We start from the raw sequence: 144,179 nt of genomic DNA, 5'->3' as shown, positions 1-144,179 counted from the left end.
CAAACCCTCATGAAATAAGGACCATGCCCCCCAAAGAGCCTTTTACTGTCTTCCACGATGTTATATTCAGTTATGAACCACAACCATTCAGTCCTGATCTCAAACAGGTCTCTGCTTGCTCCTAAGACTTCTCCGAAGATCTGCCAAATTTGACCACTCAGAATTTGTGTCTTCACCAGAGGGTCACAGTCTTGGAACCTCAGGGGAAAAACTATAGGACATGCTCTGAACTACTGTTACCTCAAAGAGACTCTTCAGAGCAGGTTTGCAAGATGGCAGCACTGACTCAATGCTCAGACTCTGCCAGTGAGCAAAGACAGGACTACTGCGACTCTCAGTCTGGAAGCATATGTACCTCATGAAATCAGACGACTGACTCAAGATCCAGCAGAGTGAGAAGTAATGACATAGGACTGAGTGAACGGATTCAAGATGTGCCATTGTGGTTATTTTTTTGGAATATTGATGGCATTCTGTTTGATGTTCTACTTGTATTGCTATTTGTGGAAACCTTATTTCTTTCTCCTTAAACGAATTAGTAGACTGTGTATTTGTAAACCCACAACAACCATTTTTAAACATTACCTCATCTTCACCTACCCTCAAAATTGAGAAACAAATGCTTCTACTGAGTTTCATTCACTTTCATGATGATAGAACCATTTGCATAGGTTTAATAAAAATCTGTCCTCCTGTTTCCAAAGATACCATTGAAAAAAATTGATTCTGCAGGAAGGCCATATGTACAGTGTGATATCTGAGAGTGACTGTTGTTTAATCAAAGACCATCAGACCACTGCTAAGGAGCAATTGTTTGTGTTACATGTGGAGGTAATGTCTCCAAAACCTTAGTAAGAAAACTAATATGATGTCTGGCTTCCAGGATCCCAATCACTGGGAGTAAGGAAGCCCAGGTAGTCCAGAAACCCAGGCAAATTTTGGAGACCTCAGGAAGAGGGAAAATCCCTGAGATTTATGGGTACAGCATGCAAAGTTTACTGGAGAAAGTGTTTGGGCCTTGGTTTCCTACTCCTAGGATAGAAGAATGGCAGGGGCTTTGAAAAGTCTGATTCAAAATTCATTTTGAAAATTTCCAAAGGAAGTTTATCCTTTGGAATTGATAGTTGCTTAATATGATTAGGCTCTAGATTTCCCGAGCAAACTCAAGGAGGCTTTTCTGGTTAATTAAGATTCTTGCTGCATCTGTATAAATAATCAGGCCATGCATAGTAAAAAGAATCTTCTAGGATCAGCAATACTTGTTGGAGACTGTTTATGATCACAAAGTAGAGAACGCTATGAAAATGATCCAAAACTTAGAAATAGGCAAGAGAGATTACAGGAGTGTTCCATTGTTCTGTGTGGTGCTGTGCTTGATGATCAGCTGTGATATTTTACAACACTTAAGGACAGAGAGAATTTTTGCACATCTCTGCCTTGGAGATACTCAGCGAATTTTCTGTCTGGTGGAATATAGAACTCAAAAATTACATTTTAGTACTCTCTTGAATATATCAACCCTTGATTTCAAATGAACATTGTGTTTCTGTTTGTTTGTGTTTTTTGTTTTATTCTTTGCTTATTTGTTTGTTTTTAACTAGGTTTCACACCCAGCTTGGAGCCCAAACTTAAGACCAGAGCTGAGATCAAGAGTCAGATGCTTAAATGATTCAGCCACTCAAAGGAACTTTGAACCAATTATAGAATCATACTGGTGCTCTAGTTAAGCCAGGAGTTGAGCAAAATCTTTGATGGGTTTACACTTGCCCAGGAGTCATGAGTTTGCTTTTTTTGAAAACTGCACTCAGATAAGAAAGAGAGGGTGAAATAGCATGATGCAAGCCTTGGAGGTGGAAATGACACAGGACACAGGCAGAGAACAGCTAACAATTTGGAGTGCAGGAATCATTACCAGTCTTTACTGAGGGCCTATTTTGTGCCAGGCACTGACCTCTATATCATTATCACCTTCATTCCTTACAAAAGTGTAAAACGGATATTAAGGGAAACAATGATATCTAGAAGAATCTCATTCTTGGAAGAGGAGTTGAGACTGATTATAATGACTGTCGAATACCAGGCCAAGGAATGTGGATTCTAAGCCCTAGGCAGTAGAAGATTTCCAAGAAGCAGAGACCTAAGAAAACTATCCCAATGGGCTTAACCTGGTAACTGCAACTAGGACTGGAGAGGAAGAGATCAGGGGTACTGTACCCTCACTGCACACACTGTCCCTCTCTTACCATCCATCCTAGGTTGAATTGTGTCCTTCTAAAGAAGGGCTAACCCCTGGTACCTGAGAATGTGACCTTCTTTGGAGCACGCTCTCTGTGATGTCATGTCATGAAGTTAAGGTTGAGTCCTACTCCAATGCCTGGAATCATTTCATTCACAGTGAGGGAAGTTTACACACAGATACACACAGAGAACACCATGTGACAAAAGAGGCAGAGATTGGAGTGAAGCACCTAGAAGGCAAAGAACAAAGCAGGCCTGCCAGCACCAGAAGCTAAGACGCAGCAAAGAAGCATCCTTTCCCAGAGACTACATGGAGAGTATGACCCTGGGAACGTCTCGGTTTGGCACTTGTAGCCTGTGCCAGTGAGACAGTAGCCATAACAATGAGACAGTAAGTTTCTGCTCTTTAAGCAAAAGTTTGTGGTCATTTGTTACAGCAGCCCCTGGGGGAATTAATATAGATTTTAAGGCCAAGAAGTAGGGTCCTGCTCTGGTAATTACCTAAAATGTAGGAGTCGTTTCGAAATTGAGTAATGCATGGGGGCTCGAAGAATTCTAAGGTACATGATAAAAAAAGGCCTAGATTGCCCTTAGAGGATGTCGGTGGTAGGATGAACACCAAGGTCACTTTCTGGTGAGGTTCCAGAGAGAGGTGGGGACTACGCTGCTGGACATTGGAGGGACGATGGCACTTGCTATAAAATGGCAGGCGGCAGGGAGGTGGGCTAAACTGAGGTGCGCTGCTGGGTGGAGAGTAGACCATGTAAGTGATGAACTTGAATATTTAGCTGAGGAGAATTCCGAGAACAGTGTGGAAGGTGCGGCCTGGTTTCTCCTTGCTGCTTCTAATGAAATGCGTGAGGAAGGAGAGTGGTGGCCTATCTGCCAGCCAAGGAGCACCAAGATGGCCAGCTGCCAGCAGACCCCAGGAAGAAGCAAGTAAGGTCCTCCCCTGAAGGCTTCAGAGAGCGCACGCCTCTGCTGGCATCTTGACTTTGGACTCCAGGAGCTACCACACAATCCATGTCTCAGCTGTTTCAACTGCAGTTTGGATGACCTGTCGTGCAGTGCTAGCCATCCAGCATGTCCCCTCCACCTTGCCCCTGCCTGCTTTCTTGTCCCATCCTCTGAGAAACCCAAAGGTCTCCCCTTCTGTGGCGGTGTGAGCGGACAAATCTTCTAGACTACGTTCTTCCTCATTCCCGCCACATTTTTGGCCCAAATAGACCCCGGGTCTCCCTGATGAGAGAGAGCTTGGGGCTTTCTCAGAATTTAGATTTCAGCCCTCTGAAGACTTTTCTTTTTGGAAACAAATATACAACACCAAAACAAAAACTAACAATTGTTTCTATAAAAGAGACACACACAAATTTAAGGCCTGGGAGTGTGGTTAAGGCCTCCTGAACACTTAAGGCAAACAGGCAGACTGTCAGGGTGCCATGAGCTGGGGGGTCAGAGGTAAAAGCAGGCCCCAGTCCCAGCAGCAACAATCAATCCTTCGCTTTTACAGAATACCAACACCGCACAAAAGGACTATTTTCTCTTAGTCAGCAAAAATGTCTCCTTAATATATGAAAATCAGTCAGTGGAAAAGTGTGTGGGCCTGATTCTGCCACGATCAAGATCTATGGCTTGGAGAAAACACAAACACAAACAGACCCCAAAAACCCACAATCCCCATGTGCCCCAGTATCTTTATGGATAAGAAGTCCTAGATTGTCTCAATTCAATGCGTCCTACAGTACCAGCATCATGTGAGACTATCTGGGCCTCTCCCAATGAGGACGAATCCCAAGTCTCTCCCCTGCGGCATGATTCATGAGCCTGGGCCCATGTACCCACACAACTTCTCAGGTGTTGGTTGGCTGTAGGTATAAATCTCCTGGGGGAACAGGGGCCTGTGGCCCCCAAAGGGTGACCCTGAGGAGGGCTGAGTCCCAAGACTCCTGGCTGGAGGACCCAGGTGTGAATACGAGTATGGAACTTCTTTCCCCAGGGCTTTGGCGTCCCTGGGCCATCAGAGTAATGGACACTTACAGATGGTTATGGAAATCACCTTTATTTACCAGCCAGCAGCAACAGAGTTGAACACAAGAAGCAAAGGCACAGGCATGTTTCACCCCGAGTTCTCTGCTACTCTCCACACACACAGCATCCTTCCTCACTCATCCGCCTAGACTTTCCAGTCCCACACCTCCAAACCCCACAGCCTTTGCTTGGATGGCCCCTGGATTCTTAGACATTCCTCGGTACCAGTGGTGGAAGAGTCGGTTCAGGAGAATGGGGGTCAGGGAAAGAACTCACAGGCTGCCAGGACCAGCCAACAGCCTTCAGTGATCTGCCCTCTCTGGGATTTAGAACAAAGTTGGCACGGTTTCTGCTGTTACCTTCATTTCTTTCTTTTGGTTTCAACTTGACATCTTTTATTGCTTCACTCACATCTTTGTGGAGTGTCTCGATGCTTTATTACAAATGATAAACACGGTAAGTAAATCTTTAACGAGGGATAAAGGAAAGACTGTTTGTACACTGTGTGTACCACACACTGCTCCACAAGAAGCAATTGACTTAAAGTCTAAGGGACTCATTTGCATAAGCCTGCTCAAAGCATTTTTCCTACAAAAGCAACTATTAACTCAAAAGGAATTAAAAATAGAATTAAAATCTCCCTATCTCATTGTCCGTTCTCACAAATCTGTATCAGAGAATTGGTGCTTAAGAAAATGTGCACACCAATGAGAAAGAATGAAATCTGGCCCTTTGTAGCAATGTGGATGGAACTGGAGAGTGTGATGCTAAGTGAAATAAGCCATACAGAGAAAGGCAGATACCATATGTTTGCACTCTTATGTGGATCCTGAGAAACTTAACAGAAACCCATGGGGGAGTGGAAGGAAAAAAAAACAAAAAGAGGTTAGAGTGGGAGAGAGCCAAAGCATAAGAGACTGTTAAAAACTGAGAACAAACTGAGGGTTGATGGGGGGTGGGAGGGAGGGGAGGGTGGGTGATGCGTATTGAGGAGGGCACCTTTTGGGAAGAGCACTGGGTGTTGTATGGAAACCAATTTGACAATAAACTTCATACATTGAAAAAAAAAGCATTCCTCCTGAGGTGCCTGGCTGGCTCAGTTGGAAAAGCATGCGACCCTTGATCTCAGGGTCATGAGGTGGAGCCCCATGTTGGGTGTAGAGATTACTTAAATAAAACCTAAAAAAAAAAGTCCTTTCCTCTTGACCCCTTCAAATATCTATCAAATTAGTTGAAGGAATAAATCCCACAAACTGGTTCTCACTTCTTCCTTTGGGCATCCTATGTGGATCTTCTGGCATAGAGCTTTTGACTGTGGGGTATTGGCAATTAGAAAGATTCAGCTGAAATTGGTGATATTTATGTTAATATCCTGCCGCATTTACCCCAAGCCTTTCACATAACCTTCGGACCCAGATTTCAAGTTAATGCAGGTCATTTATATTGGACCCTACCTTTGACATCTGATATTCAACTTGTCACAAACCTAACTGAACGCTGTGGCTCCTGACTCTACCCTTCCCCTGAAAACCTTACCTGTCACCCAGAACTTTCCTGTTTCTGAACAGAAGCATGATCATCATACCCATCACCCACATGGACACATCCTACACATCCTTCACAGTAGACTTCACACCTAAATCCTTCCTCAGGTCTTCTTCTATGAATCCTTGTTTAAATTCCCCATCGTGGGTCATGACTATCACATATTTCAACAACAGGGATCATGCACACATTAAACGCTGGAAATACCACAGTCTTCAGCACTGAAATAGAACCATCTTCAAGGAAAACTGGGACATAAAATATGTTAAGAGAAGTGAGTGAGCAATATTTCAATTGTCAAGTGAAGAGATAATGATTTATTTGATTTACTCGTTTTTCTCTGGGTATGTGTTACATCCAAAATAGAACCTAGGATTGGGAAAAAAGAAATCAGCTCACGTAAGCTGCACATTCAAACAGCCCTCACACAGGTTAACTGTATTAAGAATGCTTCTGCATATCTCTGAGAGAAAATATCTTTTAAACGGTTCTGAAATGAAAAACGTCAGGAGAGAGCATGAATACTTACCTCTCTAGAAATACCATCACACAGATGAGTCACTTACAAGGAAGTACTTTTGAACATAAGAACTGCATGATGGCGAAAAGTACTTTGGTCTCACTTTGTCTTTGACACATGTTTTCTCATGAGGGGATTTTTCTTCCATGTTGCTTTTACTGCGTTCTGAATACTTATGATGAATCTTACAATGAGCGGGTATTTAGAATCTTAAGTTTTCCAGACTTAATCTCTAATCCATCTCCCGAAGAGTCACTGATATGGTAAACACTCTCAGTCATGTTCACAGACAAAACAAAGGACGAATAAAAATTCTAATAATTTGGATTTGGGATGTCTGCAATCCTTGTGAGTGACTGAGAGTCACCCATCTAACTTTGAAATTTCTCTATTATTTTAGCAAGACAGAACCTTTCATCTACTTACTGCAAATGTCACATCATGGAAGGGTAAGGAGAGATTTTTCTGGTGTCAGAAAACAAGCACTAGAGGGAATGAAAAACCATCAACAACAATAAAGATGCTCTGAAAGAGAACTGGGTACCGTAAGATTTATCAATCAGGTTCTAACAAGAAAAAGATAGTCTGCTCTCATTAGGTACTTGGAGAAAGTTTAGACAAGGGGCCTCTTACACACTGTGCACACAGGGAATTTAGAAAACACAGGGACGTTGATAGTATCGATAAGAAAATTAAATCCCACCTGCAAGGGTGAACAAAGACTGGAATGCAGAAGAAGAGTTGGGTAGAAAGGCCACTAAGGGAGGAGCTATGACCTTTGGTGTAGGACTGAGGTAGTCAGAGATGGCCCTGCAGAGATAGAGGTGGGAGAATGGATACCCCAGCCTTGCTTTTCTACTTCCACAGGGCCTCTGACTTGGACTTCCCATTGGCCAGCCAGGCAGAAGTCAGAGAGCAAGAGATCCCACCGATGTAGTGCAAATAGATCAGCCTCATGGGGCAAAGAGCTAGGGTGAAGTGTGATTCTGCACAGGCAAATGAAAACTATGTGGCCCAGATGGGATTTTTCAGATACAATTGGAGACATTTTAAATAGGATGGTCCCTAAAAAAGAAAAGAGAAACACAATAAGAGAATCCTGTAACTTTCAGATCTTCATGAACTACAGAACAATCTTTCCAGAGAAACCCGATACCTCCCTAAAAAGTACTTGTAACCATGCAGTGCAACAACGCATGTGACCAGTGGTTCAGACACTTAACATGTGCAGGATTTCTGATTTGAATTTTCCTGAGTCTTTGAACTCTATATGCCATTGCCTGATTATGCCAACTTTGTGTGAAGAGGGACAGGTGGGAAGGGGAGGCGGTGGGGACTGAGAGCTGGGAAGAGGCTTCATTCTGGTTAGTTCTCGCTGCATAACAAACCATTCAGAAGGTCAGTGGTTGAAAACAAAAACCATCATTTATTTGTTCTCATAAAGCTGCAATTTGGGCAGGGCTCAGTGGGAATGGATCATCTTTGCTTTCTGCAACTTCGCCTTAGATGGCGGGGCAGCTGGAGGGCCCGCTTCTGTGTTGCCTCATTTGCATGGCGGGCAAGTTGGTGTGAGTCACAAATGAAAGGTGAGCTGGGAAGTGGGCCAGGGACTTCAGGCCCTCTGCTTGGGGGCCTCTCAAGAGGCAGCCTGGGCTTTCTCACAACATGACAGTCAAGTTCCAAGGGCAAGAACTCCAACAGGGCAAGGAAGCATTGCCCATGTGTAACCTTAGAGTCACAAGGTGTTGCTTCAACCATCTGCTATTAATTGAAATGGTCCCAGATCTGCCCAGTTCCAAGGTAGAGGACACAGCCCCGCAAGTCAGTGGCAGGAGTAACAGGGTCAGGTTATAGGAAGAATAAGTAGAAGCTACTGTCACAGCTGTCTATGGAAACTACAATCTACCACTATCGCAAATCATCCTAAATTCAAAAGAAAAAATGAAATGATCTTTACTACCAGAACATATGCCATATTTTTGAAAGCACCCTCCTAATCCCATCTAAAACCTGTTCAAATATGCTTTTCTCAGCTTCTTCCCTGATATTTTTTAATTGTTCATCATAAATCCTATTTAGCCATTTTATTTTTTCCTCCCGTTCTTCCTGTGATTTATCAGCATATTCCTTTTCTACTAGTTTAATTTCATTATTTAATTGATCGGTATAGATCTTCTTCAGGTCTTCTTCCCGTTGCTTCAGCCTCTTCTCTGTGTTCTTGTAAATGGCATCGGTAAAGTAATCCCCTCCGTTGCTGTGTACCATCTCCTCTATCAGCTCCACCAGCTCCTGCACTTGAGCTTCTTTCTCAGCCTCTGAGGCTCTATTGTTGAAGGCACAGCAGCGGTTCCCACACTCTCTGATGATGTTTTTTAGTTTCACATCTGCATCTGCTAAGAAGTCACTCAGGCTCTGCCCCTCCAAGTTATCTTTGCCAGTGAACAACATGATCATGTGCCTCAAGGCTGGCTTCCCAAACACATACTTGATCAATGCCATGGTCTTCTGCTCTTCATCTGTGTAGCGGCCCAGCTGGAGAACCAAGACGATGGCGTGGGGCCCAGGGCAGGAGTAGAGGACACACTGGCTGATTTCCCTGCACGTGGTATCCAGGGTCTCCTTGGTGTCAAAGAGCCCTGGGGTGTCAACAACAACAAGTTTCCTCTCCTTCCATTCCTTGGATGCTTTTTGACACTTGGTGGTGACAGCATGGGGAGCAACTCTAGAGTCAAAGACTCCACTCCCCAGGATGGTGTTTGCCGTTGCGCTCTTCCCACTTCCAGTTTTCCCCACCAAAACAATCCTCAGAGTGTTGTCCTGAGGGTCTGCCATGTCATAAAAAAGGGAAGGAGAAGAAAAAGAGTCAACGAAGGTAAGTGGAAACCATCACATTCCTCTTATCTCCTTTGTGTTTCTCCATGAAAACCTGCAGTAGTGTACTATCCATGTTGGTCCCATAAAGACGAAAAGATGAAACAATTCAATCACCATGGAAGAAACAATAAAGTAGTTAAAGAGTTCCCCTACAAAAGACTACCAGGTCCAGATGGTTTCATGGGGATCTCACTTAAACCTTTCTTAAACTATTCCTGATGACTTAAAACAGAAGGAAATCTTTCCTGTTCATTCTATACCACAAGTGTGAAATTGATCCCAAAGGCTAACAAAGATTTCACCAATAAATAAACCTACAGTCATGTCTCATTTGCGAATACTATTGCAAAAATCGAAAATAAATTGTCAGACACTAAAAAGTAATACCCCATAATTAAATGTGATTTATTTCAGATATACTACGGTGGTTCAATATGAGAAAATGGATTGTTACAATACATCCTCTTTAGTAGAGTTAAGAAGAAAAATACTTTGATGCAGAACAGACATTACCCCAAATTCAACGCTGTTTTAATATATACTTCTTTAACGTGATTTTATAGAAATATAAATTTTAACAAATTTGTCACCATTTTTTCTCTGCAGCTAAAATAGTTGACTATAAACTTCATTTGGATGAATGAAGAAAGAAAATTAGCCTGTAGAGTCAACAAAGAGAAGAACAATGAGGGAGGGCCATCTCTACCAGATAGTAAAATATTTTAGCCCCTATAATTAAGTCAGTATGACGTGTGTGTGAACAGAGACAGAACGGAAAACAAAAACAGACAATTCAGAGATAGACCAAATAGGTCTACTATATTCATGAGTATCCAGTGCAATTGTATTATGTTACATTTATCATCCATAAGGCAGCCTCTCACAGCAATGGGGAGAAAGATGGACTAATAACCAGCATTGGGATAACTACAAAACCACACAGAAAAAGACAAAACTGCACCCATGTCTTCATGCCATTCACATGCTAAATACATTAGAAACATAACACTAAAAATCAATCCACATAAATACTAGAAGAAACTCAGACCAATCCTTTGTAACCTAGGGAAGGGGCAACTATTTCTAAGAGTTGAAAGATTGTAAAGAAAAGGATTCATACATCTGACTGCATAAAGACCTAAAAGACAATGGGAGACAACCAGCATCACAATTAAAATATGAATGTCAGACTATATCAAAGAGGGTTAATTCTCCTCTTATACAAAGAATACCTAAAAGTAGAGAGACAAATTTCCAACAGCTCGATAGAAAATGGAGCAAGACATAGGAATAAACAGTTCAAAGAAAAAAAAAGAAATGCCAATGCTCCTGAACTTGTAAAAATACATGAACACTCACTTAAAGTAGAGAAAAATAAATCCAACATAGGAAAAGAAAATAACTAAATATAGTAAATTAAAATTACACTGAGATACTATTTCTCCACTTACAGATTTGGCAAAAATTGAAAAATTTGCTGCTATAATCAGTCAGTAAAGGTTTAGAGGAAACAGGTTCTCTTCTCCATGGCTAATTGAATAGAAAAACAGTCTAAAACCTACAGAGGACAAATTGGCAATATCGTACAAATTACATATACATTTATTGGATTCTGAGTCCCAATTTTAGGACTTATGCCTGTAGTGGTCAGGGCAGCTCACTCTTAAACTTGCAATGTTGGCATACTATTTCTTTTTTAATTTTTTTACATTTATTTATTTTGGAGAAACAGAGTGAGAGAAAGCGTGAGCGGGGGAGGGGCAGAGAGAGAAGGAGACACAGAATCTGAAGCAGGCTCCAAGCTCCCAACAAGCTGTTAGCACAGAGCCTGAAGGGCTCGACCCAGGAACTGTGAGATCATGACCTGAGCGAAGACGGACTCTCAACCGACTGAGACACCCAGGCGCCCCAGCATACTGACTATTTTAAGTGAAAGTAACTTAAGATACAACCTATGTGGGAAGATTACTAAGACCCTCTTCTGTCCTCCTGCAAGCAGGAAACAAATTCTCCCGTGTAAAATGTGTCCTTCCTGTCCCAGGAGGTAAAGAGACACCCTCATGTCCAGGGATGGGAGATTTAGAGCCAAGAAGACTGTATAAACAGCCCACTACTTTCTACTAATTTACTACCCCAGCCCAAAGTCTCTTCAGAATTCCTCCCTAACAGATGCTCCCAAAGTTAAGTTTCTCTTGTTTTGTCAATCCCTCACAGATCCATCGTCTCTTTGCCTAAAAAGTATAAAAACTTCCTGCCTTGGTCATTTCCCTTCATCTTAGTTTCATTACTGAGCATCTGTGCACACTGCCTTTTTTTCTCTTGTTAATCTGCCTCAAGTGAATGTAATTCTTTGGGCAGCTGGAAGACGTTGAAGGGTAGAGGAAGAAGTTCCCCTTCCTTATATCCCAGAGCTACACTGACAAAAACACAGGAAAAGTTTAGGCATATATTTATTCTCTGTGTCACTATTTGTAATAATTAAAGACAAAAAATCCACCAAATACCCACTAGTAGGAGTCTGGTTAAATAAACTAAGGTACATACACACAGCGATGTACTATCCAACTGTAGAAAGGAATAAGAAATACCTCTCTATGCCGGCATGGAGAGATCTCCAGGATATTTCATTAAGCAAAAAAAAAAAAAAAAAAAAAAAAAAAAGAAAAAAGGCAAAGTGAAGAAAATAATATTTAGTTTACTGTCATTTCTCTAATGGGGAGAAACATGAACTGTAGGTACAAAATACAACATATATTTCAGGCACATGATAAAGCAAAGGCAGATCATCTGAACTGCCACCAAAGAAATTGCTGACAGAGTGATGGGAAGAATAAAGTGGGGGACAGGGTAGAAGCTGGAAACTACTTTGAATATACTTCGATTTCATAGATTTATCTTGAAAGCATGTACTTCCTTCTTTTTGAGAGTTCGAATTACAGCTCTTTTCCTTTATGAAAGACCTACATGTGTACCTGCTGTTGCTGGCTGAAATACATTCTAAGAGGATTTTTCATTTGCACAAAAAATAAAGCTGAACACGAATACAGCGTTCCGCATTTGTTTCACAGCCAGTTGAGCTAATAGAGAGGCCAAGTGGGCAGTTGTCCACGCCAGCTGCCAATCACCTTCCCCGGGAACCTCACACAGGGGTTCACCATCCAGCCACCAGAGCTGTGAGCCAGATGAGCACGTGGGCTTTCTCTCAATTGAATGTGTGCATCTGTTAACAAGTTGTGTCTAAAAGTATCAGAAACACATAAGGGAGGTTATTTGGGGGAGATCTGGGAATGCGCACCCTTTTTCCATGTACATTCATGGTAATTGCTTCTCTCCTTTATGTCATTTTGTTTCATAAAAGATTTCATAGGAACGTTCTGCTTGCAGATAGTGAGGAACATCTGGAAATAGCTTACATAATTATACAACAAAAACTATATTTTCAGATAACTAGTAAAAATCAAAAGCAAATACAATACATAGTATTTCGTGTAATAGACAAACCACAAAGAATTGGTCCAAGAAACTTGAAAATGCAGTTGCTTCGTTGGCTATTGTCCTAATGGGATATAGTGTAAGGCCAAATAGGGGAAAAAACGTCAAGAAAATCTTAAATTGCTTTCAGGAATCTTGTCCTATTCTTAGCTTTTTGTGCACATGTGTAGTTTTGAATCCCAAGGACAAGCCTAGTGGCAATGAACACCCTTAGCGCCCATACTGTGCCCTTCAAATGCCATTCATTTCCCACCAAAAACATTAAGAATCTTAGCAGAACGTACCGATTCCAGATCTGGACCAAGAAACTTGCAAGTGGATCCTACACTATCTAGTCATACTATAAAGCGAGGATTCTATCAAAAACTACTCAGACCGTGGGATGCCTGCTAGCTCTGTCAATGCAGCATGCATCTCTTGATCCCACGTTCATGACTTCTAGCTCCACATTGGGTGCAGAGATAGATCACTTTCAAAAAAAATGTTTGGATCTTACCAAAAGGAGTACAGGGCCAACTTGAAGAGGCTGCCTGGACAGAGATGGGGTAATTTGAGTACCAATGAGAATAATAATTTCAATGGATTGAAATTCATCAAATATGTTGAAGTTCATGAATTCATAACAATACCAACATCGCAAAAGAAGTGAAGTGTTCTCTTTAGGGTATGCTAGGAAATGATGTCATCAGTCTGAACATGGACAAAAAAGATTCAAGCATTCCTTTTGTCTTATTAACTACACCTTATGGAAATGAAAGTATGATTCAGGGGAACTTTCTTTTTAAAGGATGATGCCATCCAATAAATGAAGAAAGAATGATAGAATTATAATATTATTATTTATGACTGTTAATGAAAGAAAGTTACTCTAGACTATCATTACAGTTTGCTACATTACAGAAAGAGACAGAAGAATATATAAGGTGCCTTCTGATGGACGTTTACAACTACACCTATGGAATATTGCCACCCAACTAACCAGGCAAGCCTTAATCTGATCAAGCCTCTCCTTAAATTTAAATTTATACAAAACACGGAAACTAGAAGAACATGTCATATGACGTCTTGAGGATTTAATGAGCAAAATGTACACTGTCCAATTCTCTTGGAAAAAGGACCAACCATTTCTTAACCAAAACATTTTACAAAAAGAAACAGGAAGGTGAAAACTTACTTATCAAATTTAACTTAAGACATATGAAAGAATCGAAATTTATGAACCTTATTTGGAGCTGATTTCAATTTTAAATTCTAGGAGACGATGTGGGAATTGGAATACACCTGGTAATTTTTTACAAATTCTAATTGCTTTTTGAACTCTGATTATGGTATATTTTAATGACCTTTATCTTCCAGACATACATATGTAAATAATTACTGATAAAGTGATAAAATGTTTACTATTATAGTAATGTAATACTTTTTAGTATTCTAATGTTTAAAGTGTATGTATGTATGTATGTATGTATTTAATCTCTACACCCAGCATGAGGCTCAAACTCACAAGCCTGAGATCAAGAGTCCCATGCTCTTCCAACTGAGCCAGATAGGCGCCCCCACTCTAATTTTTGAAATGAGGAGATTGATGTGGCTCAGAAATGCTGAGAAAGTTGCCCAAGATCACTGCGCTAATGGGCTTTGGGCAGAGAAGGGATCCAATGCAAAGTATGTCTGACCTTACACTCATGCATAACCCTTGCATGCTCTGGTCTCTTCTTGGTTCCTTCTCAGGTCCTTGATTCTACATTTCTGTTTACATTGGATCAGAAATAGATCATGGGAGGCCAGGGGAGGTAGTTTACTCTCTGTCCAGAAACATGAACTGGTAGCAACCCTGGAATTAGGGAAGGCAACCAAAGGGATTCACACACATGTGTTTTCTATAGAATAGCTCATTCTCTCCCCATGGCACCCCTTCCTTACCTCCTCTGTTACACTGTCGATCATACCATTTCTCTCTTACATGTTGGAAAGGACACCGCCAGCTGAATTCTAGGCTTCCTGTGCCATTTGTGACCTGGGTATCCCTGGGAATTTGATAAAACCACACACATACCATCTGGGATTCAGACGGTTTTTCTTTAAGGAAAAAGATGGATTTGGATAGACTGGTCTCTAAATTGCCTTCCAGCTCTAAAGACCTGCCTTGAGGACACTAGTTTCCCACTAAGGGAAATGGATGGGGTGTCAGGCAGCACTCACTCTGTCATGACAACAACTGATGGAAGATATGCTGTTCAGCAAGTTTGTCTGGCTAAATAGGAGACGTGTGGACATGGGGCAATCAATCTCCTTACTCCCACTCTTCCTCCCCCGGGGCACCTGTGGCAGCATCCTTTTTGCTGGGCTGCTGGCATGACACTAGGTCCCCTCTCAGACCAGAACCCACACCCATGCACACCCCTGTGTCCTGCTGCCCTCACGGCTCCATTGCTCTGAGGCCCGGCTCACCTTCTTTTGAAGGAGCTGAGTCCCCATTGTTCTCCAAAGAACCTGTTTGAGCTGCTGCTTTTGCTTTCACTGTGAGGAAAATGTGTTTCCACCTTTAAACCTCTGAGGCAGGAAGCTCCGATTGGTTGGAGCTAATGAAGAAACTATTCAGCTTTAAAGAGACAGAAATATTGCCCTATAATTGGAGGAGTGCTTTAGTTTTACCAAGGTGTAAGCTGTTTCTCCATGTGCCTGCTGTCACACCAAATTTTCCAAACCTATATTTGTTGTTTGGGGTTATACTGGTGGATCCCAAAGGCCCTTATTACATGACACAAATCATGCACACAGACCCAGGCATGGTGTTGGATCATCTTCCCTGCATGGAGTGGGTGACTCTGGGGTGATTCTAGGAAGAAGAAACTCAAATGCGTGGCTAGATGTGTCCAAATTTAGAGCCTGGGATACTTCCCAGTGATTGTATCATATGGGTTTTCATGAGAGTCTTTCATGAAGGTCTCAAGTTACTCAGTAAGAATTTACCAACCTTCAGTTACAAAGCCAAGAGTCTAAACGATTGGGAGTCAAGAGAAAAAAAGGAAGATGTGGCCTGGAAAAAGTCTTCCAATGACCATGCACCTTCTCTAGTTTTCTTCATATGGTTCTTTCAAGCCCCAAAATATGCATGACCTAACAACAAAAGATGCACCCAGGGAGGAGATCAAACTTTCCCCTACAACCTTCCTACTTTCCTCTACCCCAGACCCAGGCACAGGTAGATTTTCCCAGATTTAGCCAGTGCATCCACTCCAACCTGCTCTGGAAACTGTGAGATGATAGGCAGGTGGTCAAACTTCTCATGGTTGACCAGCTGTTCCAATTGTCTGTTGCATCATCATAAAATTATAATGTTTTTGATTATATATTTTTGTTCGCTACATTGAGACATGGGATTGCTTGATGCTCACACTTGAAGGTGGGTACTATGAGAACTAAATGTGGCAGGAAGTAGTGGACAATGGGGTGGCAACCCATGGAGGGAACAAGCTAGATTCGGAAATTACTGTATTAATACTATATTATTGGTCCATATCGTTAGACCAGTTATTGGTGCTAATGACTTGGAGGGCCCCAGGTAACTGTTTTCCAACTTGCAATAAAGACACAGACCGGGACCAGCTATGTAATTTGCAAAGTCTGGCACAAAAAGAATATGCCAGGCCCTTTGTCAAAAACAAACAAAAAAAATTAAGAATTTCAAGATGACATCAATAGAACAGTAAACCCTTCTAAGTACAGGGCCCTGTGCAACCGCACGGGTCACATACCCATGAACTTGGTCTTGATGAGGCTGCATACATAAAAGTCTAGAGGAGAGCTAGAATCATATTTCCTGCTCAAAATATCTATACCATTTCCTAGTTTCATTTCAAGCTACATATTCCTTGAGTGAAACTTGCCCTTGAATGTTTTCATGGTCAGCTAATTGCTTCTCCAGGTATTATGCTCAGGTACACTGTTAAGTTCCCTAGGGAACAGGAGACTAGTTGACACAGAATCCATGGATGCCACAAGAAATCAGATGCGGGTCTGAAATGGTAACAGCCTTGTGATCATTGGTCAAAAAGGAGCATGTGGCCCCCGTCAGTCCCATCCTGAGCCCTAAGTTAGGAGTGATCTCCTTCTACAAGATTCTGGATAGAAGTAGTGTAGCCCCATATCTGAATTGTTCATTTAGCCACGCTCCTGATCATTGAGGGCTTCCTTCCACTTACACCTATGCTGTGAGCCACAGGCCTCTCCACCGCTTGTCTCCTCCTGCAACCCTGGAAACACAACTTTCACCCAGGATCTTGCTCCTTCCACATAGTCAGAAGCAGAGAGATAAATGTGGACAAAGCCACAGCTTCCTTTTTTATGTTCTCCTTTGATTCTTTCCATTTCACACACACACAGAAATGTGGATATAATGAATTTTCAAAAGGTGTGGGGTCATTAAGAGACATTCTTTGAATTCTAACGGAGTCTTCTTGTGGGGCTCAGGGTGTTTTCTGCTGCTCAGATCTAGATAATCTCAAAGCTCAACTTATTAAAATAGTGCAGAAATAATAACAGTAGTTTAAAAGAATCATTCCCCCATTGTCCTGTTTCTTCTACATATCGTCTTTGGAACCTTGGGGGATCCGATTCCTATTGCCTCCATAACAAATTCCCAAAACATTAGTAGCTGAAAACAATATAAACTTCATCTTCTACAGTTATGGAGAACAAGAGCATGGAATTAGTCTTATGGAGATAAAATCAAGGTCTTGCAGAGCTGGTTCTTTCTGGAGGCTCTAGGAGAGAATCCATCCCTTGCCTCTTACACCTTCTAGAAGCTGCCAGATGTCCTGGGCTTGGGGCCACATCACACCAATCTCTGCTGCCTTTATCACATTGCCTACATGCCTCTCCTTAGAAGGACCTTTCTGATTACATCTGGGGCCCACCCAGATAATCCGGAATAATCTCCCCATCTCAAAGTCATTAACTTAATCACACCTGCAAAGATGCTTATGGAATAAGGTAACATTCACAGATTCTGGGGATTAGAGTGTGGCCATCTTTTGGGGGCCACCATTCAGCCTGCCACATTTGGGTGAGTTAACCTCTCTGCAACTCACTCCCCTAATTTTTAAAATGGAATACTTACTTCAGACAGTCATTGTGAAACCAGATAAATTTGTAGACATGAAGTGGTACTCAAACCATACTAATCAATAGGTATTAGTTAGTAGTAATAATTCAACCCTCAATGTTAGTCTCATAGATTACCATCCTGAGGCTCATCTACACATCATAGATGCTGTCTTAGTCAGCGTGGACTGCCATAATACCACAGCCTGGGAGCAGGAACAACAGGAGTTAATCTCTCACAGTTCTGGAGACTGGGCAACTCAAGCCCAATGTGCCAGCCAACTTGTTTCCCTGGGAAAGGCTCACTTCCTGATTTGCGAATGGCACTGTCTCACCGTGTCCATACATGATGGAGCGAGGAAGCAACTCTCTGCTATCTCTTCTTACAAGGGCACTAATCCCCTCAAGAGGACCCCTATTCATGAACTCATGGAAACCCACTTACGTTATCCCCAAATACGATCATGTTGGGGGTTAGGGATTCTGGAGCCTTCTCTCTTGGTGCCACATAAAACTAGTCACTTCCACTTTGTAAAAATCTCTTTTACGTGGATATCACTCAAGGTTTCCTGGTTTCTCCCCACTCATTCCACCCCCAAAGGGCACTGCATGAAAAGGAAGACTCAGCACCTCCACAGCCTGTCTACCAGGATAAGGGATCTGGATTATCTATACCCCTGCACTCACATGGCTTTAATGAAATTGTCTTCTGGCTCCACGGATGTGCAAGAAGAGCTGCCTCTTGCAGGCTAATGGCAGCCATGTCACAAAAGAGATATAGGTGTTAGGTGTGACAGTGCACTTGGGGCTGAATCCCTCAAAGGAAACATTGACCAAACCCTCATGAAATAAGGACCATGCCCCCAAAGAGCCTTTTACTGTCTTTCATGATGTTATATTCGGTTATGAACCACAACCATTCAGTGCTGTTCTCAAACAGGTCTCTGCTTCCTCCTAAGGCTTCTCCAAAGATCTACCAAAAGTGACCACTCAGAATTTGTGTCTTCACCAGAGGGTTACACTCTTGGAGCTTCAGGGGAAAAACTGTAGGACGTGCTCTGAACCACTGTTGCCTCAAAGAGACTCTTCAGAGCAGGTTTGCAAGATGGCAGCACTGACTCAATGCTCAGACTCTGCCAGTGAGCAAAGACAGGACTACTGCGACTCTCAGTCTGGAAGCATATGTACCTCATGAAATCAGACGACTGACTCAAGATCCAGCAGAGTGAGAAGTAATGACATAGGACTGAGTGAACCGATTCAAGATGTGCCATTGTGGTTATTTGTTTGGAATATTGATGTGTTCTGTTTGATGTTCTACTTGTATGGCTATGTGTGGAAACCTTATTTCTTTCTCCTTAAACGAATTAGTAGACTGTGTATTTGCAAACCCACAACAACCGTCTTTAAACATTACCTCATCTTCACCTACCCTCAAAATTCAGAAACAAATGCTTCTACTAAGTTTCATTCACTTTCATGATGATAGAACCATTTGCATAGGTTTAATAAAAATCTGTCCTCTTGTTTACAAAGATACCATTGGAAAAATCGATTCTGCAGCAAGACCATATGTACAGTGTGATATGTGAGAGTGATTATTGTTTAAACAAAGACCATCAGGCCACTGCTGAGGAGCAATTGTTTGTGTTACATGTGGAGGTAATGTCTCCAAAACCTTCGTAAGAAAACTAATATGATGTCTGGCTTCCAGAATCCCAATCACTGGGAGTAAGGAAGTCCACTCCCAGGTAGTCCAGAAACCCAGGCAAATTTTGGAGACCTCAGGAAGAGGGAAAATCCCTGAGATTTATGGGTACAGCATGCAAAGTTTACTGGAGAAAGTGTTTGGGCCTTGGTTTCCTACTCCTAGGATAGAAGAATGGCAGGGGCTTTGAAAAGTCTGATTCAAAACTCATTTTGAAAATTTCCAAAAGAAGTTTATCCTTTGGAATTGATAGTTGCTTAATATGATTAGGCTCTAGATTTCCCAAGCAAACTCAAGGAGGCTTTTCCGGTTAATTAAGATTCTTGCTGCATCTGTATAAATGATCAGGCCATGCATAGTAAAAACAATCTTCTAGGATCAACAATACTTGTTGGAGACTGTTTATGATGACAAAGTAGAGAACGCTACGAAAATGATCCAAAATTTAGAAATAGGCAAGACAGATTACTGGAGTGTTCTATTGTTCTGTGTGGTGCTGTGCTTGATGATCAGCTGTGATATTTAACAACACTTTAAGGAGAGAGAGGATTTTTGCACATCTCTGCCTTGGAGATACTCAGCAAATTTGCTGTCTGGTGGAATATAGAACTCAAAACTTACATGTTACTACTCTCTTGAACACATGAACATTCGATTTCAAATGAGCTTTGTGTTTCTGTTTGTTTGAGTTTTTTGTTTTATTCTTTGCTTATTTGTTTGTTTTTAACTAGGTTTCACACGCAGCATGGAGCCCAAACTCAAGACCCTAAGGTCAAGACCTGAGCTGAGATCAAGAGTCAGATGCTTAATTGATTGAACCACCCAAAGGAAATTGAACCAATTATAGAATCATACTGGTTGTCTAGTTAAGCCATGAGTTGAGCAAAATCTTTGATGTGTTTATACTTGCCCAGGAGTCATGAGTTTGCTTTTTTTTAAAAACTGCGGATAAGAAAGAGAGGGAGAAACAGCATGATCCAAGCCTTGGAGGTGGAAATAACACTCGACACAGGCAGAGAACAGCTAACAATTTGGAGTGCAGGAATCATTACCAGCCTTTACTGAGGGCCTACTGTGTGCCAGGCACTGACCTCTATATCATTATCACATTCATTCCTTACAAAAGTGTAAAACGGATATTAACGGGAATAATGATATCTAAAAGAATCTCATTCTTGGAAGAGGAGTTGAGATGGATTATAATGACTGTTAAATACCAGGCCAAGGAATGTGGATTTTAAGCCCTAGGCAGTAGAAGATTTCCAAGAAGCAAAGACCTAAGAAAACTATCCCAATGGGCTTAACCTGGTAACTGCAACTAGGACTGGAGAGGAAGAGATCAGGGGTACTGTACCCTCACACTGCACACACTGTCCCTCTCTTATCATCCATCTTAAGTTGAATTGTGTCCTCCTAAAGAAGTCCTAACTCCTGATACCTGAGAATGTGACCTACTTTGGAGCACGGTCTCTGTGATGTCATGTCATGAAGTTAAGGTTGAGACCTACTCCAATGCCTGGAATCGTTTCATTCACAGTGAGGGAAGTTTACACACAGAGAACACCATGTGACAAAAGAGGCAGAGATTGGAGTGAGGCATCTAGAAGGCAAAGAACAAAGCACGACAGCCAGCACCAGAAGCTAAGACGCATACTAAGAAGGATACTTTCCCAGAGCCTTCATGGAGAGTATGACCCTGGGAACGTCTCGGTTTGGCACTTGTAGCCTGTGCCAGAGAGACAGTAGCCATAACAATGAGACAGTAAGTTTCTGCTCTTTAAGCAACAGTTTGTGGTCATTTGTTACAGCAGCTCCTGGGGGAACTAATATAGATTTTAAGGCCAAGAAGTAGGGTCCTGCTCTGGTAATTACCAGTCGTTTTGAAATTGAGTAATGCATGGAGGCTCGAAGAATTCTGAGCTAAGTGATAAAAAGAAAGGCCTAAGAGGATGTCGGTGGTAGGATGAACATCCAGGTTACTTTCTGATGAGGTCCCAGAGAAGGTGGGGACCACGCTGCTGGACATTGGAGGGATGATGTCACTTGCTATAAAATGGCAGGGGGCAGGGGGAGGGAGGTGGGCTAAACTGAGGTGGGCTGCTGGGTGGAGAGTAGACCATGTAAGTGATGAACTTGAATATTTAGCTGAGGAGAATTATGAGAACAATGTGGAAGGTGCGGCCTTGTTTCTCCTTGCTCCTTGTAATGAAATGAGTGAGGAAAGAGAGTGGTGGCCTATTTCCAGCCAAAGAGCACCAAGATGGCCAGCTGCCAGCAGAGCCCAGGAAGAAGCAAGTAAATTCTCCCCCTTGAGGCTTCAGAGAGCGCACGCCTCTGCTGGCATCTTGAATTTGGACTCCAGGAGCTACCACACAATCCATGTCTCAGCAGTTTCAACTGCAGTTTGGACGACCTGTCATGCAGTGCTAGGTATCCAGTATGTCCCCTCCACCTTGCCCCTGCCTGCTTTCATGTCCCATCCTCTGAGAAACCCAGAGGTCTCCCCTTCTGTGGCACGGTGTGAACAGGGCAAATCTTCTCGACTACATTCTTCCTCATTCTCACCACATTACTGGCCCAGATAGACCCTGGGTCTCCCTGATGAGAGAGAGCTTGTGGCTTTCTCAGAATTTAGATTTCAGTCCTCTAAAGAATTCTCTTTTAGGAAACAATTATACAACACCAAAACAAAACCTAACATTGTTTCTTTTAAAGAGACACACAGGAATTTAAGGCCTGGGAGTGGGGTTAAGGCCTCCTGAACTCTGAAGGCAAACAGGCAGACTGTCAGGGCGCAATGAGCTGGGGGGTCAGAGGTAAAAGCAGGCCCTGTCCCAGCAGCAACAATCAATCCCTCACTCTTACAGAATACCAACACCGCACAAAAGGACTATTTTCTCTTAATCAGCAAAAATGTTTCCTTAGTATATGAAAATCAGTCAGTGGAAAAGTGTGTGGGCCTGATTCTGCCTCGATCAAGATCTATGTCTTGGAGAAAACCCAAACACAAACAGACCCCAAAAAAACCACAATCCCCATGTGCCTCAGTATCTTTACGGATAAGAAGTCCCAGATTGTCTCAATTCAATGCCTCCTACAGAACAGCATCATGCGAGACTATCTGGGCCTCTCCCAATGAGGACAAATCCCAAGACTTTCCCCCCCACATGATTCATGACCCTGGGCCCATGTACCTACACAACCTCTCAGGTGTAAATGGCATCTTGTAAATGGCATCGGTAAAGTAAGCCCCTCCGTTGCTCTGCACCATCTCCTCTATCAGCTCCACCAGCTCCTGCACTTGAGCTTCCTTCTCCGCCTCTGAGGCTCTGTTGTTGAAGGCACAGCAGCGGTTCCCACACTCACTGATGATGTTTCTTAGCTTCAAATCTGAATCTGCCAAGAAGTCACTCAGGCTCTTCTCCTCCAAGTCATCTTTGCGAGTGAACAACACAATCATGTGCTTCAAAGCTGGCTTCCCAAAGACAGCCTTGATCAACGCCACAGTTGTCTGCTCTTCTTCCCTGTAGAGGCCCACCTGGAGGACCAAGATGATGGCGTGGGGCCCAGGGCAGGAGTAGAGGACACACTGGCTGATTTCCCTGCACGTGGTATCCAGGGTCTCCTTGGTGTCAAAGAGCCCTGGGGTGTCAACAACAACAAGTTTCCTCCCCTTCCATTCCTTGGATGCTTTTTGACACTTGGCAGTGACAGTATAGGGAGCAATTCTAGACTCAAAGACTCTACTCCCCAGGATGGTGTTTGCCGTTGCGCTCTTCCCACTTCCAGTTTTCCCCACCAAAACAATCCTCAGAGTGTTGTCCTGAGGGTGTGCCATGTCACTACCAGTGGCTGTGGGATGTAAAAAAGAGAAGGAGAAGAAAAAGAGTCAACGAAGGTAAGTGGAAACCATCACATTCCTCTTATCTCCTTTGTGTTTCTCCATGAAAACCTGCAGTAGTGTACTATCCATGTTGGTCCCATAAAGACGAAAAGATGAAACAATTCAATCACCATGGAAGAAACAATAAAGTAGTTAAAGAGTTCCCCTACAAAAGACTACCAGGTCCAGATGGCTTCATGGGGATCTCACTTAACTTTTCTTCAACTATTCCTGATGACTTAAAACAGAAAGAAATCTTTCCAGTTCTTTCTATGACATATGTATGATATTGATCCCAAAGGCTAACAAAGATTTCACCAATAAATAAAGCTACAGACATGTCTCATTTGCGAATACTAATACAAAAATCCCAAATAAATTGTCAGACACTAAAAAGTAAAACCCCACAATTAAATGTGATTTATTTCAGAAATAGTAGGGTGGTTCAATATGAGAAAATGGATTGTTACAACACATCCCCTTTAGTAGATTTAAGAAGAAAAATACCTTGATGCAAAACAGACATTACCCCAAATTCAACACTGTTTTAATAGATACTTCTTGAATGTGATTTTATAGAAATATAAATTTTAAAAAATTTGTCTCCATTTTTTTTCTCTGCAGCTAAAATAGTTGACTGTAAACTTAATTTGGAAGAATGAAGAAAGGAAATTAGCCTGTAGAGTCAACAAAGAGAAGAACGATGAAGGAGGGCCAGCTCTACCAGATAGCAAAATATTTTAGCCCCTATAATTAAGGCAGTATGAAGAGTGTGTGAACATAGAGAAGCCGAAAACAAAAATGGACAATTCAGAAATAGACCAAATTGGTCGACTATATTCATGAGCATCCAGTTCAATTGTATTGTGTTACATTTCTCTTCCCTAAGGCAGCATCTCACAGCAATGAGGAGAAAGATGGACTAATAACCAGCATTGGGATAACTACAAAACCACACAGAAAAAGACAAAACTGCACCCACGTCTTCATGCCATTCACATGCTAAATACGTTAGAAATATAAACACTAAAAATCAATCCACATAAATACTAGAAGAAACTCAGACCAATCCTTTGTAACCTAGGGGCGGGGCAACTCTTTCTAAGATTTGAAAGATTGTAAGGAAAAGGATTCATACATCTGACTACATAAAGATCTAAAATACAATGGGAGACAACGAACACCATGGACAATTAAAATACGAATGTCAGACTATATCAAAGAGGGTTAATTCTCTTCTTATACAAAGAATACCTAAAGGTACAGAGACAAATGTCCAATAGCTCAATAGAAAATGGAGCAAGACATAGGAATAAACAGTTCAAAGAAAAAAAAAAGAAATGCCAATGCTCCTCAACTATGAAAAATACATGAACACTCACTTAAAGTAGAGAAATATAAACCCAACAAAGGAAAAGAAAAAACTAAATATAACAAATTAAGATTACACTGAGATACTATTTCTCCACTTACAGATTTGGCAAAAGTGCAAAAATGTGCTGCTATAATCAGTCGGTAAAGGTTTAGAGGAAACAGGTTCTCTTCTCCATGGCTAATTGAATAGAAAAACAGTCTAAAACCTACAGAGGAGAAATTAGCAATATCATACAAATCACATATACATTTATTCTTGGATTGTGAGTCCCAACTTTAGGATTTATGCCTGTAGTGGTAAAGGGCAGGTCACCCCTAAACGTGCAACTTTGACATACTGACTATTTCATATAAAAGTACCTTAAGACACATCCTGTGTGGGAAGATTACTAAGACCCTCTTCTGTCCCCCTGCAAGCAGGAAACAAATCTCCCATGTAAAAGGTCCCCTTGCTGTCCAGGAGGTAAAGAGACACTCTCATCACCAGGGATGGGAGATTTAGAGCCAAGAAGACTGTATAAACAGCCCACTACTTTCTACTAATTTACTACCCCAGCCCAAAGTCTCTTCAGAATTCCTCCCTAACAGATGCTCCCAAAGTTAAGTTTTCCTTGTTTTGTCAATCCCTCACAGATGCATCGTCTCTTTGCCTAAAAAGTATAAAAACTGCCTGCCTTGGTCATCTCTCTTGGTCTTAGTTTCATTGCTGAGCATCTGTGCACACTGCTTTTTTTTTTTCTCTTATTAATCTGCCTCAAGTGAATGTAATTCTTAGTGCAGCTGGAAGACGTTGAAGGGTAGAGGAAGAAGTTCCCCTTCCTTATATCCCAGAGCTACACTGACAAAAACACAGGAAAAGATTAGGCATATTTTATTCTCTGCGTCACTATTTGTAATAATTAAAGACCAAAAACCTACCAAATGCCCACTAGTAGGGGTCTGATTGAATAAACCAAGATACATACACACAGCGATGTATTATCCAACTGTAGAAAGGAATAAGAAATACCTCTCTATGCCGGGATGGAGAGATCTCCAGGATATTTCATAAAGCAAAAAAAAAAAAAAAAAAAAAAAAAAAAAAAGGCAAAGTGAAGGAAATAATATTTAGTTTACTGTCATTTCTCTAGTGGGGAGGAACATGAACTGTAGGTACAAAGTACAACATATATTTCATGCACATGAAAAAGCAATGGCAGATCATCTGAACTGTCACCAAAGAAGTTACTGACAGAGGGATGGGAAGAATAAGGCGGGGGACAGGGTAGAAGCTGGAAACTACTTTGAATATACTTCGATTTCATAGATTTGTCTTGAAAGTATGTACTTCCTTCTTTTTGAGAGTTCGAATTACAGCTCTTTTCCTTTATGAAAGGCCTACATGTGTATGTGCTGTTGCTGGCTGACATAAATTCAAAGAGGATTTTTCATTTGTACAAAAAAAAAGCTGAACATGAATACAGCGTTCCGCATTTGTTTCACAGCCAGTTGAGCTAATAGAGAGGCCGAGTGGGCCCTTGTCCACACCAGCTGCCAATCACCTTCCCCGGGAACCTCACACAGGGGTTCACCATCCAGCCACCAGAGCTGTGAGCCAGATGAGCACGTGGGCTTTCTCTCAATTGAATGTGTGCATCTGTTAACAAGTTGTGTCTAAAAGTATCAGAAACACATAAGGGAGGTTATTTGGGGGAGATCTGGGAATGCGCACCCTTTTTCCATGTACATTCATGGTAATTGCTTCTCTCCTTTATGTCATTTTGTTTCATAAAGGATTTTATAGGAACGTTCTGCTTGCAGATAGTGAGGAACATCTGTAAACAGCTTACATAATTATACAACAAAAACTATATTTTCAGATAACTAGTAAAAATCAAAAGCAAATGCAATACATAGTATTTGGTGTAATAGACAAACCACACAAAGAATTGGTCCAAGAAACTTGAAAATGCAGTTGCTTCATTGGCTATTGTCCTAATGGGATATAGTGTAAGGCCAAATAGGGGAAAAACCGTCAAGAAAATCTTAAATTGCTTTCAGGAATCCTGTCCTATTCTTAGCTTTTTGTGCACATGTGTAGTTTTGAAGCCCAAGGACAAGCCCAGTGGCAATGAACACACTTAGCGCCCATACTGTGCCCTTCAAATGCCATTCATTTCCCACCAAAAACATTAAGAATCTTAGCAGAACGTACCGATTCCAGATCTGGGCCAAGAAATGTGCAAGTGGATCCTACACTATCTAGTCATACTAGAAATCGAGGATTCTATCAAAAACTACTCAGACCGTGGGATGCCTGGCTAGCTCTGTCAATGCAGCATGCATCTCTTGATCCCAGGTTCATGAGTTCTAGCCCACATTGGGTGCAGAGATCACTTTCAAAGAAAAAATGTTTGGATCTTACCGAAAGGACTACAGGGCCAACTTGAAGAGGCTGACTGGACAGAGATGGGGTATTTTGACTACCAATGAGAATAATAATGTCAATGGATTAAAATTCATCAAATATGTTGAAGTTCATGAATTCATAACAATACCATCATCGCAAAAGAAGTGAAGTGTTCTCTCTGGGGTATGCTAGGAAATGATGTCATCAGTCTGAACATGGACAAAAAAGAATCAAGCATTCCTTTTGTCTTATTAACTACACCTTATGAAATGAAAGTACGATTCAGGGGAAGTTTCTTTTTATAGGATTATGCCATCCAATCAGTGAAGAAAGATTGATAGAATTATAATAGTATAATTTGCGACCGTTAATGAAACAAAGTTACTCTAGGCTATCATTACTGTCTGCTACATTACAGAAAGAGACAGAAGAATATATAAGGTGCCTTCTGATGGACGTTTACAACTGCACCTATGAAATATTGCCACCCAAATAACCAGGCAAATCTTAGTCTGATCAAGCCTCTCCTTAAATTTAAATTTATACAAAACACGGAAACTAGAAGAACATGTCATACGACGTCTTGAGGATTTAATGAGCAAAATGTACACTGTCCAATTCTCTTGGAAAAAGGACCAACCATTTCTTAACCAAAAATAATTTACAAAAAAAAAAAAAAAAACGGAAGGTGAAAACTTATTTATCAAATTAAACTTAAGAGATATGAAAGAATCGAAATTTATGAACCTTATTTGGAGCTGATTTCAATTTTAAATTCTAGGAGACGATCTGGGAATTGGAATACACCTGGTAATTTTTTAAAAATTCTAATTGCTTTTTGAACACTGATTATGGTATATTTTAATGACCTTTGTCTTCCAGACATACATATGTAAATAATGACTGATGAAGTGATAAAATTTTTAGTATTCTAGTAATGTAATACTTTTTAGTATTCTAATGTTTAAAGTGTATGTATATATATTTAATCTCTACACCCAGCATGAGGCTCACACTCACAAGCCTGAGATCAAGAGTCCCATGCTCTTCCAACTGAGCCAGATAGGCGCCCTCACTCTAATTTTTGAAATGAGGAGATTGATGTGGCTCAGAAATGCTGAGAACATTGCCCAAGGTCACTGCGCTAAAGGGCTTTGGGCACAGAAGGGATCCAATGCAAAGTATGTCTGACCCTACACTCATGCATAACCCTTGCACACTCTGGTCTCTTCTTGGTTCCTTCTCAAGTCCTTGATTCTACATTTCTGTTTACATTGGATCAGAAATAGATCATGGGAGGCCAGGGGAGGTAGATCACTCTCTGTCCAGAAACATGAACTGGTAGCAACCCTGGAATTAGGGAAGGCAACCAAAGGGATTCATACACATTTGTTTTCTATAGAATAGCTCAATATCTCCCCCATGGCACCCCTTCCTTACCTCCTCTGTCACACTGTCGATCATACCATTTCTCTCTTACATGTTGGAAAGGACACAACCAGCTGAATTCTAGGCTTCCTGTGCCATTTGTGACCTGGGTATCCCGGGGAATTTGATAAAACCACACGCACACCGTCTGGGATTCAGATTTTCTTTCAGGAAAAAAGAGGGATTGGGACAGACTGGTCTCTAAATTGCCTTCCAGCTCTAAAGACCTGCCTTGAGGACACTAGTTTCCAACTAAGGGAAATGGATGGGGTGTCAGGCAGCACTCACTCTGTCATGACAGCAACTGATGGAAGATACACTGTTCAGCAAGTTTGTCCTGATAAATAGGAGATGTGTGGACGTCAGCTAATCAATCTCCTTACTCCCACTCTTCCTCCCCCAGGACCCCTGTGGCAGTATCCTGTTTGTTTGGCTGCTGGCACTGTATTTGGTCCCCTATCAGACCAGGACCCACACCCATGCACAGCCCTGTGTCCTGCTGCCCCTCCAGGCTCTATTGCCCTAGGCCAGGCTCACCTTCTTTTGAATGAGCTGATGAGTTCCCGAGTGTTCTCCAAAGAAGCTGTTTGAGCTGCTGCTTTTGCTTAACTGAGAGGAAAAAGTGTTTGCACCCTTTAAACCTCTGAGACAGGAAGCTCAGATTGGGTGGAGCTAGTGAAGGAACTATTTGGCTTTAAAGAGACAGAAATATTGCCCTATAATTGGAGGAGTGCTTTAGTTTTACCAAGGTGTAAGCTTTTTCTCCCTGTGCCTGCCGTCACACCAAATTTTCCAAACCTATATTTGTTGTTTGGGGTTATACTGGTGGATCCCAAAGGCCCTTATTACTTGACACAAATCATGCACACAGAGCCAGGCATGGTGTTGGATCATCTTCCCTGCATGACGTGGGAGACTCTGGTGTGATTCTAGGAAGCGGAAACTCAAATGTGTGGCTAGATGTGTCCAAATTTAGAGCCTGGGATACTTCCCAGTGATTGTATCATATGGGTTTCATGATAGTCTTTCATGAAGGTCTCAAGTTACTCATTAAAAATTCACCAGCCTTCAGGTACAAAGCCAAGAGTCTAAACCATTGGGAGCCAAGAGAAAAAAAGGAAGATGTGGCCTGGAAAAAGTCTTCCAATGACCATACACCTTCTCTAGTTTTCTTCATATTGTTCTTTCAAGTCCCAAAATATGCATGACCTGACAAGAAAAGATGCACCCAGGGAGAAGATCAAACTTTCGCCTACAACCTTCCTACTTTCCTCTACCCCAGACCCAGGCACAGGTAGAATTCCCAGATTTAGCCAGTGCATCCACTCCAACCTGCTCTGGAAACTTTGAGATGATAGGCAGATGATCAAACCTCTCATGGTTGACCCGCTGTTCCAATTGTCTCTTGCATCATCATAAAATTATGTTTTTGATTATATATTTCTGTTCACTACATTGACACATGGGATTACTTGATGCTCACACTTGAAGGTGGGTACTAAGAGAACTAAATGTGGCAGGAAGTAGTGGACAATGGGGAGGCAACCCATGGAGGGAAGCAGCTAGATTCGGAATTATTGTATTAATACTATATTATTGGTCCATAGCATTAGACTAATTATTGGTACTAATGACCTGGAGGGCCCCAGGTAACTGTTTTCCAACTTGCAATAAAGACACAGACCGGGACCAGCTATGTAATTTGCAAAGTCTGGCACAAAAAGAATATGCCAGGCCCTTTGTCAAAAACAAACAAAAAAAATTAAGAATTTCAAGATGACATCAATAGAACAGTAAACCCTTCTAAGTACAGGGCCCTGTGCAACCGCACGGGTCACATACCCATGAACTTGGTCTTGATGAGGCTGCATACATAAAAGTCTAGAGGAGAGCTAGAATCATATTTCCTGCTCAAAATGTCTATACCATTTCCTAGTTTCATTTCAAGCTACATATTCCTTGAGGGAAACTTGTCCTTGGATGTTTTCATGGTCAGCTAATTGCTTCTCCAGGTATTATGCTCAGGTACGCTGTTAAGTTCCCTAGAGGGAACAGGAGATGAGTTGACACAGAATCCATGGATGCCACAAGAAATCAGATGCGGGTCTGAAATGGTAACAGCCTTGTGATCATTGGTCAAAAAGGAGCATGTGGCCCCCGTCAGTCCCATCCTGAGCCCTAAGTTAGGAGTGATCTCCTTCTACAAGATTCTGGATAGAAGCAGTGTAGCCCCATATCTGAATTGTTCATTTAGCCACGCTTCTGATCATTGAGGGCTTCCTTCCACTTACACCTATGCTGTGAGCCACAGGCCTCTCCACCGCTTGTCTCCTCCTGCAACCCTGGAAACACAACTTTCACCCAGGATCTTGCTCCTTCCACATAGTCAGAAGCAGAGAGATAAATGTGGACAAAGCCAAAGCTTCCTTTTTTATGTTCTCCTTTGATTCTTTCCATTTCACACACACACAGAAATGTGGATATAATGAATTTTCAAAAGGTGTGGGGTCATTAAGAGACATTCTTTGAATTCTAACGGAGTCTTCTTGTGGGGCTCAGGGTGTTTTCTGCTGCTCAGATCTAGATAATCTCAAAGCTCAACTCATTAAAATAGTGCAGAAATAATAACAGTAGTTTAAAAGAATCATTCCCCCATTGTCCTGTTTCTTCTACATATCGTCTTTGGAACCTTGGGGGATCCGATTCCTATTGCCTCCATAACAAATTCCCAAAACATTAGTAGCTGAAAACAATATACACTTCATCTTCTACAGTTATGGAGGACAAGAGCATGGAATTAGTCTTATGGAGATAAAATCAAGGTCTTGCAGAGCTGGTTCTTTCTGGAGGCTCTAGGAGAGAATCCATCCCTTGCCTCTTACACCTTCTAGAAGCTGCCAGATGTCCTGGGCTTGGGGCCACATCACATCAATCTCTGATGCCTTCATCACATTGCCTTCTTGCCTCTCCTTAGAAGGACCTTTCTGATTACATCTGGGGCCCACCCAGATAATCCGGAATAATCTCCCCATCTCAAAGTCATTAACTTAATCACACCTGCAAAGATGCTTATGGAATAAGGTAACATTCACAGACTCTTGGGATTAGAGTGTGGCGATCTTTTGGGGGCCACCATTCAGCCTGCCACATTTGGGTGAGTTAACCTCTCTGCAACTCACTCCCCTAATTTTTAAAATGGAATACTTACTTCAGACAGTCATTGTGAAACCAGATAAATTTGTAGACATGAAGTGGTACTCAAACCATACTAATCAATAGGTATTAGTTAGTAGTAATAATTCAACCCTCAATGTTAGTCTCATAGATTACCATCCTGAGGCTCATCTACACATCATAGATGCTGTCTTAGTCAGCGTGGACTGCCATAATACCACAGCCTGGGAGCAGGAACAACAGGAGTTAATCTCTCACAGTTCTGGAGACTGGGCAACTCAAGCCCAATGTGCCAGCCAACTTGTTTCCCTGGGAAAGGCTCACTTCCTGATTTGCGAATGGCACTGTCTCACCGTGTCCATACATGATGGAGCGAGGAAGCAACTCTCTGCTATCTCTTCTTACAAGGGCACTAATCCCCTCAAGAGGACCCCTATTCATGAACTCATGGAAACCCACTTACGTTATCCCCAAATACGATCATGTTGGGGGTTAGGGATTCTGGAGCCTTCTCTCTTGGTGCCACATAAAACTAGTCACTTCCACTTTGTAAAAATCTCTTTTACGTGGATATCACTCAAGGTTTCCTGGTTTCTCCCCACTCATTCCACCCCCAAAGGGCACTGCATGAAAAGGAAGACTCAGCACCTCCACAGCCTGTCTACCAGGATAAGGGATCTGGATTATCTATACCCCTGCACTCACATGGCTTTAATGAAATTGTCTTCTGGCTCCACGGATGTGCAAGAAGAGCTGCCTCTTGCAGGCTAATGGCAGCCATGTCACAAAAGAGATATAGGTGTTAGGTGTGACAGTGCACTTGGGGCTGAATCCCTCAAAGGAAACATTGACCAAACCCTCATGAAATAAGGACCATGCCCCCAAAGAGCCTTTTACTGTCTTTCATGATGTTATATTCGGTTATGAACCACAACCATTCAGTGCTGTTCTCAAACAGGTCTCTGCTTCCTCCTAAGGCTTCTCCAAAGATCTACCAAAAGTGACCACTCAGAATTTGTGTCTTCACCAGAGGGTTACACTCTTGGAGCTTCAGGGGAAAAACTGTAGGACGTGCTCTGAACCACTGTTGCCTCAAAGAGACTCTTCAGAGCAGGTTTGCAAGATGGCAGCACTGACTCAATGCTCAGACTCTGCCAGTGAGCAAAGACAGGACTACTGCGACTCTCAGTCTGGAAGCATATGTACCTCATGAAATCAGACGACTGACTCAAGATCCAGCAGAGTGAGAAGTAATGACATAGGACTGAGTGAACCGATTCAAGATGTGCCATTGTGGTTATTTGTTTGGAATATTGATGTGTTCTGTTTGATGTTCTACTTGTATGGCTATGTGTGGAAACCTTATTTCTTTCTCCTTAAACGAATTAGTAGACTGTGTATTTGCAAACCCACAACAACCGTCTTTAAACATTACCTCATCTTCACCTACCCTCAAAATTCAGAAACAAATGCTTCTACTAAGTTTCATTCACTTTCATGATGATAGAACCATTTGCATAGGTTTAATAAAAATCTGTCCTCTTGTTTACAAAGATACCATTGGAAAAATCGATTCTGCAGCAAGACCATATGTACAGTGTGATATGTGAGAGTGATTATTGTTTAAACAAAGACCATCAGGCCACTGCTGAGGAGCAATTGTTTGTGTTACATGTGGAGGTAATGTCTCCAAAACCTTCGTAAGAAAACTAATATGATGTCTGGCTTCCAGAATCCCAATCACTGGGAGTAAGGAAGTCCACTCCCAGGTAGTCCAGAAACCCAGGCAAATTTTGGAGACCTCAGGAAGAGGGAAAATCCCTGAGATTTATGGGTACAGCATGCAAAGTTTACTGGAGAAAGTGTTTGGGCCTTGGTTTCCTACTCCTAGGATAGAAGAATGGCAGGGGCTTTGAAAAGTCTGATTCAAAACTCATTTTGAAAATTTCCAAAAGAAGTTTATCCTTTGGAATTGATAGTTGCTTAATATGATTAGGCTCTAGATTTCCCAAGCAAACTCAAGGAGGCTTTTCCGGTTAATTAAGATTCTTGCTGCATCTGTATAAATGATCAGGCCATGCATAGTAAAAACAATCTTCTAGGATCAACAATACTTGTTGGAGACTGTTTATGATGACAAAGTAGAGAACGCTACGAAAATGATCCAAAATTTAGAAATAGGCAAGACAGATTACTGGAGTGTTCTATTGTTCTGTGTGGTGCTGTGCTTGATGATCAGCTGTGATATTTAACAACACTTTAAGGAGAGAGAGGATTTTTGCACATCTCTGCCTTGGAGATACTCAGCGAATTTGCTGTCTGGTGGAATATAGAACTCAAAACTTACATGTTACTACTCTCTTGAACACATGAACATTCGATTTCAAATGAGCTTTGTGTTTCTGTTTGTTTGAGTTTTTTGTTTTATTCTTTGCTTATTTGTTTGTTTTTAACTAGGTTTCACACCCAGCATGGAGCCCAAACTCAAGACCCTAAGGTCAAGACCTGAGCTGAGATCAAGAGTCAGATGCTTAATTGATTGAACCACCCAAAGGAAATTGAACCAATTATAGAATCATACTGGTTGTCTAGTTAAGCCATGAGTTGAGCAAAATCTTTGATGTGTTTATACTTGCCCAGGAGTCATGAGTTTGCTTTTTTTAAAAACTGCGGATAAGAAAGAGAGGGAGAAACAGCATGATCCAAGCCTTGGAGGTGGAAATAACACTCGACACAGGCAGAGAACAGCTAACAATTTGGAGTGCAGGAATCATTACCAGCCTTTACTGAGGGCCTACTGTGTGCCAGGCACTGACCTCTATATCATTATCACATTCATTCCTTACAAAAGTGTAAAACGGATATTAACGGGAATAATGATATCTAAAAGAATCTCATTCTTGGAAGAGGAGTTGAGATGGATTATAATGACTGTTAAATACCAGGCCAAGGAATGTGGATTTTAAGCCCTAGGCAGTAGAAGATTTCCAAGAAGCAAAGACCTAAGAAAACTATCCCAATGGGCTTAACCTGGTAACTGCAACTAGGACTGGAGAGGAAGAGATCAGGGGTACTGTACCCTCACACTGCACACACTGTCCCTCTCTTATCATCCATCTTAAGTTGAATTGTGTCCTCCTAAAGAAGTCCTAACTCCTGATACCTGAGAATGTGACCTACTTTGGAGCACGGTCTCTGTGATGTCATGTCATGAAGTTAAGGTTGAGCCCTACTCCAATGCCTGGAATCGTTTCATTCACAGTGAGGGAAGTTTACACACAGAGAACACCATGTGACAAAAGAGGCAGAGATTGGAGTGAGGCATCTAGAAGGCAAAGAACAAAGCACGACAGCCAGCACCAGAAGCTAAGACGCATACTAAGAAGGATACTTTCCCAGAGCCTTCATGGAGAGTATGACCCTGGGAACGTCTCGGTTTGGCACTTGTAGCCTGTGCCAGAGAGACAGTAGCCATAACAATGAGACAGTAAGTTTCTGCTCTTTAAGCAACAGTTTGTGGTCATTTGTTACAGCAGCTCCTGGGGGAACTAATATAGATTTTAAGGCCAAGAAGTAGGGTCCTGCTCTGGTAATTACCAGTCGTTTTGAAATTGAGTAATGCATGGAGGCTCGAAGAATTCTGAGCTAAGTGATAAAAAGAAAGGCCTAAGAGGATGTCGGTGGTAGGATGAACATCCAGGTTACTTTCTGATGAGGTCCCAGAGAAGGTGGGGACCACGCTGCTGGACATTGGAGGGATGATGTCACTTGCTATAAAATGGCAGGGGGCAGGGGGAGGGAGGTGGGCTAAACTGAGGTGGGCTGCTGGGTGGAGAGTAGACCATGTAAGTGATGAACTTGAATATTTAGCTGAGGAGAATTATGAGAACAATGTGGAAGGTGCGGCCTTGTTTCTCCTTGCTCCTTGTAATGAAATGAGTGAGGAAAGAGAGTGGTGGCCTATTTCCAGCCAAAGAGCACCAAGATGGCCAGCTGCCAGCAGAGCCCAGGAAGAAGCAAGTAAATTCTCCCCCTTGAGGCTTCAGAGAGCGCACGCCTCTGCTGGCATCTTGAATTTGGACTCCAGGAGCTACCACACAATCCATGTCTCAGCAGTTTCAACTGCAGTTTGGACGACCTGTCATGCAGTGCTAGGTATCCAGTATGTCCCCTCCACCTTGCCCCTGCCTGCTTTCATGTCCCATCCTCTGAGAAACCCAGAGGTCTCCCCTTCTGTGGCACGGTGTGAACAGGGCAAATCTTCTCGACTACATTCTTCCTCATTCTCACCACATTACTGGCCCAGATAGACCCTGGGTCTCCCTGATGAGAGAGAGCTTGTGGCTTTCTCAGAATTTAGATTTCAGTCCTCTAAAGAATTCTCTTTTAGGAAACAATTATACAACACCAAAACAAAACCTAACATTGTTTCTTTTAAAGAGACACACAGGAATTTAAGGCCTGGGAGTGGGGTTAAGGCCTCCTGAACTCTGAAGGCAAACAGGCAGACTGTCAGGGCGCAATGAGCTGGGGGGTCAGAGGTAAAAGCAGGCCCTGTCCCAGCAGCAACAATCAATCCCTCACTCTTACAGAATACCAACACCGCACAAAAGGACTATTTTCTCTTAATCAGCAAAAATGTTTCCTTAGTATATGAAAATCAGTCAGTGGAAAAGTGTGTGGGCCTGATTCTGCCTCGATCAAGATCTATGTCTTGGAGAAAACCCAAACACAAACAGACCCCAAAAAAACCACAATCCCCATGTGCCTCAGTATCTTTACGGATAAGAAGTCCCAGATTGTCTCAATTCAATGCCTCCTACAGAACAGCATCATGCGAGACTATCTGGGCCTCTCCCAATGAGGACAAATCCCAAGACTTTCCCCCCCACATGATTCATGACCCTGGGCCCATGTACCTACACAACCTCTCAGGTGTAAATGGCATCTTGTAAATGGCATCGGTAAAGTAAGCCCCTCCGTTGCTCTGCACCATCTCCTCTATCAGCTCCACCAGCTCCTGCACTTGAGCTTCCTTCTCCGCCTCTGAGGCTCTGTTGTTGAAGGCACAGCAGCGGTTCCCACACTCACTGATGATGTTTCTTAGCTTCAAATCTGAATCTGCCAAGAAGTCACTCAGGCTCTTCTCCTCCAAGTCATCTTTGCGAGTGAACAACACAATCATGTGCTTCAAAGCTGGCTTCCCAAAGACAGCCTTGATCAACGCCACAGTTGTCTGCTCTTCTTCCCTGTAGAGGCCCACCTGGAGGACCAAGATGATGGCGTGGGGCCCAGGGCAGGAGTAGAGGACACACTGGCTGATTTCCCTGCACGTGGTATCCAGGGTCTCCTTGGTGTCAAAGAGCCCTGGGGTGTCAACAACAACAAGTTTCCTCCCCTTCCATTCCTTGGATGCTTTTTGACACTTGGCAGTGACAGTATAGGGAGCAATTCTAGACTCAAAGACTCTACTCCCCAGGATGGTGTTTGCCGTTGCGCTCTTCCCACTTCCAGTTTTCCCCACCAAAACAATCCTCAGAGTGTTGTCCTGAGGGTGTGCCATGTCACTACCAGTGGCTGTGGGATGTAAAAAAGAGAAGGAGAAGAAAAAGAGTCAACGAAGGTAAGTGGAAACCATCACATTCCTCTTATCTCCTTTGTGTTTCTCCATGAAAACCTGCAGTAGTGTACTATCCATGTTGGTCCCATAAAGACGAAAAGATGAAACAATTCAATCACCATGGAAGAAACAATAAAGTAGTTAAAGAGTTCCCCTACAAAAGACTACCAGGTCCAGATGGCTTCATGGGGATCTCACTTAACTTTTCTTCAACTATTCCTGATGACTTAAAACAGAAAGAAATCTTTCCAGTTCTTTCTATGACATATGTATGATATTGATCCCAAAGGCTAACAAAGATTTCACCAATAAATAAAGCTACAGACATGTCTCATTTGCGAATACTAATACAAAAATCCCAAATAAATTGTCAGACACTAAAAAGTAAAACCCCACAATTAAATGTGATTTATTTCAGAAATAGTAGGGTGGTTCAATATGAGAAAATGGATTGTTACAACACATCCCCTTTAGTAGATTTAAGAAGAAAAATACCTTGATGCAAAACAGACATTACCCCAAATTCAACACTGTTTTAATAGATACTTCTTGAATGTGATTTTATAGAAATATAAATTTTAAAAAATTTGTCTCCATTTTTTTTCTCTGCAGCTAAAATAGTTGACTGTAAACTTAATTTGGAAGAATGAAGAAAGGAAATTAGCCTGTAGAGTCAACAAAGAGAAGAACGATGAAGGAGGGCCAGCTCTACCAGATAGCAAAATATTTTAGCCCCTATAATTAAGGCAGTATGAAGAGTGTGTGAACATAGAGAAGCCGAAAACAAAAATGGACAATTCAGAAATAGACCAAATTGGTCGACTATATTCATGAGCATCCAGTTCAATTGTATTGTGTTACATTTCTCTTCCCTAAGGCAGCATCTCACAGCAATGAGGAGAAAGATGGACTAATAACCAGCATTGGGATAACTACAAAACCACACAGAAAAAGACAAAACTGCACCCACGTCTTCATGCCATTCACATGCTAAATACGTTAGAAATATAAACACTAAAAATCAATCCACATAAATACTAGAAGAAACTCAGACCAATCCTTTGTAACCTAGGGGCGGGGCAACTCTTTCTAAGATTTGAAAGATTGTAAGGAAAAGGATTCATACATCTGACTACATAAAGATCTAAAATACAATGGGAGACAACGAACACCATGGACAATTAAAATACGAATGTCAGACTATATCAAAGAGGGTTAATTCTCTTCTTATACAAAGAATACCTAAAGGTACAGAGACAAATGTCCAATAGCTCAATAGAAAATGGAGCAAGACATAGGAATAAACAGTTCAAAGAAAAAAAAAAGAAATGCCAATGCTCCTCAACTATGAAAAATACATGAACACTCACTTAAAGTAGAGAAATATAAACCCAACAAAGGAAAAGAAAAAACTAAATATAACAAATTAAGATTACACTGAGATACTATTTCTCCACTTACAGATTTGGCAAAAGTGCAAAAATGTGCTGCTATAATCAGTCGGTAAAGGTTTAGAGGAAACAGGTTCTCTTCTCCATGGCTAATTGAATAGAAAAACAGTCTAAAACCTACAGAGGAGAAATTAGCAATATCATACAAATCACATATACATTTATTCTTGGATTGTGAGTCCCAACTTTAGGATTTATGCCTGTAGTGGTAAAGGGCAGGTCACCCCTAAACGTGCAACTTTGACATACTGACTATTTCATATAAAAGTACCTTAAGACACATCCTGTGTGGGAAGATTACTAAGACCCTCTTCTGTCCCCCTGCAAGCAGGAAACAAATCTCCCATGTAAAAGGTCCCCTTGCTGTCCAGGAGGTAAAGAGACACTCTCATCACCAGGGATGGGAGATTTAGAGCCAAGAAGACTGTATAAACAGCCCACTACTTTCTACTAATTTACTACCCCAGCCCAAAGTCTCTTCAGAATTCCTCCCTAACAGATGCTCCCAAAGTTAAGTTTTCCTTGTTTTGTCAATCCCTCACAGATGCATCGTCTCTTTGCCTAAAAAGTATAAAAACTGCCTGCCTTGGTCATCTCTCTTGGTCTTAGTTTCATTGCTGAGCATCTGTGCACACTGCTTTTTTTTTTTCTCTTATTAATCTGCCTCAAGTGAATGTAATTCTTAGTGCAGCTGGAAGACGTTGAAGGGTAGAGGAAGAAGTTCCCCTTCCTTATATCCCAGAGCTACACTGACAAAAACACAGGAAAAGATTAGGCATATTTTATTCTCTGCGTCACTATTTGTAATAATTAAAGACCAAAAACCTACCAAATGCCCACTAGTAGGGGTCTGATTGAATAAACCAAGATACATACACACAGCGATGTATTATCCAACTGTAGAAAGGAATAAGAAATACCTCTCTATGCCGGGATGGAGAGATCTCCAGGATATTTCATAAAGCAAAAAAAAAAAAAAAAAAAAAAAAAAAAAAAAAAAAAAAAGGCAAAGTGAAGGAAATAATATTTAGTTTACTGTCATTTCTCTAGTGGGGAGGAACATGAACTGTAGGTACAAAGTACAACATATATTTCATGCACATGAAAAAGCAATGGCAGATCATCTGAACTGTCACCAAAGAAGTTACTGACAGAGGGATGGGAAGAATAAGGCGGGGGACAGGGTAGAAGCTGGAAACTACTTTGAATATACTTCGATTTCATAGATTTGTCTTGAAAGTATGTACTTCCTTCTTTTTGAGAGTTCGAATTACAGCTCTTTTCCTTTATGAAAGGCCTACATGTGTATGTGCTGTTGCTGGCTGACATAAATTCAAAGAGGATTTTTCATTTGTACAAAAAAAAAGCTGAACATGAATACAGCGTTCCGCATTTGTTTCACAGCCAGTTGAGCTAATAGAGAGGCCGAGTGGGCCCTTGTCCACACCAGCTGCCAATCACCTTCCCCGGGAACCTCACACAGGGGTTCACCATCCAGCCACCAGAGCTGTGAGCCAGATGAGCACGTGGGCTTTCTCTCAATTGAATGTGTGCATCTGTTAACAAGTTGTGTCTAAAAGTATCAGAAACACATAAGGGAGGTTATTTGGGGGAGATCTGGGAATGCGCACCCTTTTTCCATGTACATTCATGGTAATTGCTTCTCTCCTTTATGTCATTTTGTTTCATAAAGGATTTTATAGGAACGTTCTGCTTGCAGATAGTGAGGAACATCTGTAAACAGCTTACATAATTATACAACAAAAACTATATTTTCAGATAACTAGTAAAAATCAAAAGCAAATGCAATACATAGTATTTGGTGTAATAGACAAACCACACAAAGAATTGGTCCAAGAAACTTGAAAATGCAGTTGCTTCATTGGCTATTGTCCTAATGGGATATAGTGTAAGGCCAAATAGGGGAAAAACCGTCAAGAAAATCTTAAATTGCTTTCAGGAATCCTGTCCTATTCTTAGCTTTTTGTGCACATGTGTAGTTTTGAAGCCCAAGGACAAGCCCAGTGGCAATGAACACACTTAGCGCCCATACTGTGCCCTTCAAATGCCATTCATTTCCCACCAAAAACATTAAGAATCTTAGCAGAACGTACCGATTCCAGATCTGGGCCAAGAAATGTGCAAGTGGATCCTACACTATCTAGTCATACTAGAAATCGAGGATTCTATCAAAAACTACTCAGACCGTGGGATGCCTGGCTAGCTCTGTCAATGCAGCATGCATCTCTTGATCCCAGGTTCATGAGTTCTAGCCCACATTGGGTGCAGAGATCACTTTCAAAGAAAAAATGTTTGGATCTTACCGAAAGGACTACAGGGCCAACTTGAAGAGGCTGACTGGACAGAGATGGGGTATTTTGACTACCAATGAGAATAATAATGTCAATGGATTAAAATTCATCAAATATGTTGAAGTTCATGAATTCATAACAATACCATCATCGCAAAAGAAGTGAAGTGTTCTCTCTGGGGTATGCTAGGAAATGATGTCATCAGTCTGAACATGGACAAAAAAGAATCAAGCATTCCTTTTGTCTTATTAACTACACCTTATGAAATGAAAGTACGATTCAGGGGAAGTTTCTTTTTATAGGATTATGCCATCCAATCAGTGAAGAAAGATTGATAGAATTATAATAGTATAATTTGCGACCGTTAATGAAACAAAGTTACTCTAGGCTATCATTACTGTCTGCTACATTACAGAAAGAGACAGAAGAATATATAAGGTGCCTTCTGATGGACGTTTACAACTGCACCTATGAAATATTGCCACCCAAATAACCAGGCAAATCTTAGTCTGATCAAGCCTCTCCTTAAATTTAAATTTATACAAAACACGGAAACTAGAAGAACATGTCATACGACGTCTTGAGGATTTAATGAGCAAAATGTACACTGTCCAATTCTCTTGGAAAAAGGACCAACCATTTCTTAACCAAAAATAATTTACAAAAAAAAAAAAAAAACGGAAGGTGAAAACTTATTTATCAAATTAAACTTAAGAGATATGAAAGAATCGAAATTTATGAACCTTATTTGGAGCTGATTTCAATTTTAAATTCTAGGAGACGATCTGGGAATTGGAATACACCTGGTAATTTTTTAAAAATTCTAATTGCTTTTTGAACACTGATTATGGTATATTTTAATGACCTTTGTCTTCCAGACATACATATGTAAATAATGACTGATGAAGTGATAAAATTTTTAGTATTCTAGTAATGTAATACTTTTTAGTATTCTAATGTTTAAAGTGTATGTATATATATTTAATCTCTACACCCAGCATGAGGCTCACACTCACAAGCCTGAGATCAAGAGTCCCATGCTCTTCCAACTGAGCCAGATAGGCGCCCTCACTCTAATTTTTGAAATGAGGAGATTGATGTGGCTCAGAAATGCTGAGAACATTGCCCAAGGTCACTGCGCTAAAGGGCTTTGGGCACAGAAGGGATCCAATGCAAAGTATGTCTGACCCTACACTCATGCATAACCCTTGCACACTCTGGTCTCTTCTTGGTTCCTTCTCAAGTCCTTGATTCTACATTTCTGTTTACATTGGATCAGAAATAGATCATGGGAGGCCAGGGGAGGTAGATCACTCTCTGTCCAGAAACATGAACTGGTAGCAACCCTGGAATTAGGGAAGGCAACCAAAGGGATTCATACACATTTGTTTTCTATAGAATAGCTCAATATCTCCCCCATGGCACCCCTTCCTTACCTCCTCTGTCACACTGTCGATCATACCATTTCTCTCTTACATGTTGGAAAGGACACAACCAGCTGAATTCTAGGCTTCCTGTGCCATTTGTGACCTGGGTATCCCGGGGAATTTGATAAAACCACACGCACACCGTCTGGGATTCAGATTTTCTTTCAGGAAAAAAGAGGGATTGGGACAGACTGGTCTCTAAATTGCCTTCCAGCTCTAAAGACCTGCCTTGAGGACACTAGTTTCCAACTAAGGGAAATGGATGGGGTGTCAGGCAGCACTCACTCTGTCATAACAGCAACTGATGGAAGATACACTGTTCAGCAAGTTTGTCCTGATAAATAGGAGATGTGTGGACGTCAGCTAATCAATCTCCTTACTCCCACTCTTCCTCCCCCAGGACCCCTGTGGCAGTATCCTGTTTGTTTGGCTGCTGGCACTGTATTTGGTCCCCTATCAGACCAGGACCCACACCCATGCACAGCCCTGTGTCCTGCTGCCCCTCCAGGCTCTATTGCCCTAGGCCAGGCTCACCTTCTTTTGAATGAGCTGATGAGTTCCCGAGTGTTCTCCAAAGAAGCTGTTTGAGCTGCTGCTTTTGCTTAACTGAGAGGAAAAAGTGTTTGCACCCTTTAAACCTCTGAGACAGGAAGCTCAGATTGGGTGGAGCTAGTGAAGGAACTATTTGGCTTTAAAGAGACAGAAATATTGCCCTATAATTGGAGGAGTGCTTTAGTTTTACCAAGGTGTAAGCTTTTTCTCCCTGTGCCTGCCGTCACACCAAATTTTCCAAACCTATATTTGTTGTTTGGGGTTATACTGGTGGATCCCAAAGGCCCTTATTACTTGACACAAATCATGCACACAGAGCCAGGCATGGTGTTGGATCATCTTCCCTGCATGACGTGGGAGACTCTGGTGTGATTCTAGGAAGCGGAAACTCAAATGTGTGGCTAGATGTGTCCAAATTTAGAGCCTGGGATACTTCCCAGTGATTGTATCATATGGGTTTCATGATAGTCTTTCATGAAGGTCTCAAGTTACTCATTAAAAATTCACCAGCCTTCAGGTACAAAGCCAAGAGTCTAAACCATTGGGAGCCAAGAGAAAAAAAGGAAGATGTGGCCTGGAAAAAGTCTTCCAATGACCATACACCTTCTCTAGTTTTCTTCATATTGTTCTTTCAAGTCCCAAAATATGCATGACCTGACAAGAAAAGATGCACCCAGGGAGAAGATCAAACTTTCGCCTACAACCTTCCTACTTTCCTCTACCCCAGACCCAGGCACAGGTAGAATTCCCAGATTTAGCCAGTGCATCCACTCCAACCTGCTCTGGAAACTTTGAGATGATAGGCAGATGATCAAACCTCTCATGGTTGACCCGCTGTTCCAATTGTCTCTTGCATCATCATAAAATTATGTTTTTGATTATATATTTCTGTTCACTACATTGACACATGGGATTACTTGATGCTCACACTTGAAGGTGGGTACTAAGAGAACTAAATGTGGCAGGAAGTAGTGGACAATGGGGAGGCAACCCATGGAGGGAAGCAGCTAGATTCGGAATTATTGTATTAATACTATATTATTGGTCCATAGCATTAGACTAATTATTGGTACTAATGACCTGGAGGGCCCCAGGTAACTGTTTTCCAACTTGCAATAAAGACACAGACCGGGACCAGCTATGTAATTTGCAAAGTCTGGCACAAAAAGAATATGCCAGGCCCTTTGTCAAAAACAAACAAAAAAAATTAAGAATTTCAAGATGACATCAATAGAACAGTAAACCCTTCTAAGTACAGGGCCCTGTGCAACCGCACGGGTCACATACCCATGAACTTGGTCTTGATGAGGCTGCATACATAAAAGTCTAGAGGAGAGCTAGAATCATATTTCCTGCTCAAAATGTCTATACCATTTCCTAGTTTCATTTCAAGCTACATATTCCTTGAGGGAAACTTGTCCTTGGATGTTTTCATGGTCAGCTAATTGCTTCTCCAGGTATTATGCTCAGGTACGCTGTTAAGTTCCCTAGAGGGAACAGGAGACTAGTTGACACAGAATCCATGGATGCCACAAGAAATCAGATGCGGGTCTGAAATGGTAACAGCCTTGTGATCATTGGTCAAAAAGGAGCATGTGGCCCCCGTCAGTCCCATCCTGAGCCCTAAGTTAGGAGTGATCTCCTTCTACAAGATTCTGGATAGAAGCAGTGTAGCCCCATATCTGAATTGTTCATTTAGCCACGCTTCTGATCATTGAGGGCTTCCTTCCACTTACACCTATGCTGTGAGCCACAGGCCTCTCCACCGCTTGTCTCCTCCTGCAACCCTGGAAACACAACTTTCACCCAGGATCTTGCTCCTTCCACATAGTCAGAAGCAGAGAGATAAATGTGGACAAAGCCAAAGCTTCCTTTTTTATGTTCTCCTTTGATTCTTTCCATTTCACACACACACAGAAATGTGGATATAATGAATTTTCAAAAGGTGTGGGGTCATTAAGAGACATTCTTTGAATTCTAACGGAGTCTTCTTGTGGGGCTCAGGGTGTTTTCTGCTGCTCAGATCTAGATAATCTCAAAGCTCAACTTATTAAAATAGTGCAGAAATAATAACAGTAGTTTAAAAGAATCATTCCCCCATTGTCCTGTTTCTTCTACATATCGTCTTTGGAACCTTGGGGGATCCGATTCCTATTGCCTCCATAACAAATTCCCAAAACATTAGTAGCTGAAAACAATATAAACTTCATCTTCTACAGTTATGGAGGACAAGAGCATGGAATTAGTCTTATGGAGATAAAATCAAGGTCTTGCAGAGCTGGTTCTTTCTGGAGGCTCTAGGAGAGAATCCATCCCTTGCCTCTTACACCTTCTAGAAGCTGCCAGATGTCCTGGGCTTGGGGCCACATCACATCAATCTCTGATGCCTTCATCACATTGCCTTCTTGCCTCTCCTTAGAAGGACCTTTCTGATTACATCTGGGGCCCACCCAGATAATCCGGAATAATCTCCCCATCTCAAAGTCATTAACTTAATCACACCTGCAAAGATGCTTATGGAATAAGGTAACATTCACAGACTCTTGGGATTAGAGTGTGGCGATCTTTTGGGGGCCACCATTCAGCCTGCCACATTTGGGTGAGTTAACCTCTCTAAAGATTACAGTTAACCTAATCTTTAAAATGGAATACTTTCTTCAGACAGTCATTGTGAAACCAGATAAATTTGTAGACATGAAGTGGTACTCAAACCATAGTGATCAATAGGTATTAGTTAGAAGTAGTAATAGAACTCTCTATGCTAGTCTCATAGATTACCCCTCTAAGGCTCACCTACACATCAGAGATGCTGTCTTAATCAGTTTGCATAACCATAATACCACAGCCTGGGAGCAGGAACAACAGGAATTCATTTCTCACAGTTCTGGAGACTGGACAGCCCAAGCCCAATGTGCCAGCCAACTTGTTTCCCTGGGGAAGGCTAACCTCCTGATTTGTGGATGGCGCCGTGTCACTGTGTCCATACATGATGGAGCCAGGAAGCAACTCTCTGCTATCTCTTCTTACAAGGGTACTAATCCCGTCAAGAGGACCCCAGATTCATGAACTCATGGAAACCCACTTACCTTATCCCCAAATACCATCATGGTGGGGGTTAGGGATTCTGGAGCCTTCTCTCTTGGTGCCAAATAAATCTAGTCACTTCTACTATGTAACAACTTCTTTTAAGTGGATATCACTCAAGGTTTCCTGGTTTCTCCCCACTCATTCCACCCCCAAAGGGCACTGCATGAAAAGGAAGACTCAGCACCTCCACAGCCTGTCTACCAGGATAAGGGATCTGGATTATCTATACCCCTGCACTCACATGGCTTTAATGAAATTGTCTTCTGGCTCCACGGATGTGCAAGAAGAGCTGCCTCTTGCAGGCTAATGGCAGCCATGTCACAAAAGAGATATAGGTGTTAGGTGTGACAGTGCACTTGGGGCTGAATCCCTCAAAGGAAACATTGACCAAACCCTCATGAAATAAGGACCATGCCCCCAAAGAGCCTTTTACTGTCTTCCACGATGTTATATTCGGTTATGAACCACAACCATTCAGTGCTGTTCTCAAACAGGTCTCTGCTTCCTCCTAAGGCTTCTCCAAAGATCTACCAAAAGTGACCACTCAGAATTTGTGTCTTCACCAGAGGGTTACACGCTTGGAGCTTCAGGGGAAAAACTGTAGGACATGCTCTGAACTACTGTTGCCTCAAAGAGACTCTTCAGAGCAGGTTTGCAAGATGGCAGCACTGACTCAATGCTCAGACTCTGCCAGTGAGCAAAGACAGGACTACTGGGACTGTCAGTCTGGAAGTATATGTACCTCATGAAATCAGACGACTGACTCAAGATCCAGCAGAGTGAGAAGTAATGACATAGGACTGAGTGAACGGATTCAAGATGTGCCATTGTGGTTATTTGTTTGGAAGATTGATGCATTCTGTTTGATGTTCTACTTGTATGGCTATTTGTGGAAACCTTATTTCTTTCTCCTTAAACGAATTAGTAGACTATGTATTTGCAAACCCACAACAACCGTCTTTAAACATTACCTCATCTTCACCTACCCTCAAAATTCAGAAACAAATGCTTCTGTTGAGTTTCATTCACTTTCATGATGATAGAACCATTTGCATAGGTTTAATAAAAATCTGTCCTCTTGTTTACAAAGATACCATTGGAAAAATCGATTCTGCAGCAAAGCCATATGTGCAGGGTGATATATGAGAGTGATTGTTGTTTCATCAAAGACCATCAGGCCACTGCTAAGGAGCTATTGTTTGTGTTACATGCGGAGATAATGTCTCCAAAACCTTCATAAGAAAACTAATATGATTTCTGGCTTCCAGGATCCCAATCTCTGGGAGTAAGGAAGTCCACTCCCAGGTAGTCCAGAAACCCAGGCAAATTTTGGAGACCTCAGGAAGAGGGAAATTCTTTGAGATTTATGGATACAGCCTGCAAAGTTTACTGGAGAAAGTGTTTGGGCCTTGGTTTCCTACTCCTAGGATAGAAGAATGGCAGGGGCTTTGAAAAGTCTGATTCAAAACTCATTTTGAAAATTTCCAAAAGAAGTTTATCCTTTGGAATTGATAGTTGCTTAATATGATTAGGCTCTAGATTTCAGCATCAAATTCAAGTAGGCTTTTCCAGTTAATTAAGATTCTTGCTGCATCTGTATAAATGATCAGACCATGCATGGTAAAAACAATCTTCTAGGATCAACAATACTTGTTGGAGACTGTTTATGATCACAAAGTAGAGGACGCTATGAAAATGATCCAAAATTTAGAAATAGGCAAGACAGATTACTGGAGTGTTCTATAGTTCTGTGTGGTGCTGTGCTTGATGATCAGCTGTGATATTTAACAACACTTTAAGGAGAGAGAGGATTTTTGCACATCTCTGCCTTGGAGATACTCAGCGAATTTGCTGTCTGGTGGAATATAGAACTCAAAACTTACATGTTACTACTCTCTTGAACACATGAACATTCGATTTCAAATGAGCTTTGTGTTTCTGTTTGTTTGAGTTTTTTGTTTTATTCTTTGCTTATTTGTTTGTTTTTAACTAGGTTTCACACCCAGCATGGAGCCCAAACTTAAGACCCTAAGGTCAAGACCTGAGCTGAGATCAAGAGTCAGATGCTTAATTGATTGAGCCACCCAAAGGAAATTGAACCAATTATAGAATCATACTGGTTGTCTAGTTAAGCCATGAGTTGAGCAAAATCTTTGATGTGTTTATACTTGCCCAGGAGTCATGAGTTTGCTTTTTTTTAAAAACTGCGGATAAGAAAGAGAGGGAGAAACAGCATGATCCAAGCCTTGGAGGTGGAAATAACACTCGACACAGGCAGAGAACAGCTAACAATTTGGAGTGCAGGAATCATTACCAGCCTTTACTGAGGGCCTACTGTGTGCCAGGCACTGACCTCTATATCATTATCACATTCATTCCTTACAAAAGTGTAAAACGGATATTAACGGGAACAATGATATCTAGAAGAATCTCATTCTTGGAAGAGGAGTTGAGACGGATTATAATGACTGTTAAATACCAGGCCAAGGAATGTGGATTTTAAGCCCTAGGCAGTAGAAGATTTCCAAGAAGCAGAGACCTAAGAAAACTATCCCAATGGGCTTAACCTGGTAACTGCAACTAGGACTGGAGAGGAAGAGATCAGGGGTACTGTACCCTCACTGCACACACTGTCCCTCTCTTACCATCCATCCTAGGTTGAATTGTGTCCCTCTAAAGAAGTCCTAACTCCTGGTACCTAGGAATGTGACCTTCTCTGGAGCACGGTCTCTGTGATGTCATGTCATGAAGTTAAGGTTGAGACCTACTCCAATGCCTGGAATCGTTTCATTCACAGTGAGGGAAGTTTACACACAGATACACACAGAGAGCACCATGTGACAAAAGAGGCCGAGATTGGAGCGAAGCACGTAGAAGGCAAAGAACAAAGCAGGCCAGCCAGCACCAGAAGCTAAGACGCAGCAAAGAAGGATACTTTCCCAGAGACTACATGCAGAGTATGGCCCTGGGAATGTCTCGGTTTGGCACTTGTAGCCTGTGCCAGAGAGACAGTAGCCATAATAATGAGACAGTAAGTTTCTGCTCTTTAAGCAACAGTTTGTGGTCATTTGTTAAAGCAGCTCCTGGGGGAACTAATATGGATTTTAAGGCCAAGAAGTAGGGTCCTGCTCTGGTAATTACCAGTCGTTTTGAAATTGAGTAATGCATGGAGGCTCGAAGAATTCTGAGGTACGTGATAAAAAGAAAGGCCTAAGAGGATGTCGGTGGTAGCATGAGCATCCAGGTCACTTTCTGGTGAGGTCCCAGAGAGAGGTGGGGACCATGCTGCTGGACATTGGAGGGACGATGGCACTTGCTATAAAATGGCAGGGGGCAGGGGCTGGGAGGCAGGCTAAACTCAGGTGGGCTGTTGGGTGGAGAGTAGACCATGTAAGTGATGAACTTGAATATTTAGCTGAGGAGAATTCCGAGAACAGTGTGGAAGGTGCGGCCTGGTTTCTCCTTGCTGCTTCTAATGAAATGAGTGAGGAAAGAGAGTGGTGGCCTATCTCCAGCCAAAGAGCACCAAGATGGCCAGCTGCCAGCAGAGCCCAGGAAGAAGCAAGTAAATTCTCCCATTTGAGGTTTCAGAGAGCGCACGCCTCTGCTGGCATCTTGACTTTGGACTCCAGGAACTACAACACAATCCATGGCTCAGCTGTTTCAACTGAAGTGTGGATGACCTGTCATGCAGTGCTAGGCATCCAGTATGTCCCCTCCACCTTGCCCCTGCCTGCTTTCTTGTCCCATCCTCTGAGAAACCCAAAGGTCTCCCCTTCTGTGGCACGGTGTGAACAAGGCAAATCTTCTAGACTATGTTCTTCCTCATTCCTGCCACATTTCTGGCCCAGGTGGACTCCGGGTCTCCATGATGAGAGAGTCCTTGGGGCTTTCTCAGAATTTAGATTTCAGTCCTGTAAAGAATTCTCTTTTTGAAAACAAATATACAACACCAAAACAAAAACTAACAATTTTTTTTTAAAGAGACACACAGGAATTTAAGGCCTGGGAGTGGGGTTAAGGCCTCCTGAACTCTGAAGGCAAACAGGCAGACTGTCAGGGCGCAATGAGCTGGGGGGTCAGAGGTAAAAGCAGGCCCCAGTCCCAGCAGCAACAATCAATCCCTCACTCTTACAGAATAGCAACACGGCACAAAAGGACTATTTTCCCTTAATCAGCAAAAATGACTCCTTAATATATGAAAATCAGTCAGTGGAAAAGTGTGTGGGCCTGATTCTGCCACAATCAAGATCCATGGCTTGGAGAAAACCCAAACACAAACAGACCCCAAAAAACCACAATCCCCATGTGCCCCAGTATCTTTGTGGATAAGAAGTCCTAGATTGTCTCAATTCAATGCCTCCTACAGAATAGCACCATGCGAGACTATCTGGGCCTCTCCCAATGAGGACGAATCCCAAGTCTCTACCCCCCGGCATGATTCATGAGCCTAGGCCCATGTACCCACACAACTTCTCAGGTGTTGGTTGGCTGTAGGTATAAATCTCCAGGTGGAACAGGGGCCTGTGGCCCCCAAAGTGAGACCCTGAGGAGTGCCCAGTCCCAGGACTCCTGGCTGGAGGACCCAGGTGTGAATACGAGTATGGGCCTTTTCCCCCAGGGCTTTGGCATTCCTGGGCCATCAGAGTAATGGACACTTACAGATGGTTATGGACATCACCTTTATTTACCAGCCAGCACCAACAGCCATGAACACAAGAAGCAAAGGCACAGGCATGTTTTTCCCCGAGTTCTCTGCTACTCTCCACACACACAGCATCCTACCTCACTCATCTGCCTAGACTTTCCAGTCTCACACCTCCAAACCCCACAGCCTTTGCTTGGATGGCCCCTGGATTCTTAGCCATTCCTCAGTACCAACGGTGGAAGAGGCAGCTTGGGAGAATGGGGGTCAGGGAAAGAACTCACAGGCTGCCAGGACCAGCCGACAGCATTCAGTGATCTGCCCTCTCTGGGATTTACAACAAAGTTGGCACGGTTTCTGCTGTTACCTTCGTTTCTTTCTTTTGGTTTCAACTTGACATCTTTTATTGCTTCACTCATATCTTTGTGGAGTGTCTCGAGTGCTTTATTACAAATGATAAACACGGTAAGTAAATCTTTAACGAGGGATGAAGGAAAGACTGTTATATTTATGGCACCATATCACAGCACAGTTTTTTTCTGTTATTGTTTCCCACAGTCCCTTGCATTTTCAAGAAATGGGTAACAGGGTGATTTCTCGTAAATTCACTCATGCACAGAAAAACATACATCTTACTTCAGCCCCAGCAATTTCCTGCCTCACCTCTCCCGAGTCTGTCTTCCTCATCAGGCCACAAAGGCAAGGTCACAGGTTCATGTCTTCTCATTTGTGGCTGCTCTTGTGCTCAAAAGGCACTGGGGCAGGAAGGCGGCGCCAAGGAAGAACCCCACCATGGAGGTCTCACTGGCCTCTGCACAGGATACTTTTCCCATCTCTCCCCAGGCTGGTGCTGGCCTGAAGATGAGGTGGACGTCTTCCTGGGAATCTCCAACCAGGACCCGTTCAAAGCAAGCACAGCAGCTAGATCTTTTGACCCTGACGTGGGCTGAACAAGTCAGTTCTGCTCTTTATTAGAACAGGTGCACACGGATGCAGCTATCTTCCAAAATTTTGACCAATTTTTCTACTGGTTGTTTGTTCATTGAATGATTGATTGATTGATGAAAGTTTATTCATTAATTTTGACAGAGAGAGAGAATGAGGAGGGGAGGGACAGATAAAGAGGGAGAGAGAGGATCCCAAGCACACTCCCTGCCAGCACAGAGCCCGACACAGGGCTTGATTCAAGAACCGTGAGATCATCGTTCTGAGGTGAAACCATGAGTTGGATGTTCAACCAAATGAGCCCCCCAGGTCCCCCCAACTTTTAAAAAATTTTCACTCAAAACATAAATAGCTAACAAACAGCCAAGCAGCCTTATTATTTTGACTATTATTTATTTATCCGGAAGAAATAGAACTTGAAAGTTGCACTGAAATGACTCATGTGGAGAAAAGGGAAGCCTTGTGCTCTGTGCATGGGATGCAAATTGGTGCAGCCACTGTGGAAAACAGTATGGACGGTCCTCCAAAAATTATAGGTAGAATTACATTGGATCCAGCAATCCCACTTCTGGGTATTTATCCAAAAGGAATGCAAGCAAGATCTCAAAGAAAGATCTGTACTCACAAGCTCCCTGCAGCATTGCTCACAATACCCAAGATGTGGAAGCAACCTAAGGGTCCATCTATGGGTATATATATATACATATAGTTCCGTGAAAAGAAAGAGGAACATCTTGTCATTTGCAACAACAGGGTCGAACTTGAGGGCATTATCATAAGCGAAACATGTCGAACAGAGAAAAACACACACTGTATGATATCATTTTATTGGAATTTTAAAAAGCCAAACTGATAGAAATGGAGAGTAGAACAGCGGTGACAAGGGGCTGGGGGATGGGGGGATGGGGAGACATTGGTCAAAGAGTACAAAGTTCCAGTTATAAGATGAATAAGTTCTGGGGATCTAATGTGCAGCACAGTGATTATGTCTCATCCCAGTGTATCATACCTTAAGTGTTACTAAGAGAGTAGATGATCTTAAATGTTCTCATTCAAAAGAAGAGTAATGGTAAATATGTGATGTGATGCAGGTGTTAGCTAATAATACTGTGGTGGCAATTATTTTGCAATATAGAGTGTATCAAATCAACACATTGCACCCTTTAAAATTACAGTGTTACATTTCAATTATATCTCAATAAAGCTGGATAGGGTGTGGGGGATAAGGTGGAGGGCCATGGGTTAGGTATCTTCACTAGAGAGAATGAACTGGGAAGACTGGCTAAAAATCAGGCCCCAGAGCATTAGCTTCAGGTTAACTGAAAGCCCTCACTACACACGGGGAGAGGTGACTCCAGAAACTGTAAGTGAGTTACACAAGCTCGCAGAAATGATTCCAGAACAAACCAGGTCCAGGGCACATAGCACCATTCGCTGTTGTAGCCTTCTCTCCACACAAAGTCTGGCTATTTTACTCACGGCTATTTTCCTCTCTCACGACCTCCTGACAGGAGAAACAGACACTTGGGCCAGAGATACCAACTTGAGGCTAGACTAAGTCTCCTATGAAAATTCCATCCTCTTCCTGCTGTCTGATCTTTAATAGCTGAAAAGACCTCTTTTTCTTTAGGAATGAGGAGACTGGCAGATAGGACCACATTGGTGGCCCTGTCCACACTGATGTCCAGTCAAGGATTCCTCCCTGATTCCTGGGGAAGGAGATTCTCAAGAGGCCATTTTATAGGAAAACACCCAAAAAGCAAACGGCAACTTGAGATAAGAGTAGTGGGCAGAGGCCAAAACTGAAAACAGACCTCAAAAATCTAAACTGTCCCTCACTGAGGTTACAGCCCCTCCCGGGAACAAGATGTGGTGCCACGGCGACCTTCGGAAAAGATCAGGACAGTCCCAAGCAGGGGGCGGGTTGCACAGTGGAAACAAATCAAAGGCACCACTCGCTGGCCCACCTGGTCCATGTCCTGTCCCTTTAAATCAGCACCACTGGGCCCTCCCTCCCTGGGCTCTGAGACTTCCTCCCTGTGCTGTGCTGGCAGGAACAGCCTCTGTACTCACAACCCAAGGCACAGCACCAGGTCACAGGTTTCTGCAGCCAACAGCAGAGTCTGTCACCACTTCTGCTGGAAGGTGAGCACACACGGGGAGGAAGGGAGCCACCTGGGGCAGGGGGGAGTGGACGAAGGGGGGGGGGGGTAGGAGGGCTGTAAGGAATTCAGGGCCTGGTTGCAGCTCACTGAGTGGGCACCTGCATTCTACTACCTCCCAGGAAGGGGAGCGGGATCTAGAAAGAATAACTTCACCCTTGCAGGCTTTTCAGGGAGCTCTGAGTTTCAGAACAAGCAAGGGAAGAAGAAATGGTAAGCATCTTCTCCAGCCCTGGAGTGCGCACACTTTTACTTGGGACTACATACTTCGTCCTGCCCTGCTCCTCGCCTGGTCAGAAAGGTGTTTGCTAGCAGCACTGCCAGGGCTGAGCACGCTGGAGAAGGCTGCAGACACTCCCTCTGAGGGCATGTGCAGCCAAGGAGAGAGACATTTCTGAGGACAAACAAGTGAGTCTAACCTCAGAACACATCGCAGAGTGGAAATCGTGTCTGTGAGCCGAACCCCACTCACACCCTCCACCTCCTCAGCCCTGTGCACCCCCAGGGACTTGCAGGGGCCAGCAACAGTTATGAACATGGTCTTCAGACCTCTGCAGTACACGTGCTTGTGTGTCCTTGCACATCCCTTCCCCCGCCCAAGCTGCCCAGGGCTCTGTGGGCTGGAGCCCTCTTCATCCCCACACACTGGCTATAAATGAAGGGCTTGGATAGGATGAAAGGCCCAGAAACTCAGAGCAGGGACCCAATGCATTAGAATCACTCAGGGGGTTGGGGAGGGTGCCTCGGTGGCTTGGTCCATTAAGCTTTGAGCCCTGGGATGGATTCTGTGCTGTCAGTTCAATGCCTGGAGCCTGCTTTGGATTCTTCGTCTCCCTCTCTCTCTCTCTGACCCTTCCCTGCTCATGCTCTGTCTCACCGTCTCTCAAAAAAATAAGGAAACAGTAAAAAATTAAAAAATAAAAAAGAAATCCCTCAGGAGGTGGGGTGAGAGATACCGTTTTTTTTAACGTTTATTTATTTATTATTTATTTATTTGTTTTTTTGTTTATTTTTTAGACAGACATGTGAGCAGGGGAGGCACACATGAAGAAGAAGGAGAGAGAATCCGAAGGAGGCTCTGTGCTATCAGCACAGAGCCTGATGAGGGACTCAAACCCACAAACCATGAGATCATGAGCTGAACCAAAATTAAGAGTCAGACACTTAACAGACTGAGCCACAAAGGCACCCACTTTTTTCTTATTCAAGTACAGATCTATGAAACAAAAGGTCAAATATATATTTTAAAGACTCCCATAGATACCTCCAAAAGACAGCAGGTTCAGGAAGTAGGGGACTACATAATCTCCAATCGCATGTAAGATGGTAGGAGTCTCCATGTTCTACATCAGTCAGTGACTCCAAGCCTCTAAACCCCAGATGTCAGCTCTCAGAAACTCTGGAAGAATTTTTCAAATCCTATCCCAAACCATTGCAAAACTTTGGGAAGTCCCATAGGGGCCAGGAGTCCAATGGATTTCCTAGAGCACACTTGGTCAGTTCCGTCATCGATAAGGACTTCTTGCTTTAGCTAAATTCTTGTTCTTTGCACTGAATCTTCCGGCTGTTTCTTCAGTTCTGCTGTGCAGTCGGTTATGGGAGTTTGCTAATTGTTACACACAAGATCACTACTCACCTGAGGCCTGTGGGATCAACTTTACCAAGGGCTTTGGGGAGCCGAAAGGGGTGTTACGCAGAAGACAAACCTGTCATCTAATGGGTCAGAGACAAGTTATCAATCAACCCTTCCCTTTGCTTGTCCTTGTGTGTTGCCCATGGGACACAGCAGTAGCCAGGTGTTGCCATGAAGAGGTAGCATTTGAAATGGATGGCGGAGCACAGACAAGACTCAGACAGAAACGTGGGAGAGAAGGAGTGGTCATGGGGGTGAGTGCACAGGTGGGCTGGAAAGGCCCTGAAACCTGTCCTCTGTGGAGCAGCTGACCCAGAAGGGGAGTGAGTGGGACACAGGGCTGGCGAAGCAGACAGAGCAGAGCTGCGCCCTTGTGACCAGGTCCTTGTGAGATCAAGCAGACTCCATCACTGAGTGGCTAGCTGTAGTAAATCCTGTCGGACTTGGGGTCATTGCTTAGTTTGAGAGGCCACAGATTCAGGGCAGGAACACCAGGAGCTGGAAGGGAGTGTCCCATCTCTCCAGCACACAGGTCATATTTACACAAATGACACAAGCCAAATTCTTTGGTCTTCGGAGAGCAGATCACAGGTTCTTCACATCAGCATGGGAGATAGGTATCGTTTCCAATTTTCAAAAGCAAACTGCAAACTCTCTTCTTGTCCCCCACCCCCGCCCATCCCTGGCCAACCGCCCTAAGGTGGTTCCCTAAGTCACTGAGGAGAATTTCTGATTCTCAGGGTTTTCCAAAGTCTCCCCTGGCTGTGGAATCTTCTGGGAAAACTTTGTGCCTACAGTTAATGCCACTGACATAAATTACCTGGGAAATTCTCAGCTAAGGCTCACTCACTGACACAGAGGATGGGTTATCACCACCATTCTGTCATTTGCATTCAGGGTCCCTGAAAGGACCAACGAGGCTCACCAAAGGATCGCACGGTTTGGTTCCAATACCAACCAGGTCCTTCCAGGGTTCTTCCCCAAATTCTGATGTTCAGAGGACGGCAGGAAGCATGACCTTTTCATTGGGTTGTCACCAACTCTTTGGACCTTGCCTGAGCCACCTTAGGTAGTTATACCTATTCGATAAACGAATGAATGATTGAAGGAATGAAGGAACTAACAGGTTGTGTTCGGAACTCTTTCAGGTGGGCATGGGAGGACGCAAGATGGCCAGGGATGAAGAAAATGCCTGTGGTAAGAACTGATCTCAGTGTGTACTTGCCCCTAGGCGTCAGCTCTGGGTCCCAAGGCCATGGGCTAACTCAAGACTGAACAGAGACATTGGGGCACCTGGGTGGCTCAGTCGGTTGAGCGTCTGACTTCAGCTCAGGTCATGATCTCGCAGCTCGTGAGTTCAAGCCCCACATTGGGCTCTGTGCTGACAGCTCAGAGCCTAAAGCCTGTTTCAGATTCGTCTCCCTCTCTCTCTGTCCCAACCCACTCGCATTCTCTGTCTCTTTCAAAAATAAATAAACATTAAAAAAAAAAGAGTGAACAGAGACAAATCCCAGACATGTCCCCATGCTGGGGTGAAACAGCTAGAGCCCCAGCTTTGCATTTTTGGTGGACCTCTGCCCCTGCCCTACTGTAGGATATTAAGTGCCTTGACCAGACTATGCCTTGGGTCCCAAAGGGTACAATGAGGATAATAAATCTACTCCGATCCCCACAGAAGATGTGGAGGGTTGAGATCATGGACTAGAGGGAACACGGTTTACCAGGTAGACTGTGTCTGTGAACAAGGATGGAGGGTTAACTGTGTCTTACTGGAAGCAGGTTTCCTAGAGAGAAGAGGGAGGAGGAGGGGAAGTGGAGGAAGGGAAGAAGCAAAGAGATCCTGTCACCTAATACTCTGAGCAACCCTGGGAGACACAACTCTCTGTCACCCCTCCCATTATGCAGAAGACGTTGAACGCTTAGACTAAACTGGCCCAAGGTTCCACAGCTGGCACATGCGGGGCTGTGATTCCAACCCGGGGTGTCTGGGACTCCAGACAGCCCTTCACTCCCAGGCCTTCTGTGCCCTCCCGCATCTCCTCACTGGGATGGCCCCTGGGAGAAGTCTGGCAGAGGCCTGGGAAGTCGTCAAGTACGGAGCAGCTCTGCACGGTGCGGACGACCACAGGTAATGTCAGCTGAAATCATGGCCTGAGACCATAGAGGGGGACCCTCCAGAGCAGTGGGCACCCGGTGCCGGAGCATGGACTGGGGGGCAGGTGCACGCACTGGAGCCAAAGATGGAAGAAAGGTGGCTAAAGATGCCCCCGGAGTCGCACAAGCTCTAACCAGAGCGCCTGGGACAGGCCTGGTTGGACAAGCAGAAGCGGGAGGCGTCGGTGCCCTCCTCCGTTCAGGAGGCACCCCGGAGCCCGGGTGGAGCGGGACGCGCGCTCTCAGGCCAGCGGCCCACGCCTACTCTGTCCTCACAGGTTCCCAGGACCCTGAAGACCAGCAGCAGCCGCTCGCGCAGGAGCGCAGGCTCAGGCTCATCCTGGCCGGCAGGACCGGAGTGGGCAAGAGCGCCACGGGCAACAGCATCCTGGGCTACAGGCTCTTCCCGTCCAGGCTCGCGGCCACCCCGGTGACCAGAAGCTGCGCCCTGGGGAGCCGAAGCTGGGCCGGGTGGCGCGTGGAGGTCACCGACACCCCCGACCTCTTCACCGCCCAAGGCCGGCACGCGGACCGGGACTGCACCGAGCGGGCCAGCTGCTACCTGCTCTCGGCGCCCGGGCCGCACGCGCTGCTGCTGGTCACGCAGCTGGGCCGCTTCACCACCCAGGACGAGGAGGCGGCGCGCGGCGTCCGCGAGCTGTTCGGCGCAGGCGTCCTGGCGCGCGCCGTGCTCGTCTTCACGCGCCGGGAGGACCTGGAGGGGGGCTCGCTGCACAACTACGTGCGCGCCACCGACAACCGCGCGCTGCGGGCCCTGGTGGCCGAGTGCGGCGGCCGCGTGTGCGCCCTGGACAACCGGGCGGCGGGCGCCGAGCGCGATGCGCAGGTGGGCGAGCTGCTGGCGCTGGTGGAGCGGCTGGCTCTGGAGCACGACGGCGCGCCCTTCACCGACGACGTGTACAGCCTGGCGTGGGCCCGGCGCCACGCGCGTCCCGAGGACACGCTCCGCCTGGTGGCCGCGCGGCTGGCGGCCCGCGGTCTGGGGCGGGGGTGGAGGCGGGAGTGGGGGCGGGGGCGGCGCTGGCTGGAGGCCGCGAGGCGGAGGTGGCCGCTGGCGCTCCTGCTACTGGGGGGCGCACTGTTACTTGTCCTGCTGCTTCTCCAGCGGGGGGCTCCAGGCCCAGATTGAAGGCTCTGCCCTTCCAAATGCGGGGAGCCTGGAGGATAAAGGGGCTGGGTCAAGGCGCTGAGGGGAACTTAAACCCAATTTCAAAGGAAACCTGGAGTTTCAGACTGGGAGTCTTAATGACTCAGACGCCTTGGACACTGTATCGACTTTGCAAAGGCTCAAGTTCACTTTTAGAGTTTAGATGTCACTTTTGACTATGTGTACACTATTCAAATAAATGTGGTTAAGTTTCAAATGTCCTTAATTCATTTTAGTAATTTGGATGCATTTTTCTTTCTTGAAAAAATAGTGCATTGACTGGTAGTGTTTTATATAGAAAGTGGATTCATGGCAAAGGGAAACAAACATTTTTGTGTGTGTGTGAGCATTTATCAAAACGTAGACACTGTCTTAGTCCGCTTGAGTTGCTATTAAAAAAAAAAACGGGAAAGGTCTCAGTTTTTCCCCATTGAGGATGATATTAGTTGTGGGCTTTTCATAAATGGCCTTTATGGTGTTTAAGTATGTTCCTTCTATCCCAACTTTCTCCAGGGTTTTTTTTAAGAAAGGATGCTGAATTTTGTCAAATGGTTTTTCTGCATTGATTGACAGGATCACATGGTTCTTTTTTTTTCTTTTATTAATGTGATGTAGCACACTGATTGATTTGCATATGTTGCACCAGCCCTGCAGCCCAGAAATGAATCCCACTTCAAAATGGTAAATAACTCTTTTTATATGCTGTTGAATTTGACTTGCTAGTATCTTACTGAGAATTTTTGCATCCATATTCATCAGGGATATTGGCCTGTAGTTCTCTTTTTTTAGCTGGGTATCTGTCTGGTTTAGGAATCAAGCTAATGCTGGCTTCATAGGATGAGTCTAGAAGTTTTCCTCCCCTTCTATTTTTTGGAACAGCTTGAGAAGGATAGGTATTATCTCTGCTCTAAATGTCTGGTAGAATTCCCCAGGGAAGCCATGTGGTACAGGACTCTTAGTTGTTGGGAGATTTTTGATAACTGATCGAATTTTTTATTTCTTCCCCTTTGAGTTTTGGAAGTGTGTGGGTACTTAGGAATTTGTCCATTTCTTCCAGGTTGTCCAATTTGTTGGCATGTAATTTTTCATGGTATTCCCTGAGAATTGCTTGTATTTCTGAGGGATTGAGATCAGGATCACGACAGGAATGTCCACTCTCACCGCTGTGTTTACCATGGTGTTGGAAGGTCTAGCATCAGCAATCAGACAACAAAAGGAAATCAAAGGCATCAAAACTGGCAAAGATGAAGTCAAGCTTTCACTTTTTGCAGATGACATGATACTATACATGGAAAACCCGATAGGTTCCACCAAAAATCTGCTAGACCTGATACATGAATTCAGCAACGTCTCAGGATACAAAATCAATGTACAGAAATCAGTTGCATTCTTATACACCAATAATGGAGCCACAGAAAGACAAATAAACTGATCCCATTCACAATTGCACCAAGAAGCATAAAATACCTAGGGATAAAACTAACCAAAGATGTAAAAGATCTGGATGCTGAAGACTATAGAAAGCTTATGAAGGAAATTGAAGAAGATACAAAGAAATGGAAAAACATTCCATGCTCATGGATTGGAAAAGTAAATATTGTTAAAATGTTAATACTACCCAAGGCTATCTACACATTCAATGCAATCCCAATCAAAATTGCACCAGCATTCTTCTTGAAGCTAGAACAAGCAATCCTAAAATTTGTGGGAACCACAAAAGACCCTGAATAGCCAAAGTAATATTGAAGAAGAAGACCAAAGCAGGAGGCATCACAATTCCAGACTTTAGCCTCTACTACAAAGCTGTAATCATCAAGACAGCATGGCATTGACACAAAAATAGACTCATAGACCAATCGAATAGAATAGATACTCCAGAATTGGACCCACAAAAGTATGGCCAACTAATCTTTGACAAAGCAGGAAAGAATATCCAATGGAAAAAAAAGTCTCTTTCACAAATGATGCTGAGAGAACTGGACAGCACCATGCGGAAGAATGAAACGAGACCACTTTCATACACCATTCACAAAAATAAACTCAAAATGGATAAATGACCAGAATGTGAGACAGGAAACCATCAAAACCCTAGAGGAGAAAGCAGGAAATAACCTCTCTGACCTCAGCCGCAGCAATTTCTTACGTGACACATCTCCAAAGGCAAGGGAATTAAAAGCAAAAATGAACTTTTGGGGCCTCATGAAGATAAAAAGCTTCTGCACAGCAAAGGAAACAATCAACAAAACTAAAAGGCAACCAACAGAATGGGAAACGATGTTTGCAAATGACATGAGACAAAGGGCTAGTATCCAAAATCTATAAAGAACTCACCAAACTCCACACCTGAAAAACAAATAATCCAGTGAAGAAATGGGCAGAAAACATGAATAGACACTTCTCTAAAGAAGACATCCGGATGGCCAACAGGCACATGAAAAGATGCTCAACATCACTCCTCATCAGGGAAATACAGATCAAACCACACTGAGATACTATGTTAAATAACAGCGGTGAGAGTGGGCATCCCTGTCGTGTTCCTGATCTCAGGGAAAAAGCTCTCAGTTTTTCCCCATTGAGGATGATGTTAGCTGTGGGCTTTTCATAAATGGCTTTTATGATGTGTAAGTATGTTCCTTCTATCCCGACTTTCTCAAGCGTTTTTATTAAGAAAGGGTGCTGGATTTTGTCAAAGGCCTTTTCTGCATCGATTGACAGGATCATATGGTTCTTCTTTTTTTTTTTATTAATGTGATGTATCACGTTGATTGATTTGCGAATATTGAAACAGCCCTGCATCCCAGGAATGAATCCCACTTGATCATGGTGAATAATTCTTTTTATATGCTGTTGAATTCGATTTGCTAGTATCTTATCGAGAATTTTTGCATCCATTCATCAGGGATATTGGCTTGTAGTTCTCTTTTTTTCCTGGGTCTCTGTCTGGTTTAGGAATCAAAGTAATACTGGCTTCATAGAATGAGTCTGGAAGCTTTCCTTCCCTTTCTATTTCTTGGAATAGCTTGAGAAGGATAGGTATTATCTCTCTTTAAACGTCTGGTAGAACTCCCCTGGGAAGCCATCTGGTCCTGGACTCTTATTTGTTGGGAGTATTTTTTTTTTCAATATATGAAATTTATTGTCAAATTGGTTTCCATACAACACCCAGTGCTCATCCCAAAAGGTGCCATCCTGAATACCCATCACTCACCCTCCCCTCCCTCCCACCCCCCATCAACCCTCAGTTTGTTCTCAGTTTTTAACAGTCTCTTATGCTTTTGCTCTGTTGGGAGATTTTTGATAACCGATTCAATTTCTTCGCTGGTTATGGGTCTGTTCAAGCTTTCTCTTTCCTCCTGATTGAGTTTTGGAAGAGTGTGGATGTTTAGGAATTTGTCCATTTCTTCCAGATTGTCCAATTTGTTGGCATATAATTTTTCATAGTATTCCCTGATAATTGTTTGTATCTCTGAGGGATTGGTTGTAATAATTCCATTTTCATTCATGATTTTATCTATGTGGGTCATCTCCCTTTTATTTTTGAGAAGCCTGGCTAGAGGTTTATCAATTTTGTTTATTTTTTCAAAAAACCAACTCTTGGTTTCGTTGATCCGCTCTACAGTTTTTTTAGATTCTATATTGTTTATTTCTGCTCTGATCTTTATTATTTCTCTTCTTCTGCTGGGTTTAGGCTGCCTTTGCTGTTCTGTTTCTAGTTCCTTTAGGTGTGCTGTTAGATTTTGTATTTGGGATTTTTCTTGTTTCTTGAGATAGGCCTGGATTGCGATGTATTTTCCTCTCAGGACTGCCTTCGCTGCATCCCAAAGCGTTTGGATTGTTGTATTTTCATTTTCGTTTGTTTCCATATATTTTTTAATTTCTTCTCTAGTTGCCTGGTTGACCCACTCATTCTTTAGTAGGGTGTTCTTTAACCTCCATGCTTTTGGAGGTTTTCCAGACTTTTTCCTGTGGTTGATTTCAAGCTTCATAGCATTGTGGTCTGAAAGTATGCATGGTATAATTTCAATTCTGGTAAACTTATGAAGGGCTGTTTTGTGACCCAGTATATGATCTATCTTGGAGAATGTTCCATGTGTTCCATGTGCACTCGAGAAGAAAGTATATTCTGTTGCTTTGGGATGCAGAGTTCTAAATATATCTGTCAAGTCCATCTGATCCAATGTATCTTTCAGGGCCCTTGTTTCTTTATTGACCATGTGTCTAGATGATCTATCCATTTCTGTAAGTGGAGTGTTAAAGTCCCCTGCAATTACCACATTCTTATCAATAAGGTTGCTTATGTTTATGAGTAATTGTTTTATATATTTGGGGGCTCCGGTATTCGGTGCATAGACATTTATAATTGTTAGCTCTTCCTGATGGATAGACCCTGTAATTATTATATAATGCCCTTCTTCATCTCTTGTGACAGCCTTTAATTTAAAGTCTGGTTTGTCTGATATAAGTATGGCTACTCCAGCTTTCTTTTGACTTCCAGTAGCATGATAAATAGTTCTCCATCCCCTCACTTTCAATCTGAAAGTGTCCTCAGGTCTAAAATGAGTCTCTTGTAGACAGCAAATAGATGGGTCTTGTTTTTTTATCCATTCTGATACCCTATGTCTTTTGGTTGGCGCATTTAATCCATTTACATTCAGTGTTATTATAGAAAGATATGGGTTTAGAGTCATTGTGATGTCTGTATGTTTTATGCTTGTAGTGATGTCTCTGGGACTTTGTCTCACAGGATCCCCCTTAGGATCTCTTGTAGGGCTGGTTTAGTGGTGACAAATTCCTTCAGTTTTTGTTTGTTTGGGAAGACCTTTATCTCTCCTTCTATTCTAAATGACAGACTTGCTGGATAAAGGATTCTCGGCTGCATATTTTTTCTGTTTACCACACTGAAGATCTCGTGCCAATCCTTTCTGGCCTGCCAAGTTTCAAAAGAGAGATCAGTCATGAGTCTTATAGGTCTCCCTTTATATGTGAGGGCACGTTTATCCCTTGCTGCTTTCAGAATATTCTCTTTATCCTTGTATTTTGCCAGTTTGACTATGATAGGTCATGCAGAAGATCGATTCAAGTTACTTCTGAAGGGAGTTCTCTGTGCCTCTTGGATTTCAATGCCTTTTTCCTTCCCCAGTTCAGGGAAGTTCTCAGCTATTATTTCTTCAAGTACCCCTTCAGCACCTTTCCCTCTCTCTTCCTCCTCTGGGATACCAATTATGCGTATATTATTTCTTTTTAGTGTATCACTTACTTCTCTAATTTTCCCCTCATACTCCTGGATTTTTTTTATCTCTCTTTTTCTCAGCTTCCTCTTTTTCCATAACTTTATCTTCTAGTTCACCTATTCTCTCCTCTGCCTCTTCAATCTGAGCCGTCGTGGTTTCCATTTTGTTTTGCATTTCGTTTAAAGCGTTTTTCAGCTCCTCGTGACTGTTCCTTAGTCCCTTGATCTCTGTAGCAAGAGATTCTCTGCTGTCCTTTATACTGTTTTCAAGCCCAGCGATTAATTTTATGACTATTATTCTAAATTCAGTTTCTGTTATATTATTTAAATCCTTTTTGATCAGTTCATTAGCTGTTGTTATTTCCTGGAGATTCTTCTGAGGGGAATTCTTCCGTTTGGTCATTTTGGATAGTCCCTGGAGTGGTGTGGACCTGCAGGGCACTTCCCCTGTGCTATGGTGTATAACTGGAGTTGGTGGGCAGGGCCACAGTCAGACCTGATGTCTGCCCCCAGCCCACCACTGGGGCCACAGTCAAACTGGTGTGTGCCTTCTTGTCCCCTCTCCTAGGGGCAAGATTCACTGTGGGTGGTGTGGCCCGTATGGGCTACTTGCACACTGCCAGGCTTGTGGTGCTGGGGATCTGTCGTATTAGCTGGGGTGGGTAGGCAAGGTGCACAGGGGCAGGAGGGGCAGGCTTAGCTCGCTTCTCCTTAGGTGATCCACTTCAGGAGAGGCCCTGTGGCAGCGCGAGGGAGTCAGATCTGCTGCCAGAGGTTTGGCTCCGCAGAAGCACAGAGTTGGGTGTTTGCGCGGAGCGAGCAAGTTCCCTGGCAGGAACTGGTTCCCTTTGGGATTTTGGCTGGGGTATGGGCGAGGGAGATGGCGCCTTTGTTCCCCACCAAACTGAGCTATGTCATCTGTCTGGGGGCTCAGCAGCTCTCCCTCCCTTTGTCCTCCAGCCTTCCCGCTTTCCTAGCAGAGCTGTTAACTTATGACCTCCCAGAGGCTAAGTCGCGCTTGCTGTCGGAACACAGTCTGTCCGGCCCCTAAGCTTTTGCCAGCCAGACTCGGGGGCTCTGTTTGGCCGGCAGGCTGCCCCTCTGCCCCGGCTCCCTCCCGCCAGCCCCTGGAGCGCGCACCGCCTCGCCACCCTTCCTACCCCCTTCCGTGGGCCTCTCGTCTGCACTTGCCTCTGGAGACTCCGTTCTGCTAATCCTCTGGCGGTTTTCTGGGTTATTTAGGCAGGTGTTGGTGGAATCTAAGTGATCAGCAGGACGCGTGGTGAGGCCAGCGTCCTCCTATGCCACCATCTTACCACTTGTATTGCTTGTATTGCTTGTATTGTTTGTATTGGTTGTATTGCTTGTATTGCTTGTATTGCTTTTATTTCTGAGGGATTGAGATCAGGATCACGACAAGGATGTCCACTCTCACCGCTGTTGTTTAACATAGTGTTGGAAGTTCTAGCATCAGCAATCAAACAACAAAAGGAAATCAAAGGCATCAAAATTGGCAAAGATGAAGCCAAGCTTTCACTTTTTGCAGATGACATGATATTATACATGGAAAATCCGATAGACTCCACCAAAAGTCTGCTACAACTGATATATGAATTCAACAAACTTGCAGGATACAAAATCAATGTACAGAAATCAGTTGCATTCTTATACACTAACAATGAAGCAACAGAAAGACAAATAAAGAAACTGACCCCATTCACGATTGCACCAAGAAGCATAAAATACCTAGGAATAAATCTAACCAAAGATGTAAAAGATCTGTATGCTGAAAACTATAGAAAGCTTATGAAAGTAGTTGAAGAAGATACAAAGAAATGGAAAGACATTCCTTGCTCATGGATTGGAAGAATAAATATTGTCAAAATGTCAATACTACCCAAAGCTATCTACACATTCAACGCAATCCCAATCAAAATTGCACCAGCATTCTTCTCAAAACTAGAACAAGCAATCCTAAAATTCATATGGAACCACAAAAGGCCAAAAATAGCCAAAGTAATTTTGAAGAAGAAGACCAAAGCAGGAGGCATCACAATCCCAGACTTTAGCCTCTACTAAAAACCTGTAATCATCAAGGCAGCATGGTATTGGCACAAAAACAGACACATAGACCAATGGAATAGAATAGAAACCCCAGAGCTAGACCCACAAACCTATGGCCAACAAATCTTTGACAAAGCAGGAAAGAACATCCAATGGAAAAAAAGACAGCCTCTTTAACAAATGGTGCTGGGAGAACTGGACAGCAACATGCGGAAGAATGAAACGAGACCACTTTCTCACACCATTCACAAAAATAAATTCAAAATGGATAAAGGACCTGAATGTGAGACAGGAAACCATCAAAACCCTAGAGGAGAAAGCAGGAAAAGACCTCTCTGACCTCAGCCATAGCAATCTCTTACTCGACACATCCCCAAAGGCAAGGGAATTAAAAGCAAAAATGAATTACTGAGACCTTATGAAGATAAAAAGCTTCTGCACAGCAAAGGAAACAACCAACAAAACTAAAAGGCAACCAACGGAATGGGAAAAGATATTTGCAAATGACATGTCAGACAAAGGGCTAGTATCCAAAATCTATAAAGAGCTCACCAAACTCCACACCCGAAAAACAAATAACCCAGTGAAGAAATGGGCAGAAAACATGAATAGACACTTCTCTAAAGAAGACATCCGGATGGCAAACAGGCACATGAAAAGATGTTCAACGTCGTTCCTTATCAGGGAAATCGTCATTCCTTATCAGGGAAATACAAATCAAAAGCACACTCAGATATCACCTCACACCAGTCAGAGTGGCCAAAATGAACAAATCAGGAGACTATAGATGCTGAAGAGGATGTGGAGAAACGGGAACCCTCTTGCACTGTTGGTGGGAATTCAAATTCGTGCAGCCGCTCTGGAAAGCAGTGTGGAGGTTCCTCAGAAAATTAAAAATAGACCTACCCTATGACCCAGCAATAGCACTGCTAGGAATATACCCAAGGGATACAGGAATACTGATGCATAGGGGCACTTGTACCCCAATGTTTTTAGCAGCACTCTCAACAATAGCCAAATTGTGGAAAGAGCCTAAATGTCCATCAACTGATGAATGGATAAAGAAATTGTGGTTTATATACACAATGGAATACTACGTGGCAATGAGAAAGAATGAAATATGGCCTTTTGTAGCAACGTGGATGGAACTGGAGAGTGTGATGCTAAGTGAAATAAGCCATAGAGAGAAAGGCAGATACCATATGGTTTCACTCTTATGTGGATCTTGAGAAACTTAACAGAAACCCATGGGGGAGGGGAAGGGAAAAAAAAAGAGGTTAGAGTGGGAGACAGCCAAAGCACAAGAGACTGTTAAAAACTGAGAACAAACTGAGGGTTGATGGGGGGTGGGAGGGAGGGGAGGGTGGGTGATGGGTATTGAGGAGGGCACCTTTTGGGATGAGCACTGGGTGTTGTATGGAAACCAATTTGACAATAAATTTCATATATTGAAAAAAAAAAACCACACTGAGATACCACCTCACACCAGTCATAGTGGCTAAAATGAACAAATCAGGAGGCTATAGATGCTGGAGAGGATGTGGAGAAATGGGAACCCTCTTGCACTGTTGGTGGGAACGCAAACTGGTGCAGCTTCTCCGGAAAACTGTGGAGGTTCCTCAAAAAATTAAAAATAGAACTACCCTATGACCCAGCAATAGCACTGCTAGAAATTTACCCAAGGGGTACAGGAGTGCTGATGCATAGCGGCACTTGTACCGCAATGTTTATAGCAGCACTCTCAACAATAGCCAAATTATGGAAATAGCCTAAAAATCCATCAGCTGATGAATGGATAAAGAAATTGTGTCTCATATACACAATGGAATACTACTTGGCAATGAGAAAGAATGAAACATGGCCTTTTGTAGCAACGCGGATGGAACTGGAGAGTGTTATGCTAAGTGAAATAAGTCATACAGAGAAAGACAGTTACCATATGTTTTCACTCTTACGTGGATCCTGAGAAACTTAACAGATGACCATGGGGGAGGGGAAGGAAAAAACAAACATTAGAGAGGGAGGGAGCCAAACCAATAGAGACTCTTAAAAACTGACAATAAACTGAGGGTTGATGTGGGGTGGGAGTGACGCGAGGGGTGATGGGCACTGAGGAGGGCACGTGTTGGGATGAGCACCGGGTGTTGTATGGAAACTAATTTGACAATAAATTTCATATTAAAAAAATAAGAAATAAAATGTAAAAAAGCACAGACTGGGCCACTTATAAATAGCAGAAGAATTTTCTGCATGGTTCTAGAGGTTGGAGGTCCAAGATGGAGATGTGATTTCAGTCAGGATCTGGTGAGAGACCTCTCTGAGTTGCAGGCTGCTGACATCTGGCTGTGTCCTCACATGGTGGAAGGGATGAGTCAGCTTTCTGGGGCCTCTTGTAGAAGGGCACAGTTCTCCTTCATATGGGATCTACCCTCTTGACTGACTCACCTTCCAAAGGCCCCAGCTCCTGAAACCATCCTCTTGGGCACGAAATTTTCAATATATAAAACCTGTTGGGGGACACAAACATTCAGACCAAAGCAGACACTGGCCCTCCTTAATACTGTCCTAGTTCTTATACCCGGCTAGATCTGGCCCTTTGTGACCCTTGGATGTTTTATTATCACCAGTGAAAGTGATGTCAGGGTCATACATATTAATGTTTACTTCTGATACATCGGTTTATTTCCTTTACAATAATTTACTGCCAAAAAAGAGAAATAACTATACTGAAAATAACACAGTTCCCAAGTTTCTAGCATTTATTATGGCTGATGTCTTTCCAAAGTGAAGTCGAAATTTGGGGAATGTCTTCATTGTGCTTCTCAAATGGATTACTATGCAAAAAAAAAACCCAAAACAAACAAAGAAAACAAAACAAAGCAAAACCCAGAGGTCGTCTCACACAATGGAGAAAGAGGGAGCCACAGGTGCACTGGGGGAAAGCTCCAGACCCCTGACATTCCACTGCTATGGTGGTACCATGGAGTTTAATGGGGGTAGGCCAGCCCATGAAAGTGCTTGACCACCACATCACTAGAAAATCAGATGCCATCCTTAGGTTGTGTAACCAACCCATAGGTTTTCCTTATTGCTCTGTCAGAATGTGACAAAACACTTTCAAGGAAGTTGGCTCCTCTCTTCAAATCAGCCATGCTCTAGTCCGGAGGTTTGGATGCAACAGGAGGCACCTACTGACCTGGCCCAGGGTCAGGGGCTGGAAGGTAGGTGGTGTTGGCGGGAGGGGGGTGCAGCTCCACGTGGAGAAGGCGGGGGGGACCCCTAGGGCCATCCCAGTTCCACGTGGATTAGAAGGGCCCGCCATGCCACTAGTTCCTGGGGCGCCAGAGTGGGAGATGCAGGTTGGACTTCGGGGTTGTGGTGAGCTGTGGTCAGGAGGCCTGAGGGCCCTGGTGGCCCTTGCAGTGAGCTGGGCTCGGTGAAGTGCCGCTGGGCGGAAGTCCGCCATTAATCTCCGTCTTTAGGGTCCTCAGCAGCCCTGCGGAGCTCACACGGGGGCTCTGAGCAAGGGGGGAATCCCTTCCGTAACCCTGCAACTCGGGAACCCGAGGGGGCCGGGGTTGGGGGGACGGCCGCTGTCCCCAGCTCTGCCTCCAGGGCGGCGCGTGCATGAGCACGCACTTTGGGGCTGACTTTAACCCGTCATTCTTTCATTTCACGTTGTCTCGTGACCACATGTCCACACACGCCCTCCAATTGTTGTTTGCTTCTGTCTTGTTTGCATGTAGAAATGGGAAGTTAAAATAAATATAAGTATTATGGCTTTTAAATTCTCATACGGAAATGTATGCTCGAATCAAAGGAAGGCTTTGACATCCACGGGTAAAAAAGCTCTACTTGGGACATGGCGAGGGCGTGTTAGAAGGAGTAGCAGAGAGAGCAGGGTGTGGCACGTGGCCCCGCACTTGTGTCTGTCTCAGAGCCATCCCCTATGCACCTGCTCCAAGAGGTGGGGCCAAAAGGGGTTCCGTTTCTTTATTGACATTATCACATTAATGTTCATCTTGATAGCTTTCGTGTATGATGAAATAATATGATGAAACCACTTTGTAGGTTGAATTCAATAAAACTGTGATACAGAATCATCAAATCCAAGAGGAAACTTTTCATAATAGTAAATACTCATAAATTAAAAAAAAAAGATTTCATAAACAGGTACATTTCACACTCATATATACTCCACAGGTATTATTCACAATAATAAATACTGCACATCATTGTGTGTATATTCCTGGGAGCTAGTTGAAGTATAAGGTAGGATATGATTAGATGCCAGTTACAAAGTGAAAATGTGGAAAGATACCAATATCTATAGATATAGATATATATCTACATCCATAGATAGATAGAGAGAGATAGAGAGAGATAGATAGAGATAGGTAGGTATAGATATTGATATCTTTCCACCTGGTTCGGTTTCTCTTGAGAACCTTAGTACAGTCAGACCTACTGAGAAAGTCCACATCCCCAGGCCCAGGTGCACAGGCCATGCTTAAGACTCAGGCTGGACCACAACAGACATATGTGCTGCCCTGCCCCCACACGCCATAGGAGCAATGATTGATAAGCACCAGCCATCCATCACGGGCCTGGAGAGACTCTGGGAAGCAGAGTGTGTAGGGATGACTGGAAGCTGAAGGTAAACGGGATGAGAACACTGAGTAAAACTACATGGCATCTGAGTGCCCACACTAAGCTCAAGGCACCCTAGAGAAATATGGGGCCTTAGCTGCTCCATCGATAATTGTAGCAACAATCCCAACTGGTCCAACTCCCTGTGGGCTGACTCAAATCCCACCCTAACAGCCTGATGGAGGACAAGGGATTCTGTATCTAGGCATCAATATTATTTATTTCATTTGCTACTTTCCTCCTATGTCTACAATTTAATAAAATTATGAAACTTGTTTTAAAAGCAGGAGAACAAAAATAAAACACAATCAACAGGGTAGACTCACAAAAAGTCCAGAAACTGAACAGGGATTTTAAAATAACAACAAGGACTGAATAAAAACTGGACAACATGAAATAAAAGATGGGGAAATTTCAACAGACAGATGAAAACCATAAGAATCAAACATACATGGTAGAAGTCAAAAGCACTATCAGAGATGAAGTGTTCCCTAGCAGGTACATCAGTCAACACAGTTGACTCAACATGAGTCAGTGAATTTGAAGAAGAGAGAATAGAAATTCTTCAAATGAAAACAAAAGTTAAAAATGAGTGAGAAAAAGAAAAAGAGAAGAGAGTATCCGGGAGCTGCAAAGCAAATCAAACAGGTTAACACACATGTATCTGAAGTACCAGAAGAAGAAAAAAAGAGAATGAACAGAAGAAACATTTGAAGATAATGGTTCAGACGTTTGTAAAAACAAGGGAAGACACCAAGACACAGATCCAAGAGTCCCAGAGAAGCTTGAGCAGGATAAATACAGAAACAAACAAATAAAAATCCAGGCACTTCATACTGAAACTGCTAAAACCCAAAGATAAAGAGGAAGACTTAAAAATAACTGGAGTATAAAAGGCACATTATATTAGAGGAATAAAGATTGTAATTACAGATGATTCCTTGTCAGAGCTTGCAACCCAAAAGACAATTGACTGACATCTTTATATTACTGAAAGAACAAAAGTGTCAGCCCAGAATTCTCTAATATTAAAAAAAAATAAAAATAGCTTTCAAATATAAAGGTGAGCTAAAGCCTGCCTCACAGAAGCTGAGCGGATTCACTGTTGACTTACCTGTGCTACAACAAATATTGGAGGAAGTTCCTCATCCAGAAGGAATGAAGGTGATACCAGACAGAAATTTGTATTTACCTAAAGAAATAAAAAGCTCCAGAAATGGCAAAAAGGAAGATAATACAAAAGACATTTTGTAGCTTACATTTTATAGCTCTAAAAGATAATTGTCTAAAACAAAAATAGTAATAGTGTATGGAGGGACCTACAACGTATGTGAAAGTCAGGCATGACAACACCCAGGAGGCAGAAATTGTTAAGTACACTAGTGTAAGTTCCTTAAACGACATGTGAAGTGGTCTAATAGTACTTCCATGTAGACTGTGATGAATGGTCTAAACACCCCGGAATAAAAAGCAGGGACTGTAGGACTGGATTAAAAAGTAAGGCCAACCACATGCTATTTAAAAGAAACTCACTATAAATATAACAAGTGCATTACTTTTTTATCGGTGCCTAACAAATGACCTCCAACTTAGCAACCTGAAACAACATATGCATATTGGCTCCGTCTCTGGGGGTCTGGAGTCTAGGCAAGGCCTGATTGGATCCTGTGCTCAGAGTTGCTTGAAGCTTCAGTCAACGAGTCAGCTGCTCAGTGGTGTCCTCTGTGGAGTCCAGGGTTTTTTTCCAAATTCACTCAAGTTGTTGGCAGCATTGAGTTGCTTGTGGTTGTAGGACTGAGTTCCTCCTCCCAGAGGGTCACCCTGGCTGTCCCTCTTGATAGGCAGTTCTCAATACAGATATTCAACATGGATATTCTCTCCAGTGGGAGAATCTCTTGCTTTTAAATATTTTTTGATTAGGTCAGACCCACCTGGTATAATCCCACCTCCCTTTTTCCCCTAAAGTTTATTTATTATTTTGAGAGAGCCCGAGATAGCACAAACGGGAAGGGGCAGAGAGAGAAGGCTAGACAGAATCCCAAGCAGGCCTTCCACTGTCAGCATGGACCCCTACTCAGGACTCAGACTCAGGAAACCATGAGATCATGACCTCAGGCAAAGGAAACCAATAGTCAGATGCTTGACCAACTGAGCCACCCAGGCACCTCATTAGCATTTTTTTGAAAGACATAGAGAAGGATACAAAAGGTGACTCTCCTCTCTCTGGCTCAGAGGAGAAAGTGCTGATCCCTCCACCTTCACCCCAGGGAAGCAGAACCTCTGCTGCAAGCCCTTCATAAATGATCTCCTCATGAAAGACAGTGATTGATCTGTTTCAGAATGTGAGAATGTTAGGATAGTTCAGTAGACCACTTTTTCCTGTTATGTTTTATTTTTTAAAAACATGAAACAGATGGTACTTTCTCTGTCTTAGCTTACTGGGGCCAGACGTGACCCACACTTTTGGTCCCTTATTCCATTCTGTATACACAGCAAAGATATTCTTTCTGGCAGGTCCCAGCTGAGTCACCTTCTTGGACAGTAAATCTGGTTGTCAGATGGCCCCAGGGTGTGCGACTAGCTCTGTTCCATTCAGGGAGAAGAATAAAGTTTTCCAGCTTTGGGTTTTGGCCCCTGCTCTGGTCTCCACTCCCTCTTTATTAGGGAGTCCTAGACTTTGGATAGAAATCTGGCATTTTGCCTTATTTGATTTAGTTCTTTGCATGTATACTTGAGAATCTTGGAGACGAGGAGTCTTCCGTATTCTGAATCTAGCTGGTAACATTTGGAACGAGGGAAATGCCTTGAATATGATTGAAATGACTTTGTCCCTTTCAAATGTGAGATGATTTGCTACTGGGTGGTCACTCTGAAGGTATGGTCCCAGAAGAGCAGCATGGGCAACACCTGCGAACAACACAACGTGTAGGGAATACAGATTCTCAAGCTCCACCCCGACCCTACTGAATCAGGCTTTGTACTTTAACAAGCCTTCCCAATGGCTCTGATACATGCTAATGCTTCACACAGTATAGAGAAAAACCTGAAGAAACAGCTTCTAGACTAAAAAAAGAAAAGAAAAAGAAAAAAGGATTTGTGAAAACATGACAGCCTTGTAATGCAGGGTGTTGGTGTTTCTTTACAAGGGATTGCCTATAGTCTAGCACTTGTCCAATTTACATGACAAAGCCCAGGGCTCCCTTGCTGCCCAATAGAATTTTATATGGTAGATGTCCAGATGACAGAAGTTGAGAACACTCTGTCTTCTTCTAGGGGAAAGAAAACAGAGAGGAAGAAAGAATAAACCAATGAGACATGTGTCCCAGATTCCACCTCTCCAGGTTCAGAAAGCAAGAGGTATATTGTCTTTTCCTCAGTTCATGGAGGAATGAAGAAGCATGAAGAATTGTATGAAAATTTGGTTGGGAGATTGTCAAGGGAATTCACCATGACGGTGAGAACGAGGTAGCTGTGCAGCATCTATGTTTAATTTTGCTATGTAGGCTGTTCCCCGTGTACTCCACACTGCTCCACAAGAAGCAATTGACTTAAAGTCTAAGGGACTCATTTCCATAAGCCTGCCCAAAGCATTTTTCCTACAAAAGCAACTATTAACTCAAGAGGAATTAAAAATAGAATTAAAATCTCCCTATCTCATTGTCCTTTCTCACAAATCTGTATCAGAGAATTGGTGCTTAAGAAAATGTGCACACCAATGAGAAAGAATGAAATCTGGCCCTTTGTAGCAACGTGGATGGAACTGGAGAGTGTGATGCTAAGTGAAATAAGCCATACAGAGAAAGGCAGATACCATATGTTTTCACTCTTATGTGGATCCTGAGAAACTTAACAGAAACCCATGGGGGAGGGGAAGGGAAAAAAAAAAAAGAGGTTAGAGTGGGAGAGAGCCAAAGCATAAGAGACTCTTAAAAACAGAGAACAAACTGAGGGTTGATGGGGTGTGGGAGGGAGGGGAGGGTCGGTGATGGGTATTGAAGAGGACATCTTTTGGGATGAGCACTGGGTATTGTATGGAAACCAACTTGACAATAAATTTCATATATTAAAAAAAAGAGGGAAAAAATAAAAATAAAAAAAATAAAACAGGTCTTTTGGAAACAGCCTAAAGATGGATCTTGTTTTCTTATTCATTCTGTTAGCCTATGTCTTTTGACTAGAGCATTTAGTCCATTGACATGTAGAGTGAGTACTGAAAGATATGAATTTATTGCCATTGTGTTGCCTGTAGAGTTTGAGTTTCTGGTGATGTTCTCTGGTCTTTGTTGCTTTTGTCTTTTTTGCTTTGGTTCACCTTTTCTCCCCTGAGAGAGTCCCCCACACAATTTCGTTCCAGGCTGGTTACTGGTCACAAACGTCTGTAGTTTTCCTGTGTCTGGGAAACACTTTATCTCCCTTTCTATTTTGAACGAGCAGCCTTGCTGAATGAAGAGCTTTGGGCTGCTTATTTTTCCAGTTCAGCACATTGAATATATCCCGCCACTCCTTTCTGTCCTGCCAATTTCTGTGGATAGGTCTGCTGAGAACCTGATCTGGTTGCACTTGTAGGGTAAGGGCTTTTTTCCTTTGCTGCTTTCATAATTCTTTCCTTGTCTCTTTATTTTGTGAATTTGAATATGAAATGATATGTTGATAGTTGGTTTTTTCTTGAATCTGATGGGAGTTCTCTGTGCTTCCTGGGTTTTGATGTCTGTCTTTCCTCAGGGTAGGAAAGTGTTCTGGTATGATTTCCTCACATAAACCTTCATCTCTGTGTTCTCTGTCTTCATTTTCTGGGACCCCTATTATTCAGATGTTGTTCCTTTTTAATGAGTCACCACATTCTCTAAATCTTATATCATGCCCTTTGCCTTAGTTTCCCTCTTTTTTTTCCTGCTTCATTAACCCCCATAAGTTTGTCCTCTGCATCATCGATTCCCTGCTCTGCTGCATCCATCCTTGCCACCGTGGCAACCATATGAGATTGCATCTCAATTCTAGCATTTTTAATTTCATGATGGCAAATTTTACTTCTTTTATCTCCACAGAAAGGGAATCTATGCTTTTTTCAAACCCAGCTAATATTCGTATTATCGGGACTCTAAATTCTGGTTCAGACATTTTGCTTATTTGTTGGGAGCATTTCCTCCTGTCCTTTCTTTTCAGTGAATTCCTTCATTTTGGAAGAAGTAAAGGAATTATTTAAAAATTTTAAACAACACACAAAAAAATCAAATGAAGGATGCTAGATCCTAGGTGTGTTTTGGTCTGGTTGTTGAAAGAAGCTTGACAGAATAGAGAAAAAAGGGAAAGAAGGGGGGAAAAAAGGAAATAAAAAGTAGGAAAACATTTGATAATTAAAAACATGCAACCTTCCTTTGTCTCCAGCATCCATCCACTCCCCACTTCTACACTATCTGCGACCAAGCCATGAGGTGGCACCTCCTTTCTGAATTTCATCTCAGAAGGGGCTGTGTTTCCAAACCCCTCATTTCTGAGGTCCCTTAGTCGTGGACCCACTCCAACCCTCCGTGGGAGGGTCTTGCCAAGCAATGGCCAGGTGCTCGCCACCCCTAGGAACGCTCATGGGACCACCTGCTGCAGATGCCCAGAGCCTACAGCCAGGTACCAATGTGCCCCACAAGACTTTCACCCAGTCATGTAGCAGCAGCGTCTCAGGGATTGTGGTAAATCACAACACACATCTGGTGCCAGACTTCACTGCCCCATAATGCCTTTATTCTAAAACCAACAAACAGCTGTTCTCCAGGGTCCACTGGGACACTTACCTGTGGGGAGGCCACACGACCTCTACCAAATGTTCTCTTAGCAGGGGAACCGCTTCTCCCCACGTGGCCCTCGGAGCCCTCGGACCTCGCTCCTGGGGATTCACCCTTCCCACCAGATCACCACCAGGTAGCGAGGCACAGAGTTTCCAACTCTGGGCTCCCTTGTTTATAGGGCCCGTCTTCTTAATGGTATTGAAAATCTACTTTCTCCTTTCTTGCTTTCTTGTTCAGTCCCTTTTGGGTGTTTCCACTCTTTCTCTTTCTCTACAGTTGCCTTTTGGGGCAGTGTTTTCCTGTATTCTACCCCCTGTTTCTGTCCTATCTCCACAAGCAAAAACAACTCCCTATCCTCCATGGCTTCTCTCTCCCCCAAATCACCTCTCGTGCTGTGTACCTGCCAAGTTCTCTGGCTCAGGTTATGCAGATTGTTATGTTGATCCTCAGATAAATTTTCTAGTGTGAAAAATGCTTTTGTGCTGATCCGGCTGAATTTCAGGAATGAGAGAAGCAGAAAACTTCCATGCTACTCCATCGTCTTGGTCCCTTCTCCTGGAGAGAAGGGATTGTGAGGGATTGTGAGCTTCTTTGTGGTGTGCTTCCTTTATCCTCGAGATTAATTAAAAGTACAGTCTAAACTCATGGGTGTTTGAGGAAAACTGGGAGAGGTATATGTCCCTTTGGGCAAAATGGCTTTGAGCCTAGACAAGCCAATGTCAAGATGGCAGAGTGAGGAGAGTTGCCATAAGTCACATATGACCACCAGAACATATTGGTAGAACATGCAAATGTGCTTTGGGAAGCCTTCACATGGATTATGTGAGAAGTACCAAATAGAAAAGTAGAAAACAGATAGAGACACCTCCTACTCTTATCCATATATTAAAGGGGATTTTTGCTCCAGGAAAACCAGAAAGGCCTCTAAAGCCTTGGTTACACATAATTTCTATCAGTCCATAATGAATGAATCCAACGAGAAGGTGGTGTTTGACTGGCAGAGAGGTTGAGAATGTGGCTGGGAATTTCCAAGGAAAAGGAGGAGAGATGTGTTGAGGGTAGACCAAGACTAGCTCTGAAATCATCTTGAACTGTTACCAAAAAGTGAAACTCACACCTGTAGTCTTAGAAGAAGTGGCAAACGTAGGGCACCTGGGTGGCTCAGTCCGTTGAGCATCCCACTCTCAGTTTCAGCTCAGGTCATGATCTCATGGTTTGTGGGTTTGAACCCTGCGTCAACTCTGCACTGATGTGTGGAGCCTGCTTGGGGTTCTCTCTATCACTGCCTCTCCCCTGCTCATGCCTCTAAATAAAAAAATAAATTTGAAATAAAAAAATAAAGAAAAAGAAATATCAAAGGTATTTTCCAAGAAGAAGTGGACTGAAAATTTATAGAAATATGACAGAACAGAAAACTTTTATTATAATACCAACTAGCAAGCAGTTCAGCTGGGAGAGGGTGGTATGTGCAGTAAGTTATGAAGGTCTGAGGTGGTGGAGGTGAAGTGGCAACAGTTAGTTTCACATGAAAAGGAGAGAACTGGTTATTCAGCAAATATGTTGCATTGAAGTCTGTCAAAGAGTTGCTGTAGATATATCTGAATACAGCAAACCGTTGTTGTCTTCTGTGTTGAATCTCCGTCTTTCAACTGCTCTTTCTGGCATTTCACTTAGTTGAGTTGTGAGAGGTCTATTTTCCAGACAACTCTTTGTTCTTCAGTGGGCAGCTGATAAGGAACAACTTGAGTCCCTCTGTAAAAATGTAACTAAATAAATTTCCATTCATCTGGAAAGAATTCTATAAGCATCTCCATCAATAGACTACCTAACACGAAGAACCAATCTTTGTAACAAACCATATGGGTAAGGTGATTGCTGGGTCCTAAAAGCAAAAATAAGTGAGTAGAAGCAACAAAGGGAGAGGATCCACCAATCTAGAAGGAATCTAGATTTCACTTGGGACAAATAGAGAAATTTTGGGGTCATCTTCTTAGAAGAGCATCAATACCTTCTACTCTGGAGTTCCACAAATTGAGAATGCGTCCCTCCCCTGGTAAGTCAATCAAACATCACCTCTCGTGTTGTGTACCTGCCAAGTTCTCTGGCTCAGGTTATGCAGATTGTTATGTTGATCCTCAGATAAATTTTCTACCAATCACCACCAGTGAATCTGATTATACCCCTTCGTCCTGAGAGTTTGAGAGACAGAATCAAGAGTGCTTCAAGGTTGGTGAATGAGTTCTGGGGTGGGGGCTTGGCAGGGCCAGCGGAAAATGTGTAGCAAATAAGGAGATCTTCTCATTCAGGTTAATCTTCCATAAACAGGTGAGAGAAGATAGGAAAAACCATCTGTAGAGCTTTCATGATCAAGTCAACTATCTTATACTGATTCTCATCTCTGTGTTTTTGCAGCCTTTCAACATATAATGCGTCTTTCTCAGCCAATTCCCTCTCCATTTGTTCCATTTGTCTCTGCTGCTCCAGTTTATCCTCCAGCTTTCTGATTTTGTCTTCAAACTCCTTTCTTATCTGCACTCTCTCTCTCTCTAGCTCTGCTGCGTAAAATTCTTGCATTTCTTGCATTTGTTTCTGAATCTCGTTGTCAGCCTCTTGGTACATCTTGTTAGTGTAGCATCTTCCTTCATTCTCAGCCACAATGCGCTGGACCAAGGTGAGCAGCTGATTTCTCTGGGCCTCCTGCTCAGCTCCTGTCGCCTGATTGTTGAACAGGCAGTAGCGATCACCAAACTTGCCCACCAACTCTTGGATATCTTTGGGTTCTTTCTGTAAGTAATCATGGAAATTTATGCCATCCAAGTCATCTTTCCGGGTGAATAAGAGAATCATGTATCTCCTAGCTCTGAGTCCAAACATTTGCAGGATCTTCTCCGTGGCTTTTCGCTCTTCCTTTGTGTACCGGCCCAGCGGGACCACCAGGAGCAGAGCATGAGGCCCTGGGGAGGTCAGGAAGATGCAGTGAGCAATCTCCTTGCAGGTGTCAGCATCCTGTACCTCGGTGTCGAAAATGCCAGGTGTGTCCACAACCACAATTTCTCTTCCCTGCCACCTGCTGCTCCCTTTCTTACAGGTCTTGGTGACTGATATTGCCGCAATGCTGGAACGAAACGCTTTCTCTCCAAGGATGCTGTTGCCTGTGGCACTTTTCCCTGCTCCAGTCTTACCCACTAAGACAAGTCTCAGCTGTGAATCTCTGCCATCTTGGTTTCTAAGCCCTGGGACATCAGGAAACAAAAGCCACAGCATTAGGATGGTAATCCAGCTGCTTCTCCTGCATGGCCCCCCATTTCCCCTCACACACATCCCTCCTCTGTAGCCGCACACCCCCCCCCCATAAGTGACTGCGGCACTCCCAGAACTCTATAGAAGGCCCTTCTAGAGAAGCCTATTTGAAGTCTACAGAAAGCCTGACGTTCTCTTACAATACTTGGGGAATGCCAAGTACTTTCCAGGATTTCCTGGAGCTTCTTACTCTTCCTTTTTGTAGCTAAGTAGCCCACAGAAGAGGAAACAAAATATTATAGTTTACAAAGAGAATTCTGAGCTGCTGCTGCTGGTAGCTATTCCTCATAAGAGCAATGCAGCAAGTAACACAAAATCTGACTTTGAGGCATCTCAGTGGGAGACTCCCCTCCCCATTTATATTCAGAATGGAACTTTGCTTCTCCCATTAAGAAGCCAGCTAGGCAGGTTACACAAGCCAACCCATCCTTGCAGGGTACAAAAGGGATGCTTGTGTGGAAAGACCAAGTGTCTTTTTCTATTTCCTGTGTGCAACCATTCTGTCAGGGATTGTGACAGGAGAGAGAACAATAAAATTTACATTTAAAGTTAAAAACCTTAGGTTAAAAACCTTAGCTTAGAGTCCAGTGAAGTTTTCATATTCTTAATTAAGACATTAAAGAGTTATAGACAGGAAATACCAACAGATCTCTAAAATTATTATAAAATCTCTTGATACATAAAAAATAAAAGAAACAGAGCCCCTGGGTGGCTCAGTCAGATGAGCATTGGACTCTTCATATTGGCTCAGGTTGTGATTCCAGGGTCGTGGGACTGAGTCCCACATCAGGCTGCACACTGAGCATGGAGTCTGCTTAAGATTATCTCTCTCTATTCCTCTCTATCTCTCCCTCTTCCCCTGTCCCTCTCCCTCTTTCTCTCTTAAAAAAGTTGAGGGGCGCGTGGGTGGTTCAGTCAGCTGAGTGCCCGACTTCAACTCCAGTCATGATCCCACTATTTATGGGTTCCAGCCCCCCATCGGGCTCTTTGTTCACAGTTCAGAGCCTGGAGCCTGCTTTAGTTTCTATGTCTCCCTCTCTCTCTCTGCCTGTCCTCTGCTCACTCTCTGTTTCTGTCTCTGTCTCTGTCTCTCTTTCTCTCTTTCTCTCAAAACTAAATAAACATTAAAAAAATTCTTTGGGGAGCCGCCTGGGTGGCTCAGTGGGTTAAGCGTCCGACTTCTTGAGGTCTATGAGTTTAAGCCCTGCACCAGGATCTGGGCTGACAGCTCAGAGTCCGGTGCCTGGTTCAGATACTGTATCTTCCTCTCTCTCTCTCTCTGCTCCCACTCTGTCTCTCTGTCTCTCTGTCTGTCTCTCTTAAAAATGAATAAATATAAAAGAAATTTCTTAATGAAATAAAAAATGGATACAGTTGAGAGCATCAGTAGAGTTATATTTTCTTAGCTTCACTAGATTAAGCGTTCTACTTCCTAGGAAGTTGACAGATAATACCAGCTCAGCACAGCAATTCTCACATTTTTCAGAATAACTGTGACTTCAGTTAAACAACAAATCATCTATACAACTGTTATGCATTTGTATTCAGTAATTCATTGCATACCTCCTTATGGTGTCTATACAGTCTCTGTCTTCAGGATTTGTTAAACACAGAACTCCCCACCACCACCACCACCCTATAGAACATAGGTGGAAATCACATTTGAAAGCCTGTACCTCTGAGGAGACAGACCCTGACAGCACAACCCTAAGTGAGGCTGATTCCTGCATGGGAAATCCTGTATTATGGCCATCCTTTTATGCTTGAACATAATGCGTATGTTATCATACTCACAACATTAGAGACACTATTATAAACAGCATTTTATTTGTCAGAGACAGCAACAGCATTGATCCAGTCCCTTAGACCCAAAATCTAGCAACTGCCCTTGATTCTTCCCTTCCCTTGCCTTCCCTTGCCTTCCCTTCCCTTCCCTTGCTTTCCCTTTCCTTTCCATATCAGCACATTCTCTGAGCTCCACCTGCAAATCTGTCTACTTTTCTCCCTCCACTTTGAAGGCCACCACACTAGCTCCCACTACCATCAGCATCCAGGCCTCCAGAGTCTCCCAGCTGTTCTCTCTGCTTCCATTTGGCCCCATTCCATCTACTCTGTCAATTGGAATACTCTTTTAAAAATGCCAGTGGAGGGGCGCCTGGGTGGCTCAGTCGGTTAGGCGGCCGACTTCGGCTCAGGTCATGATCTCGCGGTCCGTGAGTTCAAGCCCTGCGTCGGGCTCTGTGCTAACGGCTCAGAGCCTGGAGCCTGTTTCGGATTCTGTGTCTCCCTCTGTATGACCCTCTCCCGTTCATGCTCTGTCTCTCTCTGTCTCAAAAATAAATAAAGGTTAAAAAAAATAATAAAAAAATAAAAAATAAAAAATAAATAAAAAATAAAAATGCCAGTGGAGCAGAGGAGAGATATTGCAGAAGCTCCAGCTCTGGGTTCCACAAAATCTGTAGTTGGTCTCCACCTCCTTCCGAGGATTAGCAAATCATCCCCAATGCAGAGTTCACACATGATAACCAGATCCCCGGCCTGAGACAGGTAGATTTCCAGAAACCGAGAACAATGAATACAGAATGGCTAAGATTATCAAAGGAAACATGTGGATGGGAGTTCAGATTATCATTTAGTTAGCATCCCTATGCAAGGCTGCAACTTTGGGACAGCCTGAGGGCATCTGCCTAGCGAGGAGGAGGGAAATCACGGGAGGAGAAACAGAAAGGCGTTTTACCCGGAGAGAGTGGACAGGGTGGACAGGAAAGAAAGAGCAGAGGAAATGAAGAGGAGATCAGATAGATACAGGGGTGGAAACATTTTGCTCCAGCCAGATGAGGGCTGGCTGTCAGCACAAGAGAACCCCTCTGCTCGCTGTCCTCCCCCACCCAGCCCGGGGGGACCCAAGCAGGATATCACCGATCTCACCACAGCTGCTCCTGGGGCCACCGGGGCTGCAGCACGGATCGCTGTTGGGGGTTGCCATTGCAGTGTGAATTCCTGCCATAGAGAAACAGAACGTGTGGTTTTAGGGAGGTGGATGGTACTGGAAGCCTCAACCTCATGTAGCCAACAGTTTCTTCTCTTCTGCACACTTGCCACTTGGTTTCCCTGCCCTATTTCCCAAGGCTTCTCTGCTCTCCACATTTGGGCTCATCTTCAGATTGTTCCCTTTTCTTCACACAATCATGCACTTCCGGTGGTCTGTTAGCACCCCTTCAGGGTGGCCTTCCCCTGGGATACTGAGGATTTACTGACAGACCCCTTCCACTCCCCTTAAGAAGCCAGACTTGCTTAAAAACCGCATTCCTTGCTAATAAATTCCTTTCTTTGTCTTCTCTTTTAATGCCCTTTCCCTGCCTTTAAAGACCTTTCTTCTGTAGCTCAGTGGAGCACCCCTCAATTTGCAGGATAGGATGCTGCCTGATTCATGAATCTTCCATAAAACCAATTTTTTGGCTGAATTTTGTTTCATAACAAAATTACTGGAGCAGACTTTGACTAGGATGGGCTGAAAATGCTCGTTGTTCAGGACAAGCTCTTCTGATAGGAAGCCATCAAAACAAATATACAACACTGTGAGCAAGACAGACCCTTCTCTTGTAAGAAGAGTTCTTTCTTTATCCCTTAAGGACAGGGAATAAGAAAGAGCTCCTTGTAAAGCGAGAAGAGAAAGCACAGAATTTTTAAAAATCATTTTTGGGCACAACGTTGGTGCTGGTGATGGGTGTTAGGGAGGGGGAGGATAACAGAAATAGGGAAACAAAAGGTATTTCGGTGTTTCATAAGGTCCTTCTAGCTTGTGGGCTCTCTCTTCAGTCTGAAGTTCTGTGCTATGTATCCGAGCTCAGATGTCAGATCAAAAGACTGCACTTCTGGGGTGCTGACCTTGGGTGGCTGGGTTCTCCTACTGCCTAATGAACAGGCATCCATTGGTCCCCAGCTCCTCCCCAACTGCCGAGGGTCACCTGGAGATGAGGGGCATCTCCCTCATCTTGCCTCCTAAAGGCATGGGGAAGTTCCTCTTCCCCAACTCTGAGTGAGGCTCAGAAAGGGGCAGCCCTGAGCAGGCAGACAGCTGGGTAGCAGAGCCTCTGATCCTGACCTGGGTGATGGCTTTGGGGCAAGGGACAGTGACCTGTGCTTCTTCATCTCCCATCTGCTCCTCCCCATAGAGCTCATTCTGTCTGCTCACCCAAGTCTATCCCTGAAAACTTCAAGTTTATTTATACTTTCTATTAATAATGAGGGGAATAACATTTGTACAAGTATTCTGTGGGCAGCAAGCCCTGAAAGACAATTGATTTGTAGGGCTCAGCCCTCAAAACAGATTACAACCTAAAGTCAGAAAAAAACAGGAAAAAGGAACCAACAAGAAAGACACAGTCTGAAAGCATGTTTGCCCGGAGGTTTAAAATGTACGTCCAGGGGAGAGGTCCCCTCTCCATCAAAATCACACATTACCCTTTGTTCCCTCCCCCAAATACCCCTTTTCTCTTACCTGGAAAGTTTTGGTCCTGCTCCCTTCTCTAACTTTGAAGCCAATGCTAAGCTAAGACGTTGAGAGAAAGGAGAGAGGATGTGAGAGGAGGAGCTGTACAAACTTGCTCATGCAAGAGACCTGCCCACTTCGTCATCTAGCCTCTCAGAACTTCCTGTAACTAATGATTTCATTTTTGCAGTACAATAAGTTAGCCATTAACCACATGGGCTGTTTACAACATGAAGTGTGATGAGTGTGAAGGCAGAAGTGAATTTTTAATTTTATTTCACCTGAATTAATTTGTAAAGGTTTTATTTTTAAATAATCTCTCCACCCAATGTGGGGCTCATACTCACAACCCGGAGATCAAGAGTTGCATACTCCACTGACTGAGCCAGCCAAGCACCTCTATTCGAACTAATTTAAAGTTAGACAACCACATCTGCCTTGTAGATACCATATTCATCCATGCAGACTCTACCAGGAAGGACAAAATAAGGGTTATGCTGTGACATTCTGGAAAAACTGCTGAGTCAAAACTAGAGAGCTGCCAGCTCTGAAAAGCCTGTGTTCCCTGACCCCACATCTCAGCACAACAGGGGTCTTTCAGACCAACGTCTGCTCCTACTGCTTAGGTCTATATCAGTGTAGGCAGCCACTATGTCCTCTCCTTCCTCCCTGGGACTAGGGGAGAGTTGTTATTTCCAAGGTATTATCTGGTTGAAGCCAGAGAGGGTAGCTTATCTTAACTAATTAGGATAGGTCCAAAGTTACCCTGTGAGATGGTGCTCAGACCATTTGCAATAGGCTAACCACTAACATCTGACTCTACCTGCCAGGAAAATGTAAACTGTGAGAGTATTGTCAAGGGGGGGAGGGGGTCCCAGTTCCCTAGAGACACGGATCCCATTATTTTTTTCTATATGTTAGTTTTCCAAGTATCTTTCTTTTCTTTTTTTTTTTTAAATTAATTTTAAAGTGGGGTGGTTGAGTGGCTCAGTCAGTTAAGCGTCTGACTTCAGTTAAGGTCATGATCTCACAGTCCCTGAGTTCGAGCCCCACATCAGGCTCTGTGCTGACAGCTCAGAGTCTCGAGTCTGCTTTGGATTCTGTGTCTCTCCCTCTTTGTATCTCTCCCACTTGCACTCCATCTTTCTCTTTAAAAAGTGAATAAACGTTAAAAAAGTTTTTAATTATTTGTAAAGTTTATATTTTGCTACTTGTTTTCTCAGTGCAGAGTCTGACACAGGGCTTGAACTCACAAACCATGAGATCATGACCTGGGCCCAAATCAACATTCCACATTTAACCCACTGAGCCACCCAAATGCCCCAACATGATTTACAATCATATAAAACTGGCCACAAGGTGTCACACTACCTGGGTCCGTGCCCTGTTACAATACGAATTTCTGTCTTTTCTCATCCACAGATGGAGTCTATTCCCTTGGAACTCAAGGCCTCAAAGGTTTTGCAGTTTGCCTTTTTACAATGTGAGCTCCTTTATGCATTTCTTGTTTCTGCTTTATAATTTGACACCTTTTTCAACCCATGTCCTCCTTCTCATGCATTTAAAAATATCTGTAACCCTCTACTAGAAATGACATAGTAAAGAGACGAGAGGATGATCCCTATGCACCTCACAGCTCAGTCCCTAGAAAGTCTGTAGTCTACCTTCCATGTTAATGTTACCAAGTTCCCACCCAGAACCTTCTCAACAGAACAAGCACGGTTGTTCTAAATTTACCTGTGCACAGCCACACTTCTTTCTTGTCTTCACCACAAGCATTTCCTGCCACATCTCCTTCTGTTTTGAGCACCTCACAGGATATAAGGCTAAAGTGCAAGGTCCTACCCAGACCTACCATGGAAGCCTAATTAAGGACTGGCTTGAGCTGAGTAAAATGACCAGGGCGGGCTGTCCCTCTTGACTCTGACGTTCAGAGTCTTGACAATGGAGCTTTTAAATTTTTTTTAACGTTTATTTATTTTTGAGACAGAGAGAGACAGAGCATGAACGGGGGAGGGTCAGAGAGAGAGGGAGACACAGAATCTGAAACAGTCTCCAGGCTCTGAGCGGTCAGCACAGAGCCCGACGTGGGGCTCGAACTCACGGACTGCGAGATCGTGACCTGAGCCGAAGTTGGCCGCCTAACCGACTGAGACACCCAGGTGCCCCCTGACAATGGAGCTTTTAAAAGCCCAAGCTGCTTATGGAAAACTTAATAGGTCCATTTATTACTGCTTATTTGAAATAATGACAACTGGTAATTTGAATTAGGATTTCTCTTTTTCCAAGTTGTGAATGGGCAAAAATGATGCCATGTAAGTAACATCAAAGTAGTTTGCACATTCTCTCTCACTATATTTTATTTCTATTCAACAAGAGATCGGGTATCTCAAAGTCAAGATGGCAAACTGGCCATACATGAACCATTGTGGAAAATGGATTAATAGAAACTGTAGACAACAGACATCCTCTCTTTCTGCAAACCCTCAGGAACCCATGTCATGGAGGGCTTGGGTGTATGAGCATCGGTGACGAGAGGTCTCGACAGGTTTCTGGAAGGCAGAGAGAATGTAAGACCTGAAACCACAAAACTCCAAGGAGAAAACAAGCAGCGAGCTCCTTCACATTCATCTTGGTGATGAGTTTTGCAAAAGTAGGCAGGGGGGGACTACATCCAACTACAAAGCTCCTGCAGAGCAAAGGAATCCTTCAACAGAATGAAAAGGTCAACCTACAGAATGAGAGAAAATCTTGGCAAATCATGTATCTGATAAGAGGCCCTGGGTCAGGGGGTCCACAGGCCACATGACCCCAGGGTAGGCTACAGAGGAGGCAGCCAACAACGTCACCAGGGAAACCCTGTGGAAGTGGAGCTTCAGAAATTTCAGCTGCTGTGGACGGGGCTGTGTGCAGTGATTCCATGATCTTTTCATTCCCCCTAATTCAGAACCCCACACTACAGGGGCACCTAGGTGGCTCAGTCAGTTGAGCGTGCCACTTTGACCCAGGTCATTATCTCACAGTTCACGAATTCGAGCCCCACATCTGGCTCTGTGCTGACAGCTCAGAGCCTGGAGCCTGCTTCAGATTCTGTGTCTCCCTCTCTCTCTTCCTCTTCCCAGCTCACACTTTGTCTCTCTCTCTCAAAAATAAATGAAAACATTAAAAAGATATTTTTTAAAAAATTTTAAAAAGAACCTCACACTTCAAAGTATCTCTCCCCAAGTGTGCAATTAGAGGGTTCTTCTTGAAGACTTAGAACATCTTTAGAGGAAGCCCTCTGCCAGCCGCCCTGTAGGGTCCCCTTGGTGGGACAACCTGCCATGCTCTGTCACCTCAGATGGAGCCTATGTTTACAACCCCTCACTGGTTACATGGAACTCCTTTTCTAGCGATTTATACTTAAATATGGCATCAAATATATAGCAGGGAGAATAGACACTTGAGGAAAGATTACAAGATAAAAGGGAGCAGGAAGAGACAGAGACAAACAGAAAAAAATCACCCTTACCGGAGACATTAAGTCAGAAAACAAAACAGGCCAAAACTAACCAAACACATGAAAATAGACTTCTCTTTTAGGTATCTAGATTATCAATCCTCCCAGTGAAATCAACTAAAAGTACTGAAAAGTATTACATATATTTTCTTAAAACCATGGGTGAACAGGCAAGAAGATAGCTGTCTCACACCTGGAGCTAATGGAGGTGGAAACCCAGACCAGTCGGGGAGGAGAGCAGCCAGCTGGCACCGGAAGGATATTTTAGCAACCTTGAAACCTAACCTTCACTTCTCAAAGCCACCCTGACATAAAAATGAGAGTCAAGGCCAGATCTGATTGGAGCGGGGAGTCTGCTGGGGGATTTTCACCACAAACCCCACTGGGTCCCTCCCTCAGTGAGGGGTGACTCAGAAACCCGTGGCTTCTGCTGAGGGGGTCGGATGATAGGTTTGAAAAAGAAAAAGGCAGAAAGCAACTTAAAGAGGCAAAGATGCTTTAAGAGAGAAATCAGAAGAGGATAGGGGCAGAGGATATCTTCGAAATGATAATAGTTGAATTGTTTCTGCACTGATTAAGTTCACCAATCCATACATTTGCAAACTCTAACAAATCACAAAGAAGATAATTAAGAAAGCATTCACACCGCAAACTGGTGCAGCTGCTCTGGAAAACGGTATGGAGATTCCTCAAAAAATTAAAAATAGAACTACCCTATGACCCAGCAATTGCACTAGTAGGTATTTATCCAAGGGATACAGGTGTGCTGTTTCAAAGAGACACATGCACCCCCATGTTTATAACAGCACTATCAACAATAGTCAAAGTATGGAAAGAGTTCAAATGTTCATCAATGGATGAATGGATAAAGAAGATGTGGTATATATATAGAGAGAGAGTGGAGTATTACTCAGTGATCCAAAAGAATGAAATCTTGCCATTTGCAACTACATGGATGGAACTAGAAGGTATTATGCTAGGTGAAATTAGTGAGTCAGAGAAAGACAAATATCATATGACTTCACTCATATGAGGACTTTAAGATACAAAACAGATGAACACAATGGAAGGGAAGCAAAAATAATATAAAAACGGTGCCCTCCCTTTTCTCCTCTGCCTTGTAATGGCTGCTCCCGAGACCCAGGGGGCTGCTGCCTGAGGGGAGGAGGACTGCAAGAGCAACCATAGAGAATCTGGGGGTGTCAGTTATGAGGTAAGGATTGTATCCTGGAGCTGCTTTCCCTGCCAGAAAGTCCAGGTGGCACCACCGCTTTAGAAGGTTCTCCATCTTGTGAGAACCTTGTATTTTCTGTGAAGAACATTTTCCTATGGATGAACAAGACAAACTTCTGAAGCACATGATTATTGAACATAGGATGGTCACAGCTGATGTCAAGTTGGTTGCTGATTTCCAAAGGTACATTTTATATTGGAGGAAAAGTTTCACTGAACAGCCCGTTACAGAGTTTTGTAGTGTGATAAGAATCAAATCCACAGCTCCACTTGAAGAAGAAGACAATTACTTTTTGTTATGTGATGTTTTACCAGAAGATAGAGTACTTAGAGAGGAACTTCAGAAACAAAGACTGAAAGAAATTCTGAAACAACAGCAGCAAGAAAGAAATGATAACAATTTTCATGGTATTTGTATGTTTTGCAATGAGGAGTTTTTCAGGAACAGATCTGTTCTTTTGAACCACATGGCCAGAGAACATGCTTTCAACATTGGCTTGCCAGACAACATTGCAAACTGCAATGAATTTCTGTGCACATTACAGAAAAAGCTTGACAACTTGCAGTGCTTATACTGTGAGAAGACCTTCAGGGACAAAAATACGCTTAAAGATCATATGAGGAAAAAACAGCATCGGAGGATCAATCCTAAGAACAGAGAATGTGACCGATTTTATGTCATCAATTATTTGGAACTTGGAAAATCGTGGGAGGAAGTTCAGTTGGAAGATGATCGGGAGTTGCTAGACCATCAGGAAGACGACTGGTCTGATTGGGAAGAGTGCCCTGACTCTGCTGTCTGCCTATTTTGTGAAAAGCAAGCAGAAACAATTGAGAAATTATGTGTCCACATGGAGGAAGCACACGATTTTGATCTCCTCAAAATAAAGTCAGAACTTGGATTGAATTTCTATCAGCAAGTAAAATTGGTCAATTTCATTCGAAGGCAAATTCACCAATGTAGATGTTATAGTTGCCATGTGAAATTCAAGTCCAAAGCAGAGTTAAGGACTCACATGGAAGAGACTAAACATACATCACTGCTTCCTGAAAGAAAGATATGGGATCAACCAGAGTATTATTTTCCAACCTATGAAAACGATATTCTACTATGTACACTGTCTGACAGTGAAAGTGACCTGACAGCTCAGGAACAAAATGGAAATATCACCATCATCAGTGAAGACACATCTAAACTGCATGCTTTGAAACAAACCAGTATTTTGAACCAGTTGCTACTACATGAGGGCTTGAAAAACTAGAAGAAAATGCCACAGAAGCAACTTTTAATGTTTTTCGCTTATGAGACAGACTCAGAAAAATTGTTTAAATTTGAACATCAGCAAAGGATTAGACCCTGGTGAAATAAAATTTTTCAAAAGTACTTTTTAAAAAATAAAGTGAGGACTTTTTGTATTTTTGGCTATGACGTTTTACTATGTAATCATTATAAATGATCTCATTTCATTAGACTAGGTTATCTATAATAAGGAAGACATGTGGAGTGCCTAGTTGGCTCAGTTGGTGGAGCATGTGACTCTTGATCGCAAGGTCATGAGTTTGAGCCCCATGTTGGATGTAGAGATTACTTTAAAAAAAAATTTTTTTAATAAGGAAGACATGCAAATCACAAATGAAGTGTTCAAATTATTGATAAAGTTTTTTCCTCTATCACCCATTCTCCTACAGACTGGTAGATGTAAGAAGTTCTATCCCTGTTGTATCACACCAGGCACGTAATATCCGTGTACCAGTTTTACGGATGTGAGAATTGACAGTCCACTCAGGCGTTGTCAGCCAGTGGATTCTTAGAAAGTTCCCCATCTGTCTTTCTTCTAACCAGTTTAGTATTCATTGGTAATTGTTACCTATTATTTTTTGTAATGGCTGCAAAAGATTTTTCTAATTCTATCATTTCTTTTACAGTGGGTTCTTTACACAGCATGTGTGCTATGGAGCACTGGAGTTTTAAGTTCTAGTTTTCAATTGTTAGTACCAGTCTGTGTAGGCAGTGCCCAAAGACTAATCTTGAAGTAATATAGACTGTCCAGAGTCTCAAGCCTAATCTCCTACCATATGATCCAAATTGACTGGATTTGTAAGTTATATAGGCTCTGACCATGGCTTTAGATTTCCAAGCCTCCAGCTTTGCAGACACCTGCACAAGGCTTTTATTAAAAACCAAGCAGAGAAATGAAAGCCCTTATTATAATGGAAAATGCTTAAATTAAAGACACAATTGATCTAAAAAAATAATAATAATATAAAAACGGGGGGGGGGAACCTAAGAGACTCTTAAATATGGAGAACAAACAAAGGGTTGCTGGAGGGGTGTGGGAGGGGGGATAGGCTAAATGGGTAAAATACATTAAGGAATCTACTCCGGAAATCATTGTTGCGCTATATGCTAACTAACTTGGAGGTAAATTTAAAAATAAATAAATTATTTTTAAAGAAAAGAAAGAAAGCATTCACACCTTAGCACATAGTAAAATTATATCCCATCAAAGCAGAAAGACTACCTTAAAGGGAGTCAGAAAGAACAGAGAGAGGACCTTTGAGGAAGAAATAGTTGGAGTTATGCTGATTTTTTTTAATTTATGTATTTTGAGAGATAGAGAGTGAGCAGGAGGGAGCAGGGGGAGAGAGAACCCCAAGCAGGCTCTGTGCTGTCAGTGAAAAGCCCACTGTGAGACTCAATCCCAAGAACTGTGAGATCATGACCTGAGCCCAGACCAAGAGCTGAACGCTTAACCAATTGAACCACCCTGGTGCCCCTCTTTTTTTTTAAGTAAGCTCTACATCCATTTTTTTTTAAGTAAGCTCTACACCCATCAACATGGGGCTCAAACCCATGACCCTGAGAGTAAGACTCAAACACTATATCAACTTAGCCAGTCAGGTGCCCAACAGAGGAGCCAGAAAACAGTGGAGGTAGGTTTTCAGTGTGCTGAGAGAAAATGACAGTCAACCTGAAATCCTAGTCTCAGAGAAAATTGCTGTCAAAACTAAGGGGAAAATACATACACCCATTTCAGGCAACACAGACTGAGATTTCTTGACACAATCTCTAGCACAATCTCGTTAGAGGAATTTGTAAAGAATGTATCTGAGGCAAGAGGAAAGTAATCCAGATAGTAAATCACAGGTAAAAAAAAAAAAAGTAAGTTTAAACAAATGCAAACTGTGTAAAATAATACTAATGCTTCCTAAGGTTTAATCGGGGAGAATGAGAAAATTAAATATTCAACAATAACAATATATAGATTGGGGTTGAGGGTGGGAATGGAATTAAAATGTTCTAATTTGTTGTATATGAAGAAGATTAAAACAGATTTCTCGAGATTTTGAGCAGTTAAGAATGTATGTTGTAATCACTGGGTGATTACAGGAAAAGCACACATAATTTCCAAACTAGTAGAGAAAAACACAAAATGTGAAAAAAAAATCCAAATCATTCAAGTTAAACCACACAGAGGAAGGGGAAGAAAAAGAAATACGGAACAGGTTGGACAAGTAAAAGCAAAGAGTAAAACTTTAAATATGCATCCCCATAAGTCACAAGTTTTAATTATGATAAATGCATAATATGCATTTATGTTATAATGATAATGTTTTCAGTTAAAAAAAAAATAAAGAGTTTTGGAGGGGACTGAAGAAGAAATCCAAGTCAAAAACGTTAAGTGAGGGAAAACTTGAAAACAAAAGTGTAAGTAAACCTACAAGCACATTCTAAACAAATAAAAACAGAATATCAAACTACATAGACTTTTCATTCAATAATTATCGAGAGCTTATCATGTGCCAGGCACTGTTCTGGGCAACTGAATACATCAGCAATGAGAGCTGGTAAGGATCCTTCCTTTCTGAATCGTTTAGTGGTCCTTGAAGGAGCAGAAAATGAACAAAAAACAAATTTGTAAATTACAAAAGATATGAGATGTTCTCTTGTAAAAGAAGGAAAATCACAGAGGCAGGGTAAGGAGGGGGGAGAGCAGAGAAGATGAGTTGAATGCACACCACGGTCTCGAAACACCTGCCCTGTTCATCAGGTGTAAGTAGTCCCATGCATCAAGACAAAACACGGTTTTACATTGATATGCACCACAAAGGGAGGCATCACATGTATAAAGGGAATAATCAAATCACAAGAGGAAACAGACAAATCTCCATGTATGGTGACAGACTTTAACACACACCTCTCATTGCTACAACAGGCAGATACAAAAAAATCAAAAAGTACACATGATTGATAAGTTAGACCTAATGAGCATATGTAGACTATTTCATGAAATTCCTGAGCCAGTTGTTTTCAAGTACATAGGAAAAATTTATTAACGTTGTTCTTATGTTTGTCCATGAAGAAATGCTCTAAAATTTTTGAAATAACATAGACAACATTTCCTGACCACAATGTAATTAAAAGAAAAGTAAATAAAATGTCATACATTTAGCAATTGGAGAACACAGTTTTAAATAACTGATGGGTCAAAAGAGACAAAAACAGAAATTGATCAATATTTGGAATGAAGTGTAATTAAATTACTGCATTTCAAAGCCTATGAAAAATTAAAATTTAGCTTTCAGTGTGTATTAGGAAAGAGAAAGAATGAAAATTAATCAGCAAAATACATATCTGCTTCAGATTCTGTGTCTCCCTCTCTCTCTGCCGCTCCTCCACTCATACTCTGTCTCCCTCTCTCTCTCTCTCAAAAATAAATAAACACTTTAAAAAATTATTCAGTTTCACTGAAGGGTAAATTTTCTACAATCCCTGGCATATGCCTGCTCCTGGAGAAGAACCTGCAGTGTAGACAGGGCTGCTTAGAGCTCTCCCCAACCTGCCCTTCTCCTCCTGTCCTTGCCTTGGCTCTGATTGCTCATGGGCTGGGGGAGAAGAGGCAGGAACACTGAAGACCAGTCAGGTGTAGTCTGGCCTTGGTGGGGGTGGGAGATGGTGGCAGCATACTTAGTGACTCTTCCCCCACCCAGGAGACCTTTATTGAGTCTTTACAGAGTCTTCCCTGGGAATCTGCAATCACAAGTCCAACAGAAGGCCACTCTCTCCCCTCCCGCCGGTTGCTTCCATGTCTGTTCCTGGTGCCTGGACTTCCAGAGCTCTGGTCCACACAGAAGCTGTTGGGATCCCTGCTGGGCCCCTGGGCAAGTCCCCTTCAAACTGGCTTTGTCTGCCTCCCTACTGTGTGGCCCACATTTGACATGAGGAACCTAGCTCTCGCCCCCCCGCCCCTTAGTGAAAGTTTTGACTGCTTCCAAGACAGCCACCACCGTGTGGACCCTGGTCCCTCCACAGAACACAGCAATAGCCTTCATGTATCCCATGGGACCAGCAGGGAGCAAAGCCAAACTCCAAAGGACACACATCAAGTCTCTTAACATACACGACCCACATCCCTCTGGCAGCATCAAAGTCCTGAGGCCACCTCACTAGCTTTCAGGAAGAGGAAACCTCCATCTCGCTGGATATGGCACACAGAGAGGAGTCTCTGTGGGGCTTCCCTTATATAGTCACACGGTTACACCTGGGTCACCTTCTGCACTGGGGGGATGATTGCTCTACAGATGAACCCCAAGGATAGACCAATTTTAATTTGTCATTGTCCTTATAATTGAAGCGTTCTCTTTTAAAAGTCATTCCTCTGGGGGTGCCTGGCTGGCTCAGTTGGAAGAGCGTGAGACCCTTGATCTCAGGGTAATGAGGTGGAGCGCCATGTTGGGTGTAGAGATTACTTAAATAAAACCTAAAAAAAAAAGTCCTTTCCTCTTGACCCCTTCAAATATCTATCAAATTAGTTGAAGGAATAAATCTCACAAAACTGGTTCTCGCTTCTTCCTTTGGGCATCCTATGTGGATCTTCTGGCATAGAGCTTTTGACTGTGGGGTATTGGCAATTAGAAAGATTCAGCTGAAATTGGTGATATTTATGTTAATATCCTGCCGCATTTACCCCAAGCCTTTCACATAACCTTCGGACCCAGATTTCAAGTTAATGCAGGTCATTTATATTGGACCCTACCTTTGACATCTGATATTCAACTTGTCACAAACCTAACTGAACGCTGTGGCTCCTGACTCTACCCTTCCCCTGAAAATCTTACCTGTCACCCTGAACTTTCCTGTTTCTGAACAGAAGCATGATCATCCTACCCATCACCCACATGGACACATCCTACACATCCTTCACAGTACACTTCACACCTACATCCTTCCTCAGGTCTTCCTCTATAAATCCTTGTTTAATGCCCCATCATGGGTCATGACTATCACACATTTCAACAACAGGGATCATGCACACATTAAACGTTGGAAATACCACAGTCTTCAGCACTGAAATAGAACCATCTTCAGGGAAAACTGGGACATAAAATATGTTAAGAGAAGTGAGTGAGCAATATTTCAATTGTCAAGTGAAGAGATAATGATTTTTGATTTACTCCTTTTTCTCTGGGTATGTGTTACATCCAAAATAGAACCTAAGGTTGGGAAAAAAGAAATTAGCTCACATAAGCTGCACATTCAAACAGCCCTCACACAGGTTAATTGTATTAAGAAAGCTTCTGCATATCTCTGAGAGAAATATCTTTTAAACAGTTCTGAAATGAAAAAAGTCAGGAGAGAGCATGAAACTTACCTCTCTAGAGATACCATCACACAGATGAGTCACTTACAAGGAAGTACTTTTGAACATAAGAACTGCATGATGGCAAAGAGTACTTTGGTCTCACTTTGTCATTTGACACATGTTTTCTCATGAGAGGATTTTTCTTCCGTGTTGCTTTTACTGTGTTCTGAATACTGGTGATAAATCTTAGAATGAGCGGGTATTTAGAATCTTAAGTTTTCCAGACTTAATCTGTAATCCATCTCCCGAAGAGTCACTGATATGGTAAACACTCTCAGTCATGTTCACAGACAAAACAAAGGACGAATAAAAATTCTAATAATTTGGATTTGGGATGTCTGCAATCCTTGTGAGTGACTGAGAGTCACCCATCTAACTTTGAAATTTCTCTATTATTTTAGCAAGACAGAACCTTTCATCTACTTACTGCAAATGTCACATCATGGAAGGGTAAGGAGAGATTTTTCTGGTGTCAGAAAACAAGCACTAGAGGGAATGAAAAACCATCAACAACAATAAAGATGCTCTCAAAGAGAACTGGGTACCATAAGATTTATCAATCAGGTTCTCACAGGAAAAAGATAGTCTGCTCTCATTAGGTACTTGGAGAAAGTTTAGCGAAGGAGCCTCTTACACACTGTGGACACAGGAAATTGAGAAAACACGGGGACATTGATAGTATCGATAAGAAAATTAAATCCCACCTGAAGGGGTGAACGAACACTGGAATTCAGAAGAAGAGTTGGGTAGAAAGGCCACCAAGGGAGGAGCTGTGACCTTTAGCGTAGGTCTGCAGCTAGTCAGAGATGGCCCTGCAGAGATAGAGGTGGGAGAATGGATACCCCAGCCTTGCTTTTCTACTTCCACAGGGCCTCTGACTTGGACTTCCCATTGGCCAGCCAGGCAGAAGTCAGAGAGCAAGAGATCCCACCGATGTAGTGCAAATAGATCAGCCTCAGGGGGCAAAGAGCTAAGGTGAACTGTGATTCTGCAGAGGCAAATGAAAACTATGTGGCCCAGATGGGATTTTTCAGATACAATTGGAGACATTTTAAATAGGATGGTCCCTAAAACAGAAAAGAGAGAAACACAATAAGAGAATCCTGTGACTTTCAGATCTCCATGAACCACAGAACAATCTTTCCAGAGAAACCCAATACCTCCCTAAAAAGTACTTGTGACCATGAAGTGCAATGATATATGTGACCAGTGGTTCAGACACTTAACATGTGCAGGATTTCTGATTTGAATTTTCCTGAGTCTTTGAACTCTATATGCCATTGCCTGATTATGCCAACTTTCTGTGAAGAGGGACAGGTGGCAAGGGGAGGCGGTGGGGACTGAGAGCTGGGAAGAGGCTTCATTCTGGTTAGTTCTCGCTGCATAACAAACCATTCTGAAGCTCACTGGTTAAAAACAAAAACCATCATTTATTTGTTCTCATAAAGCTGCCATTTGGGCAGGATTCAGTGGGAATGGATCATCTTTGCTTTCTGCAACTTCGCCTGAGATAGCGGGGCAGCCGGAGGACCCGCTTCTGTGTTGCCTCATTTGCATGTCGGGAAAGTTGGTGTGAGTCACAAATGAAAGGTGAGCTGGGAAGTGGGCCAGTGACTTCAAGCCCTCTGGAAGGGAGCCTCTCAAGAGGCAGCCTGGGCTTTCTCACAACATGACAGTCAAGTTCCAAGGGCAAGAACCCCAACAAGGCAAGGAAGCATTGCCCACATGTAACTTTAGAGTCACAAGGTGTTGCTTCAACCATCTGCTATTAATTGAAACGGTCCCAGATCTGCCCAGTTCCAAGGTAGAGGACACAGGCCCCGCAAGTCAGTGGCAGGAGTAACAGGGTAAGGTTATAGGAAGAATAAGTAGAAGCTACTGTCACAGCTATCTATAGAAACTACAATCTACCACTATCACAAATCATCGTAAATTCAAAAGAAAAAATGAAATGGTCTTTACTACCAAAATGTATGCCATATTTGTGAAAGCACCCTCCTAATCCCATCTAAAACATATTCAAATATGCTCTTCTCAGCTTCTTCCCTGATGTTTTTTAATTGTTCATGATAAATCCTATTTAGCCATTTTATTTTTTTCTCCCGTTCTTCCTGTGATTTATCAGCATATTCCTTTTCTACTAGTTTAATTTCATTATTTAATTGATCGGTGTAGATTTTCTTCAGGTCTTCTTCCCGTTGCCTCAGCCTCTTCTCTGCGTCCTTGTAAATGGCATCGGTAAAGTAATCCCCTCCGTTGTTCTGCACCATCTCCTCTATCAGCTCCACCAGCTCCTGCACTTGAGCTTCATTCTCGGCCTCTGAGGCTCTGTTGTTGAAGGCACAGTAGCGGTTCCCACACTCGCTGATGATGTTTCTTAGCTTCACATCTGAATCTGCCAAGAAGTCACTCAGGCTCTGCCCCTCCAAGTTATCTTTGCGAGTGAACAATATGAACATGTGCCTCAAGGCTGGCTTCCCAAAGACAGTCTTGATCAATGCCACGGTCTTCTGCTCTTCCTCCGTGTAGCGGCCCAGCTGGAGAACCAAGACGATGGCGTGGGGCCCAGGGCAGGAGTAGAGGACACACTGGCTGATTTCCCTGCACGTGGTATCCAGGGACTTCTTGGTGTCAAAGAGCCCTGGGGTGTCAACAACAACAAGTTTCCTCCCCTTCCATTCCTTGGATGCTTTTTGACACTTGGTGGTGACAGCACCGGCTGCAACTCTAGAGTCAAAGACTCTACTCCCCAGGATGGCGTTTGCCGTTGCGCTCTTCCCACTTCCAGTTTTCCCCACCAAAACAATCCTCAGAGTGTTGTCCTGAGGGTCTTCCATGTCACTACCAGTGGCTGTGGGGTGTAAAAAAGAGAAGGAGAAGGAAAAGAGTCAACGAAGGTAAGTGGAAACCATCACATTCCTCTTATCTCCTTTGTGTTTCTCCATGAAAACCTGCAGTAGTGTACTATCCATGTTGGTCTCATAAAGACGAAAAGATGAAACAATTCAATCACCATGGAAGAAACAATAAAGTAGTTAAAGAGTTCCCCTACAAAAGACTACCAGGTCCAGATGGCTTCATGGGGATCTCACTTAACCTTTCTTAAACTATTCCTGATGACTTAAAACAGAAGGAAACCTTTCCAATTCTTTCTATGCCACAAGTATGATATTGATCCCAAAGGTTAACAAAGATTTCACCAATAAATAAAGCTACAGACATGTCTCATTTGTGAATACTAATGCAAAAATCCCAAATAAATGGTCAGACACTAAAAAGTAATACCCCACAATTAAATGTGATTTATTTCAGAAATAGTAGTGTGGTTCAATATGAGAAAATGGATTGTTACAATACATCCCCTTTAGTAGATTTAAGAAGAAAAATACTTTGATGCAGAACAGACATTTCCCCAAATTCAATGCTGTTTTAATAGATACTTCTTTAACGTGATTTTATAGAAATATAAATGTTAACAAATTTGTCACCATTTTTTCTCTGCAGCCTATATAGTTGACTATAATCTTCATTTGGATGAATGAAGAAAGAAAATTAGCCTGTAGAGTCAACAAAGAGAAGAACGATGAGGGAGGGCCAGCTCTACCAGATAGTAAAATATTTTAGCCCCTATAATTAAGTCAGTATGACGTGTGTGTGAACAGAGACAGAATGAAAAACAAAAACAGATAATTCAGAAATAAACCAAATTGGTCTACTATATTCATGAGTATCCAGTTCAATTGTATCGTGTTGCATTTATCGTCCGTAAGGCAGCATCTCACAGCAATGGGGAGAAAGATGGACTAATAACCAGCATTGGGATAACTACAAAACCACACAGAAAAAGACAAAACTGCACCCACGTCTTCAGGCCATTCACTTGCTAAATACATTAGAAATATAAACACTAAAAAGCAATCCACATAAATACTAGAAGAAACTCAGACCAATCCTTTGTAACCTAGGGAAGGGGCAACTATTTCAAAGATTTGAAAGATTGTAAGGAAAAGGATTCATACATCTGACTACATAACAACCTAAAAGACAATGGGAGACAACGAACATGACAACAATTAAAATACGAATGTCAGACTATATCAAAGAGGGTTAATTCTCCTCTTATACAAAGAATACCTAAAAGTAGAGAGACAAATTTCCAACAGCTCGATAGAAAATGGAGCAAGACATAGGAATAAACAGTTCAAAGAAAAAAAAGAAATGCCAATGTTCTTCAACTATGTAAAAATATATGAACACTAACTTAAAGTAGAGAAAATTCCAATATAGGAAAAGAAAATAACTAAATATAGTAAATTAAAATTACACTGAGATACTATTTCTCCACTTACGGGTTTGGCAATAATCCAAAAATTTGCTGCTATAATCAGTCAGTAAAGGTTTAGCGGAAACACGTTCTCTTCTCCATGGCTAATGAAATTGAAAAACAGTCTAAAACCTACAGAGGAGAAATTGGCAATATCGTACAAATTACATATACATTTATTCTTGGATTCTGACTCCCAATTTTAGGATTTATGCCTGTAGTGGCCAAGGGCAGATCACACCTAAACGTGCAATGTTGGCATACTATTTCTTTTTTTTAATTTTTTTACATTTATTTATTTTGGAGAAACAGAGTGAGACAAAGCATGAGCGGGGGAGGGGCAGAGAGAAGGAGACACAGAATCTGAAGCAGGCTCCAGGCTCCCAACAAGCGGTTAGCACAGAGCCTGACGCTGGGCTCGAACCCACGAACTGTGAGATCATGACCTGAGCGAAGTCGGACGCTCAACAGACTGAGACACCCAGGCGCCCCAGCATACTGACTATTTTAAGTGAAAGTAACTTAAGATACAACCTATGTGGGAAGATTACTAAGACCCTCTTCTGCCCCCCTTCAAGCCGGAAACAAATCTCCCATGTAAAAGGTGCCCTTCCTGTCCCAGGAGGTAAAGAAACACCCTTATGACCAGGGATGGGAGATTTAGAGCCAAGAAGACTGTATAAACAGCCCACTACTTTCTACTAATTTACTACCCCAGCCCAAAGTCTCTTTAGAATTCCTCCCTAACAGATGCTCCCAAAGTTAAGTTTTCCATGTTTTGTCAATCCCTCACAGATCCATCATCTCTTTGCCTAAAAAGTATAAAAACTGCCTGCCTTGGTCATTTCTCTTCATCTTAGTTTCATTACTGAGCATTTGTGCACACTGCTTTTTTTCCTCTTGTTAATCTGCCTCAAGTGAATGTAATTCTTAGTGCAGCTGGAAGACCTTGAAGGGTAGAGGAAGAAGTTCCCCTTCCTTGTATCCCAGAGCTACACTGACAAAAACACAGAAAAAGATAAGGCATATGTTTATTCTCTGCATCACTATTTGTAATAATTAAAGACCAAAAATCTACCAAATGCCCACCAGTAGGAGTCTGGTTGAATAAACTAAGGTACATACACACAGCGATGTACTATCCAACTGTAGAAAGGAATAAGAAATACCTCTCTAGGCCGGGATGGAGAGATCTCCAGGATATTTCACTAAGCAAAAAAAAAAAAAAAAAAAAGGCAAAGTGAAGAAAATAATATTTAGTTTACTGTCATTTCTCTAGTGGGGAGGAACATGAACTGTAGGTACAAAATACAACATATATTTCATGCACATGAAAAAGCAATGGCAGATCATCTGAACCGTCACCAAAGAAGTTACTGACAGAGGGATGGGAGGAATAAGGCGGGGGACAGGGTAGAAGCTGGAAACTACTTTGAATATACTTCAATTGCATAGATTTGTCTTGAAAGCATGTACTTCCTTCTTTTTGAGAGTTCGAATTACACCTCTTTTCCTTTATGAAAGACCTACATGTGTACCTGCTGTTGCTGGCTGAAATACATTCAAAGAGGATTTTTCATTTGTACAAAAAAAAAAAAAGCTGAACACGAATACAGCGTTCCGCATTTGTTTCACAGCCAGTTGAGCTAATAGAGAGGACGAGTGGGCCATTGTCCACACCAGCTGCCAATCACCTTCCCCAGGAACCTCACACAGGGGTTCACCATCCAGTAACCAGTCTGTGAGCCAGATGAGCACGTGAGATTTCTCTCAATTGAATTTGTGCATCTGTTAACAAGTTGTGTCTAAAAGTATCAGAAACACATAAGGGAGGTTATTTGGGGGAGATCTGGGAATGCGCACCCTTTTTCCATGTACTTTGATGGTAATTGCTTCTATCCTTTATGTCATTTTGTTTCATAAAAGATTTCATAGGAACATTCTGCTTGTGGATAGTGAGGAACATCTGTCGATAGCTTCATAATTATAAACAAAAACTATATTTTAAGATAACTGGTAAAAATCAAAAGCAAATGAAATACATAGTATTTGGTGTAATAGACAAACCACACAAAGAATTGGTCCAAGAAACTTGAAAATGCAGTTGCTTCATTGGCTATTGTCCTAATGGGATATAGTGTAAGGCCAAATGGGAAAAAACGTCAAGAAAATCTTAAATTGCTTTCAGGAAACCTGTCCTATTCTTAGCTTTTTGTGCACATGTGTAGTTTTGAAGCCCAAGGACAAACCCAGTGGCAATGAACACCCTTAGCACCCATACTGTGCCCTTCAAATGCCATTACCCACCAAAAACATTAAGAATCTTAGGAGAATGTACCGATTCCAGATCTGGGCCAAGAAATGTGCAAGTGGATCCTACACTATCTAGTCATACTAGAAAGTGAGGATTCTATCAAAAACTACTCAGACCGTGGGATGCCTGGCTAGCTCTGTCAATACAGCATGCATCTCTTGATCCCACTTCATGAGTTCTAGCCCCACATTGGGTGCAGAGATCACTTTCAAAAAAAAAAGTTTGGATCTTACTGAAAGGACTACACGGCCAACTTGAAGAGGCTGACTGGACAGAGATGGGGTAATTTGAGTACCAATGAGAATAATAATGTCAATGGATTAAAATTTATCAAATATGTTGAAGTTCATGAATTCATAGCAATACCAACATCGCAAAAGAAGTGAAGTGTTCTCTTTGGGGTATGCTAGGAAATGATGTCATCAGTCTGAACATGGACAAAAAAGAATCAAGCATTCCTTTTGTCTTATTAACTACACCTTATGGAAACAAAGGTATGATTCAGGGGAACTTTCTTTTTAAAGGATTATGCCATCCAATAAATGAAGAAAGAATGATAGAATTATAATATTATATTTTGTGACCGTTAAGGAAACAAAGTTACTCTAGGCTCTCATTACTGTCTGCTACATTACAGAAAGAGACAGATAATATATAAGGTGCCTTCTGATAGACGTTTACAACTGCACCTATGAAATATTGCCACCCAAATAACCAGGCAAGCCTTAATCTGTTCAAGCCTCTCCTTAAATTTAAACTTATACAAAACACGGAAACTGGAAGAACATCTCATATGACGTCTTGAGGATTTAATGAGCAAAATGTACACTGTCCAATTCTCTTCGAAAAATGACCAACCATTTCTTAACCAAAAACATTTTACAAAAAGCAACAGGAAGGTGAAAACTTATTTATCAAATTAAATTTAAGAGATATGAAAGAATCAAAATTTATGAACCGTATTTGTAGCTGATTTCAATTTTAAATTCTAGGAGACGATCTGGGAATTGGAATACATCTGGTAATTTTTTAAAAATTCTAATTGCTTTTTGAACTCTGATCATGGTATATTTTAATGACCTTTATCTGCCAGACATACATATGTAAGTAATTACTGATGAAGTGATAAAATATTTAGTATTCTAGTAATGTAACCTTTTTAGTATTCTAATGTTTAAAGTGTATGTATGTATGTATGTATTTAATCTCTACACCCAGCATGAGGCTCAAACTCACAACCCTGAGATCAAGAGTCCCATATGCTTCCCACTGAACCAGATAGGCTCCCCCACTCTAATTTTTTAAATGAGGAAATAGATATGGCTCAGAAATGCTGAGAAAGTTGCCCAAGGTCACTGCGCTAATGGGCTTTGGGCAGAGAAGGGATCCAATGCAAAGTATGTCTGACCCTACACTCATGCATAACCCTTGCATGCTCTGGTCTCTTCTTGGTTCCTTCTCAGGTCCTTGATTCTACATTTCTGTTTACATTGGATCAGAAATAGATCATGGGAGGCCAGGGGAGGTAGTTCACTCTCTGACCAAAACATGAACTGGTAGCAACCCTGGAATTAGGGAAGGCAACCAAAGGGCTTCACGCACATTTGTTTTCTATAGAAAGCTCATCCTCTCCCCATGGCACCCCTTCCTTACCTCCTCTGTTACACTGTCGATCACACCATTTCTCTCTTCCATGTTGGAAAGGACACAGCCAGCTGAATTCTAGACTTCCTGTGCCATTTGTGACCTGGGTATCCCGGGGAATTTGATAAACCACATGCACACCATTTTGGATTCAGATTTTCTTTCAGGAAAAAAGAGGGATTGGGACAGACTGGTCTCTAAATTGCCTTCCAGCTCTAAAGACCTGCCTTGAGGACACTAGTTTCCCACTAAGGGAAATGGATGAGGTGTCAGGCAGCACTCACTCTGTCATGACAGCAACTGATGGAAGATATGCTGTTCAGCAAGTTTGTCCTGCTAAATAGGAGACTTGTGGACATGGGGCAATCAGTCTCCTTACTCCCATTCTTCCTCCCCCGGACCCCTGTGGCAGCATCCTGTTTGCTGGGCTGATGGCACGGTACTTGATCCCCTCTCAGACCAGAACCCACACCCATGCACACCCCTATGTCCTGCGGCCCCTCACGCTTCCATTGCTCTGAGGCCAGGCTCACCTTCTTTGGAAGGAGCTGAGTTCCCCATTGTTCTCCAAAGAATCTGTTTGAGCTGCTGCTTTTGCTTTCACTGTGAGGAAAATGTGTTTGCACCCTTCAAACCTCTGAGGCAGGAAGCTCAGATTGGGTGGAGCTAGTGAAGGAACTCTTTGGCTTTAAAGAGACAGAAATATTGCCCTATAATTGGAGGAGTGCTTTAGTTTTACCAAGGTGTAAGCTTTTTCTCCATGTGCCTGCTGCCACACCAAATTTTCCAAACCTATATTTGTTCTTTGGGGTTATACTGGTGGATCCCAAAGGCCCTTATTACATGACACAAATCATGCACACAGACCCAGGCATGGTGTTGGATCATCTTCCCTGCATGACGTGGGAGACTCTGGTGTGGTTCTAGGAAGAAGAAACTCAAATGCGTGGCTAGATGTGTCCAAATTTAGAGCCTGGGATACTTCCCAGTGATTGTATCATATGGGTTTTCATGAGAGTCTTTCATGAAGGTCTCAAGTTACTCATTAAAAATTTACCAGCCTTCAGGTACAAAGCCAAGAGTCTAAAGCATTGGGAGCCAAGAGAAAAAAAAGGAAGATGTGGCCTGGAAAAAGTCTTCCAATGACCATACACCTTCTCTAGTTTTCTTCATATGGTTCTTTCAAGCCCCAAAATATGCATGACCTAACAACAAAAGATGCACCCAGGGAGGAGATCAAACTTTCCCCTATAACCTTCCTACTTTCCTCTACCCCAGACCCAGGCACAGGTAGATTTTCCCAGATTTAGCCAGTGCATCCATTCCAACCTGCTCTGGAAACTTTGAGACGATAGGCAGATGGTCAAACCTCTCATGGTTGACCAGCTGTTCCAATTGTCTCTTGCATCATCATAAAATTATAATGTTTTTGATTATATATTTTTGTTCACTACATTGACACATGGGATTACTTGATGCTCACACTTGAAGGTGGGTACTAAGAGAACTAAACATGGCAGGAAGTAGTGGAAAATGGGGTGGCAACCCATGGAGGGAAGCAGCTAGATTTGGAAATTATTGTATTAATACTATATTACTGGTCCATATCATTAGACCAGTTATTGGTGCTAATGACTTGGAGGGCCCCAGGTAACTGTTTTCCAACTTGCAATAAAGACACAGACCGGGACCAGCTATGTAATTTGCAAAGTCTGGCACAAAAAGAATATGCCAGGCCCTTTGTCAAAAACAAAGAAAAAAATTTAAGAATTTCAAGATGACATCAATAGAACAGTAAACCCTTCTAAGTACAGGGCCCTGTGCAACTGCACAGGTCACATACCCATGAACTTGGTCTTGATGAGGCTGCATACATAAAAGTCTAGAGGAGAGCTAGAATCATATTTCTTGCTCAAAATATCTCTACCACTTCCTAGTTTCATTTCAAGCTACATATTCCTTGAGGGAAACTTGTCCTTGGATGTTTTCATGGTCAGCTAATTGCTTCTCCAGGTATTATGCTCAGGTACACTGTTAAGTTCCCTAGAGGGAACAGGAGACTAGTTGACACAGAATCCATGGATGCCACAAGAAATCAGATGCAGGTCTCAAATGGTAACAGCCTTGTGATCATTGGTCAAAAAGGAGCATGTGGCCCCCATCAGTCCCATCCTGAGCCCTAAGTTAGGAGTGATCTCCTTCTACAAGATTCTGGATAGAAGCAGTGTAGCCCCATATCTCTATTGTTCACTTAGCCACGCTCCTGATCATTGAGGGCTTCCTTCCATTTGCACCTATGCTGTGAGCCACAGGCCTCCCCACCGCTTGTCTCCACCTGCAACCCTGGAAACAAAACTTTCCACCCAGGATCTTGCTCCTTCCACATAGTCAGAAGCAGAGAGATAAATGTGGACAAAGCCACAGCTTCCTTTTTTATGTTATCCTTTGATTCTTTCCATTTCACACACACACAGAAATGTGGATTAATGAATTTTCAAAAGGTGTGGGGTCATTAAGAGACATTCTTTGAATTCTATAGAAGTCTTCTTGTGGGGCTCAGGGTGTGTTCTGCTGCTCAGATCTAGATAATCTCAAAGCTCAACTTATTAAAATAGTGAAGAAATAATAACAGTAGTTTAAAAGAATCATTCCCCCATTGTCCTGTTTCTTCTACATATCGTCTTTGGAACCTTAGTGGATCTGTTTCCTATTGCCTCCATAACAAATTCCCAAAACATTAGTAGCTGAAAACAATATAAACTTCATCTTCTACAGTTATGGAGGACAAGAGCATGGAATTAGTCTTATGGAGATAAAATCAAGGTCTTGCAGAGCTGTTCTTTCTGGAGGCTCCAGGAGAGAAGCCATCCCTTGCCTCTTACATCTTCTAGAAGCTGCCAGATGTCCTGGGCTTGAGGCCACATCACACCAATCTCCGCTGCCTTTATCACATTACCTTCTTGCCTCTCCTTAGAAGGACCTTTCTGATTACATCTGGGGCCCACCCAGATAATCCGGAATAATCTCCCCATCTCAAAGTCATTAACTTAATCACATCTGCAAAGATGCTTATGGAATAAGGTAACATTCACAGGCTCTGGGGATTAGAGTGTGGCCATCCTTCAGGAGCCACCATTCAGTCTGCCACATTTGGGTGAGTTAACCTCTCTGCAACTCACTCCCCTAATCTTTAAAATGGAATACTTTCTTCAGACGGTCATTGTGAAACCAGATAAATTTGTACACATGAAGTGGTACTCAAACCATAGTGATCAATAGGTATTAGTTAGAAGTAGTAATAGAACCCTCTATGCTAGTCTCATAGATTACCCTTCTAAGGCTCACCTACACATCAGAGATGCTGTCTTAATCAGCTTGCACAACCATAATACCACAGCCTGGGAGCAGGAACTACAGGAATTCATTTCTCACAGTTCTGGAGACTGGGAAGCCCAAGCCCAATGTGCCAGCCAACTTATTTCCCTAGGGAAGGCTCACCTCCTGATTTGTGGATGGAGCCATCTCAGCAGGTCCATACATGAAGGATCGAGGAAGCAACTCTCTGCTATCTCTTCTTACAAGGGCAATAATCCCGTCAAGACGACCCCGGATTCATGAACTCATGGAAACCCACTTACCTTATCCCCAAATACCATCATGGTGGGGGTTAGGGATTCTGGAACCTTCTCTTTTGGTGCCAAATAAAACTAGTCACTTCTACTTTGTAACAATCTCTTTTATGTGGATATCACTCAAGGTTTCCTGGTTTCTCACCACTCACCCCACCCTAAAGGGCACTGCATGAAAACGAAGACTCAGCACCTCCACAGCCTGTCTACCAGGATAAGGGATCTGGATTATCTATACCCCTGCACTCACATGGCTTTAATGAAATTGTCTTCTGGCTCCACGGATGTGCAAGAAGAGCTGCCTCTTGCAGGCTAATGGCAGCCATGTCACAAAAGAGATATAGGTGTTAGGTGTGACAGTGCACTTGGGGCTGAATCCCTCAAAGGAAACATTGACCAAACCCTCATGAAATAAGGACCATGCCCCCCAAAGAGACTTTTACTGTCTTCCACAATGTTATATTCGGTTATGAACCACAACCATTCAGTCCTCGTCTCAAACAGGTCTCTGCTTCCTCCTAAGGCTTCTCCGAAGATCTGCCAAAAGTGACCACTCAGAATTTGTGTCTTCACCAGAGGGTCACAGTCTTGGAGCTTCAGGGGAAAAACTGTAGGACATGCTCTGAACTACTGTTGCCTCAAAGAGATTCTTCAGAGCAGGTTTCCAAGATGGCAGCTCTGACTCAATGCTCAGACCGTGCCAGTGAGCAAAGCCAGGACTACTGGGACTCTCAGTCTGGAAGCATATGTACCTCAGGAAATCAGACAACTGACTCAACATCCAACAGAGTGAGAAGTAATGACATAGGACTGAGTGAACCGATTCAAGATGTGCCATTGTGGTTATTTGTTTGGAATATTGATGGTGCTCTGTTTGATGTTCTTCTTGAATGGCTATGGGTGGAAACCTTATTTCTTTCTCCTTAAATGAATCAGTAGACTGTGTATTTGTAAACCCACAACAACCATCTTTAAACATTACCTCATCTTCACCTACCCTCAAAATTCAGAAACATATGCTTCTACTGAGTTTCATTCACTTTCATGATGATAGAACCATTTGCATAGGGTTAATAAAAATCTGTCCTCTTGTTTACAAAGATACCATTGGAAAAATCGATTCTGCAGCAAGGCCATATGTACAGTGTGATATCTGAGAGTGACTGTTGTTTAATCAAAGACCATCAGGCCACTGCTAAGGAGCAATTGTTGGTGTTACATGTGGAGCTAATGTCCCCAAAACCTTCATAAGAAAACTAATATGATGTCTGGCTTCCAGGATCCCAATCTCTGGGAGTAAGGAAGTCCACTCCCAGGTAGTCCAGAAACCCAGGCAAATTTTGGAGACCTCAGGAAGAGGGAAATTCACTGAGATTTATGGGTACAGCATGCAAAGTTTACTGGAGAAAGTGTTTGGGCCTCGGTTTCCTACTCCTAGGATAGAAGAATGCCAGGGGCTTTGAAAAGTCTGATTCAAAACTCATTTTGAAAATTTCCAAAAGAAGTTTATCCTTTGGAATTGATAGTTGCTTAATATGATTAGGCTCTAGATTTCCCAAGCAAACTCAAGGAGGTTTTCCAGTTAATTAAGATTCTTGCTGCATCTGTATAAATAATCAGGCCATGCATAGTAAAAACAATCTTCTAGGATCAACAATACTTGTTGGAGACTGTTTATGATCACAAAGTAGAGAACGCTATGAAAATGATCCAAAACTTAGAAATGGGCAAGAGAGATTACTGGAGTGTTCTATTGTTCTGTGTGGTGCTGTGCTTGATGATCCGCTGTGATATTTTACAACACTTTAAGGACAGAGAGGATTTTTGCATATCTCTGCCTTGGAGATACTCAGCGAATTTTCTGTCTGGTGGAATATAGAACTCAAAAATTACATGTTACTACTCTCTTGAACACATTTCAAATGAACTTTGTGTTTCTGTTTGTTTGTGTTTTTTGTTTTATTCTTTTCTTATTTGTTTGTTTTTAAGTAGGTTTCACACCCAGCATGGAGCCCAAACTCAAGACCCTAAGGTCAAGACCTGAGCTGAGATCAAGAGTCAGACGCTTAACTGATTGAGCCACCCAAAGAAACTTTGAACCAATTATAGAATCAAATTGGTTCTCTAGTTAAGCCATGAGTTGAGCAAAATCTTTGATGTGTTTATACTTGCCCAGGAGTCATGAGTTTGCTTTTTTTGAAAACTGCAGATAAGAAAGAGAGGGAGAAATAGCATGATCCAAGCCTTGGAGGTGGAAATAACACTGGACACAGAGAGAGAACAGCTAACAATTTGGAGTGCAGGAATCATTACCAGCCTTTACTGAGGGCCTACCATGTCCCAGGCACTGACCTCTATATCATTATCACCTTCGTTCCTTACAAAAGTGTAAAATGGATTTTAATGGGAACAATGATATCTAGAAAAATCTCAATCATGGAAGAGGAGTTGAGACTGATTATGATGACTGCTAAATATCAGACCAAGGAATGTGGATTCTAAGCCCTAGGCAGTAGAAGATTTCCAAGAAGCAGAGACCTAAGAAAATTATCCCAATGGGTTAACCTGGTAACTGCTACTAGGACTGGAGAGGAAGAGATCAGGGGTACTGTACCCTCACACTGCACACACTGTCCCTCTCTTTCCATCCATCCTAGGTTGAATTGTGTCCTCCTAAAGAAGTGCTAACCCCTGGTACCTGAGAATGTGACTTCTTTGGAGCACGCTCTCTGTGATGTCATGTCATGAAGTTAAGGTTGAGTCCTACTCCATCCAATGCCTGGAATTGTTTCATTCACAGTGAGGGAAGTTTACACATAGATACACACAGAGAGCACCATGTGACAAAAGAGGCAGAGATTGGAGCGAAGCACCTAGAAGGCAAAGAACAAAGCAGGCCAGCCAGCACCAGAAGCTAAGATGCAGCAAAGAAGGATACTTTCCCAGAGCCTTCATGGAGAGTATGGCCCTGGGAACGTCTCGGTTTGGCACTTGTAGCCTGTGCCAGAGAGACAGTAGCCATAATAATGAGACAGTAAGTTTCTGCTCTTTAAGCAAAAGTTTGTGGTCATTTGTTACAGCAGCTCCTGGGGGAACTAAATCGATTTTAAGGCCAAGAAGTAGGGTCCTGCTCTGGTAATTACTTAAAATGTAGGAGTCATTTTGAAATTGAGTAATGCATGGAAGCTCCAAGAATTCTGAGGTACGTGATAAAAAGAAAGGCCTAAGAGGATGTCGGTGGTAGGATGAGCATCCAGGTCACTTTCTGGTGAGGTCTCAGAGAGAGGTGGGGACCACGCTGCTGGACATTGGAGGGATGATGGCACTTGCTATAAAATGGCAGGGGGCAGGGAGGTGGGCTAAACTGAGGTGGGCTGCTGGGTGGAGAGTAGACCATGTAAGTGATGAACTTGAATATTTAGCTAAGGAGAATTCCCGAGAACAGTATGGAAGATGCGGCCTGGTTTCTCCTTGCTGCTTCTAATGAAACGTGTGAGGAAAGAGAGTGGTGGCCTATCTGCCAGCCAAGGAGCCCCAAGATCGCCAGCTGCCAGCAGAGCCCAGGAAGAAGCAAGTAAATTCTCCCCCTTGAGGCTTCAGAGAGCGCACGCCTCTGCTGGCATCTTGACTTTGGACTCCAGGAGCTACCACACAATCCATGTCTCAGCTGTTTCAACTGGAGTTTGGCCGACCTGTTGTGCAGTGCTAGGCATCCAGTATGTCCCCTCCACCTTGCCCCTGCCTGCTTTCTTGTCCCATCCTCTGAGAAACCCAAAGGTCTCCCCTTCTGTGGCACGGTGTGAACAGGGCAAATCTTCTAGACTACATTCTTCCTCATTCCCACCACATTTCTGGCCCAGATGGACCCCCGGTCTCCCTGATGAGAGAGAGCTTGGGGCTTTCTCAGAACTTAGATTTCAGTCCTCTGAAGAATTTTCTTTTTGGAAACAATTATACAACACCAAAACAAAACCTAACTATTGTTTCTTTTAAAGAGATACACAGGAATTTAAGGCCTGGGAGTGCGGTTAAGGCCTCCTGAAATCTGAAGGCAAACCGGCAGACTGTCAGGGCACCATGAGCTGGGGGGTCAGAGGTAAAAGCAGGCCCCCGGCCCAGCAGCAACAATCAATCCCTCACTCTTACAGAATACCAACACTGCACAAAAGGACTATTTTCTCTTAATAAGCAAAAATGTCTCCTTAATATATGAAAATCACTCAGAGGAAAAGTGTGTGCGCCTGATTCTGCCATGATCAAGATCTATGGCTTGGAGAAAACCCAAACACAAACAGACCCCAAAAAACCACAATCCCCATGTGCCCCAGTATCTTTGTGGATAAGAAGTCCTAGATTGTCTCAATACAATGCCTCCTACAGAATAGCATCATGCGAGACTATCGGGGCCTCTCCCAATGAGGAGGAATCCCAAGACTCTCCCCCACCCCGGCATGATTCATGAGCCTGGGCTCACATACCCACACAACTTCTCAGGTGTTGGTTGGCTGTAGGTATAAATCTCCAGGTGGAACAGGGGCCTGTGGCCCCCAAAGGGAGACCCTTAGGAGGGCTGAGTCCCAAGACTCCTGGGGGGAGGACCCAGGTGTGAATACGAGTATGGAACTTCTTTCCCCAGGGCTTTGGCGTCCCTGGGCCATCAGAGTAATGGACACTTACAGATGGTTATGGACATCACCTTTATTTACCAGCCAGCACCAACAGCCATGAACACAAGAAGCAAAGGCACAGGCATGTTTCACCCCGAGTTCTCTGCTACTCTCCACACACACAGCATCCTTCCTCACTCATCCACCTAGACTTTCCAGTCCCACGCCTCCAAACCCCACAGCCTTTGCTTGGATGGCCCCTGGATTCTTAGCCATTCCTCGGTACCAACGGTGGAAGTGGCAGTTTGGGAGAATGGGGGTCAGGGAAAGAACTCACAGGCTGCCAGGACCAGCCGACAGCATTCAGTGATCTGCCCTCTCTGGGATTTACAACAAAGTTGGCACGGTTTCTGCTGTTACCTTCATTTCTTTCTTTTGGTTTCAACTTGACATCTTTTATTGCTTCACTCATATCTTTGTGGAGTGTCTCGAGTGCTTTATTACAAATGATAAACACGGTAAGTAAATCTTTAACGAGGGATGAAGGAAAGACTGTTATATTTATGGCACCATATCACAGCACAGTTTTTTTCTGTTATTGTTTCCCACAGTCCCTTGCATTTTCAAGAAATGGGCAACAGGGTGATTTCTCGTAAATTCACTCATGCACAGAAAAACATACATCTTACTTCAGCCCCAGCAATTTCCTGCCTCACCTCTCCCGAGTCTGTCTTCCTCATCAGGCCACAAAGGCAAGGTCACAGGTTCATGTCTTCTCATTTGTGGCTGCTCTTGTGCTCAAAAGGCACTGGGGCAGGAAGGCGGGGCCATGGAGGAACCCCACCATGGAGGTCTCACTGGCCTCTGCACAGGATACTTTTCCCATCTCTCCCCAGGCTGGTGCTGGCCTGAGGATGAGGTGGACGTCTTCCTGGGACTCTCCAACCAGGGCCCATTCAAAGCAAGCACAGCAGCTAGATCTTTTGACCCTGACGTGGGCTGAACAAGTCAGTTCTGCTCTTTATTAGAACAGGTGCACACGGATGCTGCTATCTTCCAAAATTTTGACCAATTTTTCTACCGGTTGTTTGTTCACTGAATGATTGATTGATTGATTGATGAAAGTTTATTCGTTAATTGTGAGAGAGAGAGAGAATGAGGAGGGGAGGGACAGATAAAGAGGGAGAGAGAGGATCCCAAGCACACTCCCTGCCAGCACAGAGCCCGACACAGGGCTTGATTCAAGAACCGTGAGATCATCGTTCTGAGGTGAAACCATGAGTTGGATGTTCAACCAAATGAGCCCCCCAGGCCCCCCCAACTTTTAAAACATTTTCACTCAAAACATAAGTAGCTAACAAACAGCTGAGCAGCTTTATTATTTTGACTATTATTTATTTATCAGGAAGATATAGAACGTGAAAGTTGCACTGAAATGACTCATGTCCAAGCTGTGAAAGAATATAAATGACTCTTTGGAAATACAGGGAGAGGCCAGCATCTCTCACCCTCTGCAAGTTCACCATATCTGCAGTTAGTAGGACAGCGGGACACCGTATAAAGATGGCTGTCTGGGGGCGCCTGGGTGGCGCAGTCGGTTAAGCGTCCGACTTCAGCCAGGTCACGATCTCGCGGTCCGGGAGTTCGAGCCCCTCGTCAGGCTCTGGGCTGATGGCTCGGAGCCTGGAGCCTGTTTCCGATTCTGCGTCTCCCTCTCTCTCTGCCCCTCCCCCGTTCATGCTCTGTCTCTCTCTGTCCCAAAAATAAATTAAAAAAAAAAAAAAAAAAGATGGCTGTCTGTAAGACGGTGGTAACTGCTGCCTGGCTCTCTTTTGACGCTCTTTCGTTTAACTATAATAAGACACCACAAAGGGAAGACAAAACGAGGCAAACTCCAGGCAGCCAGCAGGAAGGAAGAAGAGGGGAGTTGGCAATGTGGCCAGAGTTTGACCCAAAACTAGGACAGGCTTCCATATGCCCTGGAGGAACTCTACAGACCTAGTACTGGTGGGACAGCCATAAGTGGTGCAACGTATATATTTTCAAAAAATATTAAAGTCTCTTAAAATTGTTCTAAGGGCATTCAGCAAACGAAGAAAGACCAATTTCAAAAAAAAAAAAAAAAAGGTCTACTAAATAGTAGTAAGAACAGTGAGTCTGTGACACTTGACCTAAGCTGCTTCCTCCCTTCCAACTCACACTCAGCTCCTCTGGAAGGAAACTGCATTCTGGGAGGCGTGGCCAAAGGTAGGGCTCCCTGTCCCCTCAGCCTTCCAGCAAGAGAGCAGTATCTTGGGAGGAATCAGCTGGCGGTCAGTAGGTTTAACCACTGGGAATAGTGCGGACAGGCAACGTGGTTAGGGAAAGACGCACAGAGTGGGGCTAAGACAACTGTCACCTCCCGGGACAGTGCAGGCCCTGGCTGCACCCTCTGAGGAGAGACACCAGAGGTTTCACCCTGCAGGGGAAGCAGACTTCACCGGGAGAGTCCAGCCAAACATGCAAACCCCCTGCACAAAGTTGCAGTGAAGCGCCAGAGCAGATATCCTTGTCTTATCTCTAATCACAGAGGCAAAGCTCTCAGCCTTTCATCACGTATGGTACCAGTGGTGGGAATTTTCACACTGATTTCCTTCAGTTCTTTCAACCTTATTAGAATTGCTCTTTGGAAGCCCTGTCTTTGAATCCAACATCCAGGGCCTCTGCCAGGCAATTCCTGTGGCCTCAGTTTTTCCAGTATATGGGTCATACCTTCCTGTTTCATTGTACATCTTACAGGTGTTGTCAAAAACTGGGTATTTTAGGGAACATGGTGTAGTGAATCTGGATACTATTCCCTTTCTGCCTTTCTAGGCCCTGATTTGCTGTTGTCTGTGTGTCCATAAGAATACAGAAATTGCTGTTTTAAACAACAAAATAGAAATTCTGCCGGGGAAAAGTATGACTGAAATGAACATTTTACTAGTGGAGCTCAATGATAGATTTGAATGGCTAGAACAAAGATTCAGTGAATTTGAAGACGTAATAATTATAAACACACATGAACTTCACAATTGAGCCCCAAAACACAGGAAGCAAAAAATAATGGGCATCAAGGAGAAATAGACACTTCAACAACAAGCTGTAGACTTCAATGTCCATGCTGACCAACGCGTACCACAGCTAATCAGAAGGTCAAAACAGAAACAGAAGATGTGACCCACAGATAAACCAATTAGACCTAACACTAGAGCACTTTACCCAACGAAGTAGATTATGCATTCTGTTCAGATACACAGAGAACGTTCTCCTAATATGACCCATAGGCCATAAAATGGGCCTCAATAAATCTAAGAGACTTGAAATCCTAGAGTATAACAGGGGGTAAGCTCCTTTACATCAGTCTTGGCAATAATTTTTTTGGATTTGACCACAAAAGCAAAGGCAGCGACAGATAAAATGAACAAGTGAGATTACATCCAACTAATACGATTCTGCCTGGCAAAGGAAACCATCAACAATACAAAAAGGCAGCCCACTGAATGGGACAAAGTATTTGCAAATCATATATTTGATAAAGGGTTAATACCCAAAAAACATAAATAACTCATAAAATTAATAGCAAAACCCGAGCAATTTATTTAAAAAGGACAGAGGAACTAAACAGGCATTTTCCCAAAGAGGACATCCAGGTGGCACATAGGTGCATGGAGATGTGCTCAGTATCACCATCATCAGGGGAAACGCAAATCAAAACCACAATGAGGTATCCCCTCACACCTGTTAGAATGGCTATCATCAAGAAGACAAGAGGTAACAAGTGTTAGGGAGGATGTGGAGAAAAGGGAAGCCTTGTGCTCTGTGCATGGGCGCAAATTGGTGCAGCCACAGTGGAAAACAGTATGGACGGTCCTCCAAAAATTATAGGTAGCATTACATTTGATCCGGCAATCCCACTTCTGGGTATTTATCCAAAAGAAATGCAAGCAAGATCTCAAAGAAAGATCTGCACTCACAAGCTCCAAGCAGCATTGCTCACAATACCCAAGTTGTGGAAGCAACCTAAGGGTCCATCTATGGGTATATATATATATATTGTTCTGTGAAAAGAAGAGGAACATCTTGTCATTTGCAACAACAGGGTCGAACTTCAGGGCATTATCCTAAGCGAAACAGGTCGAACAGAGAAAAACAAATACTGTATGATATCACTTTTATGTGGAATTTTAAAAAGCCAAACTGATAGAAATGGAGAGTAGAACGGTGGTGACCAGGGGCTGGGGGATGGGGGGATGGGGAGAAATTGGTCAAAGAGTACAAAGTTCCAGTTATAAGATGATTAAGTTGTGGGGATCTGACGTGCAGCAGAGTGACTATAGTTCATCCCAGTGTATCATACCTTAATAGTTACAAGAGAGTAGATGATCTTAAATGTTCTCAGTCAGAAAGAGTAATGGTAAATATGTGATGTGATGCAGGTGTTAGCTAATAATACTGTGGTGGCAATTATTTTGCAATATAGAGGGTATCAAATCAACACATTGCACCCTTTAAAATTACAGTGTTGGGGCGCCTGGGTGGCGCAGTCGGTTAAGCGTCCTACTTCAGCCAGGTCATGATCTCGCGGTCCGGGAGTTCGAGCCCCGCGTCAGGCTCTGGGCTGATGGCTCAGAGCCTGGAGCCTGTTTCTGATTCTGTGTCTCCCTCTCTCTCTGCCCCTCCCCCGTTCATGCTCTGTCTCTCTCTGCCCAAAAATAAATAAACGTTGAAAAAAAAATTCTTTAAAATTACAGTGTTACATTTCAATTATATCTCAATAAAGCTGGATAGCATGTGGGGGGATAAGGTGGAGGGCCATGGGTGAGGTATCTTCACTAGAGAGAATGAACTGGCAAGACTGGCTAAAAATCAGGCCCCAGAGCATTAGCTTCAGGTTAACTGAAAGCCCTCACTACACACGGGGAGAGGTGACTCCAGAAACTGTAAGTGAGTTGGGCAAGATCGCAGAGTTGATTCCAGAACAAACCAGGTCCAGGGCACATAGCACCATTCGCTGTTGTAGCCTTCTCTCCACACAAAGTCTGGCTATTTTACTCACGGCTATTTTCCTCTCTCACGACCTCCTGACAGGAGAAACAGACACTTGGGCCAGAGATACCAACTTGAGGCTAGACTAAGTCTCCTATGAAAATTCCATCCTCTTCCTGCTGTCTGATCTTTAATAGCTGAAAAGACCTCTTTTTCTTTAGGAATGAGGAGATGGCAGAGAGGACCACATTGGTGGCCCTGTCCACACTGATGTCCAGTCAAGGATTCCTCCCTGATTCCTGGGGAAGGAGACTCTCAAGAGGCCATTTTCTAGGAAAACACCCGAAGAGCAAAAGGCAACTGGACATAAGAGTGGTGGGCAGAGGCCAAAACTGAGAACAGGCCTCAGAAGTCTAAACTGTCCCTCACTGAGGTTACAGCCCCTCCCGTGAACAAGATGTGGTGCCACAGCGACCTTCGGAAAGGATCAGCACAGCCCCAAGCAGGGGGTGGGTTGCGCACTGGAAACAATGCAAAGGCACCCCTCGCTGGCCCATGTCCTGTCCCTTTAAATCAGCACCACTGGGCCCTCCCTCCCTGGGCTCTGAGACTTCCTCCCTGTGCTGTGCTGGCAGGAACAGCCTCTGTACTCACAACCCAAGGCACAGCACCAGGTCGCGGGTTTCTGCAGCCAACATAGAGCCTGTCACCACTTCTGCTGGAAGGTGAGCACACACGGGGAGGAAGGGAGCCACCTGGGGCAGGGGGGAGTGGACGAAGTGGGGGGGGTTAGGAGGGCTGTAAGGAATTCAGGGCCTGGTTGCAGCTCACTGAGTGGGCACCTGCATTCTACTACCTCCCAGGAAGGGGAGCGGGATCTACAAATAACTTCACCCTTGCAGGCTTTTCAGGGAGCTCTGAGTTTCAGAACAAGCAAGGGAAGAAGAAAGGTAAGCATCTTCTCCAGCCCTGGAGTGCGCACACTTTTACTTGGGACTACATACTTCGTCCTGCCCTGCTCCTCGCCTGGTCAGAAAGGTGTTTGCTAGAAGCACTGCCAGGGCTGAGCACGCTGGAGAAGGCTGCAGACACTCCCTCTGAGGGCATGTGCAGCCAAGGAGAGAGACATTTCTGAGGACAAACAAGTGAGTCTAACCTCAGAACACATCGCAGAGTGGAAATCGTGTCTGTGAGCCAAGCCCCAATCACACCCTCCACCTCCTCAGCCCTGTGCACCCCCAGGGACTTGCAGGAGCCAGCAACAGTTATGAACATGGTCTTCAGACCTCTGCAGTACACGTGCTTGTGTGTCCTTGCACATCCCTTCCCCCGCCCAAGCTGCCCAGGGCTCTGCGGGATGGAGCCCTCTTCATCCCCACACACTGGCTATAAATGAAGGACTTGGACAGGATGAAAGGCCCAGAAACTCAGAGCAGGGACCCAATGCATTAGAATCACTCAGGGGGTTGGGGTGGGTACCTCGGTGGCTTGGTCCATTCAGCTTTGAGCCCTGGGATGGATTCTGTGCTGTCAGTTCAATGCCTGGAGCCTGCTTTGGATTCTTCGTCTGCCTCTCTCCTTCTGACCTTCCCCTGCTCGAGCTCTGTCTCACCGTCTCTCAAAAAAATAAACAGTAAAATAAAATTTTTTAATAAAAAAAATCCCTCAGGAGGAGGGGTGAGAGATACCGTTTTTTTAACGTTTATTTATTATTTATTTATTTATTTGTTTGTTTGTTTATTTTTTAGACAGACATGTGAGCAGGGGAGGCACACATGAAGAAGAAGGAGAGAGAATCCGAAGCAGGCTCTGTGCTGATAGCAGAGAGCTATCAGCACAGAGCTATCAGCACAGAGCCTGATGTGGGGCTCAAACCCACAAAACATAAGACCATGAGCTGAACCAAAATTAAGAGTCAAACACTTAACAGACTGAGCCACAAAGGCACCCACTTTTTTCTTATTAAAGTACACATCTATGAAACAAAAGGTCAAATATATATTTTAAAGACTCCCATAAATACTTCCAAAAGACAGCAGGTTCAGGAAGCAGGGGACTACATAATATCCAATCGCATTTAAGATGCTAGGCGTCTCCATGTTCTACATCAGTCAGTGACTCCAAGCCTCTAAACCCCAGATGTCAGCTCTCAGAAACTCTGGAAGAATTTTTCAAATCCCATCCCAAACCATCGCAAACCTTTGGGAAGGCCCATAGGGGCCAGGAGTCCGGTGGATTTCCTAGAGCACACTTGGTCATTTTCATCATCGATAAGGACTTCTTGCTTTAGCTAAATTCTTGTTCTTTGCACTGAATCTTCCGGCTGTTTCTTCAGTTCTGCTGTGCAGTCAGTTATGGGAGTTTGCTAATTGTTACACACAATATCACTACTCACCTAAGACCTGTGGGATCAACTTTACCAAGTGCTTTGGGGAGCCGAAAGTGGCGTTACACAGAAGACAAACCTGTCATCTAACGGGTCAGAGACAAGTTATCAAACAACCCTTCCTTTTGCTTGTCCTTGTGTGTTGCCCATGGGACACAGCAGTAGCCAGGTGTTGCCATGAAGAGGTAGCATTTGAAATGGATGGCGGAGCACAGACAGGACTCAGACAGAAATGTGGGAGAGAAGGAGTGGTCATGGGGGTGAGCGCACAGGCGGGCTGGAAAGGCCCTGAAACCTGTCCTCTGTGGAGCAGCTGACCCAGAAGGGGAGTGAGTGGGACACAGGGCTGGCGAAGCAGACAGAGCAGAACTGCGCCCTTGTGACGAGGTCCTCGTGAGATCATGCAGACTCCATCACTGAGTGGCTAGCTGTAGTAAATCCTGCCGGACTTGGGGTCATCGCTTAGTTTCAGAGGCCTCAGATTCGGGGCAGGAACACCAGGAGCCGGAAGGGAGTGTCCCATCTCTCCAGCACACAGGTCATATTTACACAAATGACACAAGCCAAATTCTTTGGTCTTCGGAGAGATCACAGGTTCTTCACATCAGCATGGGAGATAGGTATCTTTCCTAATTTTCAAAAGCAAACTGCAAACTCTCTTCTTGTCCTCCGCGCCCCCCCTCCCCGGCCCATCCCCGGCCAACCGCCCTAAGGTTGTTCCCCAAATCACTGAGCAGAATTTCTGATTCTCACGGTTTTCCAAAGTCTCCCCTGGCTGTGGAATCTTCTGGGAAAACTTTGTGCCTACAGTTAATGCCACTGACATAAATTACCTGGGAAATTCTCAGCTAAGGCTCACTCACTGACACAGAGGATGGGTTATCACCACCACTCTGTCATTTGCATTCAGGGTCCCTGAAAGGACCAACGAGGCTCACCAAAGGTTCTCACTGATTGGTTCCAATACCAACCAGATCCTTCCAGGGTTCTTCCCCAAATTCTGATGTTCAGCGGAGGGGTGGAAGCATGACCTTTTCATTGGGATGTCACCAGCTCTTTGGACCTTGCCTGGGCCACCTTAGGTAGTTATACCTATTCGATAAACGAATGAATGATTGAAGGAATGAAGGAACTAACAGGTTGTGTTCGGAACTCTTTCAGGTGGGCATGGGAGGACGCAAGATGGCCAGAGATGAAGAAAATGCCTATGGTAAGAAATGGTCTCAGTGTGTACTTGCCCCTAGGCGTCAGCTCTGGGTCCCAAGGCCATGGGCTAACTCAAGACTGAACAGAGACATTGGGGCACCTGGGTGGCTCAGTCGGTTGAGCGTCTGACTTCAGCTCAGGTCATGATCTCGCAGCTCGTGAGTTCGAGCCCCACGTTGGGCTCTGTGCTGACAGCTCAGAGCCTGGAGCCTGTTTCAGAGTCATCTCCCTCTCTCTCTTTCCGAACCCACTCGCATTCTGTCTCTGTCTCTCTCAAAGATAAACATTAAAAAAAAAAAAAAAGACTGAACAGAGACAATCCTAGACATGTCCCCATGCTGGGGTGAAACAGCTAGAGCCCCAGCTTTGCATTTTTGCTGGACCTCTGCCCCTGCCCTACTGTAGGATATTAAGTGCCTTGACTAGCCTGTGCCTTGGGTCCCAAAGGGTACAAGGAGGATAATACATCTACTCTGATCCCCACAGAAGATGTGGAGGGTTGAGATCATGGACTAGAGGGAACATGGTTTACCAGGTAGACTGTGTCAGTGAACAAGGATGGAGGGTTAACTGTGTCTTACTGGAAGCAGGTTTCCTAGAGAGAAGAGGGAGGAGGAGAGGAAGTGGAGGAAGGGAAGAAGCAAAGAGATCCTGTCACCTAATACTCTGAGCAACCCTGGGAGACAAAACTCTCTGTCACCCCTCCCATTATGCGAAGACGTTAAAGGCTTAGGCTAAACTGGCCCAAGGTTCCATAGCTGGCACATGCCGGGCTGTGATTCCAACCCGGGGTGTCTGGGGCTCCAGACAGCCCTTCACTCCCAGGCCTTCTGTGCCCTCTCCCGCATCTCCTCGCTGGGATGGCCCCTGGGAGAAGTCTGGCAGAGGCCTGGGAAGTCGTCAAGCACAGAGCAGCTCTGCAAGGTGCAGACGACCAGAGGTAATGTCAGCTGAAGTCATGGCCTGCGACCATAGAGGGGGACCCTCCGGAGCAGTGTGCACCCGGTGCGAAAGCATGGACTGGGGGGCAGGTGCACGCACTGGAGCCAAAGATGGAAGAAAGGTGGCTAAAGATGCCCCCGGAGTCGCACAAGCTCTAACCAGAGCGCCTGGGAAAGGCCTGGTTGGACAAGCAGAAGCGGGAGGCGTCGGTGCCCTCCTCCTTTCAGGAGGCACCCCGGAGCCCGGGTGGAGCGGAACGCGCGCTCTCAGGCCGGCGGCCCACGCCTACTCTGTCCTCACAGGTTCCCAGGACCCGGACGACCAGCAGCCGCTGGCGCAGGAGCGCAGGCTCAGGCTCATCCTGGCCGGCAGGACCGGAGTGGGCAAGAGCGCCACGGGCAACAGCATCCTGGGCCACAGGCTCTTCCCGTCCAGGCTCGCGGCCACCCCGGTGACCAGACGCTGCGCCCTGGGGAGCCGCAGCTGGGCCGGGTGGCGCGTGGAGGTCACCGACACCCCCGACCTCTTCACCGCCCAAGGCCGGCACGCGGACCCGGACTGCACCGAGCGGGCCAGCTGCTACCTGCTCTCGGCGCCCGGGCCGCACGCGCTGCTGCTGGTCACGCAGCTGGGCCGCTTCACCACCCAGGATGAGGAGGCGGTGCGGGGCGTCCGCGAGCTGTTCGGCGCCGGCGTCCTGGCGCGCGCAGTGCTCGTCTTCACGCGCAGGGAGGACCTGGAGGGGGGCTCGCTGCACGACTACGTGCGCGCCACCGACAACCGCGCGCTGCGGGCCCTGGCGGCCGAGTGCGGCGGCCGCGTGTGCGCCCTGGACAACCGGGCGGAGGGCGCCGAGCGCGATGCGCAGGTGGGCGAACTGCTGGCGCTGGTGGAGCGGCTGGCGCTGGAGCACGACGGCGCGCCCTTCACCGACGATGTGTACGGCCTGGCGTGGGCCCGGCGCCACGCGCGTCCCGATGACACGCTCCGCCTGGTGGCCGCGCGGCTGGCGGCCCGCGGTCTGGGGCGGGGGTGGGGTGGGCAGTGGGGGCGGGGGCGGCGCTGGCTGGAGGCCGCGAGGCGGGGGTGGCCGCTGGCGCTCCTGCTGCTGGGGGGCGCTCTGTTATTTGTCCTGCTGCTTCTCCACCGGGGGGCTCCAGGCCCAGATTGAAGGCTCTGCCCTTCCAAACGTGGGGAGTCTGGCGGGTAAAGGGGCTGGGTAAGGCGCTGAGGGGAACTTAAACCCAATTTCAAAGGAAACGTGGAGTTTCAGACTGTGAGTCTTAATGACTCAGGAAGCCTTGGACACTGTATTGAATTTGCAAAGGCTCAAGTTAACTTTTAGAGTTTAGATGTCACTTTTGACTATGTGTACACTATTCAAATAAATGTGGTTCACTTTGAAATGAAAATGTGGTTAACTTTCAAATGCCCTTAATTCATTTTAGTAGTTTGGATGCATTTTTCTTTCTTGAAAAAATAGTGCATTGACTGGTAGTGTTTTATATGTAAAGTGGATTCATGGCAAAGGGAAACAAACATTTTTGTGTGTGTGTGAGCATTTATCAAAACGTAGACAGTCTTAGTCCCCTTGAGTTGCTATTAAAAAAAAAACAACAACAACGGGAAAGCTTTCAGTTTTTCCCCCTTGAGGATATTAGCTGTGGGCTTTTCATAAATGGCTTTTATGATGTTTAAGTATGTTCCTTCTATCCCGACTTTCTCCAGGGTTTTTATTAAGAAAGGATGCTGAATTTTGTCAAATGGTTTTTCTGCATTGATTGACAGGATCACATGGTTCTTTTCTTGTATTAATGTGAGGTATCACATTGATTGATTTGCATATGTTAAACCAGCCCTGCAGCCCAGGAATGAATCCCACTTGATCACGGTGAATAATTCTTTTTATATGCTGTTGAATTTGATTTGCTAGTAACTTACTGAGAATTTTTGCATCCATATTCATCAGGGATATTGGCCTATAGTTCTCTTTTTTTTTTTTTTTTTTTTGCTGGGTATCTGTCTGGTTTAGGAATCAAAGTAATGCTGGTTTCAAAGGTTGAGTCTAGAAGTTTTCCTTCCCCTTCTATTGTTTGGAAGAGCTTTATAAAGATAGGTATTATCTCTGCTAAAATGTCTGGTAGAATTCCCCAGGGAAACCATGTAGTACAGGACTCTTATTTGTTGGGAGATTTTTGATAACTGATCAAATTTTTGATTTCTTCCTGTTTGAGTTTTGGAAGTGTGTGGGTACTTAGGAATTTGCCCATTTCTTCCAGGTTGTCCAATTTGTTGGCATATAATTTTTCATGGTATTCCCTGAGAATTGCTTGTATTTCTGAGGGATTGAGATCAGGAACACAACAGGGATGTCCACTCTCACCGCTGTGTTTACCATGGTGTTGGAAGTTCTAGCATCAGCAATCAGACAACAAAGGAAATCAAAGGCATCAAAATTGGCAAAGATGAAGTGAAGCTTTCACTTTTTGCAGATGACATGATATTATACATGGCCAGACCTAGATCAGAGCTTCAGGTCCTTAAGAAGAAGGTTTTCAGGGAGCCTGGGTGGCGCAGTCGGTTAAGCATCCGACTTCAGCCAGGTCACGATCTCGAGGTCCGGGAGTTCGAGCCCCACGTCGGGCTCTGGGCTGATGATGGCTCAGAGCCTGGAGCCTGTTTCCGATTCTGTGTCTCCCTCTCTCTCTGTCCCTCCCCCGTTCATGCTCTGTCTTTCTCTGTCCCAAAAATAAATAAACGTTGAAAAAAAAATTTTTTTAAAAAGAAGAAGGTTTTCTTACCATCAATGCCACCTTCTGCAACATGGTCATTGTTGATCCCAAACCCCAGAGAATGCAGTCCAACTTAGGAAGAATTTCAGATAATCAAGATGCTTTTTAACAGGAGGAAAGAACTTCAGAACAATTGCCTCGGATATTCCATTTTGTATTTTTGTTCATAAACATAGATGAGGCCGAAAATAAATAAATAAAATGAAATAAACATAGATAGACCACTGTTTTAAAAACATACCAGAAATTATGCAACCTCACATCCACATTCACAAATGATTACAAATGCACTCTGGGTTGTTGTTCATGGACTATGTGCACAGCACTTTGGCAAATGATCGCTGCCTCTGGAACATGCATCTTCAGGGCTCATCACTCGCAACGTCTCTGAAACTCTCTCAGCAGAGTCGTCTTCAGAGTTAAAGGCGACAATGGAAGACAAGTCTCTAATGTGTAGCTTCTTTTTGCTTCCAAACACTAGCATGCTTTGGTCACTCACCCTATTTACCAGATTGAGACTGTCAAAAATGAAATTCACTCTCAAAAGGCCAAGTTGTGGTTTTTAAGTGTACTCAGAAATTTAGCCCCAGCCACGCCACAAGCTTGCCGGCAAAGTCACCCACACAGATGTAAAGATCATATCCATTTGCTGCTGTGCTCTTGACCGCCTGTCCTCTCCTCGGACGCAATGATGTGGACACTCCTTGGCACAGGTTTTTAGCTGGTCAAGTCTTGGGTCTGATTGACGTTGAATAAGTAAGGCCCAGGGACCAGAGGGACCCTGACCCACCTGAGATATTGGAGGCCCTACTCCACCTCTCTGAATCTCTAGATTCTCTGTAATTTACACATAAATGTCCCTCCCTGGTGGGATGTGGGAACTTCCTGTCAGTTCTCTGCACGAGCAAAGTGCCTGTCACCTGGATTCCCAGTGCTACACTCATAGGAAACACACACCTCAGTTACAGGAATTAGGATCGGCAAGATCTTGGGGTTCTTCTCTACTGGAATCTCCTCTCCATCAAAGTCGTCCTGTGTGCAACTATGTGATTAAATAAGAGGGATGTCACAAGGACAGGGAGAGAAGACACTTATTCTTTCCTCCCATCGGCCCTTCAAACTGGCTCCATCCGTGCCACCTGAAGGAAACCTTACACAGGTTCTGCCTTAAGCAAAAAACCTCTCCAATCACTATTGGTCACATTCATGTACTCAAATCCTCTAGTGTAATAATCACACTCTCAATTTCACTGAGGGGTGGGGCACCTGGGTGACTCAGTCAGCTGAGCGCCTGACTTCAGCTCAGGTCGTGATCTCGAGGTCCATGGGTTTGAGCCCCACGTTGGGCTGTGTGCTGACAGTTTGGAGCCTGGAGACTGCTTCAGATTCTGTGTCTCCCTCTCTCTCTGCCCCACCCCTGCTCATGCTCTCTCTCTCTCTCTCTCTCTCTCTCTCTCACACACACACACACACACAAATAAATAAACACTTGAAAAAAATTTAAGAAGGAGTTAACATGGCAGAGAAGTAAGGGAATCTGAAGTTCCCTCGTCCCTCAAACACAGAAGTATTGAGGCGAGAAGGCTTGAAATTCCAGGAATCCAGGCTACAGAGTGACAGAAACATCTCCAGGGGCCCATGGGGACAATGTGATGGGCCATAGATGGATGATTTCAAACTGGGAGAGATAAAAAAGGCAGTATAGGAATGGAGGGGAGGGATCCCCTTCTGCAGAAAGACAAAAGAAAGCGAAAGAGAGATTGCAGAAGTGGAAGGTTGTATTTGGACAAGAGAAAAAACATGGGTTGGGGAACAGAAAAAAATGGAGAAAGAACCAATTTTTAACTCCAGGGCTTTCTCCAGCCTCTTTGTGTACCTGGGGAGGAGGGGAGCCAGCCCAAGCTCTGTAGCCAGCTCCCAGGCACAGGTGGAGAGAGCAATCCCCTCCCTTGAGTGCTGTGGGAAGAAGGCAAATAGCCATTCCAAGGACAAAGGACACTGCAGGACCCCACCACCACCCAGAGGCCCTTTGTGACCATACCCTGGAGTGACACTATGCCAGAACTGGGGCACGTGGAGCAGGATCCTTTAAGACATTGGGGTTTGAATCCCAGCCGACTGCCCGACAGAACCAAGATCCTGGAGCGAAACAGACTGCCCACTCGTACTCCTTTGGCACTGTGAGGACGACCTGAACAGAGTGGTCTAGGATGCCTGGTCTGGGGAGGAAACACTGGGGTGTCACCATTTTACTCCCCATCACCAGCAAGGTGGGGCTTCAGGGAATGGACAATGGATCCACAGTGGAGGTGGACCTGCTCACACCAAAGCATGCCCCTCTGCACCTGGTAACTGTGTGTCTAACAGAGCAAGACTCAACACTGAATGAACCAGACAGTCCCTCCTCCAGACCAGGACAGGCACTGGATACAAGGCACTATCAGATATTGGTCCAGTAGTTTTGCATTCTCTGATTTGATTCTTGGTCAATTTTTATTTTATGTATATATATACATATATATTTCTTCTTCTTCTTCTTCTTTCATCTTTCTTCCTTCTTCTTCTTCTTCTTCCTCTTATTTCTTCCCTTCTCTAGTCTGGTTATTCTGGTTGTTGGTTTGTTTAAGCAGACATTTTTTTTTTAATTTTTTTTTCAACGTTTATTTATTTTTGGGACAGAGAGAGACAGAGCATGAACAGGGGAGGGGCAGAGAGAGAGGGAGACACAGAATCGGAAACAGGCTCCAGACTCCGAGCCATCAGCCCAGAGCCAGACGCGGGGCTCGAACTCACGGACCGCGAGATCGTGACCTGGCTGAAGTCGGACGCTTAACCGACTGCACCACCCAGGCGCCCCTAAGCAGACATTTTTAATCTATTCTCTTTATGCCTCTTCGGTACCTCCTTTATTTTCCTCTCTCTCTCTCTCTCTCTCTCTCTCTCTCTCTCTCTATGGACTAAGCCATAAAATTTCTCTGATCTCGGTTTGGTCAATTTTTTTTTCTTTTCCTTTTCCTTGCCCCTGTCATTTCTCTCTTTGTATGGGATAAGGCCTCTTACACCACCACCACCCACATTAAATTTTTTTTTCCAGGGATACTTCAACAAACAAATCAATGCACTCCTGATGGAAGGTCCAAACCACCACTAGGATTAGGGAGATAAAGTAATCAGAGTCTCAACAACAGAGAGCACAAAACACACTCCAAAAATACCTCTTGAAGGGCCAGGCCCTGGACAACAATATGACCCCCTGTTTTAATATAATAGTCTTCACAGGAGCAAGACCCATAAGAAGCTATTAAAACACATAAGGGACATAAAACTAGGCAAAATGATGCAATGAAAGAATTCTCCTCAAAAGAAATTCCAGAAGGAAATGACAGCTAGAGAATTGCTCAAAACAGATATAAGCAATATAACTGAGCAAGAATTTAGAATAATAGTCATATTACTGGGCTTGAAAGAAGCATAGAAGACAGAAGAGAATCTATTGCCACAGAGATCAAGGAACTAAGAAATAGTCACAACGAATTAAGAAATGCTGTAAATGAGGTGCAAAATAAACTAGATGCAGTGACAGCATGGATGAAGGAGGCAAAGGGTAGATTAAGTGAAATAGAAGATAAAATTATGGAAAATGATGAAGCCAAGGAAAAGAGAGATAAGAACATACTAGACCCAGAGGGGAGAAATAGAGAATGAGGAGATTCAATGAAACATAACAATATCCATATCATAAGAGTTCCAGAAGAAGAAGAAAAGAGAGAGAAAAAGGGAAGAAGGTTTACTTGAACAAATTATAGCTTGTGAACTTCCCTTATCTGGGGATGGAAATGGACATCCAAATCAGGAGACAAAGAGAACTCCTTTCAGATTTAACAAGAATAGATCTTCTCCACAGAATATCATAGTGAAACTGGAAATATACAAAGATAAGGAGAAAATTCTGAAAGCATCCAGGAACAAACGGGCCTTAACCTACAAGAGTAGACACATAACGGTAGTAGCACACCTATCCACTGAAACTTGACAGGCAAGAAGGGAGTGGCAGGAAATATTCAATGTGCTGAATAGGAAAAATATGCAGCCAAGAATCCTTTATCCAGCAAGGCTGTCATTCAGGATAGAAGGAAAGATAAAGGCTTTCCCAGACAAACAAAACCTGAAGGAATTCATGAACACTAAACAAGTTCTGCAAGAGATCCTTAGGGGGACTCTGTGAGTGGAATGCTGCAAAGACTACAAAGGACCAGAGACATCACCACAAGCATGAAACCTACAGGTAACACAATGACACTAAATCCATATCTTTCAATAATCACTCTGAATGTAAATGGACTAAATGCCCCAATCAAACACATAACATATCAGAATGGATTAAAAAATAAATCAAGATCCATCTATATGCTGTCTACAAGAGGTCCATTTTAGACTTGAGGACACTTTCAGATTGAAAGTGAGGGGATGGAGAACCATCTATCATACTACTGGAAGTCAAAAGAAAGCTGGGGTAGCCATACTTATATCACATGAACTAGATTTTAATCTAAAGGCTGTAACAAGACATGAAGAAGGGCAATATATCATAATCACAGGGTCTATACATCAAGAAGAGCTAACAATTGTAAATGTTTATGCTCCCAACTTGATTGCACCCAAATACATAAATCAGTTACTCACAAACATAAGTGATCTTATCGATAGAAATTCTGTAATTGGAGGAAACTTTAATTCTCCACTTACAACAATGGACGGATCGTCTGGGCACAAAAAAATCAATGAAGAAACAATGGCTTTGAATGATACAGTGGACCAGATGGACTTGACAGATATTTCCTGAACTTTTCATCCTAAAGCAGCAGAATACTTTTCGGGTGCACATGGAACATTCTCCAAAATAGATCACATCCTAGGTCACAAAACAGCCCTCAACAAATGTAAAAGAACCGAGATCATACCATGCATATTTTCAGACAACAATGCTATGAAACTTGAGGTCAACCACAAGAAAAATTTTGGAAAGCCTCCAAATGCATGGAGGTTAAAGAACATCCTACTAAAGAATGAATGGGTCAACCAGGCACTTAAAGAAGAAATTAAAACCTATATGGAAGCAAGTGAAAATGAAAACATGACAGTCCGAATCCTTTGGGATGCAGCAAAGGCAGTTCTAAGAGGAAAATACATTGCAATGCAGGCCTATCTCAAGAAATAAGAAAAATCCCAAATACAAAATCTAATAGCACACCTAAAGGAAGTAGAAGCAGAACAGCAAAGAAACCCCAAAGCCAGCAGAACAGCAGAAGAAGAGAAATAATAAAGATTAGAGCAGAAATAAAAAATATAGACCCCCCCCCCCCGCCAAAAAAATACAATACAACAGATCAATGAATCTAATAGCTAGTTTTTTTTTCTTTTCTGGAAAAAACAAACAAAATTGATAAACCCCTAGTCGGGGTTCTCAAAAAGAAAAGAGAGAGGACCCAAATAGATAAAAAGCACAAATAAAAGTGGACAGATCACAACCAACATCACAGAAATACAATTTTCAGGGAATACTATGAAAACTTACATGCCAGCAAACTCGACAACCTGGAGGAAATGGACAAATTTCTAGACACCCACACGCTACCAAAACTCAAACAGGAAGAAATAGAAAATTTGAACACACCCATACCCAGTGAAGAAATTGAATCAGTTATCAAAAATCGAACAACAGATAAGAGCCCTGGGCCACATGGCTTCCTAGGGGAATTCTACCAGACATTTAAAACAGAGTTAATACTCATCCTTCTCAAGCAGTTCCAAAAAATAGACATGGAAGAAAACTTCTGGACTCATTCTGTGAAGCCACCATTATTTTGATTCCCAAACCAGACTGAGACCCCACTAAAAAGGAGAATTACAGACCAATATCCCTGATTAACATAAATGCAAAAATTCCCAACAAATTACTAGCAAATCAAATTCAACCACATCTCAAAAGAATTATTCACCACGATTAAGTGGGACTCATTTCTGGGCTGCATGGCTAGTTCAATATTCTCAAATCAATTAATGTGATACATCACATTAATAGAAGAAAGGATAAGAACCGTATGATCCTGTCAATAGATGCAGAAAAAGCATTTGACAAAATATAGCATCCTTTCTTAATAAAAGCCCTCAAGAAAGTCGGGATAGAAGGAACCTACCTTAACTTCATAAGAGCCATATATTAAAAGCCCACAGCTAATACCATCCTCGTGGAAACAAAGTAACAGCTTTCCCCCAACATCAGGAACATGGCAGGGATGTCCACTCTCATGGCTGTTGTTTAACATCATGTTGGAAGTCCTAGCCTCAGCAAGCAGACAACAAAATGAAATAAAAGGCATCCAAATTGGCGAAGAAGTCAAACTTTCACGTTCCGCAGATGACATGATACTCTACATGGAAAACCTGAAAGACTCCACCAAAAAGCTGCTAGAACTGATACATGAATTCAGCAAAGTCACAGGATACAAAACCAATGTACAGAAATCAGTTGCCTTTCTATATACCAATAATGAAGCAACAGACTACTTTCTTACACCATACACAAAATTAAACTCAAAATTGACGAAAGACCTAAATGTGAGAGAGAAAACCATTAAAACCCTAGAGGAGAAAACAGGCAATAACCTCTTTGACCTGAGCCCCAGCAATTTCTTGCTCGACCCATCTCTGAAGGCAAGGGAAATAAAAGAAAAAATGAACTCTTGGGACCTCATCAAGATAAAAAGCTTCTGCACTGCAAAGGAAACAATCAACAAAACAAAAAGACAACCAATGCAATGGAGAAGATATTTTAAAATGACATATCAAATAAAGGGTTAGTATCCAAAATCTATAAAGAACTTACCAACCTCAACACCCAAAAAACAAATAACCCAGTGAAGAAATGGGCCGACAACATGAATAGACACTTTTCCAAAAAAGACATCCAAATGGCCAACAGACACATGCAAAGATGTTCAACGTCACTCATCATCAGGGAAATACAAATCAAAACCACATTGGGATGCCACCTTACACCGGCCAGTGTGGCTAAAATTAACAACTCAGAAAACAAAAGATGTTGGCGAGGATGTGGAGAAACGGTAACTCTCTTGACGGTGGGAATGCAAACTGGTGCAGCCGCTCTGGAAAGCATTATGGAGGTTCCCCCCAAAATTAAAATGGAACATCCCTACAACCCAGCAATAGCACTACTAAGAATTTATCCAAAGGATACACGAGGGCTGATTCACAGGGAAACATGTACCCCAATATTTATAGTAGCACTTTCAACAATAGCCAAATTATGGAAAGAGCCCAAAAGTCCATCAACAGAAGAATGGATAAAGATGTGGTTTATATATACAATGGAATACTACTTGGCAATGAGAAAGAATGAAATCCTGCCTTTTGCAACAACATGGATGGAACTGGAGGGTATTATGCTAAGTGAAATAAGGCAGTCAGAGAAAGACAGATGTCATATCTTCTCACTCATATGTGGACTTAGGAAACTTAACAAAAGACAATGGGGGAAGGGAAGGGAAGAAATAATTTCAACCAGAGGGGGAGGCAAACCATAAGAGACTCTTCAATACAGAGAACGAACTGAGGGTTGATGGGGGTGGCGGAGGGGGGAAAATGGGTGATGGGTATTGAGGAGGGCACTTGTTGGGATGAGCACTGGATGCTGTATGTAAGTGATGAATCATAGGAATCTGCCCCCAAAACCAAGAGGACACTGTATACACTGTATGTTAGCTAACTTGACAATTTATTGACAATAAATTGTCAAGCTACCTATATATATATATACATATATATATATATATATATATTTATATTTACAAAAACTTTTAAAAAAATATTACTGAAGGGTAAATCTTCTACTCTCCCTGGCATCCCTGGCATGTGCCTGCTCCCAGAGAAGAACCTGCAGTGTAGACAGGGCTGCTTAGAGCTCTCCCCACGCTGCCATTCTCCTCCTGTCCTTGCCTTGGCTCTGATTCTTCATGGGCTGGAGGAGAAGAGGCAGAAACACTGAAGATGAGTCAAGTGTAGTCTGGCTTTGGTGGGGGGACAGTGGCAGCATTCTTAGTGGCTCTTTTCCCCGTGCAACACTGTTAATAGCCTTCAGAGTCTCCTCTGGGAATCTGAAATCATAAGCCCAACAGAAGGCCACTCTCTCCTCTCCCATCGCTTGTTTCAATGTCTGTTCTTAGTGCCGGACTTCCAGAACTCTGATGCACATACAAGCTGCTGGGATCCCTGCTGGGCCCCTGGGAAAGTCCCCTTCAAACTGGCTTTGGGTGCCTCCCTCCCATGTGGCCCCATTTGATATATGAAGAACACATACTTTTGCCCCCCTGTTAGTGAAAGTTCTGACTGCGTCCAAGACCTCCACCACCATGTGTACTCTGCTCCCTCCACAGAGCAAAGCAACAGCCTTCATGTATCCTATGACCACCAGGCAGCAAAGCCAAACTCCGAAGGACACACAACAAGTCTCTTTTTTTTTTTAATTTTTTTCAATGTTTTTTTTTGGGGGGGGGACAGAGAGAGACAGAGCATGAACGGGGGAGGGGCAGAGAGAGAGGGAGACACAGAATCGGAAACAGGTTCCAGGCTCTGAGCCATCAGCCCAGAGCCCGACGCGGGGCTTGAACTCATGGACCGCGAGATCGTGACCTGGCTGAAGTCGGACACTTAACCGACTGCGCCACCCAGGCGCCCCACAAGTCTCTTAATGTACACCGTCCACACCCCTCTGGCAGTATCAAACTCCAGAAGCCCCCTCACTAGGTTTCAGGAGAGAGAGAACCTCCATCTCTCTGGACATGGCACGCAGAGACGACTCCCTGTGGGGCCTCCCTTACATAGTCACACGGTTACACCTGGGTCACCTTCTGCCCTGGGGAGATGAACTCCAAGAATTGACCAATATTAATTTGTGATTGACCCTATAAATTAAATGTTCTCGTTTAAAAAGCCCTTTCCTCTTGGGATGCCTGGCTGGATCATTTGGAAGAGCATGCGACCCTTGATCTCATGGTCATGAGTTGGAGCCCCATGTTGGGTGTAGAGATTACTTAAATGCTAAAACCTAACAAAAAAGGTCCTTTCCTCTTGATCCCTTCAAATATCTATCAAATTAGTTGAAGGACTAAACCTAACAAAACTGGTTCTTGCTTCTTCCTTTGGGCATCCTATATGGATCTTCTAGCATAGAGCTTTGGACTGCGGGGTATTGGCAATTAGCAAAGATTCAACTGATATTAAGGAAGATATTTATGTTACCCCGAGCCTTTCATATAGCCTTCTGGCCCAGATTTCAAGTTAATGCAGGTCATTTACATTGGACCCTAACTTTGACATCTGATATTGAACTTGTCACAAACCTAACTGAACACTGTTGCTCCTGACTCTATCCTTCCCCCGAAAATCTTACCCGTCACCATGAGCTTTCCTGTTTCTGAATAGAAACATGACCATTGTACCCATCACCCACATGGACACATCCTACACATCCTTCACAGTAGACTTCATATGCTAAATCTTTCCTCAGGTCTTCCTCTATAAATCCTAGTATAAATTCCCCATAATGAGTCATGACTATCACATATATCAACACAGGGATCATGCACACATTAAACGCTGGAAACTCCACAGTCTTCAGCACTGAAATAGAACCACATTCAGAGAAAACTGGAATATAAAATATGTTAAGAGAAGTGAGTGAACAATATTTTGATTGTCAAGTGAAGAGATAATGATTTATTTGATTTACTCGTTTTTTCTCTGGTTATCTCTTACCTTCCAAAATGGAATCTAATGTTGGGAGAAAAGAAATCAGCTTACATAAGCTGCACATTCAAATAGCCTGAACACAAGTTAATTGTATTAAGAATGCTTCTGCATATCTGGTGGAAAATATCTTTTAAACGGTTCTGAAATGAAAAAGGACAGGGTAGGAATACTTTGCTCTCTAGACATACTAGAGTCACTTACAAGGAAGTAGTTTTGAACATAAGAAGTGCATGATGGCAAAGAGTACTTTGGTCTCACTTTGTCATTTGACACATGTTTTCTCATGAGAGGATTTTTTTTCCGTGTTTTTACTGCATTCTGAATACTTGTGATGAATCTTAGAATGAGCGGGTATTAAGAATCTTAAATTTTCCAGACTTAATCTCTAATCCGTCTCCCCAAAAGTCACTGATATGGTAAATACTCTCAGTCATGTTCACAGACAAAACAAAGGGCAAATAAAAATTCTAATAATTTGGATTTGGGATGTCTGCAATCCTTGTGAGTGACTGACAGTCACCCATCTAACTTTGAAGTTTCTCTATTATTTTAGCAAGACAGAACCTTTCATCTACTTACTGCAAATGTCACAGCATGGAAGGGTAAGGAGAGATTTTTCTGGTGTCAGGAAACAAGCACTAGAGGGAATGAAAAACCATCAATAACAATAAAGATGCTCTGAAGGAGAACTGGGTACCATAAGATTTATCAATCAGGTTCTCACAGGAAAAAGATAGTCTGCTCTCATTAGGTACTTGGAGAAAGTTTAGACAAGGGGCCTCTTACAAACTGTGGACACAGGGAATTTGGAAACCACAGGGACATTGATAGTATCGATAAGAAAATTAAATCCCACCTGAAGGGGTGAACGAACACTGGAATTCAGAAGAAGAGTTGGGTAGAAAGGCCACCAAGGGAGGAGCTGTGACCTTTAGCGTAGGTCTGCAGCTAGTCAGAGATGGCCCTGCAGAGATAGAGGTGGGAGAATGGATACCCCAGCCTTGCTTTTCTACTTCCACAGGGCCTCTGACTTGGACTTCCCATTGGCCAGCCAGGCAGAAGTCAGAGAGCAAGAGATCCCACCGATGTAGTGCAAATAGATCAGCCTCAGGGGGCAAAGAGCTAAGGTGAACTGTGATTCTGCAGAGGCAAATGAAAACTATGTGGCCCAGATGGGATTTTTCAGATACAATTGGAGACATTTTAAATAGGATGGTCCCTAAAACAGAAAAGAGAGAAACACAATAAGAGAATCCTGTGACTTTCAGATCTCCATGAACCACAGAACAATCTTTCCAGAGAAACCCAATACCTCCCTAAAAAGTACTTGTGACCATGAAGTGCAACGATATATGTGACCAGTGGTTCAGACACTTAACATGTGCAGGATTTCTGATTTGAATTTTCCTGAGTCTTTGAACTCTATATGCCATTGCCTGATTATGCCAACTTTCTGTGAAGAGGGACAGGTGGCAAGGGGAGGCGGTGGGGACTGAGAGCTGGGAAGAGGTTTCATTCTGGTTAGTTCTCACTGCATAACAAGCCATTCTGAAGCTCAGTGGTTAAAAACAAAAAACATCATTTATTTGTTCTCATAAAGCTGCCATTTGGGCAGGACTCAGTGGGAATGGATCATCTTTGCTTTCTGCAACTTCGTCTGAGATGGCGGGGCAGCCAGAGGTCCTGCTTCTGTGTTGCCTCACTTGCATGGCGGGCAAGTTGGTGTGAGTCACAAATGAAAGGTGAGCTGGGAAGTGGGCCAGTGACTTCAGGCTCTTTGCATGGGGGCCTCTCAAGAGGCAGCCTGGGCTTTCTCACAACATGACAGTCAAGTTCCGAGGGCAAGAACCCCAACAGGGCAAGGAAGCATTGCCCACATGTAACCTTAGAGTCACAAGGTGTTGCTTCAACCATCTGCTATTAATTGAAACACTCCCAGATCTGCCCAGTTCCAAGGTAGAGGACACAGGCCCCGCAACTCAGTGACAGGAGTAACAGGATCAGGTTATAGGAAGAATAAGTAGAAGCTACTGTCACAGCTATCTATGGAAACTACAATCTACCACTATGGCAAATCATCGTAAATTCAGAAGAAAAAACGAAATGGTCTTTACTACCAAAACATCTGCAATATTTTTGAAAGCAAGCTCATAATCCCATTGGAACCATCTCTAAATAATCCCTTCTCAGCTTTTCCCCTGATATTTTTTATTTGTTCAGCATACTTCATCTTTAGCAATTTTATTTTTTTCCTCCCGTTCTTCCTGTGATTTATCAGCATATTCCTTTTCTACTAGTTTCACTTCATTATTTAATTGATCGGTGTAGATCTTCTTCAGGTCTTCTTCCCGTTGCCTCAGCCTCTTCTCTGCGTCCTTGTAAATGGCATCGGTAAAGTAATCCCCTCCATTGTTCTGCACCATCTCCTCTATCAGCTCCACCAGCTCCTGCACCTGAGCTTCCTTCTCCGCCTCTGAGGCTCTGTTGAAGGCACAGTAGCGGTTCCCACACTCGCTGATGATGTTTCTTAGCTTCACATCTGAATCTGCCAAGAAGTCACTCAGGCTCTTCTCCTCCAAGTTATCTTTGCAAGTGAGCAACACGATCATGTGCTTCAACGCTGGCTTCCCAAAGACAGTCTTCATCAATGCCACGGTCTTCTGCTCTTCAAACGTGTAGCGGCCCACCTGGAGGACCAAGATGGTGGCGTGGGGCCCAGGACAGGGGTAGAGGACACACTGGATGAATTCCCCGGATGTGGTATACAGGGTCCCCTTGTTTTCAAAGAGCCCTAGGGTGTCAACAACAACAAGTTTCCTCCCCTTCCATTCCTTGGATGCTTTTTGACACCTGGAGAAGACAGCACGGGGAGCAACTCTAGACTCAAAGACTCTACTCCCCAGGATGGTGTTGGCCGTTGCGCTCTTCCCACTTCCAGTTTTCCCCACCAGAATAATCCTCAGAGTGTTGTCCTGAGGGTCCGCCATGTCACTACCAGGAGTCTCTGTGGTGTAAAGGAAAGGAAGGAGAAGAAAAAGAGTCAAAGAAGGTAAGTGGAAAGCATCACCTCGCTCTTATGACCTATGTGTTCCTCTCTGAAATCCTGCAGTAGTCTACTATCCATGTAGGTCCCATAAAGACAGAAAGATGAGACAATTCAATCACCATGGAAAAACAACAAAGTAGTTAAAGAGTTCCCCTACAAAAGAGTATCAGGTCCAGATGGTTTCATGGGGATCTCACTTAACCTTTCCTAAACTATTCCTGATGACTTAAAACAGAAGGAAACCTTTCCAATTCTTTCTATGACACAAGTGTGATATTGATCCCAAAGGTTAACAAAGATTTCACCAATAAATAAAGCTACAGACATGTCTCATTTGCGAATACTAATGCAAAAATCCCAAATAAATTGTCAGACACTAAAAAGTAATACTCCACAACTAAATGTGATTTATTTCAGAAATAGTAGGGTGGTTCAATATGAGAAAATGGATTGTAACAACACATCCTCGTTAGTAGATTTAAGAAGAAAAACACCTTCATACAGAACAGACATTTCCCCAAATTCAACACTGTTTTAATAGATACTTCTTTAACGTGTTTATATAGAAATATAATGTTTAAAAAATTTGTCTCCATTTCTTTCTCTGCAGCTAAAAGAGTTGACAATTAAATTCACTTGGATGAATGAAGAATGAAAATTAGCCTGTAGAGTCAACAAGGAGAAGAACGATGAAGGAGGACCAGCTGTACCAGATAGTAAAATATTTTAGCCCCTATAATTAAGGCAGTATGAAGTGTGTGTGAACAGAGACAAATGGAAAACAAAACCAGACAATTCAGAAATAGACCAAATTGGTCTACTATATTCATGAGTATCCAGTTCAGTTGTATCGTGTTACATTTATCGTCCGTAAGGCAGCATCTCACAGGAATGGGGAGAAAGATGGACTAATAACCAGCATTGGGATAACTACAAAACCACACAGAAAAAGACAACACTGCACCCACGTCTTCATGCCATTCACATGCTAAATACGTTAGAAATATAACACTAAAAATCAATCCACATAAATACTAGAAGAAACTCAGACAAATCCTTTGTAACCTAGGGGCGGGGCAACTCTTTCTAAGATTTGAAAGATTGTAAGGAAAAGGATTCATACATCTGACTACATAAAGACCTAAAAGACAATGGGAGACAACGAACATCACAGACAATTAAAATACGAATGTCAGACTATATCAAAGAGGGATAATTCTCCTCTTATACAAAGAATACCTAAACGCAGAGAGACAAATATCCAAAAGCTCAATGGAAAATGGAGCAAGATGTATGAATAAACAGTTCAAAGAAAAAAAAGAAATGTCAATGCTCCTCAACTATGTAAAAATATATGAACACTCAAAGTAGAGAAATAGAAACCCAACGTAGGAAAAGAAAAAAACTAAATAAAACAAATTAAAATTACACTGAGATACTATTTCTCCACTTACAGATTTGGCAAAAGTGCAAAAATTTGCTGCTATAATCAGTCGGTAAAGGTTTAGAGGAAACAGGTTCTATTCTCCGTGGCTAATGAGAATAGACAAACAGTCTAAAACCTACAGAGGAGAAATTAGCAATATCATACAAATTACATATACATTTATTCTGGAGTGTGAGTCCCAATTTTAGGATTTATGCCTGTAGTGGTCAAGGGCAGGTCACCCCTAAACGTGCAACTTTGACATACTGACTATTTCATATAAAAGTAACTTAAGATACAGCCTGTGTGGGAAGATTATTAAGACCCTCTTCTGTCCCCCTGCAAGCAGGAAACAAATCTCCCATGTAAAAGGTCCCCTTCCTGTCCCAGGAGGTAAAGAGACACTCTCATGACCAGGGATAGGAGATTTAGAGCCAAGAAGACTGTATAAACAGCCCACTACTTTCTACTAATTTACTACCCCAGCCCAAAGTCTCTTTACAATTCCTGCCTAACAGATGCTCCCAAAGTTAAGTTTCTCTTGTTTTGTCAATCCCTCACAGATCCATTGTCTCTTTGCCTAAAAAGTATAAAAACTGCCTGCCTTGGTCATTTCTCTTGGTCTTAGTTTCATTGCTGAGCATCTGTGCACACTGCTTTTTTTCTCTTATTAATCTGCTTCAAGTGAATGCGATTCTTAGTGCAGCTGGAAGACTTTGAAGGGTAGAGGAAGAAGTTCCCCTTCCTTTTATCCCAGAGCTACACTAACAAAACATAGGAAAAGATTAGGCATACATTTATTCTCCACATCACTATTTGTATTAGCAAAAGACCAAAAATCTACCAAATGCCCACTAGTAGGGGTCTGATTGAATAAACCACGGTACATACACACAGCGATGTATTATCCAACTGTAGAAAGGAATAAGAAATACCTCTCTATGCCAGGATGGTGAGATCTCCAGGATATTTCATTAAGCAAAAAAAAAAAAAAAATGCAAAGTGAAGAAAATAATATTTAGTTTACTGTCATTTCTCTAGTGGGGAGGAACATGAACTGTAGGTACAAAGTACAACATATATTTCATGCACATGAAAAAGCAATGGCAGATCATCTGAACTGTCACCAAAGAAGTTACTGACAGAGGGATGGGAGGAATAAGGCGGGGGACAGGGTAGAAGCTGGAAACTACTTTGAATATACTTCGATTTCATAGATTTGTCTTGAAAGCATGTACTTCCTTCTTTTTGAGAGATCGAATTACAGCTCTTTTCCTTTATGAAAGACCTACATGTGTACCTGCTGTTGCTGGCTGAACTATATTCAAAGAGGATTTTTCATTTCTACAAAAAAAAAGCTGAACACGAATACAGCGTTCCGCATTTGTTTCACAGCCAGTTGAGCTAATAGAGAGGCCGAGTGGGCCGTTGTCCACGCCAGCTGCCAATCACCTTCCCCAGGAACCTCACACAGGGGTTCACCATCCAGCCACCAGAGCTGTGAGCCAGATGAGCACGTGGGCTTTCTCTCAATTGAATGCGTGCATCTGTTAACAAGTTGTGTCTAAAAGTATCAGAAACACATAAGGGAGGTTATTTGGGGGAGATCTGGGAATGCGCACCCTTTTCCATGTACATTCATGGTAATTGCTGCTCTGCTTTAGGTCATTTTGTTTCATAAAAGATTTCATAGGAACGTTCTGCTTGCAGATAGTGAGGAACATCTGGAAATAGCTTACATAATTATAAACAAAAACTATATTTTAGATAACTAGTAAAAATCAAAAGCAAATGAATTACATAGTATTTGGTGTAATAGACAAACCACACAAAGAATTGGTCCAAGAAACTTGAAAATGCAGTTGCTTCATTGGCTATTGTCCTAATGGGATATAGTGTAAGGCCAAATAGGGGAAAAACCGTCAAGAAAATCTTAAATTGCTTTCAGGAATCCTGTCCTATTCTTAGCTTTTTGTGCACATGTGTAGTTTTGAAGCCCAAGGACAAGTCCAGTGGCAATGAGCACCCTTAGTGCCCATACTGTGCCCTTCAAATGCCATTTCCCACCAAAAACATTAGGACTCTTAGGAGAAGGTACTGATTCCATTTCTGGGCCAAGAAATGTGCAAGTGGATCCTAGACTATCCTAGTCACACTAAAAAGTGAGGATGCTATCAAACTCTACTGAGACCGTGGGATGCCTGGCTAGCTCTGTCAATACAGCATGCATCTCTTGATCCCACGTTCATGAGTTTTAGCCCCACATTGGGTGCAGAGATTACTTTCCAAAAAAAAAGTTTGGATATTACCGAAAGCACTACAGAGCCAACTTGAAGAGGCTGACTGGACAGAGAATGGGTAATTTGAGTATCAATGAGAATAATCATTTCAATGGATTGAAATTCATCAAATATGTTGAAGTTCATGAGTTCATAACAATACCATCATCGCAAAAGAAGTGAAGTGTTCTCTTTGGGGTGTGCTAGGAAATGATGTCATCAGTCTGAACATGGACAAAAAAGAATCAATCATTCCTTTTGTCTTAATAACTACACCTTATGGAAATGAAAGTATGATTCAGGGGAACTTTCTTTTATAGGATTATGCCATCCAATAAAAGAAGAAAGAATGATAGAATTATAATATTATAATTTGTGACCGTTAATGAAACAAAGTTACTCTAAGCTATCATTACTGTCTGCTACATTATAGAAAGAGACAAAAGAAAATATAAGGTGCCTTCTTATGGAAGTCTACAACTGCACCTATGAAATATTGCCACCCAAGTAACCAGGCAATTCTTAATCTGATCACGCGTCTCCTTAAATTTAAATTTATACAAAACACTGAAACTAGAAGAACATGTCATATGACATCTTGAGGATTTAACGAGCAAAATGTACACTGTCCAATTCTCTTGGACAAAGGACCAACCGTTTCTCAAACAGAAACATTTTACAAAAAGAAACAGGAGGGTGAAAACTTATTTATCAAATTAAACTTAAGAGATATAAAAGAATTACAATTTATGAACCGTATTTGGAGCTGATTTCAATTTTGTTTTTTAAAAAAAATTTTAATGTTTATTTATTTTTCAGAGAGACAGAGACAGAATGCGAATGGGATAGGGGCAGAGAGAGAGGGAGACCCAGAAGCAGAAGCAGGCTCCAGGCTGTGAGCTGTCAGCACAGAGCCCGACGCAGGGCTCGAACTCATGAGCTGTGAGATCATGACCTGAGCCGAAGTCGGACACTCAAACAACTGAGCCACCCAGGCACCCCTGGTTTCAATTTTAAAATCTGTGAGATAATCTGGGGATTAGAATACACCTGGTAATTGTTTAAAAATTCTAATTGCTTTTTGAAGTCTGATCATGGTATATTTTAATGACCTTTATCTCCCAGACATACATATGTAAATATTTACTGATAAAGTCATAAAATTTTTAGTATTCTAGTAATTTAGTGATTTTTAGTATTCTAATGTTTGAAGTGTATTAATTAATCAATTAATTTAATCTCTACACCCAGCTTGGGGCTCAAACTCACAAGCCTGAGATCAAGAGTCCCATGCTCTTCCCACTGAGCCAGATAGGCGCCCCCACTCTAATTTTTTAAATGAGGAAATCGATGTGGCTCGGAAATGCTGAGGAAGTTGCCCAAGGTCACTGCGTTAATGGGCTTTGGGCAGAGGAGGGATCCAATGCAAAGTATGTCTGACCCTACACTCATGCATAACCCTTGCATGCTCTGGTCCCTTCTTGGTTCCTTCTCAGGTCCTTGATTCTACATTTCTGTTTACATTGGATCAGAAATAGATCATGGGAGGCCAGGGGAGGTAGTTCACTCTCTGTCCAGAAACGTGAACTGGTAGCAACCCTGGAATTAGGGAAGGCAACCAGAGGGCTTCACTCACATTTGTTTTCTATAGAAGAGCTCATACTCTCCCCATGGCATCCCTTCCTTACCTCCTCTGTTACACTGTCAATCACACCATTTCTCTCTTACATGTTGGAAAGAACACAGCCAGCTGAATTCTAGGCTTCCTATGCCATTTGTGACCTGGGTATCCCGGGGAATTTGATAAAACCACACACAAACCGTCTGGGATTCAGATTTTCTTTCAGGAAAAAAGAGGGATTGGGAAATACTGGTCTCTAAATTGCCTTCCAGCTCTAAAGACCTGCCTTGAGGACACTAGTTTCCCACCAAGGGAAACAGATGGGGTGTCAGGCAGCACTCACTCTGTCATAAGAGCAACTGATGGAAGACATGCTGTTCAGCAAGTTTGTCCTGCTAAATAGGAGACATGTGGACATGGGCCACTCAATCTCCTTAGTCCCACCCTATCTTCTGCTGAGACCCCTGTGGCAGCTTCCTCATTGTGGGCTGCTGGCACAGTACTCGGTCCCTTCTAGGAGCAGAACCCACACCCATGCAAACCCCTGTGTCCTGCTCCCCCTCACGGTTCCATTGTTCTGAGGCCAGGCTCACCCCCTTTTGAAGGAGCTGAGTTCCCCATTGTTCTCCAAAGAATCTGTTTGAGCTGCTGCTTTTGCTTTCACTGTGAGGAAAAAGTGTTTGCACACTTTAAACCTCTCGGGCAGCAAGCTCAGAGGAGCTTGGGAGGAGCTAGTGAAGGAACTATTTGGCTTTAAAGAGACAGAAATATTGCCCTATAATTGGAGGAGTGCTTTAGTTTTACCAAGGTGTAAGCTTTTTCTCCATGTGCCTGCTCTCACACCAAATTTTCCAAACCTATATTTGTTGTTTGGGGTTATACTGGTGGGTCCCAAAGGCCCTTATTACATGACACAAATCATGCACACAGAGCCAGGAATGGTGTTGGATCATCTTCCTTGCATGGAGTGGGAGATTCCAGGGTGATTCTAGGAAGAAGAAACTCAAATACGTGGCTGGATGTGTCCAAATTTAGAGCCTGGGACACTTCCCAGTGATTGTATCCTATGGGTTTTCATGAGAATCTTTCATGAAGGTCTCAAGTTACTCATTAAAAATTTACCAGCCTTCAGGTACAAAGCCAAGAGACTAAACCATTGGGAGCCAAGAGAAAAAAAGGAAGATGTGGCCTGGAAAAAGTCTTCCAATGACCATACACCTTCTCTAGTTTTCTTCATATGGTTCTTTCAAGCCCCAAAATATGCATGACCTGACAAGAAAAGATGCACCCAGGGAGGAGATCAAACTTTCACCTACAACCT

The 144,179-nt window shown here is 43.2% G+C and overlaps 4 protein-coding genes and 2 pseudogenes across 24 annotated transcripts in view; 2 read left to right on the top strand and 4 right to left on the bottom strand.

Annotated features, from left to right (window-relative positions):
- Nucleotides 1–43,240, bottom strand: part of LOC123384084 (GTPase IMAP family member 7-like) — a 54,271-nt gene extending 11,031 nt beyond the window's left edge. Inside the window, exons 1-4 of one of the 4 annotated variants that reach the window (XM_045053009.1) lie at nucleotides 43,104–43,240; nucleotides 36,683–37,336; nucleotides 22,710–23,363; nucleotides 7,738–9,156 (exon numbers count right to left, since the gene is read on the bottom strand). In XM_045053009.1, the coding sequence (XP_044908944.1) occupies nucleotides 8,288–9,156; nucleotides 22,710–23,363; nucleotides 36,683–37,322 (2,163 nt within the window). In that variant the 5' untranslated portion in view covers nucleotides 37,323–37,336; nucleotides 43,104–43,240 and the 3' untranslated portion in view covers nucleotides 7,738–8,287. Of the gene's footprint in view, nucleotides 1–7,737; nucleotides 9,157–15,148; nucleotides 20,078–22,709; nucleotides 23,364–29,122; nucleotides 29,260–36,682; nucleotides 37,337–43,103 lie in introns of those variants that run through there. The other 3 variants (XM_045053008.1, XM_045053010.1, XM_045053011.1) reach the window with 3 other exon arrangements.
- Nucleotides 43,241–53,842: 10,602 nt separating this feature from the next.
- Nucleotides 53,843–123,278, top strand: LOC101094088 (GTPase IMAP family member 1). Of its 15 annotated transcripts, none has more exons than XM_045052992.1 (4): nucleotides 53,843–53,943; nucleotides 54,125–54,368; nucleotides 56,742–56,790; nucleotides 58,026–59,132. In XM_045052992.1, exons 3-4 carry the CDS (start codon nucleotides 56,748–56,750, stop codon nucleotides 58,895–58,897), a joined length of 915 nt encoding a protein of 304 aa, XP_044908927.1. In that variant the 5' UTR covers nucleotides 53,843–53,943; nucleotides 54,125–54,368; nucleotides 56,742–56,747; the 3' UTR covers nucleotides 58,898–59,132. The 15 variants fall into 15 exon arrangements, 11 of the variants coding, with proteins under 11 accessions (XP_044908927.1, XP_044908933.1, XP_044908928.1 ...); XM_023249556.2 differs by having other exon boundaries at nucleotides 53,852–53,943; nucleotides 54,125–54,173; XM_045052990.1 differs by lacking the exon at nucleotides 58,026–59,132 and adding an exon at nucleotides 122,169–123,278 and having other exon boundaries at nucleotides 53,874–53,943; nucleotides 54,125–54,173.
- Nucleotides 78,028–84,576, bottom strand: LOC105259729 (GTPase IMAP family member 4-like). Its single transcript, XM_011279623.4, has 3 exons — nucleotides 84,441–84,576; nucleotides 82,868–82,939; nucleotides 78,028–79,872 (listed from the first exon to the last, which is right to left on the bottom strand). Exons 2-3 carry the CDS (start codon nucleotides 82,923–82,925, stop codon nucleotides 78,947–78,949), a joined length of 984 nt encoding a protein of 327 aa, XP_011277925.2. The 5' UTR covers nucleotides 82,926–82,939; nucleotides 84,441–84,576; the 3' UTR covers nucleotides 78,028–78,946.
- Nucleotides 89,054–90,579, top strand: LOC105259737 (annotated as a pseudogene).
- LOC123384081 (GTPase IMAP family member 7-like) lies at nucleotides 97,218–104,758 on the bottom strand. Of its 4 annotated transcripts, XM_045053000.1 has the most exons (3): nucleotides 104,623–104,736; nucleotides 104,099–104,192; nucleotides 97,218–98,658 (listed from the first exon to the last, which is right to left on the bottom strand). In XM_045053000.1, exon 3 carries the CDS (start codon nucleotides 98,642–98,644, stop codon nucleotides 97,769–97,771), a length of 876 nt encoding a protein of 291 aa, XP_044908935.1. In that variant the 5' UTR covers nucleotides 98,645–98,658; nucleotides 104,099–104,192; nucleotides 104,623–104,736; the 3' UTR covers nucleotides 97,218–97,768. The 4 variants fall into 4 exon arrangements, with proteins under 4 accessions (XP_044908935.1, XP_044908934.1, XP_044908936.1 ...); XM_045052999.1 differs by lacking the exon at nucleotides 104,099–104,192 and having other exon boundaries at nucleotides 104,623–104,758; XM_045053001.1 differs by lacking the exons at nucleotides 104,099–104,192; nucleotides 104,623–104,736 and adding an exon at nucleotides 101,301–101,325.
- Nucleotides 123,279–136,048: 12,770 nt separating the features above from the next.
- LOC123384083 lies at nucleotides 136,049–137,939 on the bottom strand (annotated as a pseudogene).
- Nucleotides 137,940–144,179: the final 6,240 nt, after the last annotated feature.

Source organism: Felis catus, chromosome A2, assembly GCF_018350175.1.
Source record: "Felis catus isolate Fca126 chromosome A2, F.catus_Fca126_mat1.0, whole genome shotgun sequence".
NCBI classification, from domain to species: domain Eukaryota; kingdom Metazoa; phylum Chordata; class Mammalia; order Carnivora; family Felidae; genus Felis; species Felis catus.
This window is presented reverse-complemented; position numbering and strand designations above follow the sequence as displayed.

Bases quoted from the DNA above. Each gene is read 5' to 3' on its own strand.
- LOC105259729 (XM_011279623.4), bottom strand. From the start codon at position 82,925: ATGGCAACCCCCAACAGCGATCCGTGCTGCAGCCCCGGTGGCCCCAGG. The intron at 79,873-82,867 runs GTGAGATCGGTG...CTGATGTCCCAG, and splicing joins TGGCCCCAGGAGCAGCTGTG to GGCTTAGAAACCAAGATGGC.
- LOC123384081 (XM_045052999.1), bottom strand. From the start codon at position 104,650: ATGGGGAACTCAGCTCCTTCCAAAGAAG. The intron at 98,659-104,622 runs GTGAGCCTGGCC...TACACCCCACAG, and splicing joins CTCAGCTCCTTCCAAAGAAG to CCACTGGTAGTGACATGGAA.
- LOC101094088 (XM_023249556.2), top strand. The intron at 56,791-58,025 runs GTAAGAACTGAT...CTGTCCTCACAG, and splicing joins GGATGAAGAAAATGCCTGTG to GTTCCCAGGACCCTGAAGAC.